The 100,928-nt window shown below is 40.8% G+C and overlaps 1 protein-coding gene across 6 annotated transcripts; it reads left to right on the forward strand.

Annotated features, from left to right (window-relative positions):
• Window positions 1–1,920: 1,920 nt before the first annotated feature.
• ctif (CBP80/20-dependent translation initiation factor) lies at window positions 1,921–59,513 on the forward strand. 6 transcript variants are annotated; one of them, XM_030742640.1, is made up of 15 exons: window positions 1,921–2,082; window positions 13,345–13,583; window positions 13,843–13,920; window positions 14,786–14,857; window positions 16,772–16,894; window positions 17,431–17,504; window positions 18,456–18,560; window positions 18,670–18,748; window positions 36,650–36,726; window positions 42,048–42,128; window positions 45,795–46,359; window positions 48,486–48,785; window positions 50,881–51,036; window positions 56,308–56,361; window positions 57,604–59,513. In XM_030742640.1, the coding sequence occupies exons 2-15, from the start codon at window positions 13,407–13,409 to the stop codon at window positions 57,823–57,825; spliced, it is 2,163 nt and encodes a 720-aa protein (XP_030598500.1). In that variant the 5' UTR covers window positions 1,921–2,082; window positions 13,345–13,406; the 3' UTR covers window positions 57,826–59,513. The 6 variants fall into 6 exon arrangements, with proteins under 6 accessions (XP_030598500.1, XP_030598502.1, XP_030598504.1 ...); XM_030742642.1 differs by having other exon boundaries at window positions 13,345–13,574; XM_030742641.1 differs by lacking the exon at window positions 1,921–2,082 and adding an exon at window positions 12,932–13,083.
• Window positions 59,514–100,928: the final 41,415 nt, after the last annotated feature.

The following is a 100,928-nucleotide window of genomic DNA, read 5'->3' on the forward strand; positions in this document are numbered from 1 at the left end:
AACAGCCTGAAAGACCTTTTTTACAATCCAATCCTTCCTTCAGTGCTTATCTTCCGCACTGTGACACATTTGCATGATGCCTAACATCTAGCAATCAAAAAGAATCAGCAGCAGCCATTTTTGTCTTCTTGCCTGAGTGCTTGTCTAACTCTAAAATCTATCAGCCACAACCAGCTGCTGTGAGCAAATACAAGAGCCTTCATCCACTTCCTGCAACACTAACCTGCAGACCTAAAGTCCCAGCTTATTACAATTATTTGCTGTTATTTTTGTGGCACTGTCCCCAAAGCAAAAGGAAAATCCTTTGTGATGATACTATGGCAAAAAAAAAAAAAAAAAAAGTGGGGCTAATGTCACCTCTATCTTTGATCATTTGCCCCTGGGGCCATGTGGAAGTTGTAAGGCTAAAAATCAGAAACCTGAAAACCAATTTTAAACCAAACAGAGTCTGTGTGGGTTACTGTGTTTTCGTATTGCCTTTTGTGCTTAAAATCCCCTGGCTTTTTTTTTTTTTTTTTTTTTAAGCATTCCCAGAAGGTACATGTGAAGAAAAGAGAACATACTTTGCCAAGTTCAAAGTCCTGTTCCTCAGTTCTAAAGAAAGATTTGGATCCACACCAAAGTATGGTGCAGATCCCATACTTTGATGTGTAACAGAATCCTTCTTTCATCGTGCTCCATCTCTCTGAAAATTGAGCTAAAATTTACTGACAGACAAACAAAAAGCTCTTAAAACATTTCTCCACTGAGTCTTGAGGCCTTGAGGAATAAATGCAAGTAATTTCAGAAATGGTTATGCTATTATCTGAAAGCATTGTGCACATAAGAAGTATGTAGGGTTGAACTTAGAAGTATAGTGAGTGATTATCAATTTTTAGAGGACAGTTATTTTAGCTGTCCACATTGGGTCACCCCAACTAATTACAGAACAGAATGTGTTCTGGAGTAAGCCTGTTCTTAGTTTACAGAGGAAAATAATCCACCACAGCAGAACGGTGTCCAGAAGCAATTTACTAGGCATCCCTCTCTCTTTGATTGACTCCAACTATAAAGTTAAATAGGTGACCAGTGACTTATTTTAGTAAGGGGAGCTGACCAATGAAAGCAGACTGGGGGGAAGCCTTAAATAGCAGGGACACTAAACTGAGTGTTTCAGAAACTATGTGAAAAATAATAGAATTTTTTCTTTTCTTTTAACAGTTTAGCATGTAAACTATTTTAGTGGCCTGTGCTAAATAAATGATGACCTGCAAAATATGCATGGTTTTTGCATGTTCTCCCCTTGTCTGCATGGGTTCTCTCCGGGTATTCCGGCGTAACTAGAGGACAGTTATTTTAGGTGTCCGCGCTGGGCCACCCCAACTAATTACAGAACAAGCCTGTTTTGAGTTTACAGAGCAAAATAATCCACCGCAGAAGAACAGCAAAATATGAACAATTTAAAACACAATTTCTGCTCTTATATCCTACTTTTGAATTGTACAAAATAGGCTTGGTACTTGGTTAGCACTGCTGCCTCACAGCAAGAAGGTGCTGGGCTTAAATCCACCATCTCACCAGGGCCTTTCAGGTTGGAGTTTGCATGTTCTTCCCACGTCTGCATGGGTTCACTGCGGGTACTCTGGCTTTTACCCACAGTCAAAAGACATGCAATTAGTGGGGTTAGGATTCCTAATTGCCTGTGAATGTGAGTGCGAATGGTTTTAATGGTGGAAACAAGCTTCCATAGTTATATCTAAGGGCTGGAAGAGTAAGGTCATATAATTCTGTAGGTAGCTTCGCTGGGTATAAAAACTGTAGGGAACGAGCAGGTAATAAGGCTGTAAAAACAGTGGTTTCCTAACTGGACTACATTTCCCACGGTGCTCCATTCTTGAGTGCACGTGTCAATGATGCCAGCGGACCTCACTGAACGTCACATTCCTGCATTCCCTTTTTCCTCAGTGTGGGACGTCGGAGTTGCTACTGGATAGCTAATCCTCTTTCCCCCCCGCTTTCTTTTAGAGAAACACACCCATGACACGGCGGATTTAATCTCAGGAGGCGATCCCGGGTTCGCCAGGAGTCCGCATCTCACTTCGGGTAAGGATTTCTTTCATTTTAAGCCAAGCAAATGTGTCTTTTCGGTTGGAGCGCTCCAACCGTGGTAACCAGATAACAGTTTTACGAGATGCGCTGTATTTGCTGCGAGTTGTGTCTGTGAGTGACCTGGTTATGCTAGGATTGGTTAGCCTCCACCAGCAGACCTGTTGATATGGCACAGCTGACGGAGGGTTGTTTGAATTCGTAATTTGTAGCCTGTTGTTTAGAGCTAATGCTAGCCGGCTGGTTAGCCGCAAAGCTTGCGTCACCATTGTTACCGGCGGTTCGCGGACACACACACGCACATACACACACATACACTAGGGTGTGGAAGCGCCTCCAGATGTGGCTTTGTTACCTTGACAGGGACAATGCTGTGCAGTTCTTTTAAAAGCTCTGTCATAAACGAACCGTCATATATCTGTTCACTGACCGGTGCTAGCATCACAGACAGCATGGGCGTGGTTATAAGTGCCAAAAAAATAAATGTAGCTAAAGCTATAGTGTCACATTTTGATAGTCTTTGGTTACTTTTGTTTCTGTAACGTTGCGTCATACTTGCTTGACGGGACTGATGGGAATAGTCGCTTAAAGCGTTAAAGTCAATCAGCTGTGCTGAGCTAGCTGCAGAGCAGCACTGTCTCAGCTGTTGACCCTCACAACAAAGAGCGGATCATCACAGCTGCTACTGTGGCAGGACAGAGGGAAGTCAGCATTACTGAAAGATTTTTAACTTCTAATCTTCAGTGGAATTTTATTTACTTTTTTTTTTTTTTTAAAGAAGAAAGTAGATCATCTTTTTAGGTAGTTTGATTGCATTGTATTAGTATGCAACGGGACTGCGCTAACCATTTCAATATTTGGAGTAGGAGCGCCTACTCCAATAATGAATGCATTATATGTTATTTATTAATAATACATTTGTTAGTTAACAACCTTGTCAAACTTAATATTTTGATCTCTAGGCGTCCTGACTGATTATCTTTAGCTCACCACTTTGCGCACGGCATTCCTGGGATTCCAGCTGTTTGGGGACTGATTGGATCTTTACTGACGTAAGGCAGGTTTGCATGCTGCTACAAGTCAAAAAGCAGGGACCAATCTAACTTGATTGTTTACTGTTATTATTATTAATGCAGAGAAGGTAGCCCTATTTTGCATGATTACATTATACAGACAACACTTTTAGTGGAGACCTGAAAAATTACTTACTGCAAAGGTGAATGTGTCCCTATAATGAAAGGATGTCTCTGCACAGTATTTACCTTGTCCACATTACTGTAGTGCCACAGGAGCCATATATTTCATTAGTCCACCAAGTGGTCACTCAGGTTCAGCCAGTATCTCATTCTGTACGTACTGAGACATTTAAACCACGTGCTTGTTGTCTAATGTAAAGTTCACCCATTTGGCCCATTTGTCAACATTTAGTGGTTGTGAAGAAGACTCAGTCAAATATTTGGCCCTGATTTGATCTTATGTGAGCAAGGACATACTTGATTAAAATTTGCCTACAGTTGCAGTTAAGAGTATGTATGAAATTGAACTTTGATAATATGCCTACATTACCACCATCAAATAGCTGATCAAAAAAACAAACAAACATCTGATACGCTAAGTACCTTCCTGTGGATTCTGAATACATGTTGCTGCAATAGGAAATATTAGAAATATTCATGCAGTTATAGGGCTCATTCTTTTGAAATGTTGCATTTTAACCTTGTGACATGTTGTGTAAACAGTTGCTCTTACAGTAATAAAAAAAAACTAGGCTTTGCTGATGTGTAAACTTGGCCTGAAAAAAGAGCTTCATTCAGACTAATCTTAAGAGGCAGTATACCACCATCACCCCCTGTGATCTGCCATCACAGCACAGGAATTCTGCATCAATGTGATGAACGATCGTGACTGTGAACTCTGTCCTGGGAGGTCACACAGGGACAAAAATGAAAGACCGATCCCACCATGATGCCAAGCAGTGAACAAATAGTGATACCAGGGTTAATTTCCATAGCAGTAGGTATCTCCTACATCTATGCTCTATGTCAAAGCAAGCATTAGAAAATCAGGTGGTGTTTAGGGTCATGACGTAAAACTAGTTTCTGTATGTGCATGTAGTGTTTTGAACGATGTGGAGGAGGTGAAAGCATAGCAGCATGTTATGGAGAGAGTGGGAGCAGCCTGCACAAAACCAGATCATCCTGAGTCAGGCTGTGAAACAGAGATATATCCTCATTTCAGTGGGAACTGCTTCTCATTACGTTGACTCTATTGCATGGATGAGTGAGTGGGAAACGAAAAAATGAGGATAGAGTGATTACACGGGTGATGAATCAGAGAAAAATACAGCAGCTCTGTGAAAGGGGACATATCTCCAACATGTTATATTCTCTGTTTTTGGAACAAGCTATTGTGTGGCTATTGTTCTAATTGTGCTGTTTCTGTGGCTGTCCTTTTATCAGCAGTTTTGTCATCATCTCAGCACTGACCAATAATAGCCAACAGCTCTGTTGAACCCTCACCTTTGTGCCTCTCTTTTCACTTTTGTTGTTCAGCTTTGAGGTCTCAGAATTGTTACCTACCCTCCATACATGTTAGCAAGCCTGTGAGCAGGATAACATGCTCTCATTTGTTTGTCACATCACCATGCATGTGTGTCCAGGCAGAATAGCAGGGCAATGTGAAGCTTCAATCCCAGCAGTTATGCAGTACTGCACATGCCCAATCCTTTCCCTTGGTCAGTCAGGGACAAAAGAGGACAATGAGGCTATTGTTTTAAGTGTAAACACATGTGTGTACACACACACACACACACACACACACACACACACACACAGACAGCATTGTACCCCCTGTGTGACATGTGTGCACTTTCTTCTATTAGTCTCTTCCACTGGATTCAGGTCATTCTGCTCACACACTTGTACTGTAAGTACACAGCAGTGTACTTACAAGTAGCTGTTTTTCTGCAACATATATTGCAGCGTGAAAGAATGCGTAACATTTTATGACTCGAATAGCTCTGCTAGGAAAGAGTTGATCACTGTAGAATGACTGTGGCGGTTTTGTAGTGGTGTTCATCTTCATAGAATGTAAGAGCTAAATCAAAAACAGCTTGAGAAAGAATAACCTCTTAAGCTGATTTTACATCACTTGTCTTGAGTTAAATTTAATGCTTTTATTGCAGTTGGTGTCAACACAACAAACAGTGAAGAAGGAGCTTCTCCCGTGCAGGGCAGATGAATGGAGGCAGGAAATCAGACAGATGAACGACATCCAGTTATTTTTCAAAATAAACTGTGGAGACTTGTTGCTACCAGTGTGCACTGAAGCCGTCAGCAATCAGCATCTTTAAGCATAACTGCAACTTAATGTGCAGCCCCTTCTTCAGCATCAGGCAAATTACATATTGTATAGCCCTATCACACTTATAAATTCATGTCTTTATGTTGTTGTGACTAAACTTTTTAGCTATATATATGCATTGTCCCCATGTTTAACATTGAGATTTGCCTTGTATACATAATAACTTTTAGCAGTAACAGTAGTAGTTCTGGAAATGCACTTTTCTCAGTTGTTGCCACCTGTTGCTTTGCTAGAGGGATTTTTGCCTTTGTTTCCCAGTGCCTCTCAGGATTCCCCTCCTTGCTTAAACTTGAGCAACACTTGCCCTTCTTGTTGTTGGGTGGTTCACCTAGAACTCATCAGCTTCCCTGCCATTAGGCTTACAGATGTTTGGGGTTGGTCAGAATCTGTCTGTTTTTTGGTTTTATATGACAACTAAAAGATGGACAAACACAGGGGAAGAGCTGCCTCTGAAGTACAGCAGATAGCTGAAAATAATATAAAATTTCCTGTTCCACTATCCCAGACACATTATGCAGGAAAAGCATTACTGGAGAGCTTTTGATTGATTGGTGCCAGCCATATAATGCTTATTATTCTTTCTGTAGCAGTGTTTGAGAGCGACACTCTAAAGGTCGCACACAATGTGAATAGTGGCACTTTTCATCCACATTTTGCAGGTGATATATTTAAAGTGTTGCTGTTCATGCTATGTAAGGAGACAGGTCACTCAAATCTGACTCATCTTGGTACTACCCTTTCCAGTGAATGCAAAATAAGATGCAGTATTAAAAGGATTTATTTGTCATAGTCTCATACAGTAAATGAGGCATATTGTTGAGGCTTTGCCTAAAAGTCTTGTATTATAATAGAAATTTATCCATCCGTCATCACATACTGGCATGCATACAATTTTTGAGTCAGGTTCTTCTGTTTCTGTAGTGGCCGTTAATGTTTCATGGAGCCAAGCCATAGTGTTGTTTAGTGATTGTAAAAGCCTTTATTCCAAGCCAAGTGTGTGGTTGCTCCGTTTAACCTATTTGCATACATCTATTATAGCAAGTATGTCTACTGAATGATTAGACTCAAAAAAGCCACACAGCTCTCCTGCTCTCAAGAATAGACTACTCCAAATTATATTTAAGCTCAAGTGTGAGTTTCTTAAGCTGCCAGTCAGTAGTAGACCAGATTAGACGTATTACCAGCTCTCGCTGCATGGGGTGAGAACATTGATTTAGACTCCCACTGGGGAGACAGGGTCTCATGTTCTGCTCTGTTTGGCTTGTGAGGATTATGGTTCTTACTGGTTGGTTGTTGTGTAACCATATCAAAGGTTGCAAATCAGCTAATGGTGTAGGCTTGTTTTTCTGTTTTCACACAGTAGAAGCTGTGTTCCTTCCATTAGAGTTGAGCTCGTTTTAGTGAGTAAAATCCACAAAGGCAGTCTGGAGAGAGAAAGAGAGAGGGGGGGGGTGAAAAACATCATTAGCACATAAAGTATTTGTGGCAATGTGGTGGGGATTGCTGTTGCATGCTCTAACGCTACTTGTGCCTTAAATCTACCCTGTAGGTACGCTGTAACCCCAAATCCCTCTGAAAACCTACGCTGTAACTTATGCCATAACCTGACGTGCACGTCCATGGAACTGTAGGACCAATTGGCCCGTTTAGTACCATTGTTTCCTCTTATGATTTTCTGGCTACTTTTCCTGCTGCCTTTTTTTTATAAATTGACTGGAAGATCAACTCGAAGAATGAAGCTCCACTGCCAGCTAGTGTTTTGGCAGCAAAATTGTAGGGCAGCTGAGGTACACCATGCACACTATTAATTTAATAGGCCTGGCAGTGGGTTAATCCAGCACATCACCAGGCTTTCTGAACGACCTTGTGCAGTGCATTTAGGTTGGTTTCTCCAAAAGTTTAAGGTAGTTGTACATATTTTTTTTTCCAGAAAAGTTCCAGAAAAGCTTTGCTTTTTATAGGGTTGATGTTTCTCTGGTGGCCAGCAGGATCACTGTCTGATGTATCCAAGCATCTCACTGCATATTATTATTGTGCCATTCATATTGGAAAGGCTTTGGTAATAGAAGTAATATCTGTTTTTGGCTTATAAGAAGCTGTGGTAACACAAAACTGAGCCTGTTTCTAGACTCTGAGACATAGAGCAGCTCAGATAAGTTGTCCCTAACCACAGCCTACCAGAACATGCATAAGAACATAACTACTCATTTAATGAGAATGGATAGTAATAAATTATATGGCTTGTCTAGATTAATCTGAAAGGCTAGAAAGTAGGCTTTGATGTCTGCACGTGTTGTATGCTTATATGGAATTTTTTTTCAAGCTTCAGCTTTGCAGTGAAGTTAGAGGTGCAGCCAGACAGGACGGCAGGCAGTTCTTTGTTGTAACAGCTGTTAGGATTGAGGAGAAAGTGATAGGGTGGAGACAGGAAGGAGCAGAGGAGGAGTTTGGGCATTGTGGGGTAGAAGGCTGAAAAATGTTGTTTGAGAAGACCGAAAAGGAGAATAAAGAAAGGAGGAGAGATTGTATTTCACTGTGACTGACCATGTTTGAAAAATTGCAAGTAACTGTTTTAATTCTGGAGAATTAGGTCAGGATATTTCGTACTTTCTTTTATGTAGCGCACAGCAGGAATAAGTGGCTTTGTATGTGTTTGCACTACTGTGAGGGAGCTCACAGGTGGCAAGACACATATGCCTGCTTGCCAAAGGTGAGTGTGCTGGACTGTTACCTGGACTGTTTGCACACTGGCACAATCCAATGACACAAGCTTGTAATAAAAAGATTGCAAGTTCTAGACCGGCTAATGTTCAGCTCGACTGCCTTGGACATTTACCTTCTCATATGCATCTGTCTGCTAACCATTTTCTGCCACTTGGTCCAGGTCACGGGACCCTGTTGGGTGATGCACACGGGAGGAAAAATCTTATTTTATGGACTGCACTCTAAAATTTGTGTTACACTATGGTTTTTACCTATTGTGACAGCCCTCTGCCATGGCCATGACCTGCTGTTATCCCCTGCTTGACCCTGTGTGTTGTCATGCGGGTTCCTAGTGGAACCAGGGCGCACTCCCAGTTAGTGCAGCTGGGAGCACCTGACCGGTCTCCCTGGAGCATTTTAAGAGCTGGCTGTTTCAGCTCTTCTCTCACTCCATTCATCAGGCACCATGTTATTTGTTTGGTTGACTGATTTTATAACCATGTTCAAATGCCCTGTGCCAGGAGTGCAGGACATTGTTGCAAAGTAGTGGGTCGTCTGCTGTTTCCTTTCCTTCTGCAGATATGTTTTTGAGGTTGTTTGACCATTCTTGCTTATGTGTTATTTCTACAACCCGTTTGAAGGGATTTCTTCAGATTTGGCACAGGTTGTTATTTGGACACTGTCAGAGGTCACACATATGTCAAATAAAGCATGTTTGTGACCATAACCCAAGAACTGACACGTTAAATATTGAAGACAAATGTAGTTCAGGATACAATAATGAAACTGATGAAGGAAATGTTATATACTAAAGTTTAAATGTCAATGTTGCTTTATAATGTGCAAAGAAAATAGGGTTTGGCGCCCAGCCTGAAGCTGAAGATGATTGTAAAGTATGCGTCTATCGTATGAGTCGTTACAAGCATGGATGCAAACTGCACTGCACTTGACTCTGTACTTGACTAGAGGCTGAGGAGTCATTACTACTAAGTTAAAATGCAAGCAGAACTTCTGAATGATTTCCATCATTGTCTGCATCTTTTTGTTATTTGAGAGCTCATATCATTGATTAATCTCAGAGTGTATGGGGAAGATGAGACTGGTGTTTGGTGAATTTGAGCTGCCTTGTGATGCTATTTGTGTCCCTGACCTTGCAGAGTCAGTTTCTCTGTTTAGTCAAAGCTCTAAGAAGGGCCAGCTGTATTTTGTGTGTATCTGCAGAGTTGATACAGATGCAGATGCAGCATCCTTTCTTTGTGCAGATCACATCCTTGCTTTAATCACCTCCCATCCTCTTTCCTGCAACTTATAAGGACGATAGTAGTTTGGCTTTTTTACTGTTACATGTGTACCACCCTGGAACGTGTTGTTTTATGACTGAAAACTTGTTTCTCCTTCATGAGAAGAGCACTGATTTTTGTTACTTATCAGAAAGTAAATGTAGCCACCATACAAATCAGAACTGCAGATTTGGAGCGATGTGTTATGAAACACTGCTGGGTGGACTTTGAGTTCCGTTTCACAGACACCAGGTCACTTCTGTAATATGCAGAAGCAAGCATTTTGTATTGAAGTTAATGCAATTTGAAAAGACCTGGTGATTTGTTAATCCAGTACAGTAAGCATGTAAAGGCTGTGGAATTACTGTAGGTAATGTCATAGATATCGAGACAAAAAGACAGAGAACTAGGTGCATTTTCTATTAATCAAAGGGTCAATAACTGTTGGCAGCCATTTACCCTCAGGCAGTAATTCCACACTGCTTATAGAGGACAACAGTAGGACATCTGACTGGGCTGCAGCCACAACCAATATGCATTTATCAACCTACTGTTGCATCCAGATTATTATTGATTGCAGCTCTACTATTTTAAAAGTATCAACGGCTCAGTATCTTTTAACTTCAAAGCTTGAGTGAATAACACGTAAAAGGCAAAGCCATTAGTCTATGTGCCAGTTAAAATTAAAAGCTGTAGGTATCTGATCTGTGACTTATCATAGAGATAGAGCACTGATATTCTTTAGATAGTAAAGAAGTGGTAATGTAGTGTAAATATGATCTGGTTAAATAAAGTGAGACACATATAATGGTGCACTGATTGTGGAAAATGGGCTTGATAAGCTGCAAAAGTGCCTCATGTAGCCAGTTGGCCAAGATACTGAATCTCAAATAACCCCAAATATATCCATGTGTGTGTGAGAGCTAGATAAAGACCATAAAGTGTGTGTGTGTGTGAGAGAGTGTGGCTTTTAGTGGTCCAAAAATACAGTTCTGTGAAAAAGTATTTCTGATTTCTTCTTCTTCTTTTTTTTTTTTTTTTTTTTTTTTTTTTTGTGCATATTTGTCATACTTACATGTTTCAGATCATCAAGTTTTAGTATTAGACAAAAATAACCCCAAATAAATACAGAATACAGTTTTTAAATGATGATTTCATTTATTAAAGGAAAAGACTTATCCAGACCCACCTGGCACTGTGTGAAAAAGTAATTGCCCCATAAACCTAATAATAGGTTGTGCCAGCCTCAGCAGCAAGAACTGCAATCAAGCATTTGTGATAACTGGCAACGAGTCTTTCACATCACTGTGGAGGAATTCTGGTCCATTCTGCTTTGCAGGACTGTTTTAATTCAGCCACACTGGAGTGTTTTCAAGCATGAATGGCCTGTTTAAGGTCATGCCAAAGTATCTCAATCTGATTTGTGTCCAGACTTTGACTTGGCCACTCCAAACCCTCATTTTGTTTTTTGGTTTTTTTTTAGCCATTCAGAGGTGGACTTGCTGGTGTGTTTGAGATCATTGTTCTGCTACATCACCCAATCGCATTTGAGCTTCAGGGCACAAAATCATGGCCGGACATTCTCCTTCAGGAAGCAGTCCCAAATTTTGCCAAGTCAAATATGCGGAGCTATCTCTTGTGACGACCAGGAGGGAACAGCTGAAAGTAGCTTCCACGTGGTCTTGTGTGCAGGTCGTTAGTGGTTTGGCCACTAACATAGAGAAGGGCACGACCTGGATAATGGGATTGTCAGATAATTAATTAGCTTTTGGGGCTGCATATGAGTAATTGGGAAAGAAATAGCTGGGCTAGAATTTCACTTTTGTTTCAGTCTTAAAATACACAAAATCCCATGAAGATAATGTCAAACAATGGGAACTAATAGGGAGGTCACTCATAAACCTCTGTAGACCTCTACCAAGGCCAAGAGTTCATTTTTTTTTTTATGATATACAAGTTTGCAAACAAACCCATCATAAATGTCACAATATATTTACAAAGCTGTATTGAGCTACTAGAAAAAAAATTTTTTGATTACAGCAGCGCTTCCTTATAGGTCAAAAACCACAGAATTGTTTGTGCTTCCTTAAAATCAGGTCCCAAATCCATGTACTAAATTTGATCAAAAGATAGCTGATATGACCTCACAGCCTGTTAGGCAGCTTTGTCAATAATTATGATTGGCTGAAGCAAAGGTTATGTGACGGTTGGTCTTAAGATAACCTGTGTATAGTAAGTGACATAAGATCCAGTATGGGTAAAAATTTAGTATGGGAGAATTTTGCTTAATTAAAGGAAACTACTGGTACTCAGACAAATGGTTTAAAACTTGGGCACACAAATGCACCCCATTTTAAAACCTTTAGTGGTACTGCAGTGCTGGCAAGGCAGACACCATTATTTAACAGGTTCTTGCTTTGCCCTCGTACCACCTTTCTTCCTGCTCTCATAAAAAGCATTCTGTTAGTTTTTCATATTCCTGCTAACAGACAAAAACACCAACAAGCAAAACAGAGGTAAACAAGAGGCTACCTGTTAGCTACCTGCAGAGGTAACAGGTAGTGAATCAGTAAAAGTGGTAGTGTATCTATACTTGCTTATACTTGCACCTGTGTGCATGCATTTGTTAACTTACTGCTCTTGTGTTGCTGAGCACGTAGTTTGTTTGAGTTTGGCTGCTTCTGTAACCTACTAAGTGGAAATCACCAGGCTAATCAAAGCCCCAACATTAATGTATGGTGGATTATATTATTGACTTGTATGGATTATAGTATTGACTGTGGGCCAGACTGAGGACGTGTTGACCTGCTAGTGTGTGCAGAGATTAAAGCATTGTTAGCATCATTTACTAAGCAGCAGTAATGTGATGAGGAAGGAGAGCAAAGCGTGACCTTGAGGAAAAGATGGGTTCAGGTTGCTGTCTCTTTGTCAACAGGAGGTCTGAACCTGAGGTTTGATCTTCCAGTGTTGCTCTCTTGGCATTATTTACTGACTGTTGGCTAATTTAACTTAGAAAAGATTGTGCAATCTTAATCTGAATTTCTTGACTTTGTTGTACTTCTGTTTGAAAAACATTGTCCTGCACACACCACAGTAGGATCAAATTTGCACACTGTCTTTAGGAAATACTACTCCCCATTACATTGGCATTAGGTAGCATTGTTGTAACCAAAATAAAGCCGTTCTGTAGCTGACTTGTTGGCTGCAAATGCACAGGACTCCCTAGTGAGTCCCCAGGGCTCAGCAGATACCATTCTGCGTGCTCCAGCCATAAATCCTCTTTGCATGGCTGGTGATCAAGCCGTGATGTAAAGGAGCTTAGTAGCAATAGACAGACAGGCAGGAAGCTGCTTCCCTGTTGGCCAGGGGTCAGGTGATCACACAAAACACTGACAGGAGAGAGATGGAGGTGGGAAAACAAATAGAAATGGACACAGAGAGGCGTATGAATGGTGACACCAAAGAGGGTTTGGGCAGAGATGACGTTTTTTTCACAAGTTGGATTGATACATTGAGTAACTATCTGGGCCTGCTGTAGGTCCACTTGAAGACAGGCTTGCTGCTGGGCAGCAGGCAGTGAATATATGGGTGTTTGTTGACAGCAGGGAGGCTGCGTACCTTCTTTGAATGTTAAAAAGTTGAGGAAGAGAAGGTAAGACAAATGTGTGTAGCTCTTCTTGAGCTGCAACCACTGATTATTTTCATTATAAGTAAATCTGCCAGTGATATACTTGATTAATTGACTGAACATTTCATCTGCATTGGACTGTTGGACTGCTGCTCCTCTTTGATAGTCATATCACTGTACTGATGTTGAAAATCTCATTATAAACAAATGGCATTTTGTGACAGGCGACGACTCTCAAAGCTGAACTACTCTTTTCTCTGTTTCTTGATCTTCCTTTCTGCACAGGTCACTTTCCTTTCTCCCTCCCTCCCCTTCCTCCCCCTCCACCCATTGCTGCACTGGTTGCCATGGAGAGCTCTTCGGTGGCATCTGCATCATCTGAAGCTGGGAGCACACGCTCACAGGAGATTGAAGAGCTGGAGCGCTTCATCGACAGCTATGTGCTGGAGTATCAGGTGCAGGGGCTTCTGGGAGACAAGGCAGATGGAGACTTGGATTTGGACAGTAGTTGCAAGGTACCCCAGGTTAGAGCCATATTACATTAGGAGTACAATTTATGCTTATTACAGGCCTCGGTGGTGTCTCTGGTTTTTATCTTCCAAAAATGGCTGGAAGGTTGCTCCCTGTGTCAGCTGCCATTAGTGTTATAATGAATACAGTGTAAACAGAGACAAAGTGGAAGGGCATACATCAGAGAGATGTAGCACAAAGGGTTAGGGAGGTATTTTGAGTTTGAAGTCAGTGTTCATTGTCATTAAGGTGGCTTTCTTTTTACCTGGTTAGATCACCATGGTAACTGAAGCTGAAGACATAACATGGTCCGGATCAACTTATGTTCAGAGTTTCAATTTACAGTCGACTGTGAGTTCTACATTTTTACAGATTCTTACATTTTTCAGTATACATTGTATATGAAACGTGTTGAGCTGTATCTAACCATTTTCTGCAGGATTATTTTTGTTTTATTTGTAAGAACAGTGTTTTTGGCGTTAAATGTTTTAGGTTCTTTATAGATCGCTGTCATCTCTTTCTCTGATGTATCTGATTGGAGGAGGCAGCACTTGATCGGCCAATTTTGCGCTGAAGAAAAGTGAAATAACCGATCAAATGTCCTCTTTCCTGTGAGCGCAGCTATAGCCTGAGATAAAAAGGCTGGGTTAACAAGAAAATTGAAAACCACTGTCATGATACTCACCGTGCTGGACTGGGGTTTTAGATTTTGTCAAACCAGCTAAAGAAAACTACCGGTTGCTTGAAGACAGGGAACAGGTCTGCGACCAAACTGGGCAACCACCAATTATTTATTTAGTTGCTGTCATATTTTTACTGTAGTGTGACTGAACAATAATACAAAGAAAGCCTGGCCGTGTTGAACTTGCATTGTGGTCTACCTCTGGCTGGTCCATCTGCTGTAAACTAGTTTGTTAGCTGCTACACAAACTATGCCCCAGGCTTTAAGATGAGGTCAGAGTCATAAGTTTGAGTCCATTATGAAAGCAAAACTTCAGAGTAACTTTCAATAAGCTTTAATTTAACTTTAATATTGCTGTGTTTGTGAACACAGCAATATTAAAGTTAAAAGTTAATATTAAATAATATGCTAATATTAAAGTTAATATTAAAATATGCTGTGTTTGTGAACCTAACTTTGTTTTCTTAGTATTAGGTAAACAACCTTTCCAAAATTGATCTTATAGCATCTCTTCCCTGTACGTCTCTCCTCCAGTGGACAGATGACTGCAATGACAAGAAAGACGGTAGCTGGACGTCATCACGAGGAAGAGGCTCATCTAAGCCAGTGAGTGTTTGTCTGTTTACGTCACAGCTTTATTTATCTTATCTAGTGAATTCAGCAATCACAGCCTATTAAGGCATGGCATATTTATGAGAACTCTCAGAACTGTGGTGATTGGATAAACCCCATGTTACCTGTGCTGCTCACAGGCCTTAAAAGCCTGTCCTGTCAGTCTATATCTCAAAAACAGTCAGAAATCATTCATATGGTCTTCTGTGATAGGCTGATATATAGAATATAATGCATGCACCCCTTTGCAGCTATGACCGCTTCAGCTCGCTCATCCATGTCTTTATGGACCTTTCTTTTGTGCACTGGTGTCATGTTGAAACAGGAAGGGGCCATCCTCAAACTGTTCCTGCAAAGTTGGGAGCATGAAATTTTCCAAAATGTTTTGGTATGCTGAAGCATTAAGAGTTCCTATCACTGGAACTAAGCTGAGCCCCCCACCCCCCCAAAAAAATCTTTACACTTAGCACAATGCAGTCAGACAAGTACTGTTCTCCTGGCAACCGCCAAACCCAGACTCATCCATTGGACGTGAATCGTCACCCTAGAGAACACGTCTCTGCTCTAGAGCCCAGTGGCAGCGTGCTTTACAGCCAACACTTTACATTGTGCTTGGTGATGTAAGGCTTGGATGCAGCTGCTCGGCCATGGAAAACCATTCCATGAAGCTCTCTACGCACTGTTTTTGAGCAAATGTGAAGGCCACCTGAAGTTTGGAGGTCTGTAGTGATTGACTCTGCAGAAAGTTGGCAACCTCTGTGCACTGTGCCCCTCAGCATCCACTGACCACGCAGTGTGATTTTACCTGGCCTACCACTTTGTGGCTGAGTTGTTTTTATTCTCAATTGCATCCACTTTGTTATAATACCACTAACAGCTGATTGTGGAATATATAGCAGTGAAGAAATTTCACAACTGGACTTGTTGCACAGGTGGCATCCTATAATGGTACCACGCTGGAATTCACTGAGCTCCTGAGAGCGACCCATTATTTCACAAATGTTTGTAGAAGCAGTCTGCATGCCCAGGTGCTTGGTTTTATAGATCTGTGGCTATGGAAGTGATTGGAACACCTGAATTCAATGATTTGGATGGGTGAGTGAATACAGTGTATATAGTGTATGTATACTGTTGCAACTCCGATGCATTTGTATGGCCCATGAAGGCATCTTGTTTCTACCATCCAAATGATGGAAATATTTGTTTTATTGAGCATGTATGGTAGTTGCTGTTCTGAGAATAGTCTTAGTTTTATCCAGTGCAGCCTTTCAGTCTGCTACCAGCTCCAGCTATGCAGGACAGTTTTTTCTGTGTTTATCAGCTCTTCAGTGTATGATTAAAGAAGATCGGTAACACCAAGTTATAATCATTCAAAGCCACTTGCTTATAGTTTCTTCACACAAAGCATGTTCTTACTGACTGACATGGGACACTGTGGTGCTAGAACCTGTTACTGAAAAATCCTAAATAAATCACCAGCAAATTAGCCTGCTAAATCTGTGTGTGTGTGTGTTGCTCTGCTTTGTTCTCACTGTGCAGTTTCTGGTGATTTTGAGTATTGTTGCTCTCCAGAGGTGAATTATTAGCAGCTTGGATGAAAATAATCTAAAAAAAATAAGCCAGAGCATAGAGAGAGAGACTAGAATTGAAATGTCACTATTTATGGTAACAAAAAGAGAAAGGAGCAGAGATCAAGCTCTTTCCATTTTCAGTAGGTTTTGACATTGAGCACCTGGAGCAGTGACTATATGCACACAAAGCAAGAGGAAACACGGGAAACTGACAACAAATGGAAAACAAAAACACAGGCCAACTGACCAGTTTCATTGTCAGGATGTAAATCTGTTTATGTTGAATTTTAAATACATTTTAAAAAGAAACATCTCATCATTTTTTCCGACTCCACAGGATGAATGGGAACACAGCAGTAATGGCAGTACAGGCTCCAGGCCCAGTTCAGGGTCCAGACCTGGATCTGGCTCCCGATCTGGCAGCAGGGGACACAACAACCAGTACAGAGGTTCTGCCAAGGTACAGAAACATCTGTTTGTCTGCTTTTGAGTTGCAGCACTAACATGGTTTTAATCAGGATAAATAATTTTAAAGATTAAATTGTAATAAAAAAAAATCCTTTAAAAAAAAAATCCAAATATCACGATCATTTATTACAAGTTCATGCTTTTATTTTTGAGGGGTTATCAGAACAGGTGAAAGCTGTTCTGTTCACTCTTGTCATCAGCAGAACATTTGGTGTTTTTGCTTATGGCTTCAGAATTTTAGGCTCTAAAAACTGTTGAAATGGGGGAATGTGAGGCAGGCTGCTGCTCATTCTCCATGTGAGGCCTTGCCAAACAAACTGCTAGGTGAGCATTATGCTACTGTTCAGTAGTGATGTTAGAAAAGTTACAGTGAGATATTTGTAGAATACCTTTGTCTGCAGTACTGAGTGATTGATTTTAAGGATGTTTGTTAAATGTTATATACAAACTAAGTAACTTTGATATGGGATTGGTGTGAATTATTTTGTAGTCATGCTGAAAGTATTTTTTTCTTTGTATGCTGTCTAGAATGGAAACAGAGAGGGTTCCTTTGACATCCTGGGGACAGACATATGGGCTGCTAACACAATGGACTCACATGGGTAGATACCTTCCTGTTTCACAGACCTAATATGTTGGACTGTTGGTTGCTCTTTTCACTTCTTTAAAATTTCCTCTCCACCTCTCATCAGCAGTTCCAGTTATTTTCTGTCTGTTATTTTTAATCTGTTTTCTCTCTGTAGTCCCAGATTTCTTGACCTTTAGCAACTTAGTTCAGCTGTTATTCGAAACTAAGTGTCTCTTCACTCAACCTTAATCTTGAGGAAAAACCAAATTTAAAATGCGTCTTAACTCGACAGCCTCCTGTGAGACTGTTTAGCCTCAGTGCTCGAACTCTTAATCTTGCATAAGTGATGCCTCTGTGTGAATCAGCTTGTGTGTGTTTAAGAGGTTTTTCAAACAAGACCTAGAGGTGAAACCTAAGAGTAGAGGGGGAGGGGGGGGGGGGGTAAAAATGGTAACGAGAGGAAATGAGCGAGACATAAACCAGTTAAAAGTGGAGGCAGAACTGGTTGCCATGGTAACATCTGCACAGCAGCAACTTCCGGCCAGGCTGGCACAGCTGAGCATGCAGTGAATGATGCAGCTGGGCACGGTAGGATGATGCAAGCAACTTTGCCCTCATGCAGGCAGAGATATGGGACAGAGGGGAATGTTTTATACAAATGGACACTGATTCATTCAATTACGCATTTCTGATAAAAGCTGCCTGTGTGTGTCGAATACATAGTATAGTATATAAAGTATGTCAGCTGATGGATGGACAGTAGAAACCAAGGCTCTTATTTGCAATGGTGCCCTACAGGTGCATTATAAATTATACATGAAACATATGCATATGTGATCCAAGTATAGCCAGGTTTATCCCATACAAGCCAGAATAGAAAAGCTGGTTTAAAATCTAGATGTTATCTTTTATGCACTTTCATGTATCTTGCACTTATGCAGAGATTCTGCATGCCTCTAACCGTTACTTTGTCTTGTTGTTGCAGAGGTGCAGGCTGGGATGTGCAGCCAGAGAAGCTGGACTTCAGTCATTTTCATAGGAAACATTTTAGAGGAACACCAAAGCACCTGCCACACATTGACAGAGAGGGGTAAGCTATAAATTTACTTATATTAATTAGGGAACTCAGTATGGTTTTAATACCACCTTAAGTTGTAGCATCACGCATCCTCTTGATCTCACCCTTCCCTCTCTTACAGGGTGATCAAGAGCAAGTTTGAGGAAGATGACGGTATAGACATGAACGACATAGAAAGGTTTCTACCCCATCTTCGCTCAGTAAGTCATAGATTTTTCTTTTGTGTGAACCTAAACCGTGTGATTTGCTGTTAGAGAGTGACCCTTGGTGGTTGGATGGAAGAATAACATGTGCACCAAATGGAGTTCAGCGTGCTGGAGTCAGCTTTTTGATTAAATCACTGGAATATTAAACATAATTGCAAGAATGAAGTGTCCTATCCTAGAGGCAAATTTAAATTGTTTATTAAAAAGAGAGCGAGAGGAAAAAAATGGAACTTAAGAGTGCAAAATCAATCTATATCACATGTACTTTGTGAGACCGGTGGATTGAAAACAAACCTTTAGTGACACCTGCTGGTCGGATGCAGAAGTGAGCTTTAACTCTGCACAGCAGTGTTATAACTCCTCCTAGTGGGCAAATGTTTGCATAACATATATAAATGGAGCCCAAATGATTCACACACAGGTGATGTGGGTTGTTGGTTTCTGAGGCAGTTGCTGTTTTAGTCAGTCTGATTATCTCTAACAGCGCTCATACAAAGCTTAATGGATACGTTCACACTTTCTCCAAGTATGTCTCAAAATAGTACTTGTAGTACCTGAACTTGTAATACTTGCTCAATTTCATAGTCTAAAAATGAGCATCTATTAACAGTGACTTCAGTCCACAAAATACAGAATTTATACTTCCCCTTTTCTGTGTAAGTGTATTCTTTAGTTTAGCTGAAGTTCCTATGCAACATTTCCTTGCTCTGTAATAAAATAAAAGGGCAGATTTTGTACTAAATATACTTTAACTTTGGAAAATGCCCACTTGATTAAGTCAGTTCATTTTTATTTATATAGCAAATAACAACATCTGAAAAAACAACAGACGTTCAATTCAATTCAGTTTTATTTATATAGCCCCGAATCACAACGGTTGCCTCAAGGCACTTTATATTGTACGGTCAAGACAAAAATTACAAAGAAAAAAGTTGACTCAAAGTGCTTTCTGGAAACACGGAAAAACAGACAACATAATAAAAATAATTGAAAAAGAAGTTAGAAAACAAGAATAAAAATATAACTAAACTCTAACAATGGTAAAAAGAGTCAAATAAAAGCGCAATAGAAAACATTTATGGTGAGCCTGACCAAAGCATTAGGGACCTCAGACTTAGAATAAAAGTAGTTAAAAATAAGCAGGTCTCCAGAGCTGATTTAAAATTGTTGAACAGGTTCTTATGTGGGAAGGCAGACTATTCCAGGCTCTGGAATAGTCTGGCAATAACAGCAAAGGCCCCTTCACCATATTTAGGTGAGAAGAGAGCACTGAGAGAAGTTGTGATGAAGACCTCGGTGACCTGGAGGCAAAATATGGCACAGAAATATCTGTAATATACTGTGGAGCTGTACACAATATACTAGATATGTTGTAGGCTTTTAAAACAAACATTTTAAAATCTGTTTGAAACTTACAGGTAGATAATGCAGCTGAGCTAGAACAGGAATGAGTGGAAATGGGCGATTCTTTGTATAGGGAGCTGTAATAGTCCAGCCAAGTGGTGATAAAGGAAAGGGTAACTTTTCCTAAATCCTTTAGCAACAAAACTGGCTTTAATATAGTGATGGTTCTCAGTTGGTTAAAAACGTCTTTTTACAACATTTTTAATTTGATTGTTAAAAGTCAAGGAACTATCCATAAGAACACCACAATTTTAACTACAGTTTGGACATATCTGGATAAGAGACCTTAGTTTGTTTGTGAAGGGGCAATTATTTTTTTTGCTATCCAGGATTTCAAATCATTCAGTCAAAGAGATTCTTAATGGAGTGGTCACTGTCAGGTGTGTCAGGTAGATAAAACTGGGTGCCATCTGCATAACAGTGATAGTGAATTTTGTATTTGTGAAAGATAACAGAGGGGTAACATATGTAATGAAAATAAAAGAGGACCTAAAATGAATCCTAGAGGGATGCCACAGTTAATGGAAGCAGGGGTCGGGAGTTTCCTGTTTGGACAATAAAGGTTCCATCTTTCAGAAATTAGGAAAACATTTGTAGATCTTTACCTTGCAGGTGAACTTCATGCTCCAAATGCTTTAAAACAATGTCATGGTCGATGGTGTCAAATGCTGTACTGAGGTCCAGTAGCATTAAAGTGGTACGAGAACGAGAATCAACGCCTTTAACATGGCAGAATCTGTACTATGAATGCTTCTCAAATCAGATGGAAATTTCTCAAATATGTTTGAAGTATTTAAGAAGGAAGAAACTTGGGATATGACTATATGGTTATTCAGAGTGACTTAAGTATTGAAGAGGTTCAGAAGTGTCTCTAATTAGCATATAAGTGCTTTCTATTCACATGTCCTGCAGTCTAAAGGCCAACAACAGCATTTCTGAACGTGATGTGTCTCGCATCGACGGAGTAAAAGTCATTTTGCAGCTGTAACACTGCAGTGTATAAGGTATTAAGCATTGTGTTTTCCATCATGATTTGTGATTCATTGAGGTGACGAGAGTTCATATTGGGTCACCCTCCTCTCTTCCTCCCCTGCTTTCTGAGCCAAAATATCCTCCATCTTTCATAGTGTTTGAGCTACAGTGTCTTCCTCTTTCCTTCCCCTCTTGGCCTTTGAGCTGAGCTGCACCGCTCATGTAGCTTGAGTTAACATGGATCTAGGTGAGCAATTGAGATGGCTTCCTCACTGTATCGTTCCTGAGCCAAGATTGCCATTTCCGCTCATTCAGTTGGGGCCAAAAGATAGATGGGGTCATCTGCGTTTCTGTGCTGCGATTGGGATCAGAGACACAGAGCTGGGAATTAAGTGCCACAATTTCTGTTTTGTTTTCCCTGACATTTCTCAGCTGTTTCTGGCATGCGCCATCCTCTCGTGGTTACGCTTTTGCGTTCTGGTTGTGTGAATATTGAGCCCTGGCAAGCCAATCTCAAAACCCAGTGGAATCATACAGATGTAATGCAAAGCCACTGATGCCCAGTTGATTCTAATTCTAATGTGGCCATTCACTGTCACTAGCCTCTTTGGTCTTGAATAGCCCTTGAGAAAATTAAACAAAATCAATGTAAACCTATGCACAGGGTTGTATTCAACAGTATGCACAGTTTCTTAGATGTCTACAGGTTTCATAGTTAACTGGTAACCAGCGTTGGTATGAAATGAATGAAGTACAAATTGCATTTTACTCCACTAAACATCATTTTATCACTAATAGAAAGGGAGTCTGTTCTTTTGTCAGTAGTGCCATTGCTTTTATTATCACGAAGCTCTATTAAATAAATATATGTTGTCAGCATCCTGGCTTAGTATTCATGATTATGGGGATCTCTCCTTTCTGACATTTTGCCTTACCAAACAAAAGCAGGTGCAGCAGATTGATATAACAAAACAAATGTGAGGTACTTGCATCATTTTCCAGTATGATTATAACTGCACCAGATAACAGGCCATCGACCCTTATCCCTTTTTCATTTGCCTCCATAATTTTTCTCGTACCTACTTTGATCCTTTGACTGCTCACACCGAGGCTGCTGGTTTGTGGCCAGCTCTGGATGGCTTTAGCTTTAGCCACTTTCCTTTTTTTTTTTTTTAGGTTCTTTATATTGTCCTGGTTTACCTGGGTGAGGCTGATTTAAGTGTCTGATTAGGTTTGCTGTTCCAAACATTTTTCATGGCGGTTCCCCAAAGTTTTACTTTGAACTTTGTGTGCTGTAGCTGCGTGTGGCTGTGTGTGCGCAACTATTTCTGTTTCCTGTCTTGTAATCAGACAGTTGTGAGTTTGCCCAGCTGGTCACCGGGCCGAGAACACTGAAAAACGGCTGATTCCGGTCCCCGGCCAATGGATCGGAGCATCTCTACATATAATACCAAATATTTGAATTAGAAGTGCGCTACTAGCATGCAGCTGCAACAAAATCTTGCATAATATATGGACATTTCTCCCAAACTGATCAGAACTGCACTAGGGTAAGGCAGTATAGGGTTCTTCCTTTGCCTACACTCCACCTAAGCTGTTTACACACAAATCCCAGACAGTGTCGTGAGAATCAGGCTTGAACATTGTCCAAAGTTGTTCTTTCTCACGTGCAGCACACAGCAAGGTTCCACCTCCTTTGTAGGAGATACAAAGCACTGATGCACAACTATTTTGACTTACAGACACTTAAGGAGCATCATCTATTCACTGCTTTTTCTTATTATGTGTCACTAGCCACTTGGGGTCCAGAGATTTAGTTTATATTTTACAAAAAGATGGTGCAGTGTCAATCAGATTAAAGACAAGAATGTAAATTTGTGTCAGAACTTTGTTTTCCACCTTTCTATCATCAATCATCTTATGACTCCACCGATCTTGTGAACCCTTTGATACTAAACTAGCCTGTTTTATATTAACTGCCTCCACCGATAGATGGATATCATCAAGTATTTTTCCAGTCATAATGTACTGGGCTTTTCCAAAGTCATCACTTCCAGCTACTGTACGGCAGGACTACATCATCCAAAGTCCCCACACTTCCTTCCAACATTTACTTCCCCTTTTCCAGGAGCCACAATGCACTTACAAATAGCCCTGGGACGTGGAAAACCTCTCATTTGTGTGAGGGCGTGTGAGCATCCCAGTGAGAAGGGGCTTCCTCCCTTTGCTTTAAGGTTCTGCTGCACCTCCACTGGCCTCTCTGGAATGCGAGCCTGCAGACACAATGACCCGCCTTCATGTGCAATGTCAGGTTGTAACGATAGAAGCATCCAGGGGTCAGGGAGCAAGTATTTGATTCATGCCACGTATCCCATGGATGCTGGAAAACATGAAAGGTTGCATAAAAATAATCACATCCATGTGGAAATTCCTTCACACAAAAACAAACAAAACAAAGACAATTAAAATGAAATTGGGGAAGGAAACCTGTGAAAAAGGCTGAAATAAAAATTTATAATTGTCACTAAAACCAGGCATGACATATTATGGATAAAAAAAAAAATCAACTAAAAGGAAATTTTGGGGCAGTTAATTCAAATTTTAAGAAACAATTTAAAAACATTACTTTTTTGTTAGATTTCAAGAATCTCAGCTTGTTAAATGTAGCTCCAGAACTAAAACAGAAAACACTCTTTGAGGTTCTTCGACCATCTATCGTCTTATTTTCAAGTCTGTAAAACTGTAAAGTTTTCACCAACTACATTATTTCAGTAAAATACTTTTAAGGAATTTGGCATATACTCTATGCAAAAGACGGATGTAGACACTGTGACATGGACTATTCTTTATATGCCTTCCCCAAAGCATACCCTCCTTTTTCATCCTTTTTGACTCTAATGGGTTACTGTGTTTACCAGATGCAGATTGTATTAAATAAGACTTGAAACCAGTGACCAAGACCATAAACTCATCAAGAAAGTGTTTCCTGTGGTCACCATTAAGTTGAGCAGCCGGGCCATTTTCCCATCTACTTATAACCAATCTAACTTTTTTTTTTTTTTTGCAACCAGAATATTTGCCATCTGCCGACCAGTTGAGAGAATACAAGCCACTTTCTCATTGGCTTTACTTTTCAGACACAGCGCCTACTCCCATACTTTAGATACAGATTTTGTACTGTGTTGACCTGTGTGACTTTTATTCTCCGTTGCTCCATATTTAACTGCAGATAAGAAAGCTAAGTGTTACAAGTATTCCTTTGCCAAAGTTAAAACATTTTCTCGGAGATGCAGTTTGAGCAGGATATACGCTGGTGGACACTTTGTCACCAACAAACATACCATGTTTAGGGTCAGCATCTAACAGACAGACTGTTCGGTGTATTTCAGAAATTGCTGATCTGCTGGGATTTTCCCACACAGCCATCTCTAGGTTTTATAGAGAATGGTCTGAAAAGAGAAAACATCCGGTGAGCAGTAGTTTTCTGGGTGAAAATGCCTTGCTGATGCCAGAGGTCAGAGGAGAGTGGCCAGACTATTTCAAGCTTGTCGGAAGGCAACAGTAACTCAAATAACCACTTGTTACAATCAAGGTATACAGAAGAGCATCTCTGAACGCACAATAACACAGGATAATGTCAGTCACGTCACAAAGCTCAAATCATCTCAAACTGGTTTCTTGAAGATGACAATGAGCTCACAGTTACTTAAATGGCCTCCACAGTAACCAGAGCTTAATCTAACAGAGCACCTTTTGAATGTGGTGGAACAGGAGATTCACATCATGAATGTGCAGCCAACAAATCTGCAGTGAAGCTATCATGTCAATATGCACCAAAATCTGAGGAATGTTTCCAGCACTTTGAGTAATCCAAGCCATGAAGAACTGAGGCAGATCAGAAGGCAAAAAGGGTTCAACCTGTTATTAGCGAGTACAGTGTATATTGCATGTTTTTTTTATCATGTTAAGGTTTTTTGTTTTATTACAAAAAAACAAAACATTTTGCCTCTGAAAGAAATAACTATTTAATTAAAAATAAAGGGCACCAGATAATGAGCACAGGGCTTGGAGAAAAGCAGAGAGTCACTGAGAAGACATCCGGTCTCTGGTCTGTGAACAAAAACGTCCAAACGGGGAACAAAGCAGGAATCTGGAGCTGAGATATTACAGACTGGTTGGCCCCTCAGTGTGGAAGTGTACGTGCCGCAGAGCAGGACTCCGGTTATAGAGTGACACTGGGGGCGGGGTGGGTTTCTTTGGTGGTCTGTGTGTCAGCTGTCAATTTGTCGGAGACGTGCATTTCATTCACAGCAGCTTCTCGCACACATTTGCTGTGCTTTCCTGTATTTTTAGCCTTAAACCTGTCTCCTTCATGTCTTTTTTAACTATGTATTGCCTCTTTTCCCTTTGTTTCCTCCAGTTTGCCTTTTCCCATTTCCTATTCCCTTCTGACCACCATCCCTATGTTCTGCCCGCCTCTCTCCTCATGGTGTCCTTCACTCCTCCCCTCCATCCTTCAAATGTTGGTAGGCAGCAGAACAATATCCATAGGGTCATGGTGACCGACAACCCCCCCCTCCACGCGGTCACTTCCTGCTATTGTCCCTGGTCCTACTACTGATTGGCTCCTACACTCTATTAACCACACACGTACAGGCTTAATCACCAGTGTACACTGTTTTGTTCTGAGCTGTGGCTTGGGAGGAAAAACTGGAGCCTTGTTTACATGCATGCATGAAAGCACGATACCATGCGAAATGTATAACCAGTCACACGGAGGTATTCAGTATGTCATCAGTGACTTGACTTGTTTTATCACAAATGAATGGCAGAAAGAATATGGAAATATGTGGAAAAAAGAATAATAAAGTGTATTGAAGTGGAACACAAAAAAACTTAATTTGCTACATGAATGGTAAATTTATTTTATTCTTTTTTTCTTTTTTTCTAATTTGTAGAATTTTTACAGTATGTTTTGAGACAATATTGATGTGCCATGTGTCTCCCTGAGTTTAGGTCTTTATCATAGTAATTATTTCTACTCTATACTGGCCGTGATGCTTTTACTCTAGAAGTCTCGAGAGTCTGCCACTTATAGGAATTCCCAAAGCTTCATGAGTCTACTTAGTACAAACGTCACAGAATATATTTGACTGCTGAGCTTCGTAGATGGATACTTTCTTGTAATCACATTATGTTGTCTGAACCAGCTCATTACTTGAGAATTAATGAGGTATTAACTAGTACTTATGTTGAGTTTCACATGTAGTACTTAGTATGCGCTTCTACATATATCAGAAAAAATACTCTTTAAAGTAGAGCCTGACTGATATATCAGCCGACATTAGCTACATTTATAATGGCTGATGAATGAAAATTAAAAAATAGAATAGAAACACACGTTATATGAGTGTTGATGCTGCATAGATGGTCCACCAGAGGGCACTGTGTTTGGAATGCCACAATCACAATGACCAGCTGACCCGAGCAGAGGCGGCCAGAGCGTAAATCTATAAAACAGGTTAATTTTTTAAAGAGCATTGTCATATTATTTTAGTAAGGACTCATAAATAACTACACAATAACAAATGTTAGGGAACTCTGATTGTGTTTTGTGTCTGAAAGGGGAAATCACAATATGTATCAGTATCGGTCTTATTATAAATCCTATATCGGTTTGGCTTTAGTTTAAAGTGAGCTGCCAACTGAAATTTAACTACTGTGGTCTTTTTTTTTTTTTTTTTTTAAAGCAATGCTATCTTATGCTTACATCTCTACACACCTATAGTTAAGCGTGATTAACACATTATGTCCTTGTTTTTTTTTTAGGTTTTCGTTTTGGGTTTTTTTTTGGACACACAGCTGCTCACAGTAGACCCTGATGAATCAAGCACTCTTTGTGCTAAATGTGTAGCCATCTCTGCAGTTCAGCACACAGTCATCAGAAAAGTGGCTCTTTTGACAGATTGCTGTTTTACGTCAGAATTTTTCTCCTACTGTGGTAATCGTCCTCTGAGAAATAGGCTCAGGCAATTAGTGGTAACGTGGTGTTTAAAGGTTTCCTCAGGGTAAGTCTAGGGAGAGCGTTCATCTAATCTAGCTTCAGATCATCCTGGATAAATGCAGACATCAACCGTATTCTTCGTCTTACATGGCACAGGTCCATTTATAGAGGCACATCAGTGTTGCTGTAAGACAAACTTAAAAAAAATTTCATACCTATACTTTATCTGTATAATAAGCACGCATTACCTGCATGCTTATTCTCAAGAAACAAGGGAATCTTAAGTTTGTAAGTGCAGACAGTAAAGTTTCAATGTAAGAAGCAGCGTAATGTCCTAATAAAAATAGGATTTTTTTTTTTTTTTTTTTTTAAGTGGGCCTTCATAAATATAATAAAAAATATCACTCACACACACAGTATCGGGATATAGAGAGAACATGTGATTGAAGCCTTTTTTTCATTATTCTGAAAACTGCCAAGAACAGAGCTGTATGCACTTAAAACCTGCTGCAGCAGCAGTTGTTTAATGTCTATAGGGCCCTACTTTGATCCTGCAGAGTTCTCCATATCCTCCAGTAGCAAGACCCCTGAGTTCTTTGATGTACCTGTCTTAGCATCTGTGGCTCTGGCCTCTGATCACTTATTAAATGAGACATGAATGTCAGGACCTCACATCTTTGCCTCTTATCACAGATCATCCTCTATATGCGACTGTGGCAGCTCTAAGTCTCCTCAGTCAGTACTGTTAGCATGCATCAGCTACAGACTAAGTTACATGAAAGGCAATGAGTATCATGAAACATGAAGGAAATCCTGTACTAGAGGGGTTTTATGGAAGAACACAATTTTATAGAGTCTGAATGCTAACACGACAAGAAGGGCTAGATACAGAAGATCTGGGATCAGCATGTCACAGCTAATTTTGAATGATTTATCTTTTCTTACTACTTACATCTGATAGCAGAAATGTTATCTTTGAGCGTTTAGAGTTGTTATAAATGGTAAATGATCATCAAGTGTATACTGAAAGATTTTATACCTCAGTACTACTCACAAATAATTAAAAAGAAAAATCACTTAATGTTTTAAAAGGCAACAGAGATGACATGAGTGTCAAAATTATCATATACAGAAATGTGCAAAAGTCTTGAGCCACCTCTCTTCTTTATATTTTGCCAGGAAAAGGCGAAATGGGTGCAGCGATTTACTGAAATATGCAAACATACATGGAAAAACAGTTTGTACAATTCTAATGAGGTTTAAAGTCAATATTTGGTATTACCACCTTTGTTATTCAACACAGCCTGAATCCTCTTAGTTAGGGTTTCTTGTCATTTCTTTGAGTAGTCTTCAGGAATAGTTCTCCAGGCTTCTTGAAGGACATTCAAAGTTCTTTGGATGTTAGCTGCCTTTTGTTCTGTTCTTCAAGATGATCCCACACTGCTTGAAATAATATTGATGTCCGGGCTCTGGGGAGGCCAATCCATGACTGATAGTGTTCCACTGTATGGTTTTTTTTTTTATCTAGATATACTTTTACTGCATTGGCAGTATATCTGAAATCATGCTGAAAAATGAAGCTGTTGCCAATTAGATGCTTTTCCAGATGGTATTTCATGGTGGATCAAAATCTGATGGTATGTTTCTATGTTCATCATTCCATCAATTTTGACAAAATCCCCAACATCACTGGCTGATATGCAGCCCCAAACCCTGACACAAGTTGGATTCATCACTCCATCAGACCTGTTGCCATGATTTTCAGTCCAGTTCTTGTGCGATTTGGCGTACCTCAGCTTCTCCCTCTTTCCTTTCCTTACGAATGACTTTTTGACAGCCACCCTTCCACTGAGACCATTTCTGATGAGGCTTCAGTGAACAGTAGATGGATCAACTGGAGGATGGATTTTTTTCCCCAGTTTTTTTAGGACATTACTTTCAGATTCTGTTCATCTGCTATAGTGTTTTAGGCCTGCCACTAGTTCTTTTGTCCTCCATTTGTCCACTTGCCTCAATTTTTTTTTTTTTTTAAGGACACACTACAGTTTTCAGTTAATAGTTCTGGGAATCACCTTGTTGGCACAAAAATGCTATTTTATGACTGTCAAACTGTGTTATTTTTGGCATTTTTCATGGATTCATCTGAAGAAATTGGAACAAATTGTGTTTTTGTGACAGGCTGGTAGTGGCTAAAGATCCCATTTAAAATTTAAAATGGGTTCTTTTCCTTTTTAGTGCCAGGATTCATAGGTTAAGAAAAAACATTCCTCTGAAAAAGCAGCCAAATACCAAAGAGGAACTTTGAAAGATTTTTATAAAACCTGGACAACTATTGCTCAAAAACTATTTTAAAATTACAAGAAAGTCTGGCTCCTGGGAAGAAAAACAGGAGTGGTGGCTCAAGACTTTTGCACAGTTTAGAACATATATCCAATTTTGGGATTACTGTTTATCAGTATAGATACTTGCAAAACAATCTATACAGCGTTCTTTTGACTGAAGACACAGTCATACGTAGACATGTTTAATAACCTGTGTTCCAAAGCTTCAAGCCAAGTTGGCTTGAGGATAAAATGTTTAGTTTCAGCACATCATTTCTGCTTTATTTTTGTATTTTTTTTAAAAAAGTTTTTAAACATGCGTGTTGTCTTGTATTGGCAACCTCTTTTATTATCATTCTTGTTCTCTCCCTCCTCTGCTCTCAACAACCTGTCCTGTAATGCCACCCTAGGGGCAGTTTTCAATTTATTGCTTTTGGCTGAAAGCCACTGCAACATAAATAAACTAAGAGAAACAATGGAGTGACTCAATAAGCATCATACCAGAATTGTTACACACCAGAAGGGAAAGGAAGACATGCACTTCGCTTTCTATGCTATAGCAGGCAAAGGTCTGTAATCTTTAGTCTCCATTTCTATTCTTCACATTTCCATCCCTGTTAGCATTTTTCATTTCCTTACTTTCCGTCCTTGCAACTTATACCCTTTCCATAATTGGTTTGGATGGATCAATGGCATTTGACCTTATACGTGACCCTTAAGGCAAATCCTTAGAAAAACTGAAACCCCTTTAGATGCCACCATTAACTTTGTAGTTTAAAAGTTGGGTCAATCCATTTAAAGGCTAAGTCATGCATTACTTTCAAGCTGAAACAAGTCATAAAAATAAAGCCAACGTAGACATGCTAAAAAAAAAACAAAAAAAAAAACAAACAAACAAACAAAAGAACCCTGCTGTTCATCTAGTGGCCACTTGAAGTTGTCTCCAAGAGCGAGTCGATCCCCATAGACTCCTGTGTTAAAATGTCTAACTTTACAGCATTAAAAAGCATATTTACAGCTGGGTGCAAAACAATCCAAAACAAAAGAAGCAGCTTTAGCCCCCCCCATTCATAACAACTCTGAGCAAGGTGGATTTCTTCCTAATTCATCCATCTGAGTACTGGAGTTAAGGGCCTGGCCGCTTTGATTGACACATGTCCCAGAACAGGCAGCTGGAGCTGATTTATGTCTGACCTCACAGCTGCTAACAGCTGTTGATGCCTTTTGGAGTAGGGATGTCATGATCCCAGAAATTTTGTATCCAGTTTCATATCACAGAGGGGAAAAAAAAGAAAAAAAAAGATTCTTCCATATACTTAAACATAAACTTCTTTATTAAAAAGTTATTTGAAATCATTGACATGGTGGTTACATTAGATTTTTGTTGACAGGACACAGACTGAAATGTTGGGACTCCTGTCAAATAGCCTGCTAACATAACTGTGAGGTATAATGGTAGTTACCTTGTATTAGCTTAAGCATTTTGTAGCATGTTAGCCATTGCAAACATTTTAGACTATGAACAACAAGTGATTTCACAACAGCAATACTAGTTGTCTCCTGTAATGCAGGATAGAAACCCAAAGTACTTTGATACTGTGTTTCCTATCAATGAGTCGGGGCGGCGCTGTCATGGCACCTCTTCTAGTTTTTCCTCGTTCCTCTTCAGCATGTAAGGATAGCCAGAAACACTTGTAAGCATGTGCTGCTCCTGTCTGTTCCAGAAGAACTGCAGCCTTGGTGCATATCCCGCCTGCGGTACCAAACAAGTCCAGTCACGTTTTGGGAATTTTAGTTTTGTTAAGTATCGGTTATGCTGACATCTCTGTTGTAGAGCATTTTTAACTGACTTTGTGCTTCATTTTTGACATGTAAAATGCTTGTATTTGTTTAGTGTGTTACCAAGCACTCATTAGCAGGTATGCATGTTTGTGTGTTACCCATACACTATGGATGCAACTTACTGTTAAGCTTGTTAGCATTAACTAATGCCATAACACTCTGTCCTTTCATCCAAATATGGTGGCTTTTGGCTCCAAAAACCAACATGGCGGCAGCTAAAATGCTAGCATTGAAACATCACTGGCTCACATCATAGCGGTTACACCCATTGTTTATACTTTTTTTTTTTTTTAAATGCTTTTATTGCTAATAGTGATTGGAAAGTAGTACCAAGGGGGAATGACATGCAGGAAAGACTCCTGCAGCTATAGTGGCATTTCATCTTTCATACTTTCTGTAGTTTCTACATGCAATAGGACTATTAGCAGGGTTTTCTGTTTCAATTATACAATTGAATTGGAGAGGGAAACGGGCACTTACCCACCTGCAGTACTGCCTACTGTTCGCCAAAGTCAGAACAGTTGGGTGGCGTAGGTGCTCTTGTTGTGTCAGACAAATGATATACTGCTCCTGGTGTAGCTGAACAACTGAAGTTTGCTTGGTTCGTTTATTATTAAAATAAAAATTTAAGTGGTACTCTCTTTCAGGCTTTTTTTTTTTTTTTTTTGTATCTTCTTTAATGTGTAAAGTTCAGGGTTACGTAGTCCTGTAAGAGTTGCAGCTTGTGTCTAAAGAAAGGATCTTAAAAATGCAAAATTCCCAGATGCTAATGATGGCAAAGAGTTCACAACCCATTTCCAGAGGGAATCATTTACTGTGATTTATGTGCTAACCTTTGAATGTCCTTGGCATGCTAGAGGGTCAGTCAACTTCCCCTGAAGGCGGACGCGCAACACCCAAACGCAAAACACAATACACGCATAAAGAGACACCTCAATCAGGGCTGTAAAAATCAAACTGATTTATTCTTTGGCTGTTGGCACGCTGTTTGACATCTGAGACTCGATGTTGTTTTGAACTTGGAAAAAAACATGAGTTTGATGCTTTACATTGACATGCTGTTCGCTTTTTTACAAAATGAGGGTGCGCACTATAAATGCATATCCAGGAATGATCGTTGTTAGCTATTAAAATGCATGTGTTGTGCCAGCTCTGGCTTGTTAAGGCTTCGGTTAAAACAAGTGATGAATGTTTTAAAAGGAAGCCCTTCCTTCACATTAGCAGTGCTCATCACTGCCAGCTCCATTATTACCAGCTACACCAAGCATATAAAATCCAAATGAAAGAATATTTCTTACATTCAGCTGTCGTGAGTCTGAGTCCTCTTTATTGTCCTTAAATCTTAATTGCTTAACAGAGGATAAAATTTAGTTTGAGTTAGGGACTAAGAGGGATGAAGGGGAATGAAGGGGGTTATTCCTTATTTTGTCATTCATTTTAGTGCAGTAGCCGCTCACACTCAACATTCACCTCCTCCTGTGTGTTATAATCTTTAATAAGCTGTACAAACATACAGAAGTAATCAAATCCACAGATAAAAATCAGTCTCCTTTTCTATCAGCTCTTACACAGGCCGTCCCTCCCCTTCATCCTTGTCACGTCCACACGGCTACGGCTGCCTGCCTGGAGGTGAGAGGTCTTCTGGCTGGGGACCAGGACAGTGCGGGCCTCTCTTTGATCTGCCTAAAACTGGCTGCTACCTGCAGATAGCATAATCACACACACTGCTTGAGAGGCAATTCTACGTTTCTTGAGTCCTGTCTCCCTCTTATCTGATAGAAAAAAGAAAACTGTGAGCAGTTTCTGTTTTTATATTAATAGAACTTTGCGATGAGATCTAACTAGCAATAGGAAATGCAGCAAGTAAAGAGTTTAACAAATATGTGGTGTGGATCATTTGCTTTGGTGTGTGTGGGTGTGTGTGTGTGTGTGTGCACTCACTGTCATCTGGTTACTATTTGAGGGCAGAATTATAGCTAATGATATCCTAGAGGAGAACTACAGTAGCTAAACATGCAACAGTTTCTCAGTTTTTCTCTCTCCACCTATCTTTCCTCCCTCTCAGACCATTCCAGTGGTACAGAGTTAAAGTCTGAGGGAACAAAGGCAACAAAGAGTCTATAATATGGGTTTGTTTGCAAGAAGCTCAAAGGATGTGTTCAGACTCTTCTGATGGAAATGTGAGAGGTTTATTCAAATATAATAAGTTTGGGCTTGTCTTCAATTTTTGATTTATTTATTTATTTATTTATTGAGTACAGTACGTGTTTCTGGATGTCTGAATTTGCAGTGTGATGCTGTGAAGTTTGGTGTGTGTGCTCTGTGTGTACTCACTGTCCTTTTATTTTTATTTTTTGGGTTGCCATAGGCCATTACAGGAATATAGAACTGCTGACAAACATTTTCTGTAGCACAATTTTCTTTTCACTTTATCTCGCTCTTCTGTAACAACTGGAAACCACAGCTTTCCAAACTCCACAAAATACTGTCTCGTCTAACTTTTTAACCAGGGTTGTCATACATTTACCAAAGCCAGAATTGGCCAGCCAAAGTATCCAGTCTGGTGCACTGGATCATTTTGCAGTGTGCAAAAATTGCAGGAGGATGTCATAACGTTTGGCCTATTTGCTGTATTTTGCACCGGGAAGCGTTGTGCGAGATATTAAGAATGACTCCCAAGTTCGTGACATTGTTCTTATTTCTCTTTGGACATTTCAGGCTGTTTATCATCTTTTGTGTAAATGGATGTTTCATTAAATGTGAACATTTTCAGAATGCATTCCTAACGCTAAACTAAAGGGAGGAATGTACTGATATTTGAGATTTATTTTAGAGTTATGCATTGAATTAAGAGGAATCTGACAGCCCTGTTCTTTACCAGTATAAACCAAAAAAAAACATGCAAACTAAAGTCACTGTTTAAAACTGCCTATGTGACACTGAAGAGCATGGTCTGCTCCTCAGTCATGCTAATCTGATAAAAAGACATTAGTGTCATTACATGGTCAATATTGACCGGTCATGAGACAAAAAGCTTTGCAATTTTTTGTCATTCTTTTATTTAGAAGAAGAAAAATGATGATACAGAATTATACAGTACTGACCAAACCGTGCACAGAGCTCTGCTTCATTCACTCACTCATAAGACGCATGCTGTTATTGCACACTGCATGTGCTAGTCCTAAACTGCCTGTAACCATAGTAACAGTGCATAGTGATGCTGTTTGACTGACAGGGCTGATGATTAATGGATGACAGACAGTCTTTCTTCCTTTTCGCAAGAAGTGACCTGTATAAGTAAGGGTCGGCATCCAACACAGCATGCATTGGAAATATCTGTTAGACGTCAAAAATACCTGTTTTTCCACTGACCTAAATAAAAATGTTGCTCTTGTTTGTTTGTTTGCAATCCCATTAAATATACGTTGTCACTTCCAACGCAAGGCAACTTGTACTGTCACTGAATTGCGAGGAGTGGATTTAACAGGCTGGGCCAGTTTTCAAACCCTGGGAAGTGTTCAGTCTGGATTTATCCTAAACACATCGATCGTAGTGACAAAGACACACCTGGGCATTTTGTCTTCATTGCTCTGAGATCACTGCTCTCAGTGTTGAATTTGTCAATAAATGTGCATAAAGAACCACATTTTGCTGCTCCCAGCTGCATAAATGTGAGGATTTGCTGCTTCTCTTAGTTTAACATCATTTTAAACAGAGTATCTTTTGTTTTACAAACACACACACACACACACACACACACACACACACACACACACACACACACACACACACACAAACCTAAAGGTGTTACCTCTAGCCAGTTGTGTGCCATTAGTTGAATTCCTACCATCTCTGTTTCGCTTGTACAGTTTTATGTAGAACCTTTACTAATCTCTTATGTATTAGACACTTGACTTCTTTCATTAAATTTGCATGATGATTACTAATGTTCAGTTACTTATGATTTTTAAGTGCCCAAAAACTCAATTTGCAGCTCGTTACTGGGTAAATTACAGTATGTGTCTGTTAGCAGTGAACGACATGAGGGATGGATTTTGGCTGTAGCCACGTTTTTAGTTATCCTGTTACTGTGCAGTTAGCCAAAGTCACACTCGCAAAAAGCTAATCACAATCAATAACTGTCAGTCAGCTGTTACCATGGTGATAGTTCAGTCATCCTTTGGAAAGGAACAGGATGTTTGAAATCCTTCAGATGTAAAATTTGTTTGTACAGCCAATCAAAGGAAACCTACATACTATAGGTGGATCAAACAGTTCCAAGGACTCCCTATGGATAACTGCCCGGTGGGGAGCTCCAAAGAGAGATGGCATATACCTTAAAGGAAGAACACTACACTAATACTTGACGTAACAGCTAGCTGGTGGTGTAGTGATCAGTACTGCTGCCTTAAAGTAAGAAATTCCTGGGTTTGAATCAACCAGCCGGCCGAAGCCTTTCTGTCTGCAGTTTGCATGTTCTCCCTGTACCTCGTGGGTCCTCTTCTGGTACTCCAGCTTCCTTCCACAGTCCAAAAACATGCATGTAAGGTTAACTGGTGATTCTAAATTGGCTGTGGGTGTGAATGAGAGCATGAATAGTTGTCTGTCTATATGTGTTAGCCCTGAGACAGACTGGCAACCTTATACTGGGCGTACCAACCTCCCCACCCCATGACAGCTGAAATAGACTCCAGCCCCACTGCACCCTGAATTGGATTAGAGTAAGAAGATGGATGGATGGATGGATGGATGTTCTCCTATTTGTAACATCTAAATAGAAGAGCTTTTAACAGAAAAATGGTAATGCCAAAATGTGGTTGAAACAAAACCCAACCCTAATACGCAGCATGAGTGTAGTCTTTTCCTTTCTTCTAATCCTGTTTCTTTTTCTTTCTACATCACCTAGTTGTGTGTGAATACTCCAAGTATCAGGCTGAGAGAAAAATTTGAGCTAAAGCTCACTTAATGAATTCAATTTTCAGTGTATTTCCTCCTTCTCACATAGACTCAGTAAAGGCTGGACTTCACCGTCAGCCCTATTTTGTTCCATTTTTAGAGCCAACTGTTGCTTAGACAGTTGATGCAATACTTAGATTTTTTTTCTTGGTCTTGCAAAAACATATGCTTATGTCTAGACCAGTCACCATATACTTACATCACTTAAGACTCCTTGTGCCGGATAGTATGTACCTTGAAGGAGGGGTTAAAAAAGATCCTGCAAACAGAATTGCATGAACTTTGATACTTACTCATTTTATAAGTATCACTAGGAAAAACAGGGGGGACTTACTTACTTAAGTCATTTGTATCTACAGCAGCCATCTCTTATTCTGTGATTTGTCTTTCTTACAGGTCTTCCCACCCCTTCCTAATGAGGCTGAGATCGCACACACCAAAAAGCTCTTCCGGCGCAGGAGGAGTGACCGGCGGTAAGATTACACACACACACGCACACACACGCACACACACACACACACACACACACACACACACACACACACAAACCTACCTCAGTGAGAGGGAACATTTTTGTGTGTTGGTGTCAGTGCAGTCAGGCCTGTAGCCTTAACATCTCCCCCAATCCAAAGAAAAGTCAAGACAGGAATGCAGGTTCCACACTCCACTGCAGACAGGAAAAAAGAAAAAGTGCAGCAGAGACGTTGGGTTTTTTTATCCCCCTTTTTCAAGCTGATTGAAACTTGAACAAACCTGTGCCAGCCTTTTAATCACTTATTTTTGCCTACAATGTTCAAGTAATCTCAAATCCAAACTAAGTTTTGCACTGGCACATCTACTTTAATTGTATACAGTGAAATCTAATTTCACCCAAGTCTGACTTCATTGAAACCAGGTCCTTAAGAGAAGAGGAGGAAAAAAAAAAAAAAATCTCCCGCTCTCACTCTCTGCCCTGATGTCACTGGAAAACTGTTCTTCAGTTGCTAAGCGACCAGCGAAGAGAAAATATTTTGATTGTATTTGTGGTTTAAAAAGAGGAAATTGTCTCTAATACAAATGGAAAAAACGCACTTTTATCCTTGTTTTTAAGCTCAGAGGATAATTACTTTTGCCCAGAGCTTTTGTATTTATGTTTGATGGCCGCAGCAGCCAAGGCTTGGCAAAAAGAAAAGAACAAAAATATGGACCAACATCAGTTTGCTTGCGTTTCAGTCTATTTGTTTTTAAATGGGAAATATTAACACAAGACCATCCTGTTTTCTTGTGCACTCTGCTCCCAGGCACTCTTTCCCAGTAGTTTACAGCTTACACATGAGGAAGTTTTACGTACAGAATGTGTTGGCCTGCATCTGGCATATGCACATTTGGCAGAAATTTAGTTGTTGGGTTGCACTTAAACTTATAAAACAAGTCTCATTTGCACAACTGCAAGGAATTAGAAGTGAAATGTTGTTTGGCTTACAGGTTTCTGCTGAATAACCTGTTGATGGTGGACAATGAAAATGGTGATTCACATTTCCAAACCTTGAGTGCATGCCTTCAAAGGTATTGATACTGATGTGCCAACAGTTTAGTACCCTAAGGCCGCAGTCACACAGGCCTAGAGACCAGTCGGCAACCCCCTGGAAACGTCTGGTCACTCAGGAAAAATGTGTATTCCCAGTTGGCAACTTCCGTGCACACTACAGGTGACTGCAGCAGTCTACTAGTGACCAAAGCAATCACAAAGAGGTTTTCAGGGCTGCACCATATACCTCTTTGTTACCAATTTCACCTAGTGACATCAAGCAACCTCCAGCAACCACTCACCAACCAGTCAGGGAGTATGCATCTTTTCCTAGCGACCTGTAGTTGCCAGGTGATCACTGATGAGTCTCTAGGCCTGAGTGACTGGGGTTTTAGCAATCAGTTTCACAGCAACTGCCAAAAACCACTCACAACCGATGGGAAGCTACTCATTTTTCCCAAGTGACCAGTGGTTGCTGAGGTTGCCAGGCGGTCTCTAGGCCTGTGTAACTGGGACCGTTAGCATTCAGCTCGTCAAATCTTTTCTGGCCTGACCTACTTCCGAAGCTGGAAAAAGTTCATGCTCCATACACCACAATGTTTATAAACAATTAACAGCAAAAAAGGATCTGAGAGGAATGTTTTTGAACTGCAGGGCAGCACAGTAGCATCAGCAAATTCTTATTTATTTCTCCTTCATAAATTATATTCATTCAGTCTAGTTTAACTCTCTATTTTTCCCCTGGTCCTCAGTTAAAAAACCAAAACAAAAAAGCAGTAAACAACTGCTTTACACTAAAAAGAAGCATCACACAGAAAGAAAGATGAAGCTAAGGATGAAAAATGTCAAATGAGGGATGAGGCAGGAGATACAAAGCTGGGTAGACATGAAATGGGCATCACTAGAGCTGGAAAAGCAGGTAGTAAAAAGGAAAAGCTATGATTGTTCTCACAAGGCAAACATAAAAGCAAATGAAAATTTTTCTTTTTTTTAAAGCAATACAATTATTAATTCAGAAGAAAATCTGGGAGGTGAAAAAAGGAGTAGTGTGGACTCAAGTTAAAGTAGAATAACATTAACTTTGGTGCAGATTTTATACACATTAGGTTAGGAGAAATTAAAAAAAGAAAAAGTGATATGCCTGGGTCACGACAACTAAGCAACCTCTTGCAGCGCTAAAAGCCTTTCTATGAACGTGTGGTTAGTAAGTAAAGCCAGTTACCAAAGTAAAAGGTCTTTATGAAGCTCAACGTGTTTGCTCATAAAATACATTTACCGCATTTGCTTGTCTGTGAAACATGCTAATCTTTTCTTGTTGTTATTGTGTAACTAAACACCAGCAGCCACTGTAATGCAAATGTTGTGGTTGGTGTTTTATTTTGTGTAATGTATGAACTCAGCTGAGCTAGGGGGAAAAAAAAAAAAAAGCAAAAGCAAACTTGCTAAAAGCAGATGATGTTGAAATATGGAAATAACTATTGATCATTTGAGTATTTGTGCAAGGCATGCGGGCTGTATTGAACAAAGCTCAAAAAGGAGAAACAGAGTGGGACTGAGAGATTGAGTAAAGGAAAAGTGTAGGCTGGCTGTGGCAGGAAGGAAAAGAAAGGGGAGGTAGTGCATGTGTTTCTACTTTAGTAGGCACGTCAAGCAGGGCTGAAATTAGTTGTGATTTACTGGAATGTGCTGCTTACCGCTTTCTGCTTCAAAACAGAGAAAGGGGCAAAGAAAGAGCATAGCAGCTCCTTTCTTCATCATACCTTTAAGTCTTTCTAAAAAAAAAATAATATTAATTCAACAAGAAGCTTTTACACATGTTGACTTTATTTTGTCTTTGTTGCAAGACGTGCACTTTGTCCGCAGCATCGCTTTAACTGTACTTACACTAAAGAGGTTATTTTAACAACAGGCTTTAATCCAACGTGCTCTGTTGAACATCCCATTTGCACACATCATTGTTAAAAACTGAAGTGCCATTTGAAGTGTTGAACTGAGAGCTGAAATGATTGAAAACAGTTTGTGTGGGACTAAATGTCACCACAATGACTAACAGTTCCCCTATCTTTCTGATATTTATGCACTCAATTATGAGTAAACATCTGGGGCCAGAGATATGAAATTGTGCGCAAAAAACAGAAATGCATACTTTCTGTTAGATTTATGAAGATGTAAGTAGGCCCGGTTCTGTTTTTATAAATCTCAGTTCAAGTAAAACATGCATAAGCCTTATGTGCCCTGCTGCACTCATATTTTCATATCAACATTTAACCCCGCTCAATAACTCATTAGCCCTGTGAAGTACATTATATTAATGGAAGTATTCAGTCACCCATCCAAATCATTGAATTCAGGTGTTTCAATCACTTCAATGGCCACAGGTGTATAAAACTAAGCACATAGGCATGCAGAATGCTTCTACAAACGTTTGTGAAAGAATGGGTCGCTCTCAGGAGCTCAGTGAATTTGAGCATGGTATCGTGATAGGATAGGCGCACAGTGCGCAGTTTGCCAACTTCAATCATCAGTCGCTACAGACCTCCAAACTTCATGTGGCCTTCAGATTAGCTCAAGAACAGTGTGTAGAGAGCTTCATGGAATGGGTTTCCGTGGCCGAGCAACTGCATCCAAGTTTCACATCACCGAGTGAAATGCAAAGCGTTGGATGCAGTAATGCGAAGCAGTCCACCACTGGACCCTAGAGCAGTGGAGACGTGTTCTCTGGAGTGATGAATCACAGTTCTCTGTCTGGCAATCAGATGGACAAGTCTGGGTGTGCTGGTTGCCAGGAGAACGGTACTTGTCTGGCTGCTTTATGCCAAGTGTAAAGTTTGGTGGTGGTGGTGTGGGGGGATTATGGTATGGGGTTGTTTTTCAGGAGTTGGGCTCAGCCCCTTTATTTCAGTGAAAAGAACTCTTAATGCTTCAGCATACCAAGACATTTTGAACAATTTCATGCTCCCAACTTTGTGGGAACAGTTTGGGGATGGCTCCATCCTGTTCCAATATGACTGTGCACCAGTGCACAAAACAAGGTCCGTAAAGACATTGATGATCAAGTTTGGTGTGGAAGAACTTGACTGGCCTGCACAAACTCCTGACCTCAACCTGACAGAACACCTTTGGGATGAATTAGAGCGGAGACTGCCAGCCAGGCCTTCTCATCCAGCGTCCGTGTCTGACCTCACAAATGCACTTCTGGAAGAATGGTCAAAAATTCCCATAAACACACTTCTTAACCTTGTGGAAAACTTTCCCAGATGGGTTGAAGCTGTTAAAGCTGCAAAGGGTGGGCAGACATAATATTAAACCCTATAGATTAAGAATCGGATGTCACTCAAGTTGTGTGAAGGCAGACGAGTGAAGAATTTTGGCAATATCATGGACATGCAGGAATGAAAGAATTAAAGCAGTTCAGAAGGCAAAATGGTGTCCAACTCAGTACTAGCAAGTTGTAAATAATAAAGTGAATGTAGGGTATTATTGTAGGGTCTTTACCCACAATACAAAGCGCCTTGAGGCGACAGTTTGTTGTGATTTGGCGCTATATAAATAAAATTGAATTGAATTGAATTGAATTGTAAGTTCTGGTATTATGTAGGAAATGGCATGTGCATTGTTAATACCTGTGACAGACATCTGAAAGAGGTCTTCTACTTCTTCTGCACCTACCATCAACCGCCCGCTTTAAGAGTGTAATCGAAAAAAGCTCTTCATGCAGGCATGCGCACACATTCAGTATGCTTCTGATTTTTAAATCTCAAGACTTAGCGATGCAAATGTTCAGTCAGGCAGTCGAAACCCATCTCCCCACAGTCCATTAGGCCAGTGTGTTGTGTCCTTTATGAAGCTTTGGCCCTGTTATTGACTCGTCTGGCCTCCAGGCTTCTTTCCCCTGGGTCGATCAATTCTTCAGTCTGGGTCAGCCAGTGGTTCCATGAATTCTCCATCCACATAACCATACACAGCAAACAGCCCTGATTGATCATCAGCACCCTGCCTCCTCCCATGATCATGTCTGGCCATTAATTTCACCTTTTTAGTTACCTTAGCATTCTTCTGTAGTTTTGTGCCTGTTGATTTTTATGATCATTATCAACCTGTAGTTGTTTGTTTGTTTCCCGCTTTGCTTCTTTGCTTTTCCCTTTCTTACAATCTCCCGTTTCTTCTTTTGCACCATCTATAAAATTCCCCTGCTGTTTTCTACAAACTGTTCTGCCATTTTACTCCACTCTCTATCCATCCCACCAATCACCTGCACTGTGGCGTACCCTTTTCTCCTGCTTGTAGAGCATTTGATCAGTTCACCCGAGACCAGTTAACCGTACTTCTGCCTACTGGCCCAGGGGGAAAGCGGCAAGTCTCAGCCAGGTTAGTGACAATGTAAGAAAGAGCCTCAGACCTGAGGACAAAACAGTGGAAACTGCATTTGATTTATTCTACTCAAGACATTCAAAGGTCACCTGATGGTGTTGTAACCCCCCCCCCCTCCCCACCCCAAGTCAAATACACAAATGGCTCCATATAATGAAGAGGTGGGGCCAGCCAAGCAACATCAAACACTAATTTAAACCGATTAATACCTTCATATTACCAAACTCATTATCCTCAGCCAAAAAAAGAAGTAATCTCTCATTTCATTAGATGCTTGATCACTCCAGAGTCAGGTCTGTTTCCAAGTAACAAGACAGTGTGAGATGAAATTTCATCAGTGGCCCCATCATTTATCCCTAATGCAAACATCTCCCTGGCATTAATATGACTGATGGGCGGTCAATCTGAGCAACACTCTCTGTACCGCAGAGCTTACAGTCATTAAATATGATTTACATTTTATTACATTCCCACTTTCACCGCTCATCATCACCACCAGTAGATCAGAATGGATTATTAGTGTTGAGCCTAAACTAACAACTACTGTAAATATGTAATGAATCAAGTGTGTGTGTGTGTGTGTGTGTTTCAAAGTGGGGAGACGTGCTATATTTCTCAACTTTCTTGTCTCGCAGCAAGCACCTTAGCAAATTAAATGTTGAAGTCCCAATCTTTAAGGTATCTTATTCATTAGTTTTAATCCTACAGTAAATGCTACTCAGGTATGAACTTTCTCAAAAATAGAACAGATGAGCTGCAGTTGTATCTGTTTACAGCACACCCTAACAAGGTTTTTTTGTTTTAATACAACAAAAATGCCAAAAATACCTTCAATGCCAAAGCAGGTGCTGCTAGAGTTGGCCACTCACAATGATCATAAGCCAGAGTAGCCAAGTTTTTGATGATGTTTCACCTCTTATCCAAGAGGCTTCTTCAGTTCTAAAACCAAAAGAGTCCCAGGTATTTAAACCTGGTGGGGGTTGTCCCCTTTGAAGGTGTCATTGTCATTGACCCACTATTGATCATGTGCGTCATCACATGAGCCAGGGTGTGAAAAAAGGCAGAGGTGGTGGCTCACCACACCAGTTGTCAGCCACCTACAATGCAGTCTTGAGATCCCTTCCCAGTCTTCTCAACCCCCACTCTCACCTTACTTCAGGTGACCTCAATAGGTTACATGATAGGGTGGGGCAAGGCCTCACAGTGGTTTCATCTGAAACCCCTGGTGGTAATGACCCACATCTTTTTTCCACACCTTGGCTGAAGTAATGAAGCAGATGCTTAATAGTGGGTCAACAACCACCTCCAATGGGGACAACGCCCACTAAGGTTTAAATACCTGGGCCTCCTTTGGTTTTAGAACTGAAGAAGCCTCTTGGATAAGAGGTGAAATGTCTTCTAGAGTCGCCCCTTTTTTTCCAAGCTCTCAAGATTACCGTTACCTGGATGACTGAGAACCTGCACAGACATAAGACACAGTATTTAATGATTAAATTAAAGCACTGGTTACAAAGTAAGTAATAAATAAATAACTGAAACATTATAGGCTAATTGTTTGATGTAAAAAAAAAAAAAAAAAAAAAAAAAAAAAAATCAGACACAGCTAATTATTTTTATTACTGATTAAACTGACTATTTTCTCCATCCATAAAAAATTGTTTATGCTATAAATTGACAAAGATTTGTGAAAAATAACTTCTGCAAAGCTAACACTCCAAACCATGAATGGAAAACTAGGCCCTAAAACCAACATAAAGCCTGTTTGTCCAGGTTATTGTTATTCATTTGTTATCTTTTTATCTGTTAACTGTTCATTTAAAATATTAGTTACTTCAGTAAAACAGAAACCTAAACTATAGCCTCAAACTTGAGGTAACCATCTGAGGGAAGTCTTTACAAAGGAACGTTTTTATTTCTGCATCCAGTCAATACAGAATATTGATTGGATACTATCAATACACCGGTGGGGTTATAACCTGGTTTATCACTTGGATTCGATCCATCTTTTTTTTTTTCTTACTTTTCAAATATTTTTTTAATTAATGCAAAGGTCAGGCTATACTCAGTGTTATATATTATAAAATCCATTATTTATACCATGTATCAGTGCTGTGGTTTCTCTGAGTATCTGTTATAACCCCCCCCCCCGGCTGGAGAAGTGTGTGTGTAAACATTTCCTGGGTTGTTTTTCTATGAATCTGCTGGTGGTGGGATAAATAGCCTCAAAAACATCAGATTTTTCCAGTCTTGTTGTGGTTTTTTTTTTTTTTTTGGGGGGGGGGGTTTGTTTTATTTATTTATTTATTTATTTTTTAATACTCTGGTTTTAAAAATCAAGCTGTTGAAGGTTTTGCTGCATTAAAAACTGAAAGGGAAAGTTTTTTTTGTCAGGAACAGAAAGTTGTCATTCTGCCTCATTCCAGCCTCCCACAAGACTTGGATTAATGATCAGAGATGTTGCTTTTATCTGCTTTTTGTCCTTTTTGTTTATCAAAGAAATCTTGTCTTTGGTATAACAAAAAAACAGCATGTAATTTGACTAGTGTAGTTTAAACTTACAAAGACAGCCACTGCAAACAGTAGTTTCTAATTTTTCAGGACTCAAAAGCATTTTTGTCCATGAACTATCCATGTACAGGCACAATGAATATGACTGTGTAGTCTGGTTGACTCTAAAAAGCACAGGAGTGCAGTGCATTAGCTCATGGAATGGGTAACATGGACAATTTTTAAGGCAGATGCAGGTTTTGGAGTGGTCATCTAGGTAGCGTGGTTTTAGAGGCCTTGCTTATTTCACTCAGTATGTAATGGCTCTATATTGGGAGCGTCGAGGTGTTAAACTGGCCTGACTTCTCCTACCTTGAAAATATTTGGTGGGTTAAACAAAGGAGGTCGATTTCAAGATTTTCTTTTCTTTGGTTTTTTTTTTTTTTCTTTATACAAATTTTGATCCAGTTATTTAGTCACACGACAGGCTGTGCATATCAGCATCCCACTAGTAATTCATGGAACCATTTAAGCTCTTATTTATTTTTTTCTTTACATACTATACATTTCACTGGGCACATTGTTTGACAAATGCATTTGTCAAATAAAGAGTATAGGTGATACTTTAGCATATTTGTGCAGTTTCAGTTGGATACGCTTCAGGTTTGACTGTTCATTGTTCATTTATTTACTCATTATTGTTCAAAGAGACTTAAATTTACATCATTCACAGATCACATCAGTCAAAAATACACATTAAATTGCCTACATCCATACAGCTGAGCATATCTGAACAAAGTTTTGCTAGCTGTTGCTATAGTTTGAGCTAGTTCACTGACTGAGGCAAGTAATAGGTTGCCTTCTCGGTGCCAGGGTGACTAATCCCTTGGACCATATGTCAGCGGCTTGTCAAGCCCAGAGCCAGTGCAGCAAAAGGACACAACGATGCAGGACAGGAAAACACAGAGACACTGTGCACCCACATGTAAGCAGGCACCAGGCTTTTGATTTTCTAGATGTATGTCAGTAGTGGTGGGTTACTGCTTTTGTGTATGGTTTTCACAAGAGTATCGTTTGATCTTTGTGAGAAGGTGTGTCAGAGTGTCACAGAGCCGTTTAAGGTATAAGACAGCTGCTGTTTCATTACACTAAAGCTAAAACCTGCCCTCATTCCAGGAGACAGCAGCGGCCTCACGGTGGCGGAGGAGGGAAGAACCGGCCTCAGTCACCGCAGGAGCAGAGGGATCAAAACCAGCAACAGTCTCCAAACCAGCAGCAGCAGAGTTTAACAGAACAGGGAGACAACAGAAACACCAGTGCCAGTCGACCGCCTCGCCAGTACCAAGGAGGACATGGGCAGCGCCAAGGAGGGCCCCCACATCACGGATACAGCCAGAATCGGCGTTGGCACCACAATCAGAAAGGTCAGGGGCATGGACAGACAAACTCTACAGGTGATAAAGGAGTACCCCCAAGAACAACCAAAGACAAAGAGACTGAGAATGTAAAACTGGGTGGTGAGCACATCAGACCTCTTCAAGACTGCAGCAGTATGAGTCCCAATGAGTCACCCAAATATGACTCAATGCCAAACACGACTGCCTTCCCAGATCTGACAGCTACCAAGGAATCTTCCAACACACTGCAAGGTGGAAAAGCATACGAGGGCCAGTCGGAGCAGCCCAAAATCAGCCTGCTGCAATCATCAAAGGAGAGGCTGAGGAGGAGACTAAAGGACAAGGTACTGAAAAGCTGCTTAGTGCCTGTCAGTCAGTATTAAAGCAAACAGAACCAGTGTGTGTATATACACACAGTCATACGCTAACATTTGGTTTTATAATTACCCTAATTATGTTCAAAAACACGAATACACTATCATTAATGTAAAGACACGGAGAAACAATTTTCTCACTGCCGTGCTTGTCTATTTATTTATGTAGTATTCAGGTTGACACACACCCAGACTGGCAGGGAGGGGAGCACATGTTCTCACCACGGAGGTGAAGAAACTAAAGCAGCATTAGCTTAACAGTTTTTGATGTTTTCCACTGTGCCCTAAACTGATGAGTTGGCCAACGGTGTTGCTGCTCTCAGTTTCCTGTTTTTTTTTGTTTTTTTTACAGCCAACTCATTACCACCAGGAGAGGATTGATTTGACAACATGGGACTTCCCAAGATGCAGCAAGGCAGGAATTAGTAAATGTATCCCCAGTGATGCCACTGAATCAGTGAAACCAATCTAGAAGGGAATTTTTGCTTGATGGGATATACTGACTAATATATTTAATCTTTGCATCAGCTTTGTTTTCATAAAGTCAGTTATTTTTTTTTCTAACCAGTTACAAAACCCAGTGTATTGGTAACATTTTTGCAAAACCTTGGCTGGGTTACATGTCATACACTATCAGCAGGGCTACACAATCTGTTGATGCAGTGTCAGCTGTGCAGTAGTTGTATTGCAGACAGTTTGAATCAAATACTTGTTGCTAGAACTCTGCGTGCACGCAAAAATGAACGGAGAACAGGTGGAAGGTGAATTTATTCATCTAATGCAAGCAGCAGCAGATTAGACTCTCTTTTTTTTTTTTTTTTTTTTTTTTAAATACTCAAGCTAGAAATCTAGCCACCTGAAACCAAGTGAAATGAAGGAAGCAGGCCGACATGCTTACGTTGGCCTCCTCACATCAGGTTCTGCCAGGATTCCTCTGTGACAAGAGGGATGGGGCAGGTGGGCCCATCCTATTTCTGTTCACCAGTCTATGGGGTGTGTCTCTGCAACCCTCTCCCTACTTTGTTAGAATGGGAGCTGAGCAAGGGCAGCACATTATAACTTGCCACGAGTCACCGCCTTTTAATGACAGTAAACCCATCGGCTGCTTTGTCATGTCTCTTTCTTTGCTCTCCTTTCCGTCCTACTCCTACACTTTTTCCAGTTAACAGTGGAAAACAATCAGTAACAATATGGTTAATAGTACAGGCACCAAAGCTCAGTGAGAGAAAAATGAATATACCATTTCTTTAATCAGCTTAATTGTGTGAACTGCGTTATTATGTGACCTTTGAACACCAGAACCTTGATGGAAAGGGACAGAGGAAAGGCTTGTGTCAACCCTAAAAAAATAATAATAATAATAATGGGAATACAATATCAGCCATACTGACTGTGGCTCACCACACACCTACTCAGCTATGGTAGCACTAATCAGAGACACAGTGGCTGTCCACTTAAAATGATACCCAGGCTAGTGCACTATTTGAAAAATAGCAGCTTCTTCAGACTTCGTTAGAAGAACTTAATTGCAACAGAACCTGTTTTCCACTGATCCAGGTCGGATGCTTAACCTAGAACCCATTCCACACATATTAAAAAAAAAAAAAAGTTTCTTCCCATTAAACCTGCCCTGTTTCTGCTGTCGTTTCTCAGTCTGGCTAAAATGTGGTCTGTTTCTCAAACAGCAGAATTGTATCATACCAACATCTTGTTGATGGATGCTCTGTGTTCCAACTGCTGGGTCTTTAAGATCTAGTAAATTTAAATCATATTAAATTTTACTGAAGAGCAGAAGTGCTGTTTAAATGGTATTGCACAGGGGAGTATTTCAGTTACATGTCAGACTACAAATGAGCTTTAATATGTCTGTCCACGTATTCAGGACTTATTTATTCGATTTTTAATACTATTCCCTAAGGAAAGAAACTCATAAAAAAAAAAAAAACATGACGCATACACTTGACTTACCCATCATAATTCACGTGTCAAGTTAGCTGACATTTATTTTCCATGAAAACACCTAAGTTGTGTTGAAATGTCCATCCATCACTATCCTCACTATTCACTTACATGCGTTATCCCGTCTTTCCCCTCAGGAAGAAGCATGTGTGCAGCAGTTAGGCTCCGGATCACGGAATATTGACCGGCTGGTGGAGCTTCTCAACAGCATGAGGAGCAACAGCAGCGGAGTGGAGCAGCAGCTGGCCTCCTTCATGGAGGAGGCGCAGTGCTCGGCCCGTTCAGAGGAAACCCTGGCTCAGGTGGTCAGCACGATCTACTCCAAGGCCGTGTCAGACAGGAGCTTTGCAGCAACGGCCGCCAAGCTCTGTGACAAGATGGCGCTGTTCATGGTGGAGGGGACCAAGTTTAGATCACTGCTGCTCAACATGCTGCAGGTGAGGGAGCAAGAGATGCGAGAGAACAATAACACCTTCCAAGCGTATCTTGGCTCCTTAATGTTTTCTGTAAATACTCATGTGCAGCAATCATAATTGCTTTCATGTACCTGCCTTTCGTTTTTTTAATCAATGCCAGGGATTTTTTTTTATCTTGTTGCTTAAATAACAACTCATGCCCAAAATACTGCCTTGTGTGCTAAATTATTGTTGTTGGTTCCAGCTTCTTGCAGGTATTGAAAAGTTGCAGTTAACCACAAAAAACAAAGCAGAAAATTGTTTCAGATTTCACTATTGCTTTATTGTTGTACCTGCCCTAAGAAGGTTCTTAAAATACCCCTTTAATGCTTATTTTATCCTAGCCACACTTTTTTATGGTAGAGTTGATGTTCTTCGGCAAAGCCATCGTTTTTATATTGCATGTTTTAACAAAATAATCTCTGTAAATTCAGCACCTTCATTCAAATTTAGTTTATGAGAACTTTCAGGGGGAACCAACTGTGTATATGATGCAGAAAATGTCAGCAGGCACAGCAGCTAATCTAAACACCCAGGGGAGAGAGAGAAACCTGCCCCCCCCCCCCTTTTTTTTTTCTTTCCATCTCTTCACTTAACTGCACAGTTCCAGTCTCGCACCCTCGATGAAAACATCCTCTCAGCCGTTGCATATTTCATTCCCTTTCTCCCCCCTCCTCGTCCCTTATGAGCTCTCTATTCCGGTGCTCCTCCATCTTATCGCCTCCCCTCACCCAGAATGATGCGGGTCAGTGCACCACTACTTCATACTGCACAGTTCTCATGTCCATCTCTCTCTCTCTCTCTCTTTCACTGCACTTCTCCTTTTGCCCTTCACAAACTCCAGCAGATGAACCAGAAGTAGACAAACAAGACGTACTTGATGTCTTCAAAGTCCAAATGTTAACTCACCTGCTTCCATGTCTCCTTTTCCCTCCCATCACTCCTAAACTTTTTTCCTCCTCCCTTGGGTTTTTAGCATTTTTCCACCTTTTTCTTTAGATGTTGAAACTTGTTTTTTTCCCAAATCCAGCAGCAGTTAATCTCACCTTGATCCTTTTACCCTCTTTCTCCCCTTTTTGTTCACTCCCTCTTTATCTCATCTGTGTGGTCCCTTCTCTTCTTTTATTTCTCACTTTAAAAATTCACTTCCCAGCCAGCACACACACACACACACACACCCTCCTTGTCTTTGACATTTTTTTCTTTTTTTTCTGTCTTTGCTTTAAAACCTTTTAAATGTCATAACTGAACTCATGAAAGCCTTAATTAATGATGTTGCTTGCAAACCCGTGGATCTCAGTATGGGGGGGAATTAGTGTGTGACTGCTGTGGCTTTGCTTAAACATAGTCAGACTTTCTCATAAATATTTAACACAGCTCAGAAGTCCCCGTGGCCCCTTATGTGACACCTCCTTCATTATATTTTCTTAAATCATTTAAAATTTTGAGCGTGTGTTGTGCTTGTTTTGAGGTGGATGGGGCTTGTGCACGGACTACGGACCCGTTCACGGCTCCGTAGTCCGTGCACAAGCAGATTTTATTGTGGCCATTCAGGTGTGTGAGACTAAAAGCTGCTCAGGCCTCAGTAACAGACAGTCCACAGAGCAGCAGAGTGAGCTGCTCTGTCTGTTAATAAAGTTTCACTTTAATCTGCCGAATAACATCTTTACAAGTGCACATAAGCATTAACCCATATTAACCCCAACACTTTAACAGCACCGGCACAGTTCACCACCCTTCACTTTCAAACTAAATTAACATACTCTCCTCTATTTCAAGCGGATAAAAGAAATTTGTGAATTTGTTTAATGCGTTTTTCGACTGCTTTTTTGGCTTTAAGTATGTTGAGGCGCAAGGTTAATATATGTGCCACCTACAAAAAATTCCATTAGAGAGATGGTAGAGATGTTAATGGTGATTAATGGTTCTGCCAGGAAGATAGTTTACCAGCTTTACTTATGAATTTAACACCTACATACTGCCTACTTGTATTACACAGTTACTGAAGCTGGATGACCTGTAAAATTAAGGTGTATTTTCCAAACTAACTAAGCATCCTTATTTATTTTTCCCACAGAGGGATTTTTCCCGTCGCGAGGAGCTCCAGCAGTCAGATGTGGAGCGGTGGTTGGGTTTCATCACTTTCTTGTGTGAAGTGTTTGGTACCATGAGGAGCAGCTCTGGCGAGCCGTTCAGGGTGCTAGTGTGTCCCATCTACACTTGCTTACGAGAGGTTTGTATTCAGAACCCCCACCCTCCAATAAGTATGTCAGTAGTCAGTCTGTCAGACCCTTTCACACTTTCTAGTAAGGGAAAGTGTCCGGCTGTGCTTGTGTGTTTTGCCTGTTCAGTTCGATACATGCGCTGAATTCCTGTTTTTGGCCAGACTCAGTCTAGACTCTAGAAACCACAGCTCTGTTTGGTTAGTGGTGCAAAACAGCCAGGAGACCTTCAGTTCCAGGAAAATTTTGTGACCCCAGGTTCACTTCTCATCAGCTGGTCTTGCTCACTTAAACGCACTCTCGGTCTCCATGGAAACCATGAAGGGAAGCCACAGCAGACGCATGACGATACAGAAGTGGTTAATGACAAATGAAATATTGAAAGCGGAAGCAAGCGAGGTGAGGGAGGTGAGGGGAAGTGCGGGAGACTGTGGCTCAGGTTGACGGTTAACTCATGGCATAACAGGTAAAAAGAAAACCAGAGGAGAGGAAGTTGATTTTTAATCTAAGAGTCCAAACAAGAGAAAGAAACGAGGTCAGGTGTCAAACTAGTTTAAGCACCCCATGTATATACCCCTGCTGGTCTGAACACTGACCCAGAAATATGCATATACAAAATAAACTTAAAGCTACTTGGCTGGATAAGCCTGTTCAACTGCTTGTTAATGCAAATATTTAATCAACCAATCACATGGCAGCAGCTCAGTGCATTTAGGCATGTAGACATGGTCAAGACAATCTGCTGAAATTCAACATGAGCATCATAATGGAGAAGAAATGTGGCCTGGCTGTTGGGGCCAGACAAACAGGCTGGTCTGAGTATTTCAGAAGCAGCTGATCTACTGGGATTTTCCCCACACAGAATGGTCCAAAAAAGTAAAAAATATCCAATGAGCCTTGTTGATGCCAGAAGTCAGAGGAGACTAGCCAGATTGCTTCAGGGTGATAGGAAGGCAACACTAACTCAAATAAGTGATTAGGTTCTGAGGGTTAATGTGTTCCCTCCAATAATAATCATCAACTGTTGCTACAGCAACTGTAAGATGAAGTTATAGCTCCAAGTGAGCGAATCGTTGTCGGGCCAGCACTGTGTATCCTTAAAGAATAAGCTTGAGGTGCAGAGGAAGAGTCGAAGTGGGGTTGTATGAGTAAGAGGGGAGAGAAGTGAGCTCTATATGGAACAAAAAGATTCATGTAATGCTACTTCAAACTACTCTGTATCTGAGTTGAAAATGTATTGTCCAGCCCTAGGGTAACTTATTTTTTGGCATCACTGGAGAACATTTCCTCATATTGTAATTCAAGTGGCGTAATTCAAGACCTCTGCACCCCCCTTTTTGTTGTGTTCAGGCATTAGAAAATCTAGTCTGTGAGATTTTAGCCAAACCAAAACGAGGGATGTAATACAAAGAGCAACAGTCCACAGTTGGAAGGGGTAAAATAGAGGACCATGCTGACAAGAGGGGTTTGCCTCCCAGCATCTATGGTGGATATTTGGCTCCATTATATTTAACTCGTACAGCGCATGTGCATATTGCTCTATGCTCAAATGGTGGGAGGGGCTTTGGTAAGAGAGGGTAGAGGGCTGCATTTTCAAATTCAGCTTTTGTTTTTCTTCAATATTTCAAACTACTGCAGCTTGAACGCACCTGGCGTCTCATTAACAACCCAAACAATTATACGCAGTTTAAGCCATCCACACCCTGTCTGAGGGTATGCCCAGGGCATTATCTCGGCTTGTTAAAAGGCTCAACAGCATGACCAAGGGTGTGGAGTAACCAGTCAGCAATACACACAAACACGCCTCTATAATCTACATCAGCAGTATGCATGGAGCCCGGGGAAGACTTGAAGTCATAACACGCCAGTGAACAATTTAAGCATATATACAGTGGATATGTGAAATGTGTCTCTGTGTGGATTTTTTGAGCCCACGTCCTTGTCCAACAGTCTATCTCTAAGAGCCATTCTTCCTGACTTTGATCTGTCTGCTGTTTTGGCTACCCTGTTGTAACATGCGGTTGTCAGATTCCTGCTACAAGCTATGTGCAATAGTGTGTGCACACACTCCCATGTGTGCAATCTGTGCGTTTGCATATGCACACATATGTGCCTGCACAGGACACATTCTCCTGTAAGTGTAGCCTGCACAACAGGATCAGGTAACAGCTGAGGTGTGTTAGTGTTTGGGCTTAAATGCCAGCTGTATAGACAGAGCGGATTAATGAGTGCTGATGCCATCCATTAATAAATCACAGATTGTTACAGTTGCAATCAAATGGAAGAGATGTCCCACACAAAACAGACAGACAATCCTCAAGTAGAATTACGTTTAAGCACACCTTAAAATTAATTGACTTTTTCCTATTTACACATCTTGCAGTTCCAGAGCAACATTTGCATTAGCTTGAGTCCAGCTCCAGGACTCGCTTTCCTCTTAACTCAGTTGTTGAGCTGTGCCAGCTGCAAGAAATATGTGGCTCCTAACCGTGACTGTGTTCACCAACTAGTTGCTTACTTTAGCTAGATTAAGTAAGCGACCAACTCCACAGATATGTGCACACTGCAGCACACTAAAATGACACTTGAAGTTCTGCTTCCTTTTTATTTCTGGGGCTTGCCACTGTTTCATATGTTGCCGTGGTAACAAAGGTTGTTAACTTGGGTGTCAACCTGCAGCGAGCAGGGGTGACTCTAAAGGGGGGGGCATTGGGTGCACTAGATCATATTTGTTTCAAGACTTTATTGAGAGTGTTTAGCAGACACTGAATTATTATTAAATTCATTATTAACATGTACACCATCAGAACGTCTGTTTTCTGCAGCAGGAAATGTTGCATACAGGACAAACCTCAGTTCTGAGAATGCTGATATGCTCGCATTTCTTCATTGCAGCCACCAAGGCTTAAAACCACACATAGTCACTCATTCACTAGCACACTTAAACACACATACGTACTGCATACATAAGCACAGTGAAAGGCTTTAGCTCTTTTGGCAGATATTGTATGCAGTTAAACTATTAAAACATGGTTTCCATTTTAGAAATTGCAGTGAGCAATCCTAAAAGCCCTGTGTTTTTCTCTTTTGAAGACTTACAAGTCCTCATTAATAAGACAAAAGTATTTCTTATCCGATTAATCTATGGAATAATCAAAAAAATGAATCAATAGCTGCAGCCCTGGTTTGGATTTATTTCTTCTATTCAGTGCTATGAAACAATCACAGCTGTCCTATTTTTTTCTCCCTAATCCTGATGTCTTTTGAATGACAATACTGTAAATGAAAGTCACATAGGATCCCGGGATTTCCCACAGCAGCAAAATTAGTTTCTTGATGATATAACCAACCAGACCGACTGTTTTCAGCTTCAGTGGTAGAGACTGTGTGTTAAGCTGTCTCTCAAAAACTAATTTTTTTCAATGCAGAGGTTCCCTTTCAGATGGAACACACTGTGCATTGTGGTGCAGCAGTGACAGGAGAGCTAAAGCGAGGAAAAGCTATTGCAGCGGATTGGAGAGCTGATGATAGATGAGTATAGATTAGATTGTTATAAGTATATCGAGCAAAACTTCACCCTCAGCTCCCCAGGGAACTCATTATGAGCTAATCCTGCTCGTCACATAGTTCTCCTACTCTGGAAAAGGACAGAACTTGACTTTCCACATCAAACAGCCACACTGTCACCACACCCGTCTGAGCATACTGAGGAGCTGACGTCTGAGCAACTGTTGGACCTAAATGATAGGTGGAATACCATTAAGCTTACAGTGTGGAAATAAGAGGCCTGCTCGTATTGAATGTGGTTCATAGCATCAAATGGTGGGGGATTACTTTTTATGTTTTTACCTCTGAAGAGACAGACATTTGAATGACTGGTTTCTATCACAGTGCCTTTCCTAAAACATGCATTTAAACTGGGTTTGGTTGTCTGCTCAGTTTTCAAATGAAACACAGTGATTGTGTTATTTAGCTCCAATATGCAGAATGTCGATTCCTTTAGTCTGGTGAGTTCTAATTATATTGACTCACTAATATCGACATATCGTATCATCACCTTCTAAGTTTGTATGGTGAACTTATTAATAAAGAGTTGTTTGTTGTTTTTTTTTTTTAAATCATTGATCAGCTACAGAGCAACATTTCCATCCATCTGGCAAATCGTAGTCAACTAACTCTCAATTTTGAGCTGTGCCAACTCCTCTGTGAGATGTCGGAATTTGGCCACTTAAAGCTGCGCTCTGCCCATCAGCTGGTTGCTAATTGTGTCTGTCTGCAGTCTGGTAGTGTACAGTGGGTTTAAAAAGTTTTTATTTATTTAGACTGAGAACTGCATCCTGCTATAGCCAAAACTAAAACAGATGCCCATAAGAGTGAACCAACGCTGTTAAGTTGTGGGCCAGTATTCTAAGTAATACAGATTCAGGTGATAACCTTGTGTAGGTTCATCTATACAAGTCACTCAACATTTTTTTTAATACTTTTTTGACATAAAAACATTTTTGAATTGAATTAATGGCTCCTTCTCCTGAACAAGGTGATTTCCTGAGTATTCACTCCATGATCTCACTTATTTTTTCCTTAACTCTATCCCTTTGCCGTGCATTTATGCGTGACAGTATTTTCCTCATTTTCAAAACACGCTCCCCCTTCCTCCCTGTTACTTCCTTCCCTCCTTCACTTTAATCAGAGCAAAACTTTGTAAACAGTCTAGTGAAGAGTAAGGCAGCATTGGAGTTGAGTATTAAACCAAAGTCCCTTCTGCTGTAAACTCAAACTAAATGCTCATAGGCTGGCATTATGTTATTCTACCTCCCTTTGTCACCATCTCTCCTTGCATTGTTTCAAAGTCGTATTTGTATGCCCATCTGTGCATGGGCCCAGCACGGGGGGGGAAGCCAGCTAGCATGTTTACCCAATCCACTGTTTGTCTTTGGCCACACTGTGTGTTCACATGTGTGTACGTACATTGTGCATAAAGGAAGGCTTGATGCGTAATGTTTGCTGCCAGCCGGGAAGCTCAGCGTGTTGTCTTCCGAGATTTAAAATGTTAATGTTAAAAATATTTACCATCAGGATTAGATGCCCTTTTCCCCAGTCTCCTTGTGAACTGATTAACACATTTGCCCATTCTCTTCAAGTGAGCTAAATCCAAATATATGTATGTGTGTATACTGTACATCTTCTATCATTTCCACTATGCTACTTTTAAACTTGTGTTATGGTAGTTTGTGCAGCCCTTTGCTTAGTAGTCATACAGTGTCTGCTCTTGTCCTTTGCAGCTGCTAGAGTCAACAGATGTTAAGGAAGATGCAGTCCTCTGCTGCTCCATGGAGGTATGGATACATAATAACATAAAACCAGGTCTTCACCCTGGAAAGTCAAATTGGTCCTTACAAAGATACAAACGCTCACCTACACAGACTGTATTTAAAAGATGGACAAAGTCACCTATTGGTTTGTGAATTTCCACATTGAGTGCTTGGTCATAGACATACCTCACAGCCAGACAAATAATACTGTATGCTTACTGGTAGCGTTGTCAGTCGAAGCATAGCTAATGTATACTTTGCAGATGCATTACTTAAACATGTAACATCATGCTATACTGGGAAAAAAACTTGAAACTAGCGATCAAGACAGATAAGTTATTAGCAAGGCATTCACTCGGGTGATAAATCTGGTGTGCAGACGGGTCGTTTTCCCATAGAATTCTATACAGTCGAACTTCCTGTTGCAACAAGGGTAATCACCCCCTGCTGGCCATTAAAAAGAATGCAGTTAAAGCACTTAATTTGTTTTTTTTTTGCTTTTTTTTTTTTTTTAAGACCAGATGCTGCATCCGTCTTTAGCACACACCCAATACCTGCATTTTTTTAATGAAGCTAGCAGCATTTTATACATTTATAACACTCTTCAGGGTTATCTGTTAAAAAAAAAAAATTTTAAAAAACAATGCAGGTGAGGTAGAATTACAGATAAAATAAGTTTGTTCATTGTATACACAGGACAAAAGTATTGCTAGTATAATTCAAGTTGATTTCCAACTGGCCCATTTCCCACTAATGTAGCCATTGTGGCTCTATGTGTCATTTTAACTTTGCACCTTCCACTATTGCTAGAGATCAGCTTTTTAAAAACTATACAATTTCTTTTGTTTGGTTTTAGGTCTACCTGAATGTAAACACAACTAACTTGCAAACTGCATCAAGGATCTCTTTTTGGGGGCCACAACAGCCACATTTAATGGGAAATGTGCCAGGTGGAAATAAATCCTTTAAACAGCAGAAAATAATACCTAGAAGTAAAAGAACAGAAAGGGCTAAAGCAGGTGAGCTCTGATTGGAAAAGTGTTCCCAGATGCTCACAAACACAATGTTTACAGTCTTGATTACATACTGGCAGGCTCACACATACATGGCCAGAGGGTGTGTGAACCTTTGCTGTCTGACTGTATCCACAATAACAAGGTGCCAGACATTGTGTCTTGTTCTCAGTTAAGGACACACACGTAGTCTTTCTCTGACCTTCTACCTCTTTACTTCCTCCCTCCCTCCATCCCCTTTTCTCTCCACCAGCTGCAGAGCACAGGCCGGCTGCTGGAAGAGCAGCTCCCCGAGATGATGACAGAGCTCTTAGCAGCTGTCAGAGACAAGATGCTTTGTCCAGCCGAATCTCAGCTGACTCGCTCTCTGCTCATGGAGGTTATCGAGCTGCATGCGCACCGTTGGAGCCCCCTGGAGGCTCTCACAACCCAGTACTACAACCGTACCATCCAAAAGCTCACCACCACTGCCTAGGTGCCAGCTCCCGCAGGAGAAGAAAAGATGTGCCCCCCCCAACACCGCGAGGAGATGTTTTCTAGTTTTGCATTGTAATAATCTCACTCTCTTGCCTAAAGAAGTAAATGCTTTATGTGGCTATTGAGCTTAACGGTAAATTCCATTGTAAAAAAAACAAAAGGTGTCCACTGCCACAAACAAACCATGCATGAGCCTCCTAAAAGGTATCCCTGAAAAGTCAGAGCAACACTACATGTGCCATATTTGGCACACATTTGAGAAAATAGTAACTGATACGTAGCCAGTGTGGGTGTGTTCGGCCACACGGAGCCTGGGAGCTTGGCTGGCTGCTGCTGCTGAATAAAGGAGGGAAGAGACAAGAGAGGGGTCACGTAGAGAGGGCAGCGGTCTGTCCATTGGGAATAGAGTGATCTGTGCCCAAAGATGAATGGAGAATGGTGAGGGAAGGGGTGGGTGGGGGTCGGGGTGGTCTGTGTCAGTCTCTTCATTGTGTTCATTTGCCACACACACCCCCCACCACCACCCTTCCCTCGTCTGTCTCTCCTTTACCCCTGGGGTCTGTGTGGCTGATAAAAGAGAGGAGGAGGAGGAGGCAGGGAGCAGACACGATGCTGTTTGTCTGGGCCGTCTGCCCTGCCGGGCCAGGGACCAGGTCAAAGGGCCTCACTGTGGAGCTCCCCGCAGCTCCTCCCTGCCTTTGTCTCCCCAACTCCCCCTGACTACATGCCCCCCAGCAGGAAGCCCTTTTGAGGAGATGAGACAGTGGGCCTGCTGGGCCAGGCTGGTTTGGGGATAAAGATCAGGCCGGCTAGAGTAGGGTGGCAGATGTCTGCTTGAGCCCCTGTGAGACGACACACTCCAAACACACCCCACTGGCACCCCATCTCCCTGTTCCCTAAGCTCAGGCCTGCACAACCAATAGAAGCATTGGAAATATTGCTGGGGGGGGCAGCATTAGGAAATTAAATCAGACACTGCTGTCTGATAATTCCTTTGTTTTTGTCTTGCAGCGGAATGTCTCTTCTCCTGTTAAGCCGTGCATGTCCATGCTTTGTTAACCACATCATTGTCATTATTATTATTTTTAAATCATTTATTGTTTTTGTTATCAATGTTTAATTTTGAAGTCTTGTTTTAATGGTAAGATGTATGTATGAGATATTATAGTTGTAGGCCTTATTGCACAGGATTGATTTGTTTTGCACTGTTTGGAGGCAATTTGCTTTAAAAATTCCCCCCGAAAAAATAGTTTGAAAGCAAGAAGTTTGAATTTGAATCAGTGCTTGCGGAGTAATACTGAATACAAGTAGCGAGAGGTATGAGTTGAGCATAGTGAGCGATTTTAGGATGTTTTAATGGACTAGTGGCCTTGTCAATTATCCATTTTTATAAGAGCTCTCTTGTTTCGGGGCCTGCAGGGTGTGTGACAGCAGAAAGCGTGCTGAGGACTTTATCACATTGTTGTGTTGCTGAAGGAAGGGGGAAAAAAATTAAAAAGCAAAAAAAAAAAAGTGATGTGACAACTAAAAAGAAAAAAAAAAAAGCATGGCACACAATGAAGCAGAAGTACAATGCTTCTTTACAGTTTCCTCCTACTCAAGCCATTCTTTGCAGTGGACATTTTGCAAGTGTTTAATATCGACTGTATTTTGGTCTTGATTTGTTTTTGAGAAAAATGACAACTATTAACCTGTGTATTTGAAGATGATGACAAGAAAAATCTTTAACTGTTTGACCTCATATTAGCTAGTCATATGTGACCCTTATTCCAGCTAACGTGTGTACTATGATAGACGTACCAAGCCAATCACATACCATTTTTTAATGGGATCTATATATATAATCTGCATACAATATATTTACGAAAAAGGAAAAACACTGAAATTGGGGGAATAGTGCAACAGTGATGTTACACATAGGAAAACTGTGGTTGTGTGGCTAGAAGTTAGCCCATGCTTTTTCATGAGGAAGTAGCTCTTTGGGAGGAATCACACACATATGTTTAGTTCCCACTGAATCTCTGTGGGCTGTTTTAAGTGTTTTTATATATATATATATATTTTTTTTTTCTTGTCTTGTATCAAGAATTAAGATCATGTGTGGTAGAAACACACCCCCCCATTTGTTTTTTTTTGTTTTTTTAAAGCTCGTTTTTGAAGATACATCCCAAGAAATGATCTGTTTTATTGTTTCTTTTGTTGTTCTTACTTTATTTCTAGGTTTCTATTTAAATTATATTTAGCTCATTTATATATATAAGCATTTTTTTTTTCCTTCTGGTGGGTTTTTAACATATCTAAAACAGCAATACCTAGCTTGCTGGCAAGTGTGTAAGTGTGGTATTTCTGTGTTTTCCTTTGTGAAAAGAAAAGAAAAATGTAACAAAAAAGCCCAGTCAGTCAGTCAGTCAGTCAGTATCCATTATGCAAAGAGCGGCTCCCTCTGTCAGCAGATTGGGGCAGGTGGGGATTGCCTCCTTCGTCTGTGGCACTGGAGCCTTCCCCTCCGCCCACTCTTTCCCTTGTTCCCTTAGACCCCTCTGCTCGGGTCACGTGACTCACTCGACAACTGAATGAGACGCACCCTCATTTGCATATTCTCATAAACCCTGACAAATGAGCGGCCCGGTCGGTGCACAGGAGAGTTCTAGATTGGTGATTGGTGGGGGTCATCTGTGATGAGTTTGTTTTGTTTTTCTAAACAGCTGAAAAATAAACTAACAGGAAAGAAAAGCTGTGATGGAATAAACGGTCTTCTGTGTTTTCTGTCTCCTCGGTTATCAGCAGTCACACTGAGGTCAGCGTGGTATCGTGAAGTCACTCAGACACGGCAAAAGAAACAATGGCGCGCACGTGGTTGGCTCCGCCGTTAGCAGGCAGACTGCGTAACTAATCGTGGCGCCACAGTGGGTCGTTTTACTAACAATTCATACGTGTGCACACTGCAGCTCATTTGCATCGTCACACATTCAGCCGAACACACGTTAGAAATTAACAGCAGTGTCTGTGTTGGTGTGTGAGTGCTGCACAACGTCCTTCGCCAGTGATTTGCCTTTGCTTAGCCCCCCGACATATGCCTGGGGGGCTCCACAACTGGGCCGTCCCGATGGGAGCTCTTAATGCAGGGGTTTGAGGACCCCGTCCCTCAAACCTATTGGACGTTCTCCAGCTCTCATCCACAACGATCAGCACAGTCCCATGTGAATATTTTGAATACGTAAATGCATTGACAGGCTGAAACATTAAATTTCTCAGTTTTATTTCATTTAGAATCACAGGACAAACGAGGCCAGTAAGGAAGTTGTAGACTTACCAGTCTGGCAGACGGGGAAGAGAAGAAATGCTGATAGCAGGTGTAGGAGGAGATAAAAGTGAGGAAACGCGGATATACTATAAATACTGAAATGACTGAATCTTCACATCATAGTGGAGATGATTAATGAGTAGTTGCAATTGGGAGCCAGCACCGGTGTACAGTTTGTGTCAAACTTACTCTGGCTTGGCACAGTAAAACAAAAAAACAATAGAAATGAGAACATTAAAGGATTAAGATGGGTGCCCTGTTGTTGGAAGCTTTACTGGCGAGATACTGTAGCTGTGTTTCTAATTCAGAATCTGATCTCATTACAACACGATGGCTATTTGTCTGCAAGCAAAGTGGCACAATGACAGACAAAGGAAGAGACTCATAAACTGATGAGTGAAAGAAAGGCCTGTAGGCTATATGGCAGGAAGTCTTTGCCGAAGTGGAGGGAATGAACTGAGATGCCATCCATCTGTTCATTTTTCTATTACTCCATAACTATTCCATAACTTAACATAGGGCTGCAGGGGGCTGGGCACCTATCCCAGTTGTCTTAGGGCGAGAGGTAGGGTTAGGACTGGGTAGATATTGGCAGTTTGATTTCAATAAAAATTTTGGCTTGCAAAGATTAAAACAATTCTTATTTCTTTTTTTGGTTTTGTTTTGTTTTGCATTCAGGGGGCTGAAGCCCTTCCCAGCAGTCATAGGTCGAGAGGCAGGGCACACCTTGGACAGGCTACCAATCAATCAAATTCACACCTAGGGGCACTTTCGAATCACCTAACCCTATGTATGTCTTTGGACTGTGGGAGGAAGCCGAAGTACCCAGAGAGAATCCACGCAGACATGGTGAAAACATTCCACATAGAAAATCCCCAGACTGGATTCAAACCCTGGACCGTCTTGCTGTGAAGTGACAGCAGTAGCCATCACACCAACCGAGATGCTTGAGAAATTGTTTGGAGCCAAACAAACAAAAAAGTAATCACTTTGAGAAAATAATTGGCAGGTCCCATTTAGCATCTAATCATTAGTTAAAGCCCTTATAGAGACTGTAGGAATAAATATAATCAAGCTCTGGGGCACCGTGTGATGGCTTGAGCTTTGCCGACTTTTTGCTGGCACTGATGGATGAATGGATCCGTGTGTGTCTGTGTGTGCAGGGTGACTCACACCAGCATCGTCCATTGTGTGAGCCAGACAAAAAGCTGGCTGCATCTCTGCTGGCCTTGATGACGAACCAAAGACGAGGAGGGAGGACACTCGCATTAAGATAACGGTTTACAAGTACAGACACACACTCCCACAAACTTAAACACACAAGTGCCAGCAGAGCCAGTGTTCAAGGATCTCTTCGTGGATGCATCTCGTATTTTTCAGTTGTCTGATGGCTCACACTGTGTATTTTTTAGACCTTTGGGTTTTTTGTGCGTGCTCTTCTGTCTGCACAGTGTGCGTGTTTCTGTGTTTGATCGGCACACAAGCAAGCCGGAGGAGAGCACTCCAGATTGTTTTCTGTGTAGTCCGAGGGCTACAGAGGCCAAATATTGTGTAAAACAAAGTGGATTTGAAACACACAGAAGCATCCCCAGATGTTTTTCTACAGTATGCTTTGCTGTGGGAGAAATCAATAACTGTGGGCTACCAAGTGGTTTTAGCTCGCTCTCTTGACCTTTTCCAACTCAGCAGCAGCTACTGTGGGGTAGTTTATTCCGCTCTCCAAAAAACAGACTCCATCTCAACTATAATTGGATTCAGACATTTATGTGTCAAGATATTCTGAAGCTAAAGTAGATATCTAGACAGCATTTAGCGATTAATCATATTATTACTTTGTGGCTGCTGCCAAATTAAATTTTACAGTCACATCCACCTACAAATCTTTCCTGTGTACTCTGCAACAATACTACTCATCTTTCATTACATACTCACCAGCCACTTCATTAATCCACCTTTCTAGTACTGGGTTTTAGTTCCAGACCTGCTTTAATTCTTCGTGGCATAGATTAAACAAGGATGCAGGATGGATCCATGCCTTTGTGTGGTTTTCGCCAAATTGTGGCCCTACCATCTGAATCAGCAATAGCACACACTGTGGTCTTATGCTGCTGTAGTCCATCTGCTTCATTGGTTCCACACTATGCATTCAGAGATTTTCTTCTGCGTATACCTTGGTTATAACGGGTGGCTATTTGAGTTAGTAGTCTGGCCATTCTCCTCTGACCTCTGACCTCAACGAGACATTTTCACCAAGAGAACTGGCACTCACTAGCTGGTTTGTCTGTTTTTGTCTTTTTTCTGTAAACCCTAGAGATGGCTATGTGGGAAAATCCCAGTTGATCAGCAGTTCCTGAAATAATCAGACGAGCCTGTCTGGCACCAGCAACCATGCTGCATTCAAAGATACTCAAATGAACTTTCTGCCCCATTCAGATGCTTGATTTGAGCTTGGTTTGAGCAGGTCATCTTGACCATGTCTATATGACTAAATGCATTCAGTTGCTGTCATTAGTTGGATGAAGTGTTTTTCTCTCTCTCTCCTTGTCACATGCACACACACATTTTTCATAGTAAAATGGTGTTTTTCGGGGAAAAAGTAAAAGGTGATCTCAGGCAGAGCGCAAACTGAAAAGCCATAATAATGTTTCCTGTACAGGCAGTGGAGGAAATGATGTCATGACCTGCTCACTTCCTGAATGAACTCTTTCAGTGGCCCTACTGGTGAAGAACCTGCTGACTCAGTAAACTGAACAAAATATAGGTTTCTGTGGTTCGAAATGAAATGCATCCACAAATCACTGACTCATTTGCACCATAACAGGCTGGGATGGTAGATCTAGTTTGAGAAAAGAACTGAAAGGCTGGTCTAAAGCACAAAGCTGCTTTGAGCTCAGCACTTAAATCTTCATGCTAACATGCTTACAAAACTAATAAGAGATGCTTGGATATATAAGCCAGCACTGACCTTCCTGACTGCCTTCAGTTTTCTTGGCAAATATGCCAACCATCCAAAGCAATGCACTGGCAATCTGACTGATGTTTATCTATTTTGCCACCTCAATTAAATGTTTAAAGATAGTTTGATGAAGAGCTGAAAAATTGTTATTTGAACTAATTAACATATCTGTGTTTCCCTGGCATACCAACCTTCCACATGTCCTCCTTCATTACATCCACAAACTTCCTCTGTGGTCTTCCTCGTTTCCTCCTGCCCGGCAGCTCCATATTCAGCATCCTTTCTCCAGGATGTCCCTCATCCCTCCTCTGCACATGTCCAAACCATCTCAGCCTCACCTCTCTAACTTTGTCTCTAAACATCTCAGCCTGAGCTGTTCCTCTGATGTACTCATTTTCTAATCCTGTCCATTCTGGTCACACCCAACAAAAATCTTAACATCTTCAGCTCAGCCTCCTGTTTTTGTTGTTGTTGTTGTTGTTTGTTTTTTGTCAGTGTCACCGTCTCCAAACCAGATATCATAACAGGTCTCACAGCAGGTATCTTGTAAAGCTTCCCTTTCACTCTTGCTGCTATCCTTCTGTCACAAATCACCCCTGACATGTCTCTACCCACTCCACCCCGCCTGCACTCTCTTCTTCACCTCTCCATTGCTTTGAATGGTTGACCCCTGGTATTTAAACTCATCCATCTTCACTACCTCCACTCACTGCATCTTCACCTTTCCACCTGTCTCCTTCTCCCTCACACACGTACTCTCTCTTGCTTCTATTGACTTTCACAGCGTGATAAGATATCAACTAGCTTTACTAGCGAGTTACAATCATAAACTGCACAGGTGCAACACATATCAGCTAATTAAGTAATGGAGTAATAAAATAAAAAGTATTCCAATCAACAAAACTGAAGCACAAACCTTTATGGATGCTCTTGACCACACAGAAAGCTACAATATTAGTCAGATAACCCAGTAAAATGCTCCAAAAGGCATCAACAGCACAAGCACAGTAGAAAGGTCCGGTTCAGTGACTCCAGTTAGCAGAGGTGAGACCTGGAAGATAGATTGGCTCCATCTGCCAGTGACCTAACTCCAGCATTCAGGGAAATAAATGATTTAAAAATGAATAAATAGATAAAATCACACTCCCCAGAGTTGTTATGAAGTGGAAAGATATCCTTAGAGGCCAAAGCTATTTTTGTACCAGGCAGCAAATATATTTTAATGCCGTAAAGCTGGACATTTTAAAGGAACTGCCCTTTTTGCCAGTACTAGATTGGCTCTTGCACGTGTTTGTCTTGCTTGTCATGTTGGCTTATTATGCCTATCATACTAAAATTTCCCCATTATCACTAATTTGAGGATGGGGATGTCATTGTCAATACTATGTTTTACATAAAGTGTGGCACCAACTGGGATTTTTGAATTGATGATGGAGTGGCACTGTTATTACAATTCAGCCCGAGGGCCACTCAAATGTGTGTAGCTAATTTCCTGGCAGTGCCGCCAGCAGTTTAGACAGCCTCAAGGAGCAGGAAAAGTCAGGGAATAACCCAGGTAGTTACAATTTATCCTTTCGAGACCAAGAATTTCCATGAATAGCAAATAAGTCATCGCAATCCTTCCAGTAATTGTTGAGCTATCACAGCTTGAACCAAAGTGGTTAACCACACAACCACCAGGCTGACGCCTGTACAGCCACACCAGGACATGACTAATAAAACCAAGACTCTGCATCATGGAAAAAATACACCGTCACAACAATTCTACATAAAATATGAAAAATAAACACAAATAGGGACTTAGTGATTTTAGGATGTGCTCTGAAATACGATGGACATACACCAACAGTCTGAGTGTGGTATGGCAATTTAGAGCTCAATGAAAACATTAATGATGTACACAGATTGACACTGTTTTTGCTGCAGACATGTGAATCGCACACTGTGGAGCGTCTCATTCACACAGCTTAGACCGGCGTGCCCTCAGGGGAAGTATGACGTCTTTGTTGTTCAGGAGCATCTGTGCCCTCACAGTGGCCTGGCTGAAAAGAGTGCTGCAGCAGGCTTCTCTCACTTGCTGCCAGATAGAGTCGATGCCACTAATGTCAACAGATGGACCTTCATCCTGGGAGAGGAGGGGTGAAGAAAGGTGAGGTAGAGGGGAATTTAACAAAAAAAAAAAAAAAAAATGGAGGAAACTCACAAGCTGTACACAGATTTCACAGCAGAGCACAGAAGATAAATGGTGGTGAATCATCAGGTCATTCCATCTTTTTCTCTTTGTATCTCGCTTACAGTGGTCATCTCAGCTAAATGCTGCAATTTATAAGAAGTGGCGTGTGTGTGTGTGTGTGTGTGTGTGTGTGTATGCATGTCCATGTGTGTCATTTCCTAACCTGACCAGACCAGCCACCCAGAAGTGTCTCTTTCTTTGTGGCTGACGAGCCAGCCTGAGCAAAGCTTCCGCTGTGAGCTGCACTCAGCGACCGACTGCTCGAGCAGAAATCAACACAAACACACACACACACATATGTGCACACCATAATTAGAGATGGTAAAGGGACACGGGTAGCGTCTGCAGAGCCTCTCCTGCTCATCGGAGCAGAAGTGAACACACAAACTGCACGTACACACATGCACGCTGCAGCCGTTGGACGTCGATGGAAGTGTCCACAGACAAGCAGTGGGAAGTAACACCTGATGTCTTTGTTGCCAGGCTCCCGCCTAGCGACTGTCAATGTGGGAACCTGCTGCGACAAGCACGACCCTGTTGCTAGGCAACCCTAACTTCTGCGACAGATAGTAGCAAAGTTCTCCAGCAAGAGCAAAACCAAACAATGAAATAAAACTGCAGCGTCGGATTCAGACCTGTATGGAAAGCAAAAGATGAATAAAAAACAATAACTAAGGAGTACACGAAGGTCTGTGGACAGCTTATCAAAGAAGGCACTGAAGCACAGCAGCAGCAAGAAGTGACATTTCAACTTGAGTGTGTCTTCGAGAAAACTGGTGCAGCTGTCTTTGCCTTTTCCTACTTTTACAGACCGGCTCCCCTGCGTGCCAGCAATCCCTTTGATTTGTGAGGTGGCACGCAGGGCGAGGCGTGTTCCTAGTAAAACGTGTGTGTGTGTAAACACACACATAAAAGAGCTCTGCGCACAGTCAGGGGATCACATGAACCCTTGTACAAGGTACCGCTCTGTCCACGGACACGCAGACTCTCCCTCAGCCTCCTCTGGCACCGATTACACACACACACACACGTCAAGTCAAACCAAGCCAAGTGCATTTTATTGATATAGCACAAATTTGCCTTAAGAGGCTCTACAATATGTGTAACACCTGCTGTTGTTAGACCCGTGAGCGATATAAGGAAAAACTACCCCAGAAGCCCATTAACATGGAAAAACTAACAACTACCACATTCCTAAAAAAAAAAACAAACAAACAAACAAAAAACATACATAGATTGAGTACTCCTCGTCCACACAATCACTGATGGGAATATCCTTCTGCGATTAATGAAAATATCAAATAAATGTAGAGGTCAGGATAACATTAAAGTCCCTTTTCATAACAGAAAACCCTTCAGCAGACATGTTATTACCTTCTGCAAAACTATCTTCCCCTAATTTGGAGGCCTTGCCCTAAACTTTAATCCAAATACTTTTATTCACCCCTGGGTTATTAAAGATATAATACATAATCCAGCAAAATACATACTGCACTATTGTACAAGGGTGTATACTAATTCAATTCAATTCAATTCAATTCAATTTTATTTATATAGCGCCAAATCACAACAAACTGTCGCCTCAAGGCGCTTTGTATTGTGGGTAAAGACCCTACAATAATACAGAGAAAACCCAACAGTCAAAACGACCCCCTATGAGCAAGCACTTGGCGACAGTGGAAAGGAAAAACTCCCTTTTAACAGGAAGAAACCTCCAGCAGAACCAGGCTCAGGGAGGGGCAGTCATCTGCCGTGACCGGTTGGGCTGAGGGGAGAGAAAGACATGCTGTGGAAGAGAGCCAGAGATTAATATCAATTAATGATTAAATGCAGAGTGGAGTATAAACAAAGTAAATAAGGTGAATGAGAAACAGTGCATTATGTGAACCCCCCATCAGCCTAGGCCTATAGCAGCATAACTAAGGGGTGGTTCAGGGTCACCTGATCCAGCCCTAACTATAAGCTTTATCATAAAGGAAAGGTTTAAGCCTAATCTTAAAAATAGAGAGGGTGTCTGTCTCCTGAATCCAAGCTGGAAGATGGTTCCACAGAAGAGGCGCCTGAAAGCTGAAGGCTCTGCCTCCCATTCTACTCTTAAGTATCCTAGGAACCACAAGTAAGCCAGCAGTCTGAGAGCGAAGTGCTCTATTGGGGTGATATGGTACTATGAGGTCTTTGAGATAAGATGGTGCCTGATTATTCAAGACCTTGTATGTGAGGAGAAGAATTTTAAATTCTATTCTAGATTTAACAGGGAGCCAATGAAGAGAAGCCAATATGGGAGAAATATGCTCTCTCTTTCTAGTCCCTGTCAGTACTCTAGCTGCAGCATTTTGGATCAGCTGAAGGCTTTTCAGGGAGCTTTTAGGACAGCCTGATAATAATGAATTACAATAGTCCACCCTAGAAGTAATAAATGCATGAATTAGCTTTTCAGCATCACTCTGAGAAAGGATGTTTCTAATTTTAGAAATATTGCGCAAATGCAAAAAAGCGGTCCTACATATTTGTTTAATATGTGCATTGAAGGACATATCCTGGTCAAAAATGACTCCAAGATTTCTCACAGTGTTACTGGAGGCCAAAGTAATGCCATTCTACATAATGTCTTTCTATTTATATAATCTATAACAATAAGCCAGATATAATGCATACTTACAAGGTATTTACAGCATATACTCACGTGTGTACAGGACTATTACTACATAATGCACCCATACTACATAATCTGCTGATATTGATTTATTATGTATAACGTCACTATAATCATAACGCAAACATGTTGTTTACATTTGAGCACTATTGCTGAACAGTAGGTATGGCTTTAATGTTGCTCAATGATCAGTCATAGTCTGTACTATTTATGGCCATGAGTCATCCCTGACCAACATGACAGACAATGCTTAGCCAATCAGAAGCTGGCATCACAGACTAATCAATAAGGCTGCAGCCTAGAAGTGATGTTATTATAAACAGACTGGCTCTTAACAGGAGATGTGAGATTCCCCAGTTTCTCTCCAGTATCTAGCTGCTAGTAGTTTGCAATTGAAGGGGGTCTAGTTAGTGATTACACACAATCTGTTTGTAATACAGTAATTAAAAGTGATAAATGAGTGAAAATCACAAATCATGCCATTTAATTCTGTTGTGCCTCTTTGCACTGGAAATTCCAACCAGAACCTCACAGATTTGAAAATAGAACTGCCAAATGCCATTGATATCTGTTAACCTTGCTTTTATATAGGAATATAACCAGAATGCCACCAGTTGGGATGAGTCCGTATTTTGAAAGTTAAAACAAAAAAAACCCTATTCTTTATTTTGTTACATAACGCTTTACGCAACATTCCTTATTCATACAAGCATTTAACCATTTTGCCCATGGATACTTTGGAATGCTGACTGGAACAGCCTGGGATTGAACCATCAACTAGTGTATTGTTAAGACCCAGTACTTGTGGCTCTTTGTTCAGGTTCTGCGCTTGAGTCCTCATGCTGAACTTAGCTGATTCATGACAGTTGGTTGCTACAACTACTTGCAAATTGGTCACTGACAGCAAAAAAAATTCAATGCAATCACAGGCAACCACCGATTTTTTCTAGTCACTAGGAGATTGGTCCTACTTTTACTCCAGTGTGGCTGAAACACTTAAATTTTTACTATGTTCGCTCTATTATCATAAATAGTTGTTGAATTGTTTTCTGTTGACATCCATTTGTAGTCTAACAGTTAAATTCAAATATAATTTAGTTTAATCAAAATTTAATTTTGAGGTCTAACTGGTCAGTGCTTAGCAATGACATAAATTAAGATACAAAATGTTAATATTCAAGACCAGAATTTTTCATACATAGGAATGTCTTTTTTTAAATATACAAAACAAGTTTTAGAGGCTTTTTAAACTATGATCTCAACTGCATAAAACTAAACGCTGCATAAGCAACCCCAATACAGATTGTCAGTAGCTAAAATATGCTTCTAGTCAGTCAACCTCTTTGAACCATATGTCACAAAACCCCCTTCAATGAACTTGTGGACCCCCACAAATTGTTCATAAAATGTTACTGAAAATAATCGCCTTTATTTCCCTTTCCCTCCGGCAGAACTCCGGTCTCTTTCTGTTAAAAGGGAACTATTCCTTCCTGTTATTGCCAAGTGCTGTTCATAGAGCAAGGTCTGACCATTGGGGTTCACTCTAGTACTCTAGAGTTTTTCCCTGGCAATATCATGCTTTGAGATGGCTAGTGCTGTAAAGTGGCGCTATATAAATAAAACTGAATTAAAAAGAAACTTGAGCTCTTTTGCCAAAACTGCCAATCGGTACTTCAGAATCACAAGTACACTCAGAAGTTGCTTTCCATTGCACCTGCACATCAAGGAGCTTCATATCTGCAGATGTCTTTCATTTATAGTTGGTTCTTTCTCTACCATTCCCATTGTTGTCATCACAAAGACAACAACTACAGCCAATAGGGAAGCTCCCTTTTCAAGTAAAGTTTCGAGCATATTCTAACATGTTCTAATTTGGGCACTGGTTTAGGTCACTGGGTTGAGCAGGTGACCCATATGCTGTATGTAAGAGTTTGAATCTTGCATATGGGTCATGTTTTATAAAACTGCATGTTTTATATATATATATATATATATATATATATATATACATATAGTGCTGTAGTTCTTCCGCTGCACCAATCATTTTACGTATAAACTGACAAATCCAGGATCATGTCTGTACAATACAAAAATGGTAACTGTGAGGATAGTCACTGACTTGTCAGGAGCTAAACAAGTCAGAAAACCTGATGTGCCCAATAATGGGCAAGGATGATTCACAAGGTTATGCATTGGCAATGCTTCCCCCCCTAAATATAACTGTCAGCATCCAAACTCTTTCAGTATTGGCAGTGTGTGAATATTTGTGATGTGTGAGTCAGAGTGAATTCGGCTGCTGAGTGTCATACACCCACGAGATCCGGCAGTCGCTGCAGTCTCTGTTTCTAAATGATGCTGCCTTTCAGGGTGTTACACTTTTGTTTTTTCTGTCTTTTTTTGGATGAGTGATCAATTTAGTGAAAGTTGAATCACGGTATCAGAACAGTACTCTTGCAACCACATCCCCTTTCTCTGTTAACTGTTATGGCTTTATTTTGTTGAGCACACGCAGTACAGTACGGCCCACACACAGCCTACATATCTAGGAAGACACGTTATGGCCCCTGAGATACCTGAGTGAGTCTTTGTAATGTGTACTGCATGAAAAAAATCAGTACTGTTTGTTCAGTTGAACTGGATTTTGGTTTTCATCATCATGGTCAGCCTTAATCTAATTTGATCAGATCGAAAAAAAAAAAAAAAAGAACAGATAGGACTCTTGCTTTTAAAAAAATGAAGATGTAATATTTCTTGTTTTACTCTTTTAACTGCAGTACTCAAAAAAAAATAAGGGATTGCTTGATCACAGTCCAACATAAAATCAGTTAAACTTCAGGGATATCAAAGCATGGAAACAATAAGACAGCCCCCCAAAAAGGGAATGATTTTGCCAGTGGTGGCCACAGACCATTGCTCTCTCCTTATTCTTCCTGACTGATTTTTCTCTAGATTTACTATTTGCTAGTGTCCTTGTCACTGCTGGTACCTGAGAATTAACCTCTCCTAGTTTGAGGCCATGGCTGAAAAAGGGTGGAGTGCTTACTCCAGACAAGTTGCTGCCCCAAAAAGAGAAGTTTAAGTATCTCAGGGACTGACAGATTAGTATAGTATCTGCAGTGACGCAGACGCTATATCAGACTGTCATGTGAAGAGAGCTGAGCATGAAAGCGAAGCTGTCGGTCAATCTACATTCTTGCCCTCACCTATGGTCATGACTCATGAGTAGTGACCGAAAGAATACGATCGCGGATACAACCAGCAGAAATGAGTCTCCTTCTACAGGCGTCCGAACTCTCCCTGAGGGATAGGATGAGGAGCTCGGTCATTCGGGAAGGACTCAGGATAGACTTGCTACTCCTCCACACCAAAAGGAGCTGCCAGTTGAAGTGGTTCAGTCATATGATTTGGAGGCCTCCTGGACACTTCCTAGGTGAGGTGTTTTGGGCACATCCTACTGGCAGGCCCTGGACACCCTAGAGAGAATTCATCTCTCAACTGCCTTGATGTCCACCTGGAAAAGTTGGAGGCGGTGGCTGGAGAAAGGAAGGTATGGGCATCTCTGCTTAGACTACTGCCCCATGTCCCAGACCTAGATAAGTGGGAAAAAATTGATGGATAGAGAGGGGGAACTTGCAGCCCATTAATGATGCACAGGTAGTCCAGCTTCTTCAGAATGTACGTCCGGTTACAAAAAGGTTTGCTTTCTCTCCCAGCACAGTCTCAAGTGTGTACGAGAAATGGGCTGTTACAAAAGGGCACCTGGACAGGGCTTTCAACTCAGCAACAGGACAGTATCTGCTCCTCTGTGCAAAGAGGAAATGGAGGAGCACTGTCAGAGCCCTACAAAATGACCTCCAGTGGCTACTCATACGCATGTTTCTGACCAAACTGTCAGAAACTGAGAGATGCCCCCAGGGTTCACACTCAGAGCTGCCTGACCATTCCACAGTAGGGGTGGGACAGACTACCGATAAGCCTGTCAGATCAGTTATTTAATCAAAATCAGCACTCTAAATATACCAAAACCAGTACTACACGGTAAATCAAATGACAGAGGAAACACTCCAGGGGAACATTGTGGAGAGTGGGGAAAACTAATTGCAAAGCCAATTCTTTTAACTGACACATTCTTAAATGAATACTAATGACAATGTGCGACACCAAAATGCAGAGAAAAAAAAATCTTCCTTTATGCATCTTCAGAGATTTTTTTTTATCAATTCATCACAGAGTTGAGATACAATAATTACTGCGTGCGCTGTAGCGTGATAGTATTGTATTGCCAGTTACCCAGCCTGCACCCTAATATTCTTTTAATATCTGATAGATTTGGCCTGAGACTTTGCAAAACATGACAGTAATATCCAGCAACACAGAGAGCTGAGCCGTGGCTGAAGGCCAACAGAAGGAGAACGGGGAGCACTGATCACAGAGCTCAGCTAATTCATCTAATTAATAGGAGTGTTGCAAACGCATCAGCTCATCACAGCATTTTTAGTTTACTTGTCCTAGTTTTGCTTTGAAGCATGCAAACAAACAAACAGTTAAAAGTGAATTAATAAACACAAGACAATTGGCCAGTGTGTGAATTATTCATTTTTTTTGTGTTTCCATTCCAGCAGGTTACTGCTTCTGAAGTCTTTCATCTTACTGGAGATCCAACAATAAAATGTTTTCTTCTTGTTTACTCCCTCTTTTTCCTCCTCATCCTTTCTTTCTCTTTGTATTAATGTGGTTTTTGTTTGTGTATACAGTAATGGCATGCCCCGCACACACATAAAAATGGTACAGATGGTTATAAAGGTACAGCAGCAGTCCATTCTTTTCTCAGCAATCAGCTGTCTGAGACTGAAGGAGTCCACACTAGTGTGAATAAATCTGGAAATGTATCCAAAAAAAAAAAAAAAAAAAAAATATATATATATATATATATATATATATATATATATATATATATATATATATATATATATATATATATATATATATACACAAAATTGAGGACTATCTAGGAACATTTCACATTTTCAGAAAGACATGCCTTATTGCTCAAAGACAAGTTGCACTTGCAGAGGTACAGAGGCTTATGGCACACAGGCAAAAAGCAGCTGTACAAGAAGTGTGAGTCTCTATTAGCGGAACTTTTGGATGACTGGGGTTTCTAGAAACTTGGGAAATGTATAGCAAGGAGCGTTTCCACTTTTACAGTAAGTCAACATCATTACTAACACAGTGTCAGCAGGTTTTCCAGACATAGCTATGCCTAGACCCAGACTAAAAGAAAAATTCAAGAAATCTCCATTGAATGAAGGGTTATGGTCTAGGACAAGGCTTAATCCATGTCTGGGAAACTGAGTGTATGTTTAATCTGTCACCTTTCCATGTTTTAAAGCTTATGTTGCATTTCCATCTTGCTCAACTCATTTCATTGGGATTTTCCGCATTTATTTTGCACCCATGCAGCAGTCTGACAAAACAAAACAAAAACCATCACATATGCGCAGCACCCCCCCCCCCCCCCCCCCCCACCCCACCCCCCCCCCCCCCCCCCCCCCCCCCCCCCCCACAGACACACACACACACTCCCTACATACTGCCTGGTGGGCCCGCCAGGTCCAGAAGGCTGTCCTAGTCACACCACTTTCAGTCTGGGGGAGGGAGGGAGGGAGGGAAGGGGTTAAAGTAGGAATGTTGACCGCTTTCCATCTGTGTTCCCTTCTCAGTCTGATCTGATCAGTTTGACAAAGAGGAATCAAATCTTTTCTCTCTTTTTTTTCTTCCTCCCTTTCTGCACTAAGGCAGACCACACAGTTTACTGTAATGCATCCCACTTTTTATTCATGTTGTTTTGAGCGCAGGGTCACTTGGCAGTGAAGAAACATTTTTTTCCAAACATAATTTAATTTTCATTGCCCAAGAAAAGAACTGCATCATTTCATAGCAAAAAATTTGTAGTGAAGTGAAAATGAATTTCCTTTACAGCGACTTCATGACTCCCTGAGGTAAGAACATATATTACTGCTTCTTTATGCCAATAATAGGCATGCTTAATGAGATCAGATATGATGCGCAGTCTATATGGCCCAGTACTCCTTATCCAGCAGTCACACTTTTCATTAAATGTGGTATGCCAATACAATATATATGATAATTGCAATGTGTGGGTTGGAGCATCTCTTACCTATTTAAAGTCATTCATTATTACCGGGTTTTGTATCTGAGCAACTACATGCATGTGTGTGTGTGTGTGATACAGTTTTGCCTCTACCCTACACTAAACCCAGTAGATGGATGTACCAACAGCGTGTTCGCCTTTGTGTGCGTCTGCACTTCAGACACGAGGCCCACCAACAAAGCACCATTCATCGTCCCATTCAGGCGATTGCAAGGGCCCTACTTGGAGACACTGGGACCGACACTGAGACTGGTGCCACTGGGCAACACAATAGCAACATTATGTGGTATCAGCACAGCTACACACACTTCTTGGAAGGATGACTCAAGGCTCCGGTTCTGAATCCCAAACACACATGCATGCGTGCGCACACACACACACACACACACACACACACACACACACACACACACACACACACACAAAAGAAGCATGTGGGATATATTTGTGAATCAGCTGCGCGTGCGATACAAACTCTCAGAAACAAGGTTAGACATTGGTGTTCAGGTATCTCAGGAGTAGTAACTGTTTAGATTCAGACCTGTACAGGGTTGTACCCCGCCTCTCACCCTATGATAGCTGGGATAGTCTCCAATGTGGCTAGTCATTCTGTGCTTGTCATAGTGAGACTTGATTATTGGACATAATTACTGTGCATCATCATGACATCAGCATACCTTTCAAAACATGACCATCACAGCCATCATTTCTTCCGGCAGGTGCTTTGTATTCTTACAAAGGCTGATGCTTCTGCCTTAAATTATAGATTGAGTGTACATCTTTCACGTGTGCATTTGAAAGTAAAGGCCTGAAGTGAGATGGTGGGACAGGTAAAAGTAGGCAGAAACACTGGGAATGAAGAGTTAAATGGAAAACAAAGCACAAAATACATAGGCAGGTCTTCACAAGCTCCAGTGAGTCTTAAGCCATCCTTGTGGCAGTTTAATGCACTCTTACTTTGTGTTTTTACAGCACAGTGTAACTTGTGTGGGGAGTGACTGCTTAGCAAGCAGTTAAGCTCCAGTTTGTCTTAACACTAACCTCAGAGCCAAGGGAAACACCAGAGTGTCAAAATGAACATACAGGTGTAAAAAGCTGTTTGGCCCTTTTTATTAGATCCATAGCTTTGGCTGATCTATCCGTGTTAACACGCAGCTCTCACACTGCAAACTAACCAACACAGGGCAAGGTCTATCTGAGTTTAACGTACGCAACATTTCTGACTTCAAATAAAAACCACAGACTAATAGAAAAATAAAGTGGCGGTGGTTTTTTTTTCTTTGAAGCGCATCATACTCTGTTTTTGTTCAAAACATTAAATATTAGACACCTGAGATGATATTTCTAAAAGCAGCTCTTAAATTTGATTTTCTGTGATTCACCCTCCCACTGGTTTGTATTTTTATCAAGCTCTATCTTTCATCGCTTGGAAATATGAAGCCATCCTTTAGTATTTGGAAAGGTTACAGTGTGACAACAAAGACCTGTACTACAAAGCAAGTTCGGCATACCCTTGATATCATTTCCATTATCTGGCTTCACTTACTGTAACATTGTCAGTCAGGCTAAGCAGTCACAACACGGTGGTTATCAACTTGATAAGTCAAGAGTTTCTTAATCTAGCTTTAAGTGTGTTTATATGAAAGAGGAGATGTTGGGTGCACGTGACCAAATGCAAACATGGACAGGTTAAATAAACAGTCTCTGTTGTTGGACATGTATATCACACTTTTGTCCATATTCTTTCACTTGCCGTCCTGGCAGTCCCAAACAATCTGAGAGCAAAGACAGAACATTTAAAAACAGAGATAAAACCAATAAAAATGACCCCTTTTTATGGTCATGTCACTATATAAATGATTACAGAACAATAAAATTGATTTTAAACTTGCTTGAAGGAAACAGGTAAACAGGGGGAATAAAGCTGCTCCTAAAAAAAAAAAAAAATCAATCTTTTCTTGATTGATGCTCATCGCAGAAAGACACAAACTTAGGCTGTTATTTGTCGTTTTGGCTTGTTGTGCTCTTGACTTTTGTAAACTGGCATCTGCTGTGTGGCTAAAGTGCACAAGCAGGTAGGTCTTTACCACCATTTCAATGATTTATCAGTACAGGGGCTCACAGATTCCCAGACTACACAGAGGGCAATGCTGCAACAGCTCGGGAAAATGAGACTTTCAGGAAATAACTTCGGGGGGAAAAAAAACAATCTTTTCCTCCTGTTACTTTTCTTCCAATCCCATATCAGCAATCATGCAGAGTTTCACTTCTGAGCAGTGGCACCTATTGATCAGGAGAAAACTGCAGTCCAGCGCACCCTCCGTGCCAGTTTAAAACCATACCGCAGCTGTGGCGACACAGCTGACACATGACACAACCAATGTGGTGATCATAAACTCGGCTTAAGAAGAGAACTACATTTGTAAGACTGAAAGCCCAGAGTCATCCCTGAAGTTACCTCGCTAAGCCTCACAGTACAGGCCTCTGGACTCATGGATACTATTCTTTGAGGCATATGGTTTCAGACAAATCTATGTTTGGAGTGTAGGTAATCAGCTGAGTAGCCAAAACTATTTGTATATGACTAGTCTGATTGGTCCAAATCATGGAAGCACCATAGTAAAATACATTTATGTACAGTATAGTCCTCATCTGCTTTCAGGAACAATTACATTGGTTTTTATGGCACAAATAATTTAAGTGTTTACAAGAAAGCAGTGGTTAGCACTGTAGCCTCACAGCAAGAAAGTCCTGGGTTTGAATCCACCATCTGGCCAGGACTTTCTGTGAGGGGTTTGCACGTTCTTCCCGTGTTGTGTCTGCGTGGGTTCTTACTGGGTACTCCAACTTCCTCCCACAGTCCAAAGACATGCAGTTAGTGGAGTTAGGTTAACTGGTCATTATAAATTGCCCATATGTGTGAATGTAAGTGTGAATGGTTGTCTGCCTCTTGCAATATGGAGCCCCCACCCCCTGCTGAATTGGATAAGCAGAAGAAAATGGATGGATGGATGGACAAGAAGGCAGTTTGATCAGCTGTGTCAACGCAGCAGGTCACTTCTGCTTTGGATGTTGGTGATGAGTTCAGAGATGCTGCTTTTAGAAGATTAGGATTCAAGTAGTTATAAAGCTGACTGAATTTGTGTATCATTACATTTGGATGAGAGGACTTTGTGGTTTTAATGGAAGACATGATGGATAGCCTATTCTGGCATTGCCCTCATAAACACCAGAACGTTCGCCACACAAAAAGTATTAAAAAAAAGGACGCCTTGCGTGTATGAACTTTTAAGTCCACAGTATGCATGTGTGTGTTTCTGTCTCCTTGCATTATCACCCCTCTCCTGCCCTGCAGCCTTCCTGTTGACAAGCAAAGCATGAAGAGCAAAAAAACCAACTGTGATGCACAATGTGAGAGACACACTGGATGAACTGTTAACTCCTCCAACCCACCCCCATTCGCCTTTCCCTCAGACACACACACACACATTCACTCACCCTTTGTTCCAGCTCTCCTTCTCCTATCTTTTTCTCTATTCCAACCCTCTCCTCCTCCTCCTCCTCCTCCTCCCTCACTGCCTCCCTCTATTCAACCTCTTTCCTCTCAGTCACTGCCTTTGACCTCGCACCAGTATAAAAGCTAACCTTACACGTCAGAGAAAGGTCACTTGCACATAGGGGGAGGGTCACGGTGAGGTTGAATTCAAGCCCTGGGGCGCTGCCTCTGTCCCAAAGGACTGTGGGCAATGTGACAAGGATGAGGCGGGAGGGGCTCCCACTTGACCTTAGGGGGTGTTGTGGATGTTCATCTGCACACATATCCAGCTGTATGCACCCAGTGCTTTATGCAGTCATTGCTGCTGAATACATGAGCCTAACATCTAGAAGATCATTCAGATACCAAAAATAAGATAAAAATAGCCAAAATAAAGTAATGAGGCTTGGCTTGAATAAAGGTTTAGATTAAAATTAAGAGGGGTTTTCACTGATTAAAAGTATTAGCATTCTTTTCTTGCCCACAGACTAAATGTGGTCACAAAATCTTCATATTTTAAAGCAGGCAGTCAAAAATATTTTGGATTTTGCATAAGAAAAATAATTTTTGTTTTCCTATATGCCTCAGTTTTCATCAGTTGTGTGCATGTGTTCGCATGTGTGTCCAGTGATTGCCTCCTCCAAACTGATCTGTCTTCCTCAGAGCAGGGTGACAGGTCCCTCTGTGTCTCACAATAGAAAGACAACCCCCTCATACGCACACACTGAGTCACACTTACCATACAGCCAGATGGGCTTGTGTCCCCCATCGCCAGACAAATTAAGTTTGGGCCTCCAGATTAATATTCAGGCAAAGCACTGGCTCTATATAATTGAATCATGGTGCCATGAGTGTACAACAGGGGCTACTTTAGATGCAGCCACCATGTGCGCACCCAGACACACACACACACACAGACACACGCACACACACACACACACACACCCCAACATCAACACTTGGCTGCCAGCTGCGCTCACTATCCTGTCTGCTGGTTGGGGACAAGACATGAATACAGAATCACAGCTCTGCATGCACCACACACTGTTTTATGGTGTGTTTTGTTTATTTATTTACCTGTAGGTCTCTCCTTGCTACCTAAAAACTATTGCACTACACATTTAAAAAAAAAAATACAGCACAGACACACACAATTTCTTATTGCTTTTTTATGTTGGACAAAAAACAAGGCCTATGATGGTTCTAATTAAGTATTAATTGTAGTTTTTTCACTTATTGTGGTCACAACTGTAACTTAAATTAATTTAAAAGAACTCATTTTTTTCTCCATAAAATTCACAATAAATACAGAAAAAAGGCATTAAAAATCTATACATTTTATGTTGCTTTTGAAGCCTATCTAATGATATCATGAGGAATTACTAAGGGGCAGTAACAGAATGTGACATTATAAAATAATATTTTATCCTGTATAATTGTTCTGGCTTTGCTTTGGATACTTTGCATGGTGTAATTGTGGCACAGGTATTAAATTGTATCCTATGCCAGATTTTAAAAACATACTGACATCTAATTTGATGTTAACATTATGTGTTTATGTTCCAGGTTACCAGAGTATAGATTAGATTTTTTTCTGTTGACAGTTCCTCATAGATTCTATAAGGGGTTCAGTCAGGTGAGTTTGATGGCCAATCAAGTGTATTAATATCATGGTCTGCAAACCTCCATCCATCCATCCATTTTCTTCTGCTTATCCTTTTAAGAAGATAAGAAAGCCTTTTATTAGTCTCACAATGGGGAAATTCAGTGTAGCAGCAGCAATGGTATTGCACAGAGCACAAACAATAACTAGGATACAAAAAAATAAAAAAGTACAAGAGGTAAAGAAGAAAATAGAATGATTAAAAAAATCTGTATAAACAATATGTATCAGTATAAATAATATGTACATAATGGAGGACAGACCCTGGGTCGTGGGGGTGCTGGAGCCTACATCAGTTATCATAGGGTGAGAGGCAGCGTTCACCCTGGACAGGTCGCCAGCCTGTCGCAGGGCTAACACAGAGAGACAGATAACCATTCACAGCTATGGGCACTTTAGAATCACCAGTTAACCTAACCCCCCCCAACTGCATGTCTATGGACTGCAGTAGGAAACCGGAGAACCCGGAGAAAACCCACGCAAACACGCAACGCAAACAAAATGCGAATCCGGGACCTTCTTTCTGTGAGGCAACAGTGCTAACCACTGCTCCACCGTGCTGCCCTTTTGGTTGTAATTTTGGCACTGAGTGCTGCTGGCAAAAGAAATCAGCATCTCCATAAAGCTCATCAGAAGATGGAAGCGTGAAGTGCCCTAAAATCGCCTGGTGGTGTTGTTGGTCGTGGGAGGACCTGCGACCAACACCATCAGCAGATGACATGACACATCAAATCATCAGAGAATGCAGAAACTGGACTTTAAGCAACTCTAGGACTTGCAGACTCTAGGACCCTGATTGCCAAATGAAAAGCAGACTTTGGTTGACTTTAATTTCTGACCGACTGATAGTCCAGTGTGCCACCTCAAATTTGGGTAAAAAAATGTGAATTCAGTTTGTTATTTACCTCATAAAACAATATATTTATAGTTTTAAACAAGTTTTTGACAGATTTCTAAAATATTTTTATGACAGGTGGTGTAATAAATTTATTAATCATTGTGTATGACTTGCTTCCGTTAATGTGCGTGCATCAAATACTGCTATCATGTCACTGTAGTATTTAGCTATGTATAAATAAAAGCAAAAGGTAGTAATTTCCTTGAACCTGTGATGGTTCATGTTGTTTATACATGTTGTGCAGAGTGGGTGGAAGCCATAGGAGGAAAAAATAAATAAATGATGAAATATTTAGTGTTCCTTTTGATGAAGATTTCTTTTTGATTAAGCATGCCTTTTGAATTCAAGTTTTATATTGTTATTGTCTTAACACTTTAACATAAAAGAATTGTTAGTGGCCCTTTGAGGCTGAATTCAATTTATCATTACCTCCATGACCGTACTTGGGGAAAAGAATCTTTTTTTTTTAATTAGCAGAAACTATGGTGTGAAATGCAGTAATTGATCAGTGGCTTTCTTCCTCCAATAGACACGCTTTTTGGTCCCACAGGGAAGAGCAACCAGGTGCTTCAGAAAATTAATATTGGATTTTGTAGTGCAGCATGTACCTGTCAAACAAACAATCTGATTGTGCACATCAGCCAAGCCACAGTTTAGAGGAAACACACAGAGAAAAAGGGATGAGAATTAAAAACATGGTGGTAGAAAATGACACTTTTAGATACTTTTACAAAACAGCTGTGTGTAAGTTTTTTTTTTTTTTAAATTCACATGCATTTTTTGGCAGTTTTTTTTTTTCCCCTGATAGGTGACAAAATATGGATCCTAATAATAGATCAAGTGCTAGCCTGCTCAACAAGCTGCTACACTGTCCACTCATCCTTTACCCACACGCACTCACACCTCCACGGTCTCCTTTACTTCCTGTTCTCTTACAGGCTGTCGCCCTCACAAGTTTTGGTGCAGAGAGAGGAGGTGACATGGACACACACACACACACACAACTCATTTCTCACCACTCTTTTGCTGTCTCTCCCACACCGCCACCACCTCCCCCTCCTCACTCCTTTCTGTCTCGCACGCTCTCTGTTACACACAAGGCTCAGTTGTGGGTTATCTGCCACTGGCTCAACTCATTAAATCTCATGCTGAATATACAACTTTGATCAACTTTTGCTTTCATCATTTCTTTAAGATTTTGCATCATGTAAAAAAAAAAAAAAAAAATAGAGTATGCATTGCACACAATATGTGCAAATAAGCCTGCATTAAATCACTGTTCTTCCCAAACACTGCATGTGAGGTGGTAATAACTCCCCATTTCTGCCTTTTTGTTAATTTCTTGACATCTTTACTGCTAAAATGAGCAGGGAGGACATTCAAGAGGACCTAAAGTACCAATTAGAGTCATTTTGGCATGAACACTACCTTTACTCCTCTGACCGTTCCAACCCAGCCTCAGCACAGACTCATACAGCTTTAGTTAGCAAAGAAGCCTCCATATACTCTAAGTGATTAAGTCCCTAATGCCAATAAGGCCAGGCCTGTACAGTGGTATCTGGCAGCCACACCTGTTCAGATGCTGTGAGAGAACTATCACTTCCAGTGATTAAATCCCAGCAGTCATCTTATCTGAAGGCAGCAGGGCAGGTAAGGGCACTGCAGTGGCAACTGTTAATCCGAGGGAAGTGCTACACATCTCAAAGAGCAACCCAGTTTATAAACACCACTTCCTGTGTGGGTGTCTTGTTGACTGAACCACACTTAACTTTGTTTCTCTCTACACTAAACTGGCTCTGTGGATTTCACAAAGCTAAAAATGTTTAAAAATTGTAAAGGGCATACGAGGACAAACTATTATGTTCTACAAACAGCCAAATTTACGTGGGTGCCAGATACCGTTGGTTCTGTCCCAGTGCATGCACTTGCAATCCAGAGCACTTAAGCACGTTGTCACACCACCAGATAGGAGGAAAAAGCATCCGATGCAGTACACTCAGCGAACACTCATCCTAATGAGACATTCAGGGCTGTATCCCACAGTTTACCTTGGTCTATGGCAGCACACTAGTCCAGCCATTGGGGGTAGTGCACCTGCTGGTTTTAGAACAAACAACAATCGACAGACATGAAAATAAGACGATATTACCAAGAAGTCCTCGTGATTTCACTCACTTTTCAAAAAGCCCTCTTCTTTCTGAAGTCAAAGTTGGTGGCCGACAATAAGCTTGTCATCCACAAAAAAAAAACCCCATCAGCATCCCAGCTGTAGATCTGTTGCAGCAATGCAGCATTAAAACAAATTTTTCACTAAAGTTGAAATATTTTGAGTTGCACAAACAATCATATTCCATTTATCACATTGTACTTATTTTAATCAGCAATACTGAAAATTATTATTTTATGTTGTTCCTCCCCACCAAGCTCCCTATATTATTAAACTTAGTGTTTAGTTATTTTTGCTACTCATGTGTCATACTGCAATTTACTCATGGAAGTGGCCTGTATTCTTTCTTAAACATCATAATTATCAGAGATTGTAAATATGACTCAAGTAAACATGCTGTGAGAAGAAAATTCCCCTGAAAAATGCTGGAGCCACGTTTATGAGTTATTCATAGTATGAGACATTTAAGTCTTCATATAAAACCAAAATTACTCATGAAGGGAATATGGAAATACTTTTTTCTAGATGTATTTTTCAAGGCAGTGTAATACATTAGCTAACCAAATAATTGTAGCCTATCTCCTTTAAAAAAAAAATCTTAAAATATGAAACACTACAATGCTTATGACGTGTGCAGGTCAACATAGGCCCAGCTTGTATTACACCGCCAGAAACACTGTATACAGGTCTGTTTGTGTTATAATCTACTATCTGATTGAAGAACCAACTATAATGTTGTGTGGTGGAGCTTACTTGTTTGTTTATTATGCTGATTTTACCAAATTAACCTAATCATGAAACCATCTGAGCCCGACTGAGCTGTGTAGTTGTACGGTCCTTATCAAATAAGTATGTCTCAGTGCTTTCTGATAAAGCATGCTTTGAATCTTAACACAAGTATCTGTGATAGGAATAACCACATTTCCCATGTTACCTGAAAACATCATACCCCAGATATGACAAAGAAATCAACAGGTACTTTCATGTGTTAAGGTGTGTTTTACCCACAACACACACACACTGAAACACAAACACTGAAGAGGTAAATTAATATCAACGCCCAAGAAGACAAAAGCTAAGCTAGCTGCTCTGTTTTCGATAACAGATGACACGCCCTTAAAGTTAAACCTATAATCGCAGCAAAAGCCCTACTAGTGACAGGCTTTGTAATACCACACCTTTATTAACTTGCACCGCAACATAGCTAATCAGAGAAAGGCAGGCCTTTGAACTGCTGCAAACAACATACTGCAATCTGCAGTATTCCTCCTGGCCAGATGAAAGTATTAGCAGCATGAATAATTAGGCCAGCAACACCCAGCTACTCTTTTTTTTCTAACTGTACTATAGGAGGTCATTGTAAAAGAGGCACAGGACAGTCTGCAGAACTGCGGATGTGATGACGCCACGGCCACACAATCCAGGAATAGTTCATATTACTGAAGAGCAAGGGAGTGAAGAACAGGTAAGAGAGGGCCTAGATATCACTGCCAGCCCCTGCAGCCATGTTTTTTCACTGTCTGAACCACTTAGTGAATGAGAGAGAAAGAGCAGAGAGAGAGAGAGAGTGACACACCACATCTTTCATAGCCTAATGCAGCCGGGAAAGTGGCAGTGCCGTTGAAAAGCACATGAAGCCCTTAGGCAGCTTTCTAGACCTTGGTAATCTTCTTCAAATCTCATGCCTAATGCTCACTCACACCCAAACACCCATCTGAAATGCCCCCCCCCCAAAAAGGCCTACCGGCTGCCTGGATGGCCAGATAATTGACTGGGTGAGTGAAATCAATGCTGTGAACTGGATGTGCTTTTCAGCTCCACTAACAGCACACTGGTTCAGTAAGAGTTCAGCATGCCACAGTAAATGGTCTGGGGGTTTTGTGTGTGGCTCAGCTGGGAGGACTCAGAATCACCGCTCTTCCCATGAATCGACTACAAAGGCTGCTTTGCTGGCACATGTCGCCGAAAAGGACTTTAGACATGAAGAGGCAGAGTTCATGTTACACTTTCTCATTGTCCATCATTTTGACTGAAATAAAAGATGAGTAATTACTAACCATGAGGCTATTTTTCATGTCACAAGAAGCACAGGATTTTTTTTTCATTAGTATTACTATTATTTTTCACTGTGAGTGGCAGGCACAAAAACACAGCTGCCATTGTGCCTTACAGGTAAGTAACGCACACACACATGCACAGAGCAAAAATACACAAAATAAATATACCCAATGTACATGAAGAGTGAAATGCAAAAACAAACACAATTTATTGACTTCTGCACTAGTAAAATCTAAAACAACAGTAAAAATATTTTTTTCTGGTATAAAAAGAAAAAAATAGGATTAGTAATAGGCGTAGCATGTGCAGTAACTGTTTCCAGTTCATTCAGCAAGACCAGCTCCTTATGTTTCAGTTGATTTTGCAGCTGATTTTGGGAGGGCAATTCTGAATGCTCTTTCCAAATTCAGCGCAAACCTTCAGGGCAAACGGAAGGAATGAGTCTTGGGACCAAAGACATACACATACACATAAATAACATCACCATAATCCAGCACTGGCATAAAACTGGAAGCTAAACGTCTCTTTCTTGCCTCAGAGGACAGACAGGACTAGATTCTAAAGTAAAAATGCAGTTTCAAGTTCAGATTTTCCACCAGTTGCTTTAATAAAATGTAATATAAAATATTGACTTTTGCTCTCTCGCTTTCACACAAGCCTTTTGTAAATTCCTAGATCCCTGGATTTGGAAAAACTCCAAAATTCTACCAGAGGTAGAACTGCTGTGAAACAGGCAAACTGAGCCAAACACATGACTTCTTTTGTCGAGGCTATTTAACTTTTATAGCAAGCTACAGTCTAGCCTCAGCTAAAACTTTCCTCCTGCTCTGTAATCAAATGCACTGAGGTAGACTGCTGCAGAGGTAGACTGCCGTGAGCTTTTGCCGCTTTGCCTCTCGCCAGTTACTTCACTTGGTTGTTTTAATTTTACTCTGCAGGCTGAACCCTCACTCTGCTGCCACACTGTAGGCTGGAATTGTCACTTCAGATTTTAAGTTGGGAAACTTTTCTCCCAGGGAAGTGATCAGAAGTCAGTAGTGCTCTATGAACATGGGATTTCCTGATCCTGCTAGCTCTCGCTACAGTGGAACGAAATCCCACAGCACGCTCTGCTCAGCACCCTTTTGTTGCCTGTATATTCTACAATGCAATGTTTGACTTTATGTTAAGAAGGAAACCAAACACAAGTATAGTGAGCACATGTCAAAATGAGCGATAGGCTTAAAATGTTTGCCCCCTGAAAGCTGAAGCAAGTGGAGATGTAAAGGTGGATATCAGGAAGGGAAATGACCACAAGGTGTTATGTGTTTATAAGAGAGTTATGTGCAGGAGTATTTTGTGGCTGGGTGCAAGGAGGCAGTGATTTCCTTCTCTGCTATTATTGTCAGTCTTGTCCAATAAAAAAAAAAAAAAAAGTGCTGGTTGATTTTTTTTGAAAAACTCCTGCAAGAGTGAAGATTTTCGGAAACTATGTCTGTGGACATGTGGACAGGGTAACGGAAATTTAGTCTCACAACGTCAAAGGTTTGTGCCTTTGTTTCCTTTAGTGATGTCAGACTATTCACCATGTTCTTGCTAGGGTTAAATTTCTTCACAGTTAGGGTTACCAGCCCTGCAGCACTTTTTTCTGATTTTTCATTCTGTATTTAGTGGTGAGTCAAACAAAATTGCGTCACAAGTGTAAACTTTGGTGACTATTAAGTTGCACATGGGTGATGTCAGTTGAGCGTGGCATGAAACAAATGCCAGCAAAGAATGTAACATTGCATTCACAGGGAGATGATGAAATGGACATAATATATAGGATATATATATAGGAAACTAAAAAATCTTTTATAGTAATAAGCACTAATAATCGCTGAATGTGTGACGATGTTTGTGCACAGTTTCATTCACATTGGCACATCCTTTGAGGGTACAATCATTATAGTAAGATATTATAGTAAGATATCACCACCTGTTGCTTTGACATGCTCTTGGCAGAGCCTGACGGAGAAATTTTTCAAAACAAACTCAGAAAAGTCCCCATTTTTAAAAACACCCACATACACGTGGGCGTAGACTTAATCGATTTATTTAGCTGTCTAACAAGCATGTCAGTAGAATGTTGGATGAAATTGGATCACCCAGGGAAAATCCACCCAGCTACAGTGAGAACATGCAAACTCCATGCAAAAAGGCCCGAGGACTGTTGGAACTAACAGGCAGTTTAAAAGATGGAGGTAACCATGATGACCCATTGGTAATCTTCAACAGTAGCATTTTTGGCTGCTGCCTTGTAGGTTTTTTTTGGCATTAGAAGTTATATGTGGATGAAAGGGTGGCATGCTAATTTATCAGCTAACACTAGCTAGCTTGATCCTCAAGCTGTTAGAGCCACCTCAAGGGGCACCTACAGGAGCTGCAGTTTATGGCACTTTTGCATTGGCTTCATTTTTCAGCTCCAGAGATTGCCCTTCAGTTGGAACCCAGAATCTTCTTCCTTTTAGGCAGTAGTGATGCCATCAGTGATGGGAAAAGTAACACTAAATATAGTGATAATGAGGTGATGATCACTGCTGTGGATGTGAGCGATGTGATGTGCTCAACATGCCATGACAATAGTGAAAAGTATTCACTCACCCATCCAAAACATTGAATCCAGGTGTTCCAATCACTTCCATAAACCAAGCACCTAGGCATGCAGACTGCTTCTACAAACATTTGTGAAAGAATGGGTTGCTCTCGGGAGTTCAGTGAATTCCAGCATGCCACCTGTGCAACAAGTCCAGTCGTGAAATTTCCTCTCTACTAAATATTCCACAATCAACTGTTAGTGGTATTATAGCAAAGTGGAAGCGATTGGGAATTGGTCAGTGAATGCCGAGGGTCATAGTGCACAGAGGTCGCCAACTTTCTGCCAGAGTCAATCACCACAGACCTCCAAACCTCATGTAACCTTAAGATTGGCTGTGCATAGAGAGCTTAGTGGAATGGGTTTCCATGGCCAAGTGTAAAGTTTGGTGGAGGGGGGGATTATGGTGTGGGGCTGCTTTTCAGGAGTTGGGTTTGGCCCCTTAGTTAATGTTTCAGCATACCAAGACATTTTGGACAATTTCATGCTCCCAACTTTCTGGGAACAGTTTGGGGATGGCCCCTTCCTGTTCCAACATGACTGCACACAAGTGCACACAACAAGGTCTATAAAGACCAAGAGTTTGGTGTGGAAGAACTTGACTGGCCTGCACAGAGTCCTGACCACAACCCAATAGAGCACCTTTGGGATGAATTAGAGTGGAGACTGAGAGCCAGGCCTTCTCATCCAACATGAGCGTCTAACCTCACAAATTCACTTCTGGAAGAATGGTCAGAAATTCCCATAAACTCATTCCTGAACCTTGTGGAAAACCTTCCCAGAACAGTTGAATCTGTTATAGCTGCAAAGGGTAAGCTGACATCATATTATGGATAAGAATATCTACTATGGATTAATAATGGGATGTCATTCAAGTTTATATATGTGTGTGAAAGCAGATGAGTGAATTGAAAGCTGAATAGCGACCCAGCAAATAATGATTCATAGAGTTGAATATTTGTGTACAGTACTAACTGAGTGGGAAAATTGCTCAGTCATGTATAAAATATAACCATGTTCTTCTTCCACTTGGCCTCCTCTTCACATGTCAGGGCTAAACCAGAGCTTTGTTTCGTCTCAGTCACATGCACCTACTCAAACATCTGCAACCATCACTGATCGGGTAGGCTTCCACTCGTGCACCCAGGGTAACTCCAAGCTAGGCACAACATTTAAATCAGTCCCCAGGAAAAAATGGATCTCTTCCACTGTTTAATTCCACAGACTTTGAGGCATGCAGTTGCTAAGCAACAGCAGAAATGTGTGCCCTTCTCTGATATCCATTTTGGTTTCCTTTCTGCATATGCCAGCTTTGACTCAGATCTAAGTTAAGGAGATAATTGTCATTTATAAAAATACACTCCCAAAGCACTAGGCGAGATTTAGCAAATAAACGACTTCAAATGAAACCGTGTGCAGTTTTGATTTTCCATGTTTTTATTTACTGTACAAAGGGAGAACGCTTACACTAAAGTGTTTGGATTGTGGCTGAAATAAAATGAGTTTTAATGAGTTCTGACTGAGAATACTGAGTTATTCAAATACACTCAAACACACTCAACTTCTTGGTATGCTAACATGTGAAGGGTAAACAAAGTTTCACTGTGTTACCGCAGTGTGAACAGAGAGAAATATTTAGTGTCAGAAAAAGAAACAGCATTTTTCAGCACCTGTTCAAATTGGTACACAGACGCATTGCAATCAATATTTTGTTGTGTAGCTTCTCTCTCTTTACAGAGCGTACCTATCCATATAACATACAGAACACAGAAAGTGTGTTTCAGTTCTGGTTTAAAAAAAAAAAAATCAGTGCACATCTTCATGATTTTTTTTTTTTTTTTACTGTAAACCTTAAAAAAAACCTACATCTGTTTGTGTTGCTTCTGTGTCTGCTGCTGTAAAACCTTTTACTGAACATCCCGGTCCCCAGGGCGTTATGTTTGTGCATGAGAGGCTAGTAGAAGTGAATATTGAAATCAAAATGATTGTGTGTGTCTCCTTTTCTCTGTTGTGAGTTTTTTAAACCCAAAGGTCCATCCATCTATACACATGCCCAGGGTTACAGACCCCTGGGCACAAATGTTTGGTGGCCCTTACCCAAATTCTTTCTTCAGTAATTAGACACATTATGCAGGAATATGTGTTCAGAAGTTTACATACACTCATGTGCATGAATGTCATAGTAATTTTGGATTTTAATGACTTTTGAACTGCTCTTTGTCCAGGGTGGAATGATTGTACAGCATACATCTGTAATGATTTTAAAAAACAAGAATTGGGTGCTTAAATGTTTGGCCTCTTCTTGGTTTCTTAGTTTATTTTGCGTATTTGTCACACTTAAATGTTTCAGATCAATCAAATTTTAATATTAGACAAAGATAACCTAAGTATATACAAAATGAAAATTTTAAATGATGATTTCATTTATTAAGGGAAAAAAAAAATCATCCAAACTCACCTGGCCCTGGCCCACCCCAATAAATGGTTGTGCCACCCTTGGCAGCAAGAACTGCAGTCAGTCATTTAACAGGCGCTGAGTCTTTCATGTTGCCGTGGAGGAATTTTGGCCCACTCTTCTTTGCGGAATTGCTTTAATTCAGCCACACTGGAGGTTTTTCAAGCATGAATAACCTGTTTAAGGTCATGCCAAAGCATCTCAATCTGACTTAAATCTAGACATTGACTAGGCCACTCAAAAAGCTTACACACACATATATATATATATATATATATATATATATATATATATATATATATATATATATATATATATATATATATATATATATATATATATATATATATATATATATATATATATATTTTTTTTTTTTTTTTTTTTTTTTTTTTTCTTTTTCTTTTTTTTTTTGAGCCATTCAGAGATGTACTTGCCGGTGTCTTTCGGATCATTGTCCAGCTGCATAACCCAAGTGTGCTTGAGCTTCACTGCACAAACTGATGGGTGGACATTCTTCTTTGAGATATTCTGGTAGAGAGCAGAATTCATGGTTCCATCAATTACAGCAAGTTGTGCGGGTCCTGAAGCAGCAAAGCAGCCCCAGACCATCACACTAACACCACCATGTTTGACTGTTTCTGTTTTACACCAGATGTAACAGGACACAAACCTTCTAAAAAGTTGAACTTTTGTCTCATCAGTCCCCAGAATATTTTCCCAAAGGTCTTGGGGAACATGAGTATGTTTGTTGGCAAACATGAGACGAGCCTTTGTGTGAATTCCCAAAGCCTTAGAAATGACTTTGTAACCCTTTCCAGACTGATAGATGTCAATTACTTTGTGTCTCAGCTGTTTCTCTAGATCGTGGTATGATGCATTTCTTTTCGAGATCTTTTAGCCTGCTTCATTTTGTCACATATCCTCTATTTAAAAGTTTTCTTGATTTGACAGGACTGGCAGTAATCAAGCCTGGGTGTGGTTAGTGAAATTTAACTCAACTTTCCAAAACAATGTGGTTAATCAGAGTTAATTCATGATTTAACAAGGGGGGCAAATTAAATTTTCACACTGGTCCAGGTAGGTTTGGATAGCATATTTCCCTTAATAAATGGAATCATCATTTAAAAAATGCATTTTGTATTTTCTCAAGTTATCTTTGTCTAATAATAAAAATTGTTTGATGATCTGAAGTATGTGAGTGTGACAAATATTTTCACAGCACTGCACAGGGTCAAATATATACATATACTCACTTAACTCTTTTAATAAGTGGTGCTGAAGGTTCCACACTGTCTTTTGACTTGACAAGGCCGAGGAATATTAACTTCTCTTTAGTGATCATGATGGGTCAAGTTATTTTTCTTCCTTTTAGGTCTCCATCCTCTCCAAAAGAATCAAAGAATGTCAAAGTATTTGACAATATTTGATACATACTGTACATAGATAGACCCATGGTGAAATTCCCCTGCTACCAGAGGAGATTTCATTACATGAATGGGATTTGCTGTGTGTTTGTGTGGGTTCGTTCTGGTTTGAGGAAGAGGCTGCACCAAGCCAAGGAAATACAATGCCTTCTCATCAGAGCTGCTTGCTAATCTCACATGTCTGTCTTTGATGTTGGAGTTTTCATGCTCTGTGTTTGAGACGTCACTGGCTTCAGACGTTTGTTTGCAGCCAGCTGCTCTCCACACGCTCTGCTCTCACTATCTCAGTGTTTTCATCTCCTTTACAAACAGATTTCATCTGCTTGGGCTCTCTTTCACTGTCTGCTCTCTGCCAGCATCTTCTGTGTCTCCCTTTTTTTTTTTTTCTTTCTGGTGTCTACAGGTAACAGTGAAAATATTTACATACAATTATACACTCCCTAGCCACTTTGGTATATACACCTTGCTAGTACTGTGTTGGACATCCTTTTGGCATCAGAACTGCCTGAATTCTTTGTGGCATAGATGAAAAAATAGGAAGGAAATAAACAGGCAATAAGCAGCCTAAAAGAGCAGCTCTGGCAGAGAGACAATGAAATCCTGAACATGAACCAGGAGAAGAAGAGTCTGCCAAGCTCACAGAAAATGTTCAGAAAGACGAGTCCTTCACAAACATGTGCAGCTCTCTGGAGGAGAATTTGAGGAACAAGGTAACTCAGAGAGAGAAAGTGGAATGAGAGAAGACAGTTCTGGAGGAAGAAAACAAAAAGCTCTTGGAAGTCAAGGAAGCGATCAAAAACCTGAGGGAAGAAATGAAAAAAACTTAAGAAACAACTGAAGGAGGGAAAGAAAGATCTGCATGGAGAGCACAAGGAATCTGACAAGGATAAAGAAAGTCAGGCGAAGAAAGAAGTGAAAAGAGCACTGGAAGAAGAGACAAGAAAGGAATAGAGGAGGCAAAGAAAGCAGCTGAAGCTGCAAAGAAAGACTCTGAAAGAACAAAGCAGATAAATACAGAAATGGCTGGAAGAGACAAACAAGTGCCTGCTGGAAGGGAATAAGGATATGACAGTCAGCGCTGGAAACATACTGGAAAAAAAAAAGTAAAGAAACACCTGTAAAAAAGAAGAAATACAGAACTGCTGAGAAAGAAAGAGAAGAAGCAAGGAAACAGGTGGAAAAGCAGAAAAAAAAGAGGCAAAAAAAATTGAAAGAGGAGGAAGAGAAAGAGAAGAATTGGTGTGGCATCTGAAGTTGCTTCTGGTGCAGCTCAGCCCGAGCAGTTATTTTGTCTTTTTTTAACCTCTCCTCCACTCCCACAAAATAAATCAGTTTATTACTTTATCCAAACTTAAAATCTCTGTGGACAAACAAATTTAATCACAATCAAAATCTTCAGATGTGATAAGGAGTAGCCACTTGGGTAACTGCAGATGTTTGAAAATATGAAATATTTTTCTAAAATAATAAGGTATTATGCAATAGTGTTATCTCACTGACAGTGCAGCATGGATTACTTTTTCTAGTTGTTCAGAAGGCCAAGCCAATATGGAGATTAGTCTACTCTTGAATACAATTTATTTCTACAATAAAATAAAACAATTATGGTATTTTAACAGTGACACCTTCTGGAGCCATCAGTTTGACATATCTGTGTTTTAATCAATTATGTAGAATTAGAAGCAACACAGGTGTCATAATGGAGGGTGTGGATGGACCCAAACCCAGACCTGAGAAAGGTTAACAGTCTGTATTTACAGGAAGTAACAAGCAGAGCCAAGACAGCTGAGATAACTCCAGTTAGTGGGTCCAAGGCTCCAGGTAAGAGCTATTTCTCTCTTTCAGGGATACACTCTCTCTTAGCAATCCTCCAGGAAACTGTGCGAAAGGAAGCACAAACTGATGAGGAGTTGAAAAGTACAGGTAAGTGTTTTGCCCACATGAAGAACAGCACCACTAACAGTTCTAACTTAACGATATGGCATTGACTGAAGATCTTCCCTCTTTATAAATAACTGCCACTCAATAGGTGATTACCAACAGGTGTGTGAATTACCCACAGGTGAACTGACTGCAGGGTGGAGCCCGAGGTAAATTCACCTCTAGAAAACAAGGTGTGGTTAACTAGAGCATTCACACACACATACTAACGAGGAGAGAGAGAAAATGGGCGGGAGAGAGCCAGCTTCAGCTGGGATACATGAAAGACATTGTAGATTCTCATGTTTCTGGGCAACCTCAGATGCACAGAAACAGTGTTAATCAGGGCATTGATGACAAACGGACCAATGCAACAAGGAAAGAGTTTCTTGGATTCAGTTCTCAGAGGTACATTTTTGGTGGGCAGCCAAACCAAATTTTTGGAGAGCCACATAGTGTGCAGATTTGGAGAAATGATCTGTTATGGTGAGAATAACAGTTTTACCAGCTGAGGGATGGTAGACCAGTCATAAAGTCCACTGCAATGTGGGACCAGGGAGGTCCTGGAGTTGGAAGAGGATGGAGAAGGCCGGCTGGAAATGTGCTGGAAGACTTATTTCAAGCACAAATGGTGGACGCTGACACATGCTCTTTTACATCTTTGATTAAGGTTGGCCACCAAAACAAAAATTGAAGGAAGGTGATCATGCGGTTCTTACCCAGATGGCAGGTGAACTTGGAGGCATGGGCCCAGTAAATTGCTTGAGACGGAAACTAGAGGGAGCAAACAGACGGTCAGATGGACTATTACCCAGGTCAGGTTCATCTCTTTGTGTGTTGCAGATCAGTGACTCAATCTCCCAGGTCAGTGAACGATGGAAGAAGGATGGTGGTGACCTCAGAGGTGACGTCGGAAGTGGAAAATTGACAGGAGAATGCATCAGGCTTCATGTTGCGTGAGTCAGGCCTGCAAGTAATGGTTAAATTAAAGTGTGTGAAAAACGAAGCCAACCTGTCCTAGGGTGTGTTGAGCCTCTTAGCCTCTTCAAGTAGGTGAGATTATTACAGTCTGTCCATACTACCACTGGCTGTCCGGCCCCTTCCAGCGAATGATGACACTTCTTCAATGCAAGCTTGATTGCCTGCAACTCACAGTCTCCAACATCATAGTTGCGCTCTGCTGGTGATAATCAACAAGAGAAAAAAGCACATGGATGTAATTTACCTTCTTTTTGTTGAGACAGAACTGCTCATATTCCAGAGTCAGAAGTATCAATTTCAGTGATGAACTGCTTTGATGTATCAGGCTGGATGAGGATGGGGGGGCTGAGGCAAACATTTCTTCGAGAGACGACAAGGTCATCTGAGCTGAGTCACACCACAGGAAAGGGACCTTAGGGGAACTGAGAAAGGTTAAAGGCAAGGCAACCTTACTATAGCTCTGGATGAAGCAGCGATAGAATTTTGCGAAGCCTAGAAAATGTTGGAGTTGTTTCCATGTTGTGGATACTGCCCAGTCCACCACAGCCTGAAGCTTTACAGGATCCGCTTTAGTCTGACCCTCAGCGATGATGTAGCCTAAAAAGGAAACAGAGTTGACGTGAAATTCACACTTCTCACCTTCGACAAACAGCTTGTTCTTCAACAGGCATTGCAGAATCTGAGGAACGTGGTTATTGGTGCTCTGAGAGTTTTCTGGAGAAGATGAGAATGTAATTAAGGTAGACAGACACAAACCGGTTTAGGTAGTCATGGAGATCATCATTAAGTAAGTCAGTAAGTCCAAATGGCATGACAAAATATTAAAAATGGCCTAGGTGAGTGTTATATGTGTTATGTGTTATATGCACCAGGTGGTAGGTGTTAGGCAGATCCAGTTTGGAGAAAATGGTAACATCCTGTAAGAGTTCAAAGGCTGAGGAAAGGAGGGGCAATGGACAATTGTTTTTTAATGTTATGTAATTCAAACCTTGACAGGTTTCTAGCCAGAAAAATTTCACAGCTGGTTCATTTGTGCTGCCAGGAGTGCAGCGGAGTGCAGTTAGCCTCTTTAGCCAGTCGGTGTGTATCATGTCAGGGCCCGGTGCTGTCCAATTCTTCATGTGTGAGATTCTTTCTTGGATGTCTGCCTCTGTGATGGCTATTGGATCCTGTTCAGGGGGGTTGCTGTGGTCTGTTCTTAGATCCACTAGAAACTGAGCATTGGTGTTGTGTGTTGCGTCTTTCTCCCACATGATCTTACAGTGTTGCTCCATGTCCCAGCCTTGGTGGGGGTGCTGTTCTCATATTGTTCCCCTGCCACTGAGAGTACACTTTGGATGTTTCAGTGGAGAACATCTGGTTTATTCTCTTGGCTTCTATGTCTCTGGTATAGCTCTTCAAGCAGCTAGCCAAGGCTGTGAGTCTTTGCTTGGCAGTCTCTAAGGCCTCAGGTATTGACAGCTTGCTATACTTCTTAGCCACCTCTTTCTTCATCACACCTTTCTGTGGCTCCGATAGCTGGCTGACTTCTCTTTGTGTTGCCTTGATCTATAGCTTCTAGTCATCTTTTCCATGGAGGGTACTGCTTATCTTGTAGCCAAGCATCTCAAGGACTACTGCTGCTGTGGTATACATCAACTGGTTGGTTTCAGTGATGGTCGAAGTCGGGATTCTAGTAGACTTGCAGAGGGTGCTTCATGTAGTCTGAATTTTGAGTGCTTTTTGCTGCATTTAGAACAACTTCACTGTCAGTTACAGAGCAGCAGAAATTCATCTTTGACACAGCTCTAAAGAGAAACGATTAACAAGTAGTATCAGGCACGAGAAACAAAAATCATAGTACGTAATAATAAAAGCATCCAAAAAATCTTCAAAATGAAAATGAGGTTATGTCATGACATCTTTACAAAAGCTGAAGGAATAAAAGATGTTTTGTCTGTCCTTTTTACCAAGTGGCCTTGATAATGCTGGCCTGATGGTAACTGCTGAAAGGACTGATGGAGGCGGTGAGAAGGGTCCTGTGTAATCACATTGTACAACTCAGGCAGTGGTGTTTGAACCAAACCTATTCCCTTATTGGCCTCTCTGATCATCTGTCTTGTTTATAACAGCCAGGCTATGAAATACTGAAGGTCAAAATAGCTTCAATAATTCCTTTTTACTGATATTAAAACTCTTGAGCTTCCTCAACAGGTTTTGAGTTGTGGTTGCTGATTTTTCTTGTATGTTGAGTCAGAATGTTTTGAGTAGGACACAGAGATGCCTAACTCTGTTCCCAGATAGTTGAAAGCCTCACCTGCTCTACCAGCTGCCCTTCAACTCTGAGGGGGGGGTCAAAGAAAGGTTTGCTTTTTGCTCCCACAGCACAGCTCCTTGGTCTCGGTTTTGTTAGCCTTTAAGGAGTTTTCCTGAAAAGTTTTGCTCATATATTGCTGGTGTGCCATCAGTGACTTTAGGTCACCAGGGCCATACCATCTGCCTATTTTAAAAGAGTCGTTTCAGTGTGGCTAGTGATATTATAAATGGGAAAAGGCATTAGTGATAAAACACGGCCTTTAAAAGTCCATGAACAGTGTACTGAATCCATGTGTTTGGCCACATTATTCAGCATAATTAAGCTGGCATACTCCACACATTTTACTGTATAGGCAGACTGGAATGCTTTAAAAGTGCCAGACAATGACAAAAAGGCAGCCCAACAAATGCTGAGCTGTCATTTTCTGGATACACGAAGTGTATTAATGTGGCCAAAATTTAAATGTTAGAAAAATAAATAAATTTTAAGACGTTCCAAAAATGAACATTTTTGTAGAAGGACCCATACGATGATACCTTAAACAGCACTCACATTAGTAAAATAACTCTTTAAAAAAACAGCACCATGCTTGTTTTTCTTTTTTTACCAGAAGGCAGGAAGGTCAACATGGGAGATGTGGTTAGGCTGGTCTAGCTGTGGAAGCAGCTTATGGTACCGTCTTTCTTCTTTTCTACTCAGTGCAAGGGCTGCAAACAAAAATTACATCCCCAAATAGCCAGCTAGTTTGGCCCTTGTTTCCTCTCTACTCTCCTCTGCTGCTACCCCACTGCTGTAAAATATTTCTTGCTTCATAAGTTAGACTTATTTATCTTATCTAGCTTTCTGAAAATGACTGTTTTTCTGTAACAATGGCAGAAAGGCAGAATGAAAAACATTTTCTCAGGCTCTTTGCAAAAGGAGCCGTACACATCATCACACATATAAAGCCTGTCAGCACACTTCTCTCTCCGTCTGTGATTGTTCTCAATAACCCCTGTTGCCCAGATGAATGATGGCAGGTACTGGATGAAAGCCAGCATCTACTCCACTCCAACTAAAATTCTCTCTCCAACATTTCATTCAGTACCATTCAATATCAGGCATCACTGCACAATCCAACAGTGATGTGTGTGTGTGTGTGTGTGTGTGGGGGGGGGGGGGGGGGGGGGGACTTCATCAAGTGGGACTGTGGCTATTTAGAGGGAAAAATTTATCAATATGCAATTTTAAAAAACATGAAGGTGTGAGGTTCATGACCAGAATCTCACCTTCTTTGATTGTAGTAAAACACTTTTACAAATTCATAAAATATACAAGTGGAGGATTTGTACAAAGTTCATTCTAATAAATAAAAATGAGGTTGGACTGTAATGATTTTATCTAAAAAAAAAAATTTGCGGAGGAAACAAATATTTATTCTGTTGATAAAAAGCCTTGATATTTACCACACTATCTACTGCCTGTGTAGCACAGTGTACACAGCACGACAAACCAAACTTACCCAGGACTTTCTTCTCTCTCTAGTGTCTCATTTTAAAAAAAAAAAAACAGTCCCTCCCTGGTGGTATTTTTTCCTCTTTATCTTGATCTTCTTTTTGCCAGGGTGTCTCTCTCTCTCTCAGCTTCAGTGTGTTTGTTTGGAGAGTACAGTTCGCCCAGTACAATATGGAAGTACGTCAACGTTGCTGGCTTCTTCTTAGATAAGGGCAACAGGAAAAGACCTCTCAGAGAGAGCACAGACAGGCGGGGAGGTGGAGGAGAAAGGGCTGAATTCATGCTGGTGAGGAAGAAAATATAAATGGAAGGAAGAGAGGAGTGACCAAGAGGTGATGCACGGCGCAATACATCAATGACTTATTGCACCATAAAGATTTTTCTTATGTGTCCATTTACTGAATTCTGTCTTTACTGTGCCTGAATTTATAAAACACCCGATTATATTGGGCTGTTAAATAGTTAACAGGAAGTTTTATTATGTCATTAAGTCTGAAGTAACTGCTGCTCGTGTTCAGGTTCATAAAGATATGAGTGGATGCTGTTAGTTGGTGTGAAGCACGGAGATGTTTTGTCTCCATTTCTTTCCATTTATGTCATTGATTTTGTTTTGGGGTTTTTTTTTCTGATGAGTTCATACTGGAATTGTGGTCACATTATTATATATAGATGCATGCATGGAATTACAACCTCAAATTAAAAAATACTGGTTATACAGTGGTGTGAAAAAGTGTTTGCCCCCTGCCTCATTTCCTGTTTTTTTGCATGTTTGTCACACTTAAGTGTTTCGGAACATCAAACCAATTTAAACAATAGTCAAGGACAACACAAGTAAACACAAAATGCAAGTTGTAAATCAAGGTGTTTATTAGTAAAGGTGAAAAAAAATCCAAACCATCATGGTCCTGTGTGAAAAAGTGATTGCCCCCTAAACCTAATAATTGGTTGGGCCACCCTTAGCAGCAACAACTGCAACCAAGCGTCTGCGATAACTTGCAATGAGGCTTTTACAGCATTCTGGAGGAATTTTGGCCCACTCATCTTTGCAGAATTGTCCTAATTCAGTTACATTAGAGGGTTTTCGAGCATGAACGGCCTTTTTAAGGTCATAGCACAACATCTCAATAAGATTCAGGTCAGGACTTTGGCTAGACCACTCCAAAGTCTTCATTTTGTTTTTCTTCAACCATTCAGTGGTGGACTTGCTGGTGTGTTTAGGATCATTGTCCTGCTGCAGAACCCGAGTACGTTTAAGCTTGAGTACACGAACAGATGGTCTGACATTCTCCCTCAGTATCTCTTGGTAGACAGCAGAATTCATAGTTCCATTTATCACAGCAAGTCTTCCAGGTCCTGGCGCAGCAAAACAGCCCCAGACCATCACACTACCACCACCATATTTTACTGTTGGTATAATGTTCTTTTTCTGAAATGCAGTGTTCCTTTTACGCCAGATGTAATGGGACACACACCTTCCAAAGAGTTCCACTTTTGTCTCATCGGACCACAGAATGTTGTCCCAAAAGTCTTGGGGATCATCAAGATGCGTTTTGGAAAAATTGAGATGAGCTTTAATGTTCTTTTTGCTCAGCAGTGGTTTTCTTCTTGGAACTCTGCCATGCAGGCCATTCTTGCTCAGTCTTTTTCTGATGGTGGAGGCATGAACGCTGACCTTAACTGAGGCAAGTGAGGCCTGCAGTTCTTTGGACGTTGTTGTGGGGTCTTTTGTGACGTCTTGGATGAGTCGTTGCTGCATCCTTGGGGTAATTTTGGGCGGCCGGCCACTCCTGGGAAGGTTCACCACTGTTCCATGTCTTCGCCATTTGTGGATAATGGCTCTCACTGTGGTTCGCTGGATTCCCAAAGCTTTGGAAATGGCTTTATAACCCTTTCCAGACTGATAGATCTCAATTACTTTCTTTCTCAATTGCTCCTGAATTTCTTTGGATCTCGGCATGATGTGTAGCTTTCAAGGATCTTCTGGTGGACCTTACTGTGTCAGGCAGCTCCTATTTAAGTGATGTCTTGATTGGGAACAGGTGTGGCAATAATCAGGCCTAGGTGTGGCTAGGGAAATTGAACTCAGGTGTGAAAAACCACAGTTATAGTATGTTTTAACAAGGGGGGCAATCACTTTTTCACACAGGGCCATGATGGTTTGGATTTTTTTTCACCTTTACTAATAAACACCTTCATTTACAACTTGCATTTTGTGTTTACTTGTGTTGTCCTTGACTATTGTTTAAATTGGTTTGATGTTCCGAAACACTTA

This window comes from Archocentrus centrarchus, chromosome 12 (genome assembly GCF_007364275.1).
Source record: "Archocentrus centrarchus isolate MPI-CPG fArcCen1 chromosome 12, fArcCen1, whole genome shotgun sequence".
Classification (NCBI taxonomy): Eukaryota; Metazoa; Chordata; class Actinopteri; order Cichliformes; family Cichlidae; genus Archocentrus; species Archocentrus centrarchus.

Bases quoted from the DNA above. Each gene is read 5' to 3' on its own strand.
- ctif (XM_030742640.1), top strand. From the start codon at position 13,407: ATGGAGAGCTCTTCGGTGGCATCTGCATCATCTGAAGCTGGGAGCACA. The intron at 16,895-17,430 runs GTACAGAAACAT...TATGCTGTCTAG, and splicing joins AGTACAGAGGTTCTGCCAAG to AATGGAAACAGAGAGGGTTC. The intron at 42,129-45,794 runs GTTAGTGACAAT...CCCTCATTCCAG, and splicing joins AAGCGGCAAGTCTCAGCCAG to GAGACAGCAGCGGCCTCACG.